This window comes from Carassius carassius, chromosome 3 (genome assembly GCF_963082965.1).
Source record: "Carassius carassius chromosome 3, fCarCar2.1, whole genome shotgun sequence".
Taxonomy (NCBI): Eukaryota; Metazoa; Chordata; class Actinopteri; order Cypriniformes; family Cyprinidae; genus Carassius; species Carassius carassius.
The window spans coordinates 17,669,328-17,813,506 of NC_081757.1; the positions used below are offsets into that span (position 1 = coordinate 17,669,328).

The 144,179-nt window shown below is 38.7% G+C and overlaps 2 protein-coding genes across 11 annotated transcripts; both read left to right on the forward strand.

The window, feature by feature from the left end:
* Nucleotides 1-15,403: 15,403 nt before the first annotated feature.
* Nucleotides 15,404-30,691, forward strand: LOC132122020 (AKT-interacting protein). Of its 3 annotated transcripts, none has more exons than XM_059531853.1 (10): nucleotides 15,404-15,535; nucleotides 16,958-17,061; nucleotides 18,465-18,673; nucleotides 19,022-19,086; nucleotides 21,501-21,601; nucleotides 26,985-27,073; nucleotides 27,196-27,294; nucleotides 27,605-27,712; nucleotides 29,374-29,474; nucleotides 29,674-30,691. In XM_059531853.1, the coding sequence occupies exons 2-9, from the start codon at nucleotides 17,020-17,022 to the stop codon at nucleotides 29,444-29,446; spliced, it is 786 nt and encodes a 261-aa protein (XP_059387836.1). In that variant the 5' UTR covers nucleotides 15,404-15,535; nucleotides 16,958-17,019; the 3' UTR covers nucleotides 29,447-29,474; nucleotides 29,674-30,691. The 3 variants fall into 3 exon arrangements, with proteins under 3 accessions (XP_059387836.1, XP_059387814.1, XP_059387825.1); XM_059531831.1 differs by having other exon boundaries at nucleotides 29,374-29,434; XM_059531842.1 differs by lacking the exon at nucleotides 15,404-15,535 and adding an exon at nucleotides 15,940-16,096 and having other exon boundaries at nucleotides 29,374-29,434.
* An 885-nt stretch (nucleotides 30,692-31,576) lies between these two features.
* On the forward strand, nucleotides 31,577-101,680 carry LOC132122025 (chromodomain-helicase-DNA-binding protein 9-like). Of its 8 annotated transcripts, none has more exons than XM_059531901.1 (39): nucleotides 31,577-31,842; nucleotides 40,462-42,124; nucleotides 65,017-65,417; nucleotides 75,605-75,713; nucleotides 76,983-77,129; nucleotides 77,350-77,418; nucleotides 77,943-77,998; nucleotides 78,161-78,278; nucleotides 78,431-78,517; nucleotides 78,645-78,782; nucleotides 79,509-79,630; nucleotides 80,237-80,480; nucleotides 81,960-82,136; nucleotides 82,232-82,375; nucleotides 82,464-82,719; nucleotides 82,812-83,022; nucleotides 84,270-84,465; nucleotides 84,564-84,737; nucleotides 84,909-85,094; nucleotides 85,636-85,746; nucleotides 86,218-86,414; nucleotides 87,525-87,724; nucleotides 87,836-87,995; nucleotides 89,703-89,792; nucleotides 90,365-90,468; nucleotides 90,552-90,669; nucleotides 90,802-90,859; nucleotides 91,405-91,453; nucleotides 91,544-91,796; nucleotides 92,266-92,471; nucleotides 92,589-93,461; nucleotides 94,607-94,767; nucleotides 95,009-95,239; nucleotides 97,716-97,893; nucleotides 98,437-98,576; nucleotides 98,676-98,879; nucleotides 99,010-99,147; nucleotides 99,236-99,340; nucleotides 100,023-101,680. In XM_059531901.1, exons 2-39 carry the CDS (start codon nucleotides 40,595-40,597, stop codon nucleotides 100,896-100,898), a joined length of 8,817 nt encoding a protein of 2,938 aa, XP_059387884.1. In that variant the 5' UTR covers nucleotides 31,577-31,842; nucleotides 40,462-40,594; the 3' UTR covers nucleotides 100,899-101,680. The 8 variants fall into 8 exon arrangements, with proteins under 8 accessions (XP_059387884.1, XP_059387865.1, XP_059387847.1 ...); XM_059531882.1 differs by having other exon boundaries at nucleotides 84,912-85,094; nucleotides 98,676-98,897; XM_059531864.1 differs by having other exon boundaries at nucleotides 31,578-31,842; nucleotides 98,676-98,897.
* Nucleotides 101,681-144,179: the final 42,499 nt, after the last annotated feature.

Sequence of the window (144,179 nt, forward strand, 5' to 3'; positions counted from 1 at the left end):
GGTTCAAAGCAAATTAGCTTTATTGTTGCTAAAGTCTGATATTCGTTGCCAAGCCATGTCAAAAGACGATTCTCCCTGCTATGAATTTTATCCTTTGGTCTGTCCAACTGCATTGGCCAATGCTCAAGCCACTAATGCACATCAGACATAGAAGATGACCATAATTATGGACACACATACACACAACAACTTTAAAAATCTGGAAAGAAAAATAGCTTTTGGATATAGGTTCAAATATGAAACCATTGTTTAGCCCCTGGGTGAAAATGTCTCTTTATCTGTATTTCTCTTTTCATAAATTCAGAGCAGATTTTGATTCCAGTAGTTGTTAGACACACAGAAATGGTACAGAGAATAAGAAAGACAGATTTGGGAGAGGCTGGAGTGATGTTATCTTTTGCTGACACTTTGGAAGAAGGTTAACTGTTTTCTTCACGTGTTTGAATGAAGGGTGAAGGTGCTGCTGGGGTGTGGTGATGCATACCATTGCTTATGTCAGTCCCATTAATGAAAAACATGCATGCTCTTTATTTAAAACCACAATGCCATATCGCAAGAATATACAATCTACAATTTATTTCAGTAAATACATGTTTAAATAAAGACACACAATGTAATGTATAAATCTTCACTAAAGGGTGCTTATGCAAGATCTGTTATTCTGATATAATAATTTATAATGGGGGTGGGGGGAAGCTTTTCATTAGTAGTTGTAAACTTTTGGAGCCTGCAATCTTGTGATTGACAGAATGAGATGAACAAACTCCTCTTGAACTTTCATTTCAAGTTTTATTTTTGTATCTCCTATTTCTTCTCTTGCCTTTTTCTCTCTTTTTTTCTTGTCCTTTCAGAGGGCAGGTGGGTTGTCAAATGTTTCTGCTTTTTTCTGTGAATATTTTTAAGAAGTAATCCTAACTTTTATTCTGTTAATAATGAAAATGCTTTTTTTTAAAGATAAAAACTCCATGTGGTTGAATTTAAAAATGATTGTCCTAGACTTGATTCAAACTGAAAATGAAAAATGGGTGCAAATCCCTTATCTTAAATAGTGTGAGGATAACTTAACTGTATAGAGCAAACTTGTGGATAAGAGCACTCGTTTCAGTAGACCCTTTTTGTGCTCCAATGTGTGTGTGTGTGTGTGCAAATGTCAGTATAGCTTGATGTGTGCGCACAGATGTTTTTGGTACCAGTCAAAAACATCAAGTTAAAACTTTGTTTTTTGAGAGCAGTGCGATTCTGATAATGGCGAATAGACAGAAGAAACCTCTCTGTCTAATGGATCTGTACTTTAAAATACCTCACCAGGACAATCTCACTAAAATAATCATGATCCTCCAGTAACACCAGCTAATAAAAAAATAAGAGGATTTCTCCCTCTTAGAGCAATATAGTCCGTTGTTTATTAATTCTGAACAGTGTTCTGATTTTAACAATCCGTGTAATAAAATATTCCTACACTGAGTTGAGTGCAAACCCTTGTCTGATGAGTGATGTACAGCGAGATGAGAGGAGAGGATATTAATATTAACACACAGGTGAGGAATGGATTGACTTTCTAATGCGTTTGATTTCAGTCCAACCTAACAACACCTTTGTTTTAACAGGTTGTAACTGGAGTTGTTATAAGATATTCTTGTACTTATTTTCTAAATATTGTCATTTTCCATTAGATGAATTACATCAACCTACCAAAAGGTTATGGTTATGAAAGGTTGTGAACTGTCACTTGTTATTGATGCATGTTCTCTGTGACTAGATAGGCTATACATGAAGTTTAGTAGTAGTGTGGTTATGGTTATGGTGACGTCTCACCTGAAAAGTTGACGTAAAAACCAATATGTCTTGTCAGTTGGACATCCTTAACACTTAATCTTCCATTTCAAAATACAGATTAAGGAATTAAATTTTTAAGCTTACATTTTTGGAAAAACTTCTTTCCATCCCTGAGTGTCTTTCAGTTTGCCAGCCAGTAATTCTCCATTAGGGGCATTTAAGCAGAGACCATCTCTTCGCATGAAGAGCTGTCTGTAAATTTGCTCGGATTAAGGTTTTAATCCATCTTTTAAAAATGCTAATGTATGTTTTATGCCAATTGAATCTCAGTGTGTGTGTGTGTGTGTGTGTGTTTTCCTGTAAGCAACAGCTATCAATTAAACACAGTGGTCTGAAATGTGTGTGGGAGATAAGCCTCAGACCCTAAAATTATTCCTATTCACAGTTTCTTAAATTCATTTATTTAAATTGTGAAGAGTGATTCGAAAATAGCATACTCCTTCTTGTGTATTAGACAGATCCTTTGTTGATTTAATAGACAGCTGTTGATAGTTTGGAATGAAGAATAGCATATTAGACTGCAGGATGACATCAGATTCAGTGAAAACAACCATGTGCTAGTTTTTCAATAAATTATGGGGGGGGACAAATCTGTACATAAAACAAAATAGCTAAAAATAAAAATAGTCAATAGTGTCTATTGTTTGACTTTAGAAGACTTAAATATGTTGCACAAGTAAAAATGGACTGCTGCAGTACATTTTACGGTGCTTTTGTGATTTACTTTGTCCTAAAGAAAATAAATAGAAAGTAAAGAAAAAAAAACAGAAAACTGACGTTTGGCTTTAGTAATTGTATTAATTACATTATGCTTTTAAATTTTTTCAAGAAAGAAAGTATACATCAATCCTATTTTATTTTTATTTTTTTTAAAGTAAAAAGTCAATTTCATTTGATGGAAAAGCATCGCAGACATTCGGGGGAAAAAATCTAAATTATACAGGTTTTAGCCTTGGTTAAAGTAATGGAAAGCTATGAAATGAGGCGAATGCTGAATCACAGTGGAGTCATACAGCACAAGAATGTCTCTACAGTGATGTTTCCTCATGAGAGTGTGTTGACAAGATCGTCATCCAAGAGCACTTTGAATTTATGAGCATGTGAGCAGATTTCAAAGGACAGTTGTCCAGACTAAGACAAAAGAAAAGCTGGACGCAAAGTGCTTCCAGACCTGCCACACAAACACACTCCCACTCAAACACACTGCTGCATTGTTCACAGTCAGAGTTATTCCCGTAAACTCACATTTTTCATCTGCGGACTGGTTTGAGGTAAAACGTCCAGATTTATGGAGGATTTTCAACTCTGTATCTATTCTTCCCTTTCTTTTCTCTCCAGTCATTCTGTTGCTAAAAACAGCCTTCATTTCCAGTCCAGAAGACGCATGTTTTATTTCACACACCTTTCCTATATTAAAACCTCCAACCTTACAGCATATGTGGAGCATTCATTTGGATTTGTGCTTTATTAATATTGACCTAATTTTGCATGATATATTAAAGCTGTGGCTCATGGCACATCTGACTTGGAGCGTTAAGTGAGAGGCGCGCGGTGTGAGCACAGATCTGAAAAATGAGGCTATACTGCTCATATTAGCTTATGCTTCCAGATAACTAATGTCCAGGGGATGGGATAGATTAGCTGACAATTCATTATAGCTGGTGTGAGGGGTGGAGGGTCAGGCGTTTTGCACTAATTGGGGATATTGGAAAACTTAATCTTTGGAGGCTGGGTAAAATTAGCACATTATGGCTTTATTTAAATGTATATAATACTGGTTTTCAGCTGGAGAGCAAATGGGACATACTGTACAAGAGACTCACACACACAAACACACAAAATCTGCAGCTCTTTTAGCCACAGAAATGTAGTATTTGTGCTGTGTTTAGGCACAATTTGTTGTACTGCAAGGGAATCTTAGGGACAGTAATACAATGAGTGATTTGCATTGGCTTAGTGTAATTATGTCATTTGTAGTTGCTGTTCGCAGGAAACAGGATGTTCCCAGTTTAAAGTTCTCTTGCGGTGAGAACCAGTCAAGTCTGTCTGCCACACTGGTGAGATCTGATAGAGAGAGACACATCCAACTGTGCGGTTATCTGATGACTGGCCTCTTTTCTGCTTTTTGTCCCGCTCTTCCCTTCTCATAATTGTCTCTTGGAAATTTTCAATGGTAATTGTCTGATCATTCCACCAGTGGTTTACCAGAGCTGTTGTGAGGTCCTTCTCTGTGCACAGAAAAATACAAACTAAAAAAAAAAAAAAAAAACTTGTGCTTGTAAAGCAGGAAAAAAATTGCATTAGGGTTTTAAGTAAGGTTAGGATTAGGATTTAGGTGTATGGCATGTATTCAATTGGTGCATAAGACTTGTAACAGTGTATAAAGGCCAATTCATGATAACTATATGGATAATTATATTGGCATCCACATCAAGAGATGATAATGTCTTGTGTATTATAAGGAAGGCTGCAGTTATGTCTTCTGCCACTTTTAAATGTTTAAGCTGTTTAAAGCCTGGTAGATTCTAACTGGCTGTCAGTTGTTTTGATTTTTCATTAAAAAAAAAAAGTCATCATTGGTGTGAATGGGCCTTATATGTTTACATAGATGTAAAAAAAAAAAAAAAATCTAATTTCAGTATGCAAATTTTACCATGTGGCCATTACTGTTTGTTAGATTATGAATGGGGATCAATGTAGGTCAATGTGAGATTTTCAAACTTCAATCTTTACAGTTTTTATACTTTTAATTAAAAAAAAAAAAAAAATATATATATATATATATATATATATATATATATATATATATATATACATAAACATCAAACCAAGTCACTGTTAACCTGAAAACCTTTCGTAAAGCTTAATGAGACTAAGGTTCATTCACTTATAAGCACTTTCTGATTTTCTTTTTGATTTTCAAACATAGTTGTATATGATGTGATTCAACTAAGATCTGGTTTGTTGAAGAACCTTCATGCTCATGTGGAGAAAATGAATGGGAAAATGCACTGCAAGCAACCCAGGCCAGCGAGAAAGTAGCCACCCACTGCTGTGCTCTGTTCCAGGTGATGAAAAAGCTTGATTCCTTGACAAAAAGCTCTACAGGAGGTTCATCTGCTCTGTGTTCAGTATTCAGGTGTGCGGTGTCCAGGTGTGCATTTCTTTCTGTCCAAGTGTCTGATCTCACTGTAACGAAGGATGCTCTCATTAATATTCTGCGGGAGGCACGACAAGCCATCAGGTGCGATTCTCTATTTGTTTCAGCACATCTGAGACACAGCCACATCAATACAGTACATTTCAACCCTAACAAGAACAACTGTACTCCTTTCATCCCTCTCCTCAGGTTCCCATTGTCTGCTCAATAATGAAAAGCAATTAGGTAGGTATATACAAAGCCCATCGGCCATGCTGCCTTTTGTCTCATTTCCATCCACATAATCCACAGGCAAATTTTTCTGTGTTTATGGAAAACGATGAGATTCTTACATATCCTCTGGGTCACAATCAGGACAAAGTCCGCCAGCCCTGTATTTCCCATTTTGTCGGTGCTTATTTCCATCTAAATGAACGTGTTAGCGGTAACAGGTTTGTGCGCCAGCGTGCATGCAGCCGGCCGTCTGAAAGCTGAAGGATATGAGAGAGGGCAGCTCAGATTGTATCTGTGGATAAATTATTCAGAGTTCAGCTTCTCTATCCAATGACCCCACTAACAGAGCACAAATTATTTAGCAAGCTGCCAGAGCGACAGCGATGCTACACACGTGAAGCGCGGACTCCCTGAGCAAAACCACGGGTGTGCGAGGCCATCGGGGGGGAAGGAGACAGAGAGAGAAAGAGCCTTATACATATTCATCCGTTGCATCAGCTCGCAGATGCTCTGATTTCCCTTTGTCACTAATGTCCTCGTCTCCCTAAGCAGCAGGTTAGAGTAAGGCCTCCATGAACAAGCTGATCTAAGAAGACTTTCTTTGTTTTTCTTTCGTCAACTGTCTCTCCATCATTGAAAGATGAGCTGTAAGGATGAGATGATAGCAGGAGGATCTGAACTTGTTCAGGGTTGTTTAGGGACACATGCACACACCGCCGATGTCTCAGGTGTCTGTTCTGTACCCAGCATTCAACACCAGCACCTGAAAGCTGACACATGCCTCGGACGGGTTTGCTGGAAGACTGCCTCATAGTTGCCACTTTAGTCTAATTATTTCCTTGAATATAATAAAGTCTGAATTTATTAGACTCAGTAGTGATAAAGTCTTTTCTTTGAGACTTTGAGAAGGAAATTGTGAACGAAGGATGCATATTTTTTAATACTGAGATCATTTTAGCAATTAGTCAAAGTAAAATACTATTTTGTTCATTTAGTATTGTAAATGCCATTTAAAAAACACATAATGTATATTTTGGTTTAATACAAAACCAGTGCTTGGTCACGAGTTGGACAAAATTGAGTTGTGGTTCAGTATGTTGCCCAGCTTTATTGAAAACTGCTCCAAATGAAATGTATATGTTTTTGATTCATTAAAAAGAGCTGGCTCATAAGAATCAGACTTCACGTGGCATGATGTAGATTCACTAAAAGAAACCGGTTTATAAAAGGCTTTCGCTAGGCCTAGGGAACCAGACTTCACTTGTCACACTGTTTTCAAATCGCTAAAGGAATCAGCTCATAAAAGTCATTTGCTTGACAATTTGACTTCACTGGTCGCACTGTATGACGCTGATACACTAAAAAGAACTGTCTCATAAAATTATTTCGCTCAGGAATCAGACTTCACTTGTCACTCTGCTTTCAATTCACTAAAAAGAACCAGCTTCTCAGAGTTCTTCATTTGAGAATCTGACTTCACTGTTTGCACTGTATGTTTCTGACTCACTATAAAGAATCTTAAGAGTCAGGCTCGGAAGTGGGACTTAACCGATCACACTGCATGATGCTGATTCACTAAAAATGACCAGAAGAGTCAAGCTCAGGGATCGGACTTCACTGATTGTGCTTTATGTTTTTGATTTACTAAAATAAAAGGCTTATGGGAGATTAATTTGGAATCCATCTTCACCTGTATGGTAATACAGGGAACAACACACCACATGTATATAAAAATTGCCTTTGGTAACCTGAATCATAATTAAAAATAAAAAATAAAAATAAAAAGATGTAGGCCTAGCCTTCTGAACTCTGCAGGACCCAAGATGTGAAGAGCCGAAGCTAGCATGTTGGAGAAGCAAGCTTTGGTCCACTAATTGAATAAGCATAAACCCTTAAATATCTAGTTCAAATTTAGAGTAAAAATAATGGTCTCTAACCCTCAAGTGTGTGAAATACCAATGCGCTGTTGTCTCAAGCTCAGCCGTGACCAACACACCAGAGGAGCAGAGAAAGAAATGTGGGAGAGAGAGGTGTTGGAGGGTGGCATGGCATTAGGTCTTGATCTTATTAGCGGTGATTGGTTCTTTCAGACCTCACACTTCGTTAGGGCTGTAATTGCCTCTGGCAGCATTGGGGCTGTAACCGTGGCGATCGGGGAGGAAAGTGCCATGCCTTTGTTTGCGGCAGCCGCCACATGCTGTTGTGTGTGGCACCAGTTTTTGGGAGATAATGGTTATAACCGTGGTGCTGCCTTTTAAAATAATTTTAATAGGCAGTGCTTTTCACAGGCATGAGCTCCGAGGCTTGGGAAAGCAACATCACAGAGGGGTTTAGAAGTTCAACCTGGGAGAGAAACAATGATAGAGAAAGGCTGCCACCTGCTGTTTGTGTGCTGAATTACTGCTGACCGGAAACAAGTGTGTAGCCTACCAGTAAACATGAAAAGTATTTAATTCATTAAGAACTTGATTTTTGTCTTTAAATGAGCTAAGCAGGCCAGGCAGCTCAGAGAAAGGGGCTCAAAAACATTTCATAGAAAATAGTTTCAATAGCTCATATTGCCTTGAAGTGCTAAATGTGTCTGCTGCAAAAGTGAATATTCATACTTATTTAACTTTCCCTAATTCAGTCTCGATTAAATTTTCCTTTTTTTCATTATTAAAAAATGTTACGTGACTGTGTAACAAAAATAATCGCTCCACCATCGAACATACCTTCACTTCAGCTCACTGCTTTTCTGGCGATCATCGTCAAATTTGATGTAGGCAAAAGCAGTTGAATGCAGATGGAAGTCGACTGCGTGCCTCTACCTACATCACACTTAAGTTCAGCTTAAAGTAGGCCTAGACGGGCTCGCCGCGCCCCGACTGCGTTAAGTGTCTAGTTTAATTTAATTCAATAATCCCGATAAATGAAATAAATCCCTTTTGGGACACCCATCTTTGGTTAGCGAGATAAAGCGAAATGAGGTTCGGAGAGAAAAATTAGGACATTATGGTTGATTGAGCTTTAACAAAAAGAGGAAATATTAATACCGAGATATCCTTTATGTTTATAATTTTATTTTAATGAATGGGCGCATCCGTGTGGAAAAAATAATCAGAGGGGGGTAAATGGAAGAGAGTAGATTGTTAGGGGCTTAGTTTGGGAACGAATTAACATTTAATCCAATCCCAATGCAAATTGTTTCACTTCAACTTTTCATTTCATTTTGTGTTATGACTTATGCTTTTGCTTGTGTTTTAACAGCGTGCGCGTGAAGCTAATAGAAGAAGGCTAAGTGTAGCATACTTGTTGCAGAGTAGCCTATCTAACTTTAACCAGACGTGCTTAACATAAAAGACATCATGGACTAAAAAAATATATAGTCTAGTATAATTTAATAACATAGGCTATATAAAATATATTTAGACTACTATCCTATATATTCACATTACTGAACTTTCTTTTATTCTAAATAAACTGTTGTATTTTGTGTATAAAGCAGTGTATGCTAAATCTGCTTTTATTTCTCTAATGCCCCACCCTTAACAAATGTACATAATCCTGTTTACAAAGCCCTTTACCTTGCATATTATGAGCTGAAATAGGCCTAATAATAATAATAATAATAATAAATGTAATATTGCTGAGTTATGTCATTCTGGCAAATCCATAATAAAAGTGCAAGCAAATTAGTCTGAAAAATCCTTTAAATATGTGTCTCTTGAAAATCAGTAGGCCATGTCATAAGAAACTATTTGACCACATGAAGAAAACTGTGGTAGCTTAATTAAAAAGGTATATAGTATACGTAGATTTATAATAATGTAATATACAGGAAAGTACCATTTGACATGTAGCCTACTATCCACGAATAATCTTTGAATACTCTTAGTAGCCTAATAGCCCATAGTACAGTAGTCTACATAGAATTATCTACATATAAATTATGAAATAATACCATAATCATGAGGGCTTATGATTTGAAACTGTTTTTACAACAGTGATGCTGCTACATACATAAGCATGTATCACATGCTGATACATAAGCACAATCGTGCCTGTGCAGACGTGTTTGGTGCGTAGCCTACACTCGGCTTAAATATGAAAATTATAAATGTTGTATGAGCGCCCTCTTATGTCCAAAAGCATTCTCTTCCTGTCATTCTCACGTTCAGTATTCGGTTTATAAGCAATATTTCCCTCCTTTAATTCTCTTCCCAGAGTAGGTTACTTACGACATTTAGTTATTGATTAAGACTGGTAATATTGACGACGAATAAATGCAAGTGCTTTGTTGTTCAGGCGTCTCATCTCTTTCTCCGCTCAGTGTGGACAGGTGCTCTCGCTAAGTGATATTGAATGAGCTGTCCTTGAGCAGCTGTTGTTCCACCAGCTCTCAAAGGTAATCACAGTAATGGACGTCTAAGTTATCTACATAACACACATAAATAAATATGATTCCGAAGAGACTCGCTCGCTAATCAATCGCGCGGCTGCGTCTGTTGATGGAGGTTTGGGAAGTGCAGCGGAAGATGGACGCGCTGATCGATTCCTGCAGCCAATCAGCGGCAGCCGCGGGACACGCTCATAATACCCGGATCATCCAGCCTTCTCCAGAAGAAAACTGACACCGTGATAGATAGATAGATAGATAGATAGATAGATAGATAGATAGATAGATAGATAGATAGATAGATAGATAGATAGATAGATTAGATAGATAGATAGATAGATAGATAGATAGATAGATAGATAGATAGATAGATAGATAGATAGATAGAATTAGAATAATACATTATAATAAATACAGTAGGCCTATCTGCCAAAAAAAAAAGATAGATTATGTACGAAACTCAATATAAAATACAATATTTTTTATAAAAATAAACATCGTGTAGGCTATAGGCTACTTTTCAAAATAAATACAAATATAAATAAAAAAGGGCCTACAATAATTGCATCTGGTAAAACTGTAACTCTATATAGCCTACAAAATATTTTAATTACAATACAAATAAACATTTGTCGGGTCAAAATAAATACAATTAAAAATATAAACATTTAATAAAGTTAAAAACGTTTTATGAATATAAAACTACAAGTAACCTATAATTACACTATTGTGGATTGAGGCCTATAATTCAGTCAGTAATGTGGTAAATGTCAGTAATATATCTGACATAAAGCCACAGTACAATTAGTTGTAGTCCTGTAGCTGAATAAGCACAAAAGATGGGTCAGTAATCATAATAATAATATAGCTAAAAACGATGGTTATTTGTAACATTCTACATGTTCTGAAATACATCTTTCAGTATCTTTTCATTTTTGTTTCTGGTGAAGTCTGGAGAAATATGCCAGAGTATGTCATATACAAGCATAGGCTACATGACATTTGAAGTGATCTATCCTCTAGCATACATAGAATTGTGTGACTTTACACAAGGAGCATATGTTTAGATGTCTAATTCACTCCTGTTTAATATGGTGACTCGGAGACCTCAGAAAAGTCACAGTGCTTTCTCTGTTCCTGCTTTTAAAGGTTGTGCCAGAGTGTCTCCCTGCAGTTTCTCCAGAAGCCCGTCTGAACATCTCATAAGAACTCATCTGCTTCAAGACTGACAGCTCAAGCCTGCCTTTTTGGGCTAACCCCTGCTGCTGAGCAATATTCATAAATTTAATTTCCAATCTTCTCTGCCTTTTATTAGTTTGGGTGTTATTAAATGAGATTGCTTCATCTTAATATATATCCAGCACCAGAGAACGTGTCTGGGAGTCGGTACTCAAATCCAATAACATGGCCTGTACTTAGTGCACGGCTCTAATAAATGGTGGCGTGTGTGATGCATATGCGGACATAGAACCCACATCACTTACTCTCTCATTCACATACTGCAGACAATAATGTGGGCACTATCTTTCAAAGCAACTCTGCCCGAGTCTAAAAAAAAGAACGACCAGAGCATGCAGCCTAAAGAGAATTCTTCATATCATCCGTGAGCTGGTTATTAAAAGTGAGTTTGCCTATGTTTTTGATTAAAACTGTTGTGAGGATGATAGTTTCTTAGTTAACATTAAGTTATATCATTCTGCGTGCAGCTCTGTTAAGATTAGCATAACATACCCAAGCCACGATATGAATTATGATAACTATCATTCATGATGAATGCAGGCAATCTAATTATATTTAATTGGATTATCAGTTAGATAGGGTGGTCATAGATTCCAGTTCATAAACTTGCAATTCTCGAAAGAAAAAAAGAAAAAAAAATCCTAAATTGTTCACAGATATTACCATAAGAACATCTTATTTGTCTGACATGATTAAGGTGTTATCTGATTGTGATTATAATGACACTATTTTCTTTTTAGAGCTGCTTTATTGCAGAATCTGAATCATCTTCATAGTTGAGTTTCCATAACTGATTCTGTTATTTTCGTTGTTTATCACAGTGAAGCTGCGTTGACACATTCTGTATTGTATAAAGCACTTTAGAAATGAAGGTGACTTGATTTGGTTCTTGCCAAAAACTGGCTGATAGAAAACAAAAACAAAACAAACATTACTCTTTGGCAAGGTCCGAATGCTGAAAAATGCTGCCTTTTGAGGATGCATTCCAAGATAGGAAGGCATCAAGGCACATCCAAATACAATGTTAGCTTCACTTCTCTTTCCCAAGATACCTTCATCTGATCTTTTGCTGCCACAATCCTTTGCATTGAGCTAAAAAAGACACTTAAAAAATGTTGTAGATCATTTAACAATTATGCTGCATCGTGACGTGTCTTTTGCACACACACACACACACACACACACACACACACACACACACACACACACACACACACACACACACCTGTGAAGTCATTGCTTGATAAGGCAGCAAGGCATCAAGTCAGCTGCCTAAGCTTTCGAACACAGCCAATATAACTATACACACCATAGAGTGATGATGTGTAGGCGATGAAACCAGAAGTTTGCATCACCCTGGTTCCAAATGCCCAAAAGTATTTTTCCATCAGCTTTTCATTTCAATTATTACAGAAACTATGGGCTAATTATTATCATTATGATAATTTTCACAAATTAAGGTAACTTTTATTATTCAATATAAATTAAATTAAATATTATATGTATGCATTTAGCAGATGCTTTTATCCAAAGCGACTTACGGTCCATTCAGGCTAACATTTTTGAAGCCTAAATACCTACGTAAATTCCCTTGGAACTTCTTCACAACACTGGCGCTGTGTTCTTGTTTATTGTGGATTTGCTGTTTCACATTTCATATAAATGAAACTGCCTCCACCTAGCAATTCAGTTATCGGCTGTAGTAAAATATGACCTCATAGGAGTTCAGTATTAATTGACTGCAATATTGTAACTATAAATGTATTAAAAAATGCAAATATTCCTACAATTTTTGTCATTTTGTATGTTGCAATGGAAAATTATAGCAGAAGACTTTATATATATATATATATATTTAACCATGTCAACTGTATTTAATAGTCTGTGTAAACCAAAATAATGGTCATCATAATCCCTTACAGTAGGGTTTAGTTGTGTGTAAACACACCCGATGAACAGTGCATTGTCTCCCCCCTTTGTCCAGTCTAAGAAACAGCACTCTCTGTGTCTTTTTCTTTTTCTCTAACTCTTTTTTTCCTCTTCATCTGCATCACAGGTTGTCTTTTCCTGTAAAGGTTGAAGCTTAGGAAAGCTTAGCCTACTCTGTGAATGACCTTTGCTTTTAATATGAATATTTCTCTTTCATTATTACTATCATATAGTAAAATCTACGCACAATAGATCTCCTTTTCATTAGTGCAGTAAAATGCCAGCCCAGGCAGTGTAAGGTTCCTCCAGCCCGGCCAGACTATTCGCTCCTCCGTCTGCCCTTGCTCCCTTAACCACCTCTTGACAATAAGAATTAATATGCGTGCAGTTCTGCACTCTCTTTTCGCTGGAGTTCAATACGCAACTTTATCAGGGGGAACATTATTGAGAGCTTTGCCGAGAGCTTCTTCATCACACTCACATCTGAGCCGCCCCAACACTTGTCACTGTCAATCACAAGGTGATAATACACTGAAGATTTCCTCATTTGGTTTAATAAAATCTCCGGGCTTATTTGAACTGCAGTCATTATAGCAAATAATTGCTGCATTGAGGTGCTAGCCGGGCCATAGCCTAAGGGATAAGACAAGCCTATTGCTGTGTGTGGGACTCGGTTGATGCTTTTCTTCCTCCTCTTTCCTCTCCCCAGTTGTGCATATTCCAACAATGAATATTGCATCTGAATCCAGCTCTGGCTTTTCCTATTCAAACTAACATTGTTATTACTTATTATGTAGACGTGAAGTCATTCGTTCTGCCTGCTTTATGGCTTTTGCTGTCGTGGCATATTTCACTGGGGGGCTGCCAATTGCAATTTTTAACTGTCATTTAAACCAAATTGCAGATCAGAATAAGCAGGCCCTTGGTGTCTCAGAGGAGACACAGAGTGATGGAGAGGATGAGCACAGGATATTTTTCACCTGCAGTTTCAAACACAATGGCTTACTGAGTGTCTGCTTTTTAGAAAGTTTGGTACATTAATCAATGCTAACAAAAAGGACAAAACAACAACCCAGCCACTCATTAGTGTTTTGCTTTTTCACTTCAAACAACAGACTAAGCGAGCTAACACCTTCTGAAAGCCTGTTGGAAATCCGTTATTTTTTTTTATATCTAAAAAAAGGCATTTTTAGACAGGTCTTCCTGCGTATGTTAAAGACTAAATGGGAGCACAAACAAACTTGCTGAATTTGAGCTCTGTTGACCTCTTACAGTAGGTCAGACTTCACTAGGTGAACATACATTACAATACCTAAGAAATTGCCTACAGAAAACTATACACATATAATGCTATTACTATTTCACAGCAGAACATATAAAAACATTCAGCATTGACTTGTACTCACACAACATCAGGATGACATTAAAATGTTCAGTCTGAAACCAGACTATGCCACATTATTTTATTTGCTGAACAAAGCAAACAGTAATTTTCTGTGCTGGCAACATTTTTAACTTCTTCTGCTCAGGTAGGCCAGAGAGTATTTGCATTTGAGTCTCCTGTCCAACATTTACATTTTGGAAATGCCACTGGAATCCAGTCAAATTAGTTCTGTCAGCGAGTCAGTGACCTTGCTTTGTTTACTGGCTGCATCAAGAAACTACAGGCCAATTACTTTTATTTAGCAGACTGCATTGAAAAACAAAATGGAATCAGATAATTAAACAATAATTAAAGTCAATAATTAGCTTCCACTTACAGTTCTGGACTTTGTCACTTTCCTCAATTAGGTAAATCGGTGAAGCAGTAAATTAGCTTTTTCTTTTTCTCTCTGTTCCTCATAAATTATTATTAGGCATATCCCTCAAGAAATCAATCAATCAATCAATCAATCAATCAATCAATCAATCAATCAATCAATCAATTAATCAATCAAACTTCAGGTACCAAATTTTACAGTGCAATTACTCCAGCCATGCTGCTATAGCAGGCCACAATGAAACTGTCTATATGTAATCTACTATTGTGACCATGTAATGAAATCATCATTGACAGTTTTGATAATGACACTAATGATTTCTAAAGCAAAAGCCCATGTGCCTGTTCAGAGAGGGTGAAATTAGGCAGTCAGTAGGGAAGATTGTTGAATTGTTCTGATTCCTAGTGTTTGACTCCCTCTGTTGTCCTTAAGAGGACATTGCAAAATCAGTCAATCCACTTGCCAATGACTGTGCATTCGGAAATTATATTTGCTTCTTCGTTTTATTTTAAAACGCTGATGTGAAAGGCCAAGTATGCCTCATCACATTTATCTTCAAACATTTCTTATAATGACTAAAACGCAGAATTATTTCTACTCCAACGGTGTTATAGCTTAGGTATCTTTGATGTTTTGGTTATATAAAAGCTAATGTACAAATGAAAGAAATAGATTAGCTTACATATTCCTATTTTTATAACAAGTGATTTGCCTTACATTAAAACAATGGCTGACTGTAGGTACTGTACACTAAAGCTCGTAATAAATTGACCTCATTATGTATGAATAGCTTCCAATGAATCCGTTTGATAAATTCACATGAAGGCATGATAAAAAGGACCAATCCGAAACTACCTTGGTCTGACATGATTGACAGGGAAATGCACCAATAGAGTGCGCCGTGCGTCTCTATAAGCCAATGACAGCGCGCGAGCTCTTTCTGTGCCGTCCGTCAGCGGGAGGCTGGATACTAACGTTACATGTTTTTTAAAAAACGTGAAATGTTCTGAGTATAGCACGGTAAGTTTCTCAAAGTTCATTCTGATTTACAAAGGTTGATGAACGTTTAACGTAGATAATCCCGTGTATGTGGTACCGTAAACTCAAATCCACAATTCACGTCCGTTAAAACGCTCAGCTTATAACTTGCTAACATCACAAGGTGCAAGTCTTTTTGTCAGCTGATTTCAAACCACTTTCGCTGTACACTTTGCGGCTGATGTTATTCCCACACTATTTTCCATAGTGTGAAAACGATCGGTATGTGCTAAATATTTGCTCTCTAAACGTTAACCTAAAGACATTTAACCTTGTGGAATGCTGTATTGAACGTTTGATAGGGCGAAGCGCTTGCCACTCACAATGGGAGCCAATCAACGTCTCTCAATTGTGTTTATGTCCCGCCTTTTCCTGTCAAGTTCGTTAGAGGTGTTCAGTATTTTCGTGAGATTATTCGGATAACAGGGTCGACGGTGGCTTAGTTAACCGTATAGAATTAAAAATAGTTTAAATCAAAGTTTTTCACATTTGGACAAGTTACCGTGTAAGATGTCTTCAGCCAGGTGACATTATTTGAGTCCGGTAAGTGGAACCCCGTTAGTTAAGGAGGTTTTGCTAAATAAAGGCTAGTCTAGCCATATTTACAAATACCGCGACAGTAACGCAAACTCTGCTTTAAAAACTGTGTTTTCACCCAGAGAACACTTCATTAAACGCTCAATTTTACTGGTCACCAAACAAAGCTTCCTGTAATGGGTGTCAGGTAGAAATTAAGGCAATATATTTGCCTTACAACGAGTCCGAGCTCTTGTTTCTAGTTGAGGCTCAGGCGTTGACATCTGTCTCCGTATAATGTTACAGCTGGACTTGTTCCTCACCCTGGTTATCATTTAATACGAGCTATATGGAGGATTCTCGGGCCTTCGGTTAATGTCTGATAGATCCGGCTCTTCAAAACGGCAAATATTGATGACTGTAGAATTGACTGTTTGCTCTTGTAGACCAGAGGTTTTGTGGTCCATGGAAAACTTTCGAGAAGAGTTTAAAAATATAAAATAAAGAACAATAAATTTAAACTTAATAAATTAAAACTAAATTATGTAACCTAATAGAAACTAAATATTTAGCTAATAATTATTTATATTTCTAATATTAATTCAGTATAAACTTGATATATATATATAATATGCCAAATGCATAAATTTAATATATATAGCTGCCTTTTAAGTTTCAGAGTGGGGGTCTCTTAGGGTGATCATATTTACTGTAATAAAGACCGTAGCTCACTGAAGTTTTCACTAGCTCTGACAACATCATGGTTCGTGGGGATTGGATTGCCACCAGCTGCCATAAAGCATCGGGTTACCCATTGTGTTCTCCAAATGTCCAGTCTCTCATCAGCACTTTTTTTTTTTTCTCTTTCTCTGTCTGTTTCTCTCACAGCAAATTCTTCGGATGCCACCAAACAGTGAACCAGCATACTCCCATCGAGAGCTCAATGAGTAATGAACCCATTTTGGAGCATGTCGACAAACGCTGGTCGCAAGGTGAATCATGGCAGTCAACCTGTATGTCTTCTCATGAACACATTTGACCTCTTGATCCTATCACTTATTTCTGGCCTATTAAACTAGCTGGTGGATCAGTTGAGACATGATTTCTCACCATCTCTCCTGTCAGACAATGTGCTGTAAAAGCAGTACTTGAAATGCATATGTATGAACTGGTGTGTGTGTGTGTTGGTTTTTATTTTATTTTATTTTTTTAAGAAAATTTGGGATACTGTCTGACATTGTTAGCACATATAAACATCCCAGTGCACTCTACCTGAAGTCTTAATGACTGTTCACAGAATACGGTTTACAACAGGTGACTGCAATAAGAAATCACGTGGAAGGCTCTGGGTCTAAAGGTGATTTTGCACAGAGCAGCCTCTCTAAAGTCCAAGCTTTTGTAGTGGAGGATTTTTTTTTTTCCTACAGAACGATGGAGGCTTGTCACTCAATTCTGATTTGATTTGGAATTTTTTAATCTCTTGCTAAAGTCTGAGAATTGCAGTAAATTAGTGCTTTTGATTTGGCTAACAGTTTGTTTGTTGTAAACTACAAAGGTGTTGTCCTGACTTGGGTGTGGTGTTGGGCTCACAGCTGTCATAGACGTTAAAATCAGCTGTTCCTTAATAGATGATGACTCATGGCCCAACTACTCTGTTCGATTTTTGACACTTGGACTAGCTGTTAGTAATTTTTATTTTCTTTCTTTCTTTGACCGTAATTCTGTTTTTTTTTTTTTTTTGTTGAATGTGTGCTGAATAGCTGAAACAATTTGCTGTTAGTTTTTCTTTTCATTAAGCCCCAGGCTTAGGCCTCTACTGCCTACTAATTTCTGGTGACTGATTTTTACCTTCATATTCTATTGAATTATAATCAAGCCCTGTTGGATTCTGTGTGCTTTTCTTTTCTCTCTCTCTGGAAAAAAAGGGGATTCTGCATAATGAATTGAAATATGGTAAAATGTATTAACAGTGCTAGATATGTATTGGTGGATGAAGGCATATACCATAAGAAAAGTGTAAGAAAGAAGCTTGAACAAGTTTTCTAATTGATTTCCACTTCAGCATCACATTTCACTTGCATCCAAAAGAAAATAAATTTATAGTTTGCATTTGTAGCATATCACTTTTCCATATTTTTTTAGTTTTCTAGCAACTTACTGTTGTACAGTTAACAAAGAACTTTGAGTTATTTAAGCACAACTCATTTCATTTATTGGTTTAAAAATGTACATATTTCCTGAAAGGAATGTTGTTGTACATTATCCGGCATGTTGAGTATTTAGATGATTATTGCTATGGCCCTGGATTCAAATGTTAAAAACATTATTAATTATTGCAAATAAAAGGTTTCTATAGATTTTAGAACCATTAAATAAGTGTGATTTGTTTATGCAGAGATCTGATGGTGAGGAACAGGGTGGCCAAGGGGAGCAGAGATCCAGTCCAGCTCGTCCTTCGTTTGGTAAAAAGCAGCTTCCTTCCATCCCAAAGAATGCCGTCCCCATTACTAAAGCCGCCTCGCCGGCCTCCTCTACACAGTCTGCCAATGGCACCCATGCCTCATATGGCCCTTTTTACCTGGAGTACTCGCTGCTCGCCGAGTTGTGAGTTATGCTCTGTTTTTACTTATTGGCTTCCATGGGTAACCGTACAGAAAACCAGGTTCCACAGGCATTAACTAGGTTTTGGGCAGTAAGAGTTTAGTTTGTTTTTTAGAAGTGTTGAATAGCCTAAATGAAGCTGTGATTTTTTTTTTTTTTTTTTTTTTTTTTATAAAATCTCTCATACTTGTATATAATTTTATGATTAAGTACAGTAACTGAATTAAATGAGAATATGCATCACATTTGTTATTCAGCAGCTGTCTTGGAGTTCTGTTGCAACACCCTTAAGTTTGGCAGCATATTTTGAGGTTCATGTTTTAAATGTACAATTATGTCTGTCTGTTGCAGCACATTGGTGATCAAGCAGAAGCTCCCTGGCATCTATGTACAGCCTTCATACAGATCAGCACTAAGTAAGCATGTCTTCCTCTTTATTTTGGCTGTCAAAGATGCTTTAATTAAAAAAAAAATATTTCGAACAAAACACAATATAAAACATAACATATAAATACAAAAAAAGAGTTGCATCACCAAAGAAAACCACATCCCAAATGTGGCCCAAATTAAATGTAGCTCGACTACGCCACCCAATTAAAGAGCTGGGACTCTAAATAAAGTAGCCTTATCTTTTATTTGCAAGTTCTTTTAGTTTGGTGGGAGCAACACTACAGATATACCCAGACAACAATTCAATACAAAAAATTTATTATGATCTCTAATTACAATAAAAAAAAAGAAAAGAGTACATCATACACACTCACGCAAGCTTAAAAGCGGAACAGGATAACACACTCAAAATCCACTTGAAGTCCTTAGCAGGTGTCCGCAGTCCTTCAGCAATTCCTTAACACAAGTTCGTCTCTCGCCAAGCAGTGGCGTCTACGCAGCGGCCACCTGTCAATCACTCGCCCACACCAACACGACACTCACACAAACAAAAAAGGAAACCGTCAGTACCTCCACAGTAGATAATAAAAACAGCATAACACAACACCACAATAAAAAAAATTACCAGTCATGCAATACACAACAAATCACTGCAATTCGTGAATATACACAAGCTATATTATATCTAAATTATGACTATGGCAGACAGACTGGAACTCTCCAATTTAGGTGAAGCGTGGATCTTAACTTCGGACGGAACGAGGCAGCATAACTTAACACACGGCGTCACTCACCAATAAACTGGGAGCAGACGAATCTGACTCCCAGTCCTGTTGGACAGCACTCCACCCACCACCGGGACAGGGTGGACAAGGCAGACTCCGGACAGCGCAGCAAGGATCGGCAGCAATCTTAGCGCAGCAGAGGATAAGGTGAAGACACAGCAGCCACTGAGTTGATAACTGGACCGGCACGTCAACAACTTCGGGCTTCAACACGAACAAACAATCCCATACAACTATCGTGTCAACAAAATAAGTCAATCGTAACTACCATCCAGCAGTAGAGAACAAGGGGAACAGAGCAGCACCAAGCAAAGTTCATAGGGTAGCAGACACGCTTTTCAGTTCATTCACTTCCCTTTTTAAATGATCTGTGATTTGTTATAGCGATTACCAACAGCTGTCCATCCGCTAATCAGTTCTGATCCAGGCACTAGGAAAATACGGGGGCGTCATCCCACATTCTAAAGATCATAAAACAATCACCAAAATAAAGTGCACATCAAATAAAAACACCATCAAGAGGAAAAACAATCAGTGCCAAATACACACACGGAAAACACCGCACCCAACATGCATAAAATACAATCTCTCCATATATGACACTAAGACATTATGCCAAATGTACAAAAAAGGAGTGGGATTGTTCCAGTATATCTTTTAATAGATTACATTGTTTCTTTGTTTCTCTATATTCCTTACAAAATGAAAAATCCACAATAACTTAAACAGCAACCAAATGGTTTTTATCCAAAACAACCAGTCACCTCACAATCACCCATCCCAATGCAATCAGCTTTATAACAAGCACAACCCACATAATCTTTTAAAGTGTTTTTGTAAAACGTTTTAAACGGTTTATTTATACAATGCTTTAACACCTGCCTCAAGCCATTCCAAAACTGCACCCCACAAACAGATACACATACTGTTTAAAAATGTTCTTAGCTGCTTTAAACATAACTTAAAAATTAATTTAATTTAATTAATTAATTAATTTTTGGTTATTTAAAATTTAACCAAATAAATAAACTTACAAATATTTGACTAAAAATAATACATTTGTCTGTTCCAGATATTCCACATTATTAATAATTTAGATTGCTCTGTTTTGAAATCTTCATATCAATTGGACACAGAATGCACAGATTGAGCATTCCGTGTGAAACCGCTGTCATACAGAATGCTCTTATTCTGCATTCCATTCAACTCCAAAAGAATTTCTGACTTCCTGCTTGGAAAAGTGCAACAGAATGTGCAGTTGATTAACTTGGAACCTTTTATGGAATTCTATGTCTCTGTTGCAGGGTCACATGAATTTGTTGATGTCCAGAGAGAGGTTCATGATTAATGAAATCGAATGTAATTTTTCTCACCAAAACACATACTAGGATTGGCATTTTATTTCTTTATGCATCTACCAAACATCAGACCCCGTAAATCAATGTGGTCACAACTCAGACATATAGAAGACTCCCAGACCTGTTTTTCAATGGAGCACAGCATTAGTCATTGTGTTGTATTGCTTGTTTTGAATCATCAACTAGATTACCTGTGAAATTATTAATTTTCAATAATGGAGTTGAAGTGTTAAATTGATTTGCTATTTTGGAGACTTGCTCTGTTAACTAACCCTAAATGTTTTGTCTCTGCTGCAGTGTGGTTTGGTGTAATTTTCATTCGACATGGCTTGTACCAAGATGGTGTGTTCAAGTTCACAGTCTACATTCCTGATAACTACCCAGATGGAGACTGTCCTGTAAGTATAGTATACAATTTCCACATTTTTTCTCTAAATTTTGTGCTGTAACATGAGAGGTTTTGCTACGTGATCATTCTATCCATGACTCGCTGTAATGGTTCCCGATGTTAGTTTGCGTATTTATTTTTTATTTTTTTACTTAATTTTTTTTTTTTTTTTTTTTTAAATCTGCAGACTCATTAACAGTCATTGAAGAAGCTACACAAACACCATGAATTAGAACTGCTTGAAATGTAAGATGTAAATACGAGCCCAAGTTTAATATGGTGATGGCTGGTTGTTTTAAAAAAACAATAAGGAAAAGTGACCAAAGTAGAAAATGTCTGTGCATAGCTCCTTATGCATTCAATTTTATGAAGAAGCAAGAGAATAGGAAACTTGCATACTTGTGGCTTTAAAATATCAAACCAAGAGTGAAACTGCAGGTTCTTGGCATGTTGTTGGTAAATGTAGAGAACTGCACCTCGAACCAGAGCTGTTATTGGAGTTATGAGTGCCGAAACTAGTGGTGAAAGTGAAGCTTGTATTTCCTTAGTGCAATCTAAAACCAAGGAACTGGTATAGCGGAAATGCTTCCATTTATACACTTAAGTGTGTGTGTGTGTGGTGGTGGTGGTGGTAGTGGGTGGGGGGATTGGAAAATAACACTATATATGAGCATTTTACTGCCTGTGAGAATATGATGCAGTATTATGTTTGACAGTATCGCCAGAAATTAAGTTTCCCCAAATAAGAAAGCCAAAGGCGACAGTGGTAAAGAATGGAGAAAAGCACCTTGGGAGAAACCAGTCTCAGTCGTGAGGACCAGTTCTCCTCTGGCCAGACAAAACCACCAGCATGGCATATTTAATTCCAGACTACAACACAAGTTAGATTGTGCAGTGAACAGTTTGTCATATAAAGGGTTTTAAAAAGACACGGGAGACTGATGATGGATTTAAGTAGAATTTGATTTCTGTGAAGACTACAAATTTTCACCTCTGCTGGCTAATCTCTTTCTTAAATTGCCATAGAAATGTCAAACTTTGCTATAGTCTTCACAGGTTTCTTTGTTTTAAAGGGAGACACTGCAGGCAAAAACTTTTGATTCAACTTCTTTTTAATGCACCTGTCGATTTTTAGATTTTTGGCTTTTGATTAAGTGTTTTTTCAGACTAATGGAAAGAAAACATCCAAAAGACACTGTTAGTATTTCTTTTATAGCACTTTATCTATTTGTTTCAATAGATTTCAACTACAGTACATTTTTAAAGGCCGTTTTCTCAATGAGTTTTTTCTCCAACACTGAGCCATAAATCTCCACTTCAGTATGTACACACACCAAACTTTATATTTATTCCTGTCTATATTCTGAAGGTTTTTACAGAGGGATTTGTTCATATAGAATTTTCTTGATTTAAAAACATTTTATTACCCCCCCCCCCCAAAAAAAATTGTGAAAATATTGTTTTCTGACTGTTCAAAATATTTTCTGAATTATGAAGTGACAAAGAGATACACAGAATTCCCTCTGAAAAAACATTTGACTCTGTCAAAAAAAATTGAACAAGAATTTTGAAATTGACTTCATCCAGTGTTCGGATTTTTGTACTAGAAATGTATCCAAATTAGCACACATTTCATTAAATAATGCCTCATTTGCATATTTAAACATGACATTAAAAAATGTAATACAAAAAATGTTTGCTATTATCAATGTAATCAATCAACTAAGTAAGGTGATAACTATGTTGTTTTGTTTTTAAACCCTATTCACCTGCAGTGTCTGCCTTTTAATGCCAAATGGAATGTTGAAATACTTCAGTCTGAATTCTTTAATTGTATGGTGTGATGACATCAGGGTGTGTTTGGGAACACAAAATTACTGGCGACATTATCAAGTCAGAGATGTGTTCATTTTATTTACCTGTATGTCATAGTTTCTGTAGTCATAGAAATTAACAAGGGACAGTTCACCCCAAAATGAAAACTGTCGTTCCAAACCCCTAAGGCCTTCGTTCATCTTCGGAACACAAATAAAAATAGAGATCTCTGACAATGCATAGATAGCAGAAATGTTCCCAGACCCAAAAGCACCGAAGGTGTGAGGACCCTATTGTGTTTGCTCCGTTTATTATTATTATTATTATTATTATTATTATTATTATTATTATTCCGCTCCCCAATGAATCGCATTTTTGAAGGCCTAAACATACTCAAGTCACGAAATTTTGCACACGCCTCCGAACTGGCGAAATTTACGTCTGATATGGGTTTCAGAAGAGGGCGTGGCAAAATGGTTCGACAGCACCACCTATACACGTTCAGCAGTGTGCGCCTCGAGCTACATTTCTCGTACATGTATGAAAATCGGTACACACATGTAACACATCAATACCTACAAAAAAGACTCAACAGGAAGTCTGCAAATTTTCTGTCATTTTTGCCATTTCCATGCGTTGTATTTTAACAAACTCCTAGAGATTTATTCAGATCAACAACAAATTTGGTATGCCTGATCTAAAGGCCTTTGCGATGTTAAATTGCGAAGATCTTGAGTTTTCGTCGAAGGGCGTGTCCGTGGCGGCCTAACGAATTTCGATGATTCGCCATAAAAAATGAAGTTGCTATAACTCAGACAAACAATGTCCAATCTGCCCCAAACTTCACATGTTTGATAAGACTCTGGACCTAAATAGATTGACATGCCCATATTCAGTTATAGTCATAGCGCCACCTATTGGCAACAGGAAGTTACATTTTACACTGCGACAAACTACTCCTAGAAATTTTATGACATAAATGTCTTTTTTTGTGGTCATTCTAATCAAAAGGCCTGTGCGATGTTCCGTTTTGAAGATCTTGTTTTCTTTAAAAGGCGTGTCCATGGCACCATGACGAAGTTTCGATGTCTCGCCATGGGAATAAAAGATGTTCTAACTCGGGCATAAAATGTCCGATCTTCCCCAAACTTCACATGTGTGATAAGAGTCCTGGCCTGAACACATCTGTAGGCCAATATTCCATCGGGTGTGGCAAAATGGCTCTATAGCGCCACCTATACACTTTCAACGGAGTGCGCCTCGAGCTATGTTTCACGTACATGTACAAAAATTGGTACACGCATTTAACACACCAATACCTACGAAAAAGTCTCTCGAATCCCAACAGGAAGTCGGTTATTTAGAATTTTCTCTGCAAAATTGGTGTTGTTTTTGCCATTTTCAGGGGTTGTACTTTAACGAACTCCTCTTAGAGATTTATTCAGATCAACACCAAACTCTGTCAGTGTAATCTAAAGGCCTTTGCGATGTTAAATTGCAAAGATCTTGAGGTTTCGTTAAAGGGCGTGTCCATGGCAGCCTGACAAATTTCGATGTTGCGCCATAAAAAAGGAGGTTGCTGTAACTTAGACATACAATGTCCAATCTGCCACAAACTTCACATGTTAGAAGAGACTTCTGCCCTTAACAGATCTACATGCCCATATTCAGTTATAGTCATAGCGCCACCTGCTGGCAACAGGAAGTGACATGTTTTACGCTGCGACAAACTACTCCTAGAAATGTAATGACATCAACATTTTGTTTTGGTCAGTCTAATCTAAAGGTCTTTGCAATGTTAAATTGGGGAGATCTTGAATTTTTGTTTAAGAGCGTGTCCATGGCGCCATGACAAAATTTAAGGTCTCGCTACAGCAAGAGAAGTTGTTGCAACTCAAGCATAAAATGTTCGATCTTCCCCAAACTTCACATGTTTGATAAGAGTCCTGGCCTGAACACATCTGAAGGCCAATATTCCATTATAAAGATAGCGCCACCTGCTGGCAACAGGAAGATTGGCACATATATGGAATATACTTTGATATATTCCACTTATATTTATGACATTAAATGCATATTTCTCACCGTTCACCTTTTTACTAAAGCAACTCGCTGGTGGTGAGCCCAGGTGCGAGGGCCCGTTCATCGCTGCTTGCAGCTTTAATTATTATTACTATTATCATTATCACAAGTATATAATTTTTTTTTAATTTGCAAGGATTCTTTAAATTGATCAAGTGTGACAGACATTTATAACAATATTTCTATTTCACAAATCTTGTTCTTCTGAACTTTCTATCAAAGAAACCTGAAAAAAATCTACTCCTCTGTTTTCAACAATAATAATAATAGTTTTTTTGAAACTGCAAATCAGAATATTAAAATTTCTGAAGATCATGTGGCACTGAAGACTGGCGTAATGATGCTGAAAATACAGCTATGCATAACAGAAATAAATTACATTTTAAAATGCATTCAAGTAGAAAGCAGTTATTTTAAAAATGTTTCAAAGCTTTACTGTTTTTGCTGTACTTTGGATGAAATAAATTCAGCAGAAGAGACTTTAAAAAACATTACACATCTTATGGTTCAAAAACTTTTGACTGGTACTGTATATATTTAAAACCCCAGTTTTTTTATATTAGAATGATGAAAAAGTTGTTTAAATCACTGATTTAATGACTCGCTCATAATCCTACTACACTTTTATTACTGGATGAATCAGTGTTTTTGAACGATTCTCTAGTATTAAAAATTCATTAATTGACAAATACATTTTTAAGATACTTGTCGCCACCTAGTGGTGAAACAGTGCAATCGAGACAAACGTTATTTGAAGCTCAGTACTTTCAAAAGGGGCTTTGTTATATTTTGATCACTGCCATATAGACATCAATGTTTATATCTGAATTATAAACTTTATCCCAGTATTTCTGTGATAATATAAATGACTGTAAGAAAGAGAAAGAAGAAAAAGTTTGTGAAGATGTTTCTTAACCAAACATGCTAACTGCTCTCTCTGTATCAGCGGCAGTACGAGCATGGATTTGAATGATCCGGTAAGACTTTGTCAAAGGTTTAATAGACTCGGGGGAATCGTTGTCATTTTAGAAATGAGATCCAGAGGGTATCTGAATCGAGATCGCAATCTTTTAACGATTAATCGTCCAGCTGAGAGAATACTCAGTAAAATTGATGAGTAAATGTATTTGCACACAAAAAAGAATTCTCGTAGCTTTACCGATGTTATAACTTCTTACTACGTCTCTGGGTCTGGAAACATTTCAGTTGCGTTGCGGTCTATGGAAGGGTCTGAGAGCTCTCGGATTTAATAAAAAATATTTTAATTTGTGTTCCAAAGATGAACAAAGGTCTTACAGGTTTTTAACGACATGAGGGTGAGTAATTACATAATTTTTATTTTTGGGTGAACTATCCCTTGAAGTCATGGGAGTCATGTTTGGAAACCCATTTTGACAATGCCCATGTCATCTCCGTTTGCTGCCACTAGAAGAGCTGATCTGTTCTTTGTTGCATTTTTTTTTATTTATGTATTTTTATTTTTTTTTTTATTCCAGAGGGTTGTGTTCGACACCCCAGTTTTCCACCCATTGGTGGACCCGGTCTCTGGAGAGCTGGATGTGAGGAGAGCTTTCACCAAATGGAGGTCTGTTTAAAAAAAAAAAAAAACCTGTTGTATTGTAATCAAGTTTTTTTTTTTTTTTTTAGGAATACTTATATTTTGTGTACTATGTGACTATTGGAAAAATATTTTCTATAAATTTGCAGGCGAAACCACAATCATATCTGGCAGGTCCTTATGTACGCCCGCACAATCTTCTATAAGATCAACACCATGGATCCACTCAACCCAGAGGCTGCAGTGCTGTGAGTAATGGACTCCACATTCCTTTTTTTTTTTTTTTCTTTGAACTCTTCCCCGCACATACACTAAATAAGTGTAACCACCGAAGTTGCTTCTGTTTCGGTAAAATGAAGTAACCACAATATCTCTCGCATGTGCTTGGCCATTGCCTGTGTAAGTCACATCAAGATGAAAGCTTGTTTAACCCCCCCACCCCCCCAACACAATCACATTAATTTCCTCTTAGCTGTGCCTTTAAGTAGTTAAGAGCTTGTTTTGAAGTCTTATAAACTGGACTGCTTTTGCTTACTTATATTAATGCTTTCTCTGCAGGTATGACAAAGACATCCAGCTCTTCAAAAGCAAGGCGGTAGACAGTGTCAAGCTATGCAATAGTCACCTGTTTGATCAGCCCAAGATAGATGACCCTTATGCAATAAGGCAAGTCATGCACTTAGATATTGTATTGTGAAGTTTTCAAGTTTATGAAATATTATGCTATATTTATACAGAGACAAAAAAAAAATCTGAACTCCCATCTGTCACAGATTGCATAATATTTTTTGCAATTTATTTAGTTTTTTTTTTTTTTTTGTATCCGCTCTTGAGCCACTTAATCATACACCTATCTGATCTATATACCAGTTCGAACTCCAAGCCCTAGTGTTGTCACGGTACCGAAATTTCAGTATTCTGTACCGATACCAGTGAAAATCCACGGTTCTCTGTACCAAAGCAAAACACTACAATTTGCTAATTAATTAAAAGAAAAACACTATCACTTAAAAATTAAAACCAATGCCATTATTTATACGTATTTACAATTGTTTAAAGTTTTTCTATAAGTAATATAATTATGAAAAATGGTAAACAAGTTTCACCCAAATTTAATTTGTCTTTTAATTAATGAAATTTTAACACATTTTATTTTTTGGTAAATAAAGGGGATTTGCTATTAAAATTAAAACATGGAAGTAATATTGTGTGATTTATTTCTTAAAAAAATAGTTTTATTATTTTTTTCAACAGTAGTAGCAGTATCACATACATTCTACTAAATAATAGTAATTTTCTAGCATAATGCCTTTATGTAAAAATGAACTTTTATTTTGACGGGTTATCATGAATACCTTTAAATTGGCACTGGTTTTACTCAAATGAAATGGTAAAATGCTTGTGAAGTGACTCAGAACAGTTCTGGTGATTTGTTTATGTATTTATGTCCTCATTGAGACAGCAGACGTGCTTCAGTCTATGTAGTAAACAAACCTTTCATCCATTCACACAGAGACGCACAGAACATGCAGGATTCCCATTTCAACCAACTTTGTGGCTTAACATTTACAGATAATGGTCCATATGGAGATTTGATTAATTTATGCTAACTTTGACAAATTCGGTGACTGTCCATATTAAAATGTAAGTTTCATTTTCATGACTGGATTTTTTATTTCTGTTTTCTGCTTCGTGGAAATCTTAGCGCTGTATGCGTCAAGAACCGGATTGACCGGGTACTCTGTCTGTACCACCAGTACTTAAAGAAACCTGGTACCGTCACATTTTCATTTTTTTAGTACCGACTTGGTACCGAAGTACCGGGTCTTTTGACAACACTACAAGCTACCACAAATCGCAGCTTCTTTTGAGATGCAAACTTTTTTTGGAAACTATAGATAAGCGATTGTGCACACTTGTTTTGAACAAGTGCCCCATGAATATTATTCATAAAATATCTGATGTTATCACCTCTTATTTTTCATCAGTGAGGTGATAACAGTAGTGTTTTTGACGTAAACTCACAGCTGGGATATAAAAGTTGGGAGTCAGCAGTTGAAATGGTTCGGTGGAACCGTTCTAGTTTTGTCGGAATAAATGTAAACACAGATATTGAATACAGGCTATATAAAAATCAGTCAAAAGATTGGGTTTGTGCAATTAGCCTTAGTGTAAATATAGCCGAACTTTTTGAAACTAGGATTCATTTATGAAAATGAAACCAGGGGTTTTAGTTCAGTGAGGTTAAAAGTTCAGTGTTGAGTCATCAGACTGGACTTCGGCTCATTTGTTTTTCTGTATCTGATGTTTGTGTTTTCTCTCTGCAGCTTCTCTCCGTGGAATCCAGCAGTGCACGAAGAGGCAAAAGAGAAGATGTTTGCACATAAAGTGAGTGTGTGACGCTCCCCTGACTGCTCCCCACAACCAAGTAAAAACTGGCTTCTTCCTGGTATCTGATGCATGTCTTTTAAAGCATGAGCTTGTGTGTGTGTGTAACACAGTTTCCTTTTCTATTTCCTGTTGTCTTTTTCTATTCTACATACTTGTGGGTTGGTTAGAATGTGAATTGTTGTGAAAATTGAATTATACCCTTGGTGCTTGTGACCAATGGTCTTCTCTTGTTGTAGCGGCGGCCAGAGGATTATAACAAGGGACTGCCGGTGTCTGGGTTGTCTTGGGTGAAGCCTGGTTCCACTCAGCCCTTCAGCAAAGAGGACGACCCCCTTCAGACGTGAACATTCAGCCCTTCAGTCTGTCCACCAGGAGGGGCGCTACGCTACTGTGGCTGCATCGAATCACATGTATAGAATTCTGATGCAGTCCTATGAACTTCATCCTCGTTCGCAAAAACCTCGCTTCAGCTTTAAAAGAAAACCATTTTAAACCGCTACAGTGGCTTACGAATTATAGACACGTTCCCAGTATAGATCTAAAGACCCCACTCGTTCATTTCAGCAAAGACTGCACAGAGATGGTTCTAGTCAGTACTATTACTCGCACATGTTAATCAGGCACAACAAACCACCTCACTTATTTGTGTTGGTCATGCTCTTCTAATTGATAAACTTGGTTTTCTAACTAATAATGTGATGGATTTAGTACATTTTCCCCATTTATTTTACTTTCCCTACAAACTTGGTTAGTAAGTTTTAATTTTAAACATACATTTGCAGACTGGGACAGAACGCTTTGATTTTGTGTCTTGATATATTTGGGTTGAGGTCTTTTTTTTATTTTTTATTTTTTTTTTTGTGTGTGTGTGTTTAATATCCTGTGTATGAAATAGTTTTAATGTAAAATACAGAGCAAGACAAATACTATTAATTAAGACACTAAGTTAATCCTTTATTTTTCAGCAATGTTCTTCACTTTTATTGTGTCCTAACGGTTTGATCTAAATGGGTTTGTGTACATAGTGGAGCAGTTCAATGAAATGAATGGGCTCTTTAGAGTCCATAGCTCTCATTTATTTATCTAGAAATTTACAATGGTTTAAATTTTAGATATTTTGCGGTTTTACAATGCATTTTTTTTTTAAAGTTTATTTTGGACCGTTTCAGTAAGAATACTGATGTGAGCTCAGCTGTGTAAGTAATGTGTTTTTTTTTTTACTATTATAAGCAAATAAATGCATAAACAATGAAACTGGTCTGATTTTTGTGTTTGGTGGATGGATTATTTTTTTTTAACAGTAAAATGTGTGTATTAATATGTATGTGTTTGTGTGCGACCCTGGACCACAAAACCATTCATAAGTGACACCGGTATATTTGAAGCAATAGCCAACAATGTATGGGTCAAAATTCTTTTTTTTTTTTTTCTTTTTTTTTTTTTATGCCAAAAATCATTAGGATATTAAGTAAAGATCATGTTACATGAATATATTTTGTAAATTTCCTTCCTATCAAAACTTAATTTTTGATTCGTAATCTGCATTGCCTAAGGACTTCATTTGGACAACCTTAAAGGCAATTTTCTCATTATTTTCAGATTTTCAAATAGTTGTATCTTGGCCAGATATTGTCATATCCTAACAAACCATACATCAATGGAAAGCTTATTTACTCTGCTTTCAGGTGATGATGCATCTCGATAAAATAAAAATGACCCATATGACTGGTTTTGTTGTCCAGAGTCACTTTTATTGTGTCCTAACACACACATACACACACACACAGCATTTCTAATATTGTACTCCGATCACAAATTGGTGCTAGATAAAACAAGTCATTTTGGTTATTGATTTATACACGTTTTCTATTTGACATGCTCCAGTTTCTGCTGGATTTGTCATGTCAGTGTTTATAAGCAGCAGTTCCCAAAAGCTCCACCAGAGGTGATCAAATATCAGAGGCACCGACGGTAACTTCCCCCTCTTCTCTCCTCCCACTGCTTCCACCACCACAGGCTGATTCACAGTCGATGTAAAACCCTCGCTGATTGGCTGACGCCCGGCACGGCCATCTTGTTTGATGAGCTCTCGAACTTCACGTTCTGCGTTCAGTACGCTCGCGTTACAGATCACGAGTAACATTTTAAGGACATGAGATGGATCTTTGCTAAAACTCAACTTGAGGACCCAACGGGCGTTCCAGTTAGTCCAAATCCGTGAATTAAACTTCGACCAATCACAGAGGACGTAACACATATGCAAACGTACGTTTATCATCATCCTACGTCAGCAGCGCTGGAACCGCTGAGGTCGCCCAGCCGCGATATTAACTACGCCAAAAACTTCGCTATTGTATCTCTCCGTAAATGATCGCGCTGTCAACGCGGGATTTGGCTTCGTTTGGGTAAGTTCGTTTATTTGTTTCCTCTCCTAGTCTAAAGATAATGTAGATGGTTACAGAGTGCGACAGTGCTGAGACTCGGGTGGCTGTCAGTCCTGATGAGAGAGAGAGAGAGCGAGAGCGAGAGCGAGAAAGAGAGAGACTGAAGGGAATCCCAGTCTGGATGAAACAAACACTCGTAGCACCTGAGCTCAGGTAGACTGTCACGACATGAGCTCCACGTGAAAGGCACGACATGGACAGCACTATGTTTCTAGCAAAAGGTGGTTCTGAACTAACAGCAACCGAGCGCACCTCAGAAAGTAGAGCAGATACCGTCTCCGGACGAACGTGACAGGAAAATAACAGTTTGTATCTCAAGGATTATCATGTTCCTTCGCTGTCGTGACCGAACATGAAGAGGACACGCGTTTAAAGTTGGACATGCTGTGCTCGCAGGGCTGAAGCGCTCGTGCCAGGTGATGTTCTGGAAGGTACAGCTGAAGGATATTTCATCTGTACATTACTGGAGTGTAGTTTTAGACAGGTAAGGTGTCGAGACTGGTAGGATTACACTCTTGATCACTGGAAGTCATAAACATGCTGAGGTTTCTGACCCACACACAGAATGTGTACAAAAATGTGTACGTAAAAAAAAAAAAAAAAAAAAAAATATATATATATATATATATATATATATAAATAATAATAATAATAATTTGCTTTCAGCCTGATGGTAATAACACTTTTTTTCTTTTATATTCTTTTATGAAAAAATACACTTAAATAACATGCATCTTAATTAATAAAAAAAGTTTTGTAGGAAAATGTGCAAAGTAGTTTTTTATTTCTTTTTAAAGAGAGGTTGAAGAGTCTTGATAGGCAACAGGTCCAAAATGGGAAGCAATTTTATTATATAATATTATGTTTAAAACCTAATAATACATCATCAAAATAAATCATTGGACTTTTTTCCCCCTTCAGTATAAACCTAGGTGACAAAGAAAAAACCCTTCTAAATGTGAAATAACCCTGTATGTATTTGTGTGGAATATGACCATTTTCATGTACATTTACAGAAAATCTGCTAGTACTTTATTGTTTGTGGGACCTCCAGAACTCAGTTATCTGATCTTCTGTTCAACAGTGTGTTTGTTTCTGCCATGTGTAGCTTAGGTAAACCTACACATGGCAAACCTGCAGCTCCCCTTAGTTACATAGACTGCAGCGATCATTTGCCCTAATGCTCTGCTTTCCTGGGGAACCCAACAGGTTTTCTTCGGAAACGCATTGCATCTATGTTTCACTGGACCTCTAGTTTATAATCTGCAAACATTCATTGTTAGTTTCAGCTCTCTATACAGATTTGTATGTGATAGACTGTGTGCAGGTCTGTATGACACAAGACCGTGTGTATATTAGTTCTGCCCATAGATTCAGACTACAGTTTGAGGATATAAAGTCTGGCCAGGGAAGATGCTGGGACTCCAGAGAATGGTACTTGCATTTAGCTTTCAAAATGTGCCTTGAGTGCATTGAAATGGGCTGTTCACACAGACCGTGTACAACAACTTTTTTTTTACGTTTCTGCTTTTGTCTTGACACGGCATGTCAAATGTAGTGCCTGTGACGTCTGTCTATTGCGGTTTACATAAAAACAATGAAAAAAACAGATGGACACAAAAAAAAGCATCCTGTGTGAATGACCCCTAAGTCCCACATAAAAGGGAACATTCAACGCTGAACCAAATGTATATGGAGTGTTTTTTTAATTAAGGGCAAGGCGTTATGTGCAGTGAACCAGAATCAAATGCTGTGAGCAGTAGGGGTTGGATTTAGAGATGCACTTCAGCTCCAAAAACAATAAATACCTCAACACCCATCTCTATCTAAAGTGCTGTTGAACTTCTATTAGGAAGCAAAATGTCGCACCGTGATGAGTCAATGGAAGCTCCATGAGGGACAGGATCATTTGAGCCCACATACATTTTCCTCTGCTTGAAAAATAATCTGTGAGCATCATGAGTCATGATGAGATAGAAGATAAATGAAGTACTTTTCCATTAGATCAAGAGAAAATCTTGTTCAGGCAGCTTTACATAAATTCATTTATACATCATCTAAAAACTGTAACTGGTATATTGTCAGTGGCTTGTACAGAATGTTTATTTAATGTATTTTTGGACTTTTTTTTATTATCGTGGTATTCCCTGTGTCTTTTTGTGTAGCAACAAGCAATTGTTAATTTCGGCTTCTCTTTGTAAGGAGTGGCTTTCGTCATTCCTCAATGGAAGCAGGTTCATTATTTGTCCACTGTTATGTAAGATCTTATGTATGGTCCACCTTTATATTTAGAAGCATGCTAAGAATAGATAAAGGTTTGTTGAAAAAGACCACGCTCCTCTTGAATTGCATCTACAAGACCTGAATGGCTATGAACTGTAATTGTCAGCATCAATTTGTTTTGCCTGCAGATTAAGGTTAGTCCTTTATAAAAGTTGTTTTAGGAGTAGACTCATTCTTATGCTGGAAGATATATATATATATTTTGTTGTTGTTGGGGGATGGGTTGTTTCTTCAAATATATATATATATATATATATATATATTATATTATATTATATTATATTATATTATATTATATATATTATATTATATATATTAGCCAATACTGGGTATTCAATGGACTCTTTTCACAGACTGTGGTGGCGCGATTCATTTATTATCGTAACGGTTTTAAAATTTAGATTTTTTTTATTTGTAATTTATAAAAATTTTATGTATATGTTTTTGCACTATAGTTTGTGTTATATTACGGTGCCATAAAAAAAAAGTTATTAAAACACCTGCAAGGTTGTTTTCAAAACAACGGCTAAGAGAGTGGCTGCAAATTAATCTTAGTATATATTTATTTTCCTCCATAAAAAAAGTTGTGTAAATACGTTTTCTACATTGTACTTACACTTTGATTTGAACAAAAACAATGTATCTGCGTGCCACAGCTGACACAGAACAGCATACGCTGTTTGCGTTCAGTGGATATTCTTCAAAACTGCGCTAGGGTGAAGCGGAGGAGACAAATGTGAATAAAGCCTTTTTTTTTTTTTTTTTTTTTTTTTAAGTGAGTAATCAATGACAGAATTTTCAGTTTTGGGTGAACTAACCCTTTAACTTGGTCTTCAAAAAACAAAACAAAATAAAAAAACTAATTAACACTAACTTAATAACACTTGTTAATGTTATCTTTTGCAAATTTCCTAAAGAAAATCCACTTTACATGTTATGATGCTTACATTTACTTGTAGCATTTAAAATAATTTAAGGTTTTAGCGTTTTATTTTTTAATTCATGTAAACATATTGCAATTCATCGTTTGTAAGCCATAGGGGGAAAAATAGCAGCTTAATCATATCAGTCAATGATTGTAATGAACAGACCAATCGTGTACTGTTTTTAAAGAGTCCTCATGGCACAAGATGTTAAAGCTTGCTGTTGTTCCACTTTAGACGTGGAAGTCGTTGAAACTTCACTCGCCACCTGTTGTGTTGGTTAAAGCATAGCTGTGCTGTGGGAAAATGAATCACTAAAAAAAAGAGCTTACTTAATAGGGGTGGTCCAGGATCAGCTTAACTCGTCCAGAAAAAACCCTGACCATAGTCAAAAACAGCTCTGAAACTGGTCTCGGGTCTCTGGCACCTGGCAACCTCTACCTGCTCTTTAGATGAGTCATATTCTAGCATATATGACTTGGCTTCTGTCACAGGATAGTTTCACAAGGGAAATACGTTGACGTTTGCAGTCCAAGACCAGCAGCACTGACACCCAACTATGCCTCATCTTGTTGAAGTCATGCACTCTCATTTGCACGAAAAAAAAGCCAGCGGATTAGATTTGTGAATCACATCATTGACTCATATTAGTGACTCTTTCATTAACCAGGCATGTAAGACTTGTTGCAGAAATGCAGATCGAATTGGATATTGTAGGTTACTCTTTGAAAGAGGCTTGTGTAAGATCGAATCTGTGAAGAGTGTGTGTTGGGGGAGGGGTTGCAGTGTTTTTCAGTAGTAGGAAGTTGCACGTGTTTTTGCTTGTATAGAGATTGCATGGCTAATGGCCTGAGACGGTAAGGCTCTTATCAGCGTGTCTTTCAGCTGTGGACTGATGCAGTTTCTGGAAGACACCCCTGGCGTCTCTTCTCAAGAGAAATGTTTTTGGCCTGATGCTTATCCTTGGAAGCCAGTCGATATAAATCAGTCCTCACAGCCAAACAGGATGATCAAAACTGGTAGGCTATCTGGGCTTGGAAGGTTGGCAATGAGTGTTTACATAAATCTGTTTTGGGGCTGTTGTGTCTGTGCTGCAATGTTTCATGAAAGTCACCGGTAATCCATTGCTACAGCAGTAGGGCTGCCTTATTATTAGTATTATTATTATTTTTAAATCATTTATTTTTCATTGATGTTATGACAAATCTGAATCTCGATCAATAAAAATTATATTAAAATACCTATGTTTTATGTCATTGCATGCAGTTTTCTTAATGTAGTGTTCGCACCCAAAATGAAATGAGAACTGTATTTTTTTACAATTTTATACAGTATACCATTCAAAGTATTGGGCTTTTTAAAAAAAAAAAAAAAAAGTCTCATCTTATTCTATACCAATATCAAGGCTGCATTATTTGATAAAAAAAAATAATAATTAACAGTAATATTATGAATTATTCTGCACCACTCTCCATCCAAATAGAAAAGCTGCTGTTGGTTAATGCTAAGTTGACGAAAGCACTTGTTGCTTGATTGGACCCTTGTCATGTTAGAAAGTGATAAGACCTTCAGTTTTATGGATGACACCATCTTCGATTTTACTTTGGTCACTGTCACTATGGTTACTAGTAAGGAATACAGGCTTGACTCCCATTGCAGGTTCATACCGACAGTATTCTGAACACAACTGTAAGCTGCTGTGTGAACGGGAGATTTCGAGACTCACACCTGTAAAGAAAATGCGGTTGTCAATCCCAAAACTGACAGTGTGAACATAGCCCTAGAAAGCCTATTATAATAACTGAGGCTGACACTCACTGCATGTTTACATAGTCTCATTGCGTGAGCCCTGCAGTTCAGCGCAAGTCAGCTTACTGTCCGCACGCACTGAATATTGACATTTACTCTATGTATGTTACAAAGTGGTGAATTCTAGCTAACTCTAAATTATCACTGATCATTTTCACTTTGGTTTGAAACATTGTAAATTTAAAACCACAGTTGAATGCAGTAAATATGGAATCAACATTTCAGAATTGCTTAAAGCAGCTGGAATCATACTGTATTTTTTTCAGTTAACTATGCAGCCCTATACTTAAGACTTCAAAAATCTTAAAGGAACAGTGAAACGCAGAAAGCTTGTCTCACTTAGAGTATAGTCTACCATATCAGCTTCATCGAGATGAGTTAACATGACAGTAAGCCTTAATTACATTGTGCCTGCCCAAATGCTTCCTGGTTTGAGACAGGTGTACTACTTGCAAAACAGTACACTAAAGCGAGCCCTAGATAATGGGAGGTGCCCTGTAATTTTGAACACTGGTGACCGATGCAGTTATGGCTGCGTATGATTCAAAATCCTCACAGAGCTGTTAGTTTGCTGTTGAAATGAGATAAGGCTCATGTTGGAGTTGTTTTTTCTTCTTTGAATGCTACAGCCTTCATGTGTTTTCCTTATTAAAGTTAAGTTAAAATCTATATAAATATAGTCCATTTCAAATGATCTTGTAGTCTAGATGTGAGCAACCACTTTAGTTTAAGTGTTCTGCTTCTATCTCTAGTGATTGAATAGGTAGGCCTAGTCTTTGTTAGTGTATTATTTGAATGTGTTGGTTTAATAGAAGTAGAAAAGGTTGAAACCACAGAGTGGTATTGTAGTAATGGACTGTTTACTAGGTTTCTGTTCACTGCCATTTTGTTTATCTGTGTGTGTTGTGAGTCATCAGGTCGTGACTGACCTCCTCTACAGCCGGTGTTGGTCAGGACAGCCTGTTTCTCTCTCACCCTTTCTGTACGGCTGTGTGTGTGTGTGTGTGTGTGTGTGTGTGTGTGCGTGCGTGCATGCGTGCGTGAAATGCAATGAGCTGTATGTGTGTCCCACACAGCTCGAGTTGTCCTGTCGCTGTCCTCCTGACCAGGCTTTGGCAAAGAATAATGCGGTTCCCACTGACTCTCTCTCTTATCCATAGCTGAGGGAAGTCTGATGGGAGTGTGAAGCACCTGGTTTTTGTCTGGTGCTGAAAGCTCTTCAGCTGCTGTGCTTGTAGTAATGCCTGTTTTTGAGCTCCACTAATGGTGCCAAATGTTCCCCAGACATTCCTTCCCTTTCACCTCTCTCAAGCCTCGGGTGTTCTGGAAGAGTTTATTGCCAGAGTCTGACTTAAGGAGATGGACATGTTAGAAGAGCATCAATGCGGTATTGTATCTTGTAATGGAGTGATGTAACATTGGGTTTGTAAGTATGACATCACATGCTCAGTGCTCCTCCTTTTCACTTTATCCTGCATGCAATTATATTGTGGCAAGTTATTCTCAGCTTCTTATAAGGAAAGGTTAAAGTTCCCCTGAAGTGCCTTGAAACAAGCAGCGTTATTCTATGTGGTGACATAATTTCAACTGAAACAGGAATAGAGGGCGGGACATATCGAGCAGCCCCTCTCCCTTTTTTAAGTAGCCAATAGCGTTTTGATTATGTCTGCTCGGACCAGATACGTTGAGCTCAGTAAAGCCGCAATTGACAGCCACAGTCTAATAGATCACCCCGTAGATTCAATATGAAACTCTTAATAAAACTAAATAGTGTTCATAATCATGCTGATGTGGTGTAGTTGTAAACGTTTTTAATAAATGCTGACTTGGGCATATGATCCGCTCCGTGTGATCGCATCTCTGGACCGGAGCCAAAGTTTGGATGTGCGCTGCTGCAGTTTGCACGAAACAACGTGAAACCAGACCTCATTTGCACCAATCTAAAGCATATTTATACTGTCTAAATCGTTCCCTATCACCTACACTGTGCACTACGAGGCATTCACTGTACAGGAAATACTACACTGTGAACAAGTGAATGATCTCAGCCAGCGCTTCAGCATCCATAGTTATAGTAAAAGGGGTGGGCACTTGGGATTCTAGAGAACATTTGATTGGTCAGAAGATTTGATGAGAAGATGAAGTATGATGTGACGTCAAAAAAAAAAATCATTGAACCGTTTTGGCAGAAGAGATGAACTGCAAACTTTGAATGCTTACATCTTCTATATTGAATTTTGTCACTGTTTTGGGGCATACTGCCTTATAAAGTATATAACCTTAAGACTAACATATTGATGTTAGTCTTGAACACCCAACAAACTTTACTTTTGATTTCATGGGGACTTTAAATAGAACACCGTTTGAAACAATCAATCGTCCTACTTGGGAACTCTGACTTTGCTGAGATGTGGGCGTATAACATCATATGATTGTTGTGAAACCCAAGGAGAAAAAAAACCCGATAACATTGCCAATTTTTTTCTGCGTATGTCATCTAATGAAATGGCAATCTGTTGTTTGAGTCTTTGAAGATGGCAGATATCAATTTGACTTTGCTTAGAGTTGTGGTATTTCACTTATACACATTTAAACAAGCTTATTTTAATGTGTTGAAAACAGGGTTGTACATAGTTGAGGTACTAACAGGAACAAGCCTACTAAATTTTAAGAAAAAGGAAAGGCTTGTTTTGAAAGTCTTGAGGTTTTATAGGCCATTTACACAGACAGTCAAACTTATTGACAAGGGTAGAACATCACTTAATTTTCCAGAATGTAGGTGTTGCCAACTGAATGTAAATTCACACTTGAAATTGATTTGAAGCCATTTCTCAAATACTGAATTGTGCCAGTCCTGCTTGATACTGAACTCCATGTTCTATATTAAAGAGATAATTCGCCCCATAAAAGAAAATTCTATCATTAATCACTCACATTCATGTCGTTCCAAACCTGTAAGACTTCATCTTCAGAACACAAATTAAGATATGTTTGAAATCCCAGAACTTTCTAACCCTGCATAGACCGTAATGCAACTACCATGTTCAAGGCCCAGAAAGCTTTGTAAGGACAAGTAGTCCATGCAACAGCATGCATTGTGGTACTCTTGTGAACGCGTGTTACAAAAATAACAAAAAAGTTATTTTTGTTTTCTTTGAGCACAAAATGTATTCTTATAGCTTCATAACATTAGTTGAACTACTGATGTCCTTACTACCTTTCAGGGCCTTGAACATATCCATTGCATTGCTGCTTATGCAGGGTCAAAATGCTTTCAGATTTGATCAAAAAATATTAATATATTAATTTGTATTTCGAAGATGAGCATAGTTCTTATGGGTTTGGAATGGTTTTGGAACTTGAGGGTGAGCAATTAACAACATAATTTTCATTTTGGGTTGAACTAACCATTTAAAAGCATTACACCTAAAGACCAAATTTGGCTTATAGCTATTAGGAAGGTTTAGAGAACAATGATGAAATGATGTTGAAACATTGTTTTTAGATTCATAAAACATGTTTTGCATATCTAAAGTAATGTGTTATTTTGTTTCTCTTTTTCTAGACTGTAGCCCTTCTTGGTGATGGATACACAGCAGTTCAACAAACTGTGACAGTCTCTAGCTCCCTATTGCTTTCAGCAGTCCTGTCATAGGGGCCGCTGAGGGGGCAGATACTTAATGCACTGAACTCAAACAATGACCGACCCCATCATGGACTTCTTTGATGACTCTAGCATATTTGGGGGAGGGCTTGACAGCTTAGTCCAGGATGATCCAGGGTTTACTCCTGGTTCTGTGTCCTTGGATGATGAACTTCACCTGGGTCCTAGTTTGGAGCCTCTTCAGGTGGATGCAGGGTCCAGATCTACTACCATCCAACATGGGATACCCTACAACCAACCTGTGAGGCATTTTGACACTATGAAGGCACAGACCTCAATGGAACAGTCCTTTCCTGGTCCAGAAGGTGGCAACAACGGAAGAACATTTTTGCCACAGCAGCAATCATTTCAAGGGCGTACTATGAACCAAGTGCCCCAGACAAATGGACTGTTTCTTCACAACAGCCCCATGTGGGGAAACCATGATCAAAAAGGGAATAACTACCATCAGCACAATCAACACCATCAACAAATTCACCATCAACATCTTCAACACAAACAATTTCAGCAGCAACAACAGTTTCAGCAACATCAAGCTCAGCATCAGCAGTACAGTCATCAACATCTTCAGCATAGACAGCACAGCCTCAATCAACACCCAGTTTCAAACCAGCTGCAACTCCCTCACCAACAAATAGCCCATCAAAGCTTACATCATGTTGTCAAGACCTATCAGGAACCTACAGGTTTTTACTATGAGAGCAACGTCCCTCAAAATCATTCCCAGCACGGCCACCATAACTCGCTCAGTGTGGAGGGTAGTCCCTTTCACTCTACGGTTGAGGCCTCAATGATGCCTGTGTCTTCTCAACTACACAGTGGCTTTCAAATAGCCCAAGGGGTCCAAGATTTTACTACAGGTCCAAGGTTGGAAGATAATGACCTGGCCTTTCCTGTCCAGTCTTCTCCTGCAACCCATTCTTTCCCAACTGACTCAGTTAGCCATGCTTCATCCTATCCTACTGCCCATTATACTCTGACTGATCAGCTTCCCCCTATAGTTAATTCAACCCAGTCTTACTCCTCTGCCCCAGTCTCTATGACAACCTCTTCAATGGCCATCCCATCGTCAGCTTCAAACCTTCTGGATACTGGTTGTCCTTTCCTGTCTAATTCTGTAAGGGAACATCAGCAGCAACGAGTCCAAATACCAGGCAGTCTGGCACAACGGTGCCCCTTAAATAGCTCCAAATCAAACCAGGATACCTTCAGCTCTTCTAAGGTGTTCCCAGATAGTCTAAACTCATTCACTGCAGACTTTCCATTCTCTACGGCAGAGCGAAGGAACCATGTTGCGGCTGGACCTTTGGTTACAAACCAGAGCAGCAGTAATGGGTTTCAGGCACTGGAGGAGGTCTTGCTTGAAGAGCAACACAGTCACAGACTTGACCTGGGTGATGCTCCTGACCTTTTAGCGGATGAGCTGTTGCCTCAGTTGGAGGCACTAGACCAGGAAGAGAACTCCAATCACTCTTGGGTAAATGCAGGACTAGAGAATGAGCAAGAAGAGGATGTCAAGTACGAGGAAGGCATGGAGGATGTGCCAATGGTTTACAATGCACAGGTGAGGAAATCTGTTCTCAGATCTTTTCCAAAGGTGTTATATTGTTTGATGGCATTAAAAGTTCAGTTCTGGGATGTTGGAGTGAGTCAGAGATGTTGTTGGGCATTGTCTTCCAAAATTGTCATCGGACGATGTCTACAATGAAACATCATGATGGATGGTGACATCAGGGGGCGGGAGGGGGTGGGGTTAGGGGTGTGCCCATGAAACAAATAAAGCGTTCTACGGAGCCACTAAAAGGTTAGCCTATGTTAGCGGTACTCTGTTGCATTACACTACATGAAAGTTCACTTAACACATACACATAGTAAGGAGAAATGTCTGATAGGACGATGGCGAATGATTTGCAGATCCTGAGTACCAATGACAAACATCTATTCCTATCAAATGTGTGGTAAGTACTGACGCTCCATAGTATAGAGTCCTTGTGATTGTGAATCACGAAAGTGAAAGTAAAATCAGAGCACGCAGAGATTACAGCTTTGAGCCCTTAATTTCAGTGATCAGCTCCGAAGAGTTTATTTTGAAGGGAAGTGAATGCTCTGCAACAGAGTTTTTGTGGTTGTTGTTGGTTTATCTTCATCTGGAAATATACAAGTTAATGACATGGATGAAAGATAAATGAAATGACCGCTGGAATGTGGCCAAGCAGACAACAGACTGCTTTGACAACAGGCTTTATTGTAGTGTTCAACTGTACTGAAAGAGAAAGGACAAGACAGACAGACTCCATTAAATTATTCACAGCTCCTCCTGTCCAAGGCATGCAGACAGGTACTGTAGCAGCTGATTAGGAGTTGCAATAGTGTTTAGGACTTACTGGGGCTAAGCGTACTTAAGGCTATAACAAGATGTGGGTCAGGCCAATCGTGGGATAGCGGGAGGTGCATTCCGGCTGGCTAGAGTGGGCCTGGCTTGTGGTTTTACTGTCTGCGTGTGTTGATGTGAGATTAGTGTTTGTGTGTGAGTGCAGGCAGAAGGGAGATGTTGATAATAAGGTTTCCTGAGGGAAATGGAGAACCAGAGAGAGAAAGAGAGAAAAGAGCGGGAGTGCTGTCTAGTCTGTGATTGCAAGCAGCAGGCAGTGCTTTCAGCAGTACTGCCTGAGAGTGTCAACTCTTTCTCTTTCGCTCTCTGTCTCTCTCTCTCTCGTGATTCAGAAGCATCAGTCTTTCCCCTCAGCTCTTTGCTGCTGACACAGGGAGATGAGGCTCAGTGATTCAGCTGCCACACACACACACACACACACACACACACAAACATAAACATGCATATTGTAAACGTTTTCCACTAGTTCTGCAGGGCACATGGAATGCTCTCGTTGTCAGACATGTGTGCACAAATACACCTAACCAAATACAGATTCTGATTTGCCAGTGCTCCTGTTTTTCCACAAGGAAAAATGCAAACGAATGTGTCCTCTTTGTTTGTCAATAGAAAGTTTAGTTGTAGTATATTTTACCAAATTGATTATTGGCCGATAGGATAATTCTTTTGCTGTATTGTCAATGTTGGATATATATAGAGATTAGTATTGTATGTTTAATTGTACATAAACATTTCCCATTTTAAGTTAATTCCCTTCACCCTTGCCCTCAACACTTACTTAAAGTAATCTTTAAAAAGGTTAATAACACAATTACATGAGATCTTTAACAGGAAGATGAATATTGAGTTGCGATTTATATTTTGTGTTTTAATTAATTTATTTAGATAAAATATTATTGACTTTGGCTATTTATTGGTTATTGCTCAATGCTCATAAAATGAAAATAAATATCGGATTGGCCCCGAATTTAAGTAACCTTTTGGTGCATCAATCTATTGGTGTAGATTATAATACAAGTCAACGAGGCTTTGTGCAGATATTGAAAGCCAAATCAGAGGAGATGGATTGTTATGTTTTCCTTCAGCCAATCTGTCTGTCCTCACAGATCCTTAATTAAAGCAGAGGCAGGATGTGGATCAGAGTTCATATCGTGTGACTTCCTGTAGTGAGTGTGTTTGTGTTGCAGTGTCTGTCTGCATTTATGTGTGTGTGCGTGTGTCAGAGAGAGAGAGAGAGAGAGAGACGAGCTATTCATGTGCACCGGGCTGTGGAAAGCCAACAGATGTATAATGCGAGGCAGTCCCAGGGTAAAAGGGAGAGATGCACTCGACCTTCTCTCTCCCTGAGGGTCACGTGGGCGAGTTTGTGCTTTAACGTTCTGAGTCTTTCTAAGCCTTTAGACCACGAGGGGTTGGTGTTTCAAAACTGGAACTTGAGTACACATATATGTCACTTTAGCTGCAATAGAGGGCAATGGCTTTTTTTGTATGGTTTACTTGGGTTAAATGTTTGTAGAAAATACAAGATCATGGTAGAACATGTTTAGACAGAAAGTTCCCAAGTATGTAACTTTATTCAGTCACGCTACTGCAAAGATATTGCTCCGTCATGTAGCCTAACGCATGTAAAGGCCAAATCAATGAGGGTTTATGAGGCGGGTGTAGCCCCCGGTTATAGAATAAAACCCCATTAGACTCATACATGACAACAAAACCTATACGTGTCTGTACTTTTACACAGGTATTTTCCTTGGGTTACGTCTGTTATGTTAGAAAAAGCATTTTTCACAACAGTCTTTGGGAAATGTCATATCATATTTTCTCATTCTGATGAAGCCTTCTTGTGATATAAATCAATATGAAATAATTTTTTGTAAGCTGCTCTGTTGATCGTTAAATAAATAAACTGCCATTTGATATGACCGTTTAAGAATCAGTGTAGTTAATATGTGAAAAACGGTTTGGAATGAGTGGCAGGGGAGAGCAGCGGTGGTCACAGTGTTACAGCGTGGTGTGATAGCGTGAGGGCCCAAGAGAGCGAGCGAGACCGGCTGACGGCATGAACAGAGCCCCTTTGTGCTGCTGCTTTGTGCAGAATGAACATTCAGCAACATAGATGCAAATACCAATCCACATCACTCACATTCACACACAAACCCCTCAACCTACTGTCTGGATGAGATCCAGATAATAGATCTGTTTTTAAAGGGGTTATAACATTTAATTTTTTTTAATAGGCTACATTTTCTGTCTACTTTCACACTCTTTGAAATAGTATATTTTATGCGGTACTTTTATCGTGTATCTAAATGACTTTACATGTGAAATGAGTAATAACTTCTAAGAATTGCAGGTTTGTTGTTGTGTCCAATCAAGGTTTAGCAGGTTAGCATAGCTCATTTAGCCCCTGCTGGTAGCTACACAGTATGGCTGCGTAGAGTATCTTTCTCCACTGATGGCAAAAAATATTTATCTATTTGGATAAAATGCATAACATCACAAGTGTGTGATGCAAATAGATTGCAAATACAGTAGAATTTTATTTTCAGTGTATTTTAAATTTATTGTTAACTTTTTATTTTAGCCGATTATTTTTATTATTAAACATTGACGTACAGCTTTGACATTTCCAGTGCAGAATGATTCAAGCTGTTGTGATGTTGATTAGTTTTCTGTTTTTCAGCTATATTCACTGTTTGTGTCTGTGTGGAGAGAAACCATTGTTTTAATGCAAGAGTGAAAATGGTGAAAAGTTTTTATTTTTATTTTTTTATAGCACCTTTAACAACACAGATTGTGTGAAAGCAGCTTTACAGTTTCAAAATAGGAAAATAGCTTGTAAAAGCAAAAGGACAATAGTAAACACTCAATTTTCATTTAAAGGCAGTTCATCATTGAATTCAGTGATGTCATCGCCCAGCTCCACCGTTTCCACCGCAGGAACTTTACCCAGGAACTAGGGACTTTGGCCTGGTACTCTGTGTGTTTCCACCACAGGAACCAGGAACTAAATAAAGTTCCGGGTAAAAAAATGCCCCCCAGAAAGTCCCTGCTGGCGAGGTGGTACTTTTTCAAAGTTCCGGAACTTTCGGGGGCGGGACTTGGGTGCTAAACATCCTGATTGGTTGAGTTCATGCAACATTGTGATTTCCACCACCATTTATTCGGATCATTTTCAAAATATTACTGTTATTGTGTCATGAAATGTAATTTTAAAAGTATTTCAGGCAAGAATGTAGTTGTTTAAAACTCAAATCTGTGGTTTATTTATAAAGACAGCGGCTATTTAAAAATGTGTTTCGCTGATCTCGGAGAAGGTGAGCTCCACGCGATTAGCCGGAGCTCAGTCCTCATGTATCCGCCGAGAGCAGCCTCACCTCGGCTAGACCTTCTGATGTGTGCCGCTGGCTCTGATGTCTCTTTAGTGGTTAAACATAAAATATAATTTGTTTTGGGTAAATTTAACAGGTTACCTTGGTCTGTATTCAATTTATCTATATGTTAAAATGAAAAGAAAAAAGGCAATTTTATATAATATTTCGTTTCATTGTAATGGCTGTATATATAGGGCTGTGGCGGTTGCCGTGACAACTGCGTCACCGCGGTGGTCAGTTGCTACCGCGGTTGTCTACTGCCACCGGTGGTAGTGCACGTGACGTCACAAACTCTATACCAAGCATAATACAAAGTTTTGTATATAAGTGTAATAACTGTAATAGTTGCAAATTCTAAGTCTATGGTAATTAACAAATTACCTCAAACACAGTGTTTCCTTTAAATTGGCAGATTTGAGCGCAGGAAAATACAGTTTATGCATTCAGCAAATTAATTTAGTGTTGGGCGATGGATCTTGTTGGGAAAGCAAATACCACATCGCCGATCTGGAGTCATCTGCATTCATGTCACCCATCAGCGTTTGCACAAGTTCTCGTGATGGCAAACGCTGGCTGGTCAGGTTTGGTGAGGCTGTCTCCAAACTGGCCAAATACAAACGAGACTGCGATAAATAAAAGATGGTAACAAAAAATTTGGCAACGATTCCTATTTCAAAGAGAGCTCGTGCAGATGAGGAGTTACTGAGCTTGCTTGGTGGTGGAAAAGTAAACCGGACGCAACACAACCGCGTTGCGACAGGTTTAGTCTGTCTAATGTCTATACAGGACATTTGAACTCTGTGTCAGTACCTCACAGACCGGACGGGGATTTATCATGTCGTGTTGTGCTGCATCCAGTGTAGCGTCACTGATTATAATGAGTATTTTGTCGCGCTGCGTCGCTCGCGTCCGTTAGACAGGGTGTATTTAGCTTTCTTATTAAGGCTACCTTCTTGTTTAACTGCATTATACATATAAAATATATTACATGCATGCACAGTTTAAGTCAGCTTTAATCACCTTTTTTGGTAATTCCATGAAATAACTGACCACGACACTGCTTGCACATAGATTATTTCGCAGTTTGTTATGAAAGGATGCACACAAAGGAAGCGCGCACAAAGTGAAGTGGATCGCATGTCTGAAACGTCTCCTGTTCAGTCATTCTGCGACTGAATAAATTCATTTCTTGTCATGAGAAAGTGACAGAAGCAGCAGTTGTGAGTGGGTGGCCATCCCCGCCCCTACGTTAAATATTTATATATATATATATATATATATATATATATATATATATATATATAATAATTATTTTTTTTTTTCAACACCGCGCCACCAGCGGTTGTTGGTCCATGACTACCGCGGTGGTAAAAATCAGCCACCGTCACAGCCCTATGTATATATACACATATCCCTAATCTAAGTACATTTCTGCAGCTGTTATTATGTTTAAATGAAAATGAAAGGAGGCAGTGTTATTTGATATCCTATTTCGTTTTATTGTAAATATACAGAGAGGAAAATTGAAGTAGTCAAGGCGAGCTGACTGAAGTTATCAAGTACGCTGCTGTTTGCAGATTTACCGGATTTGCGTCGTCGCGGACATCACACTCCCGATTCGAATGAACAAAGTCTGAACTACCGAGGATGCACGTCCAAAATCGGCGTTATTTGTATTGAGAAACACGTGCAGACCTACGTCACAAGTCTATTTGCCTAATCTTCCCGGTACTTTTCACCGCGGTGGAAACGCAGAAAGCAACCGGTCTGGGGGGAAAAAAGTTCCTGGTACAAATGTTCCGGGTAATTTCGGTGGAAACGCGGCATCAGTTCAGTTTAATAGTGTCTGTGCAATCAAGACGATGATATAGCTGAAAATGAAGTGTCCCCAACTAAGCAAGCCAGAGGCAACAGCTGCAAGGAACCAAAACTCCATCGGTGACAGAATGAAGAAAAAACCTTGGTAGAACCCAGGCTCAGTCGGGGGGCCAGTTCTCCTCCAGCCAGATGAAACCAGCAGTTAAATTCCAGGCTGCAGCAAAGTCAGATTGTGCAGAACAATCATCTGTTTCCTGTTGTCTTGTCCTGGTGGCTGTCTAGGAGACAAGGTCTCGACTATGGATCGGTCTCTGGGGCTCATCTAGTTGTCCTGGTCTCTGCTGTCTTCAGGGCTGTAGAGATCCTCTCTAGGTGCTGATCCCCCATCTGGTCTGGATACAGACTGGATCTGGGTGACTGCAGTCACCCTCTGATCTGGATACAGACTGGATCTGGTGGCTAAGGTGACCTCTGAATAAAAACAAAACAGACTAATATTAGTGTAGATGACATTCTTCTTACGATGATAAAGTACATTGTGTGATATTGGAAGTGTTCCCAGATCCGGTTGACCTAATTAATGCAGCCTAATAATCCTTCAAGGGATATGAATATTATAAATGTGTTAGTGTGTTATGTGTAAACTAGGGATGGGCGTTTTCCACAAATATCACATTCGAATATTTGAGCTCACAAAAAACGAATATTCGAATATTCGTTTATTTAAATTAAGTTTAATGAGTCAGACGTTATTTTTCAGCAACATTTGTTTTCGTCATTTTGAACAAGCTTACAATAAGCTTGAACATTACACATCGTGTTTTGTAGCTGAAAACCTTTAACAATGCGTGCAAACAAACAAAAGTACAGATTAAAAGCCAAAAAAAAAAAAGTGAACAAAAGTAAAGCAGCCTGCAGCAATTAGGCTATTGTACAGAATGTAGCTTACACTTAACTTTTAAACTGTCAGCAAATCTTTTTTTCTTTTTTTCTATTGTTTCAAATGTTCTTGTTAAGAAATACGGGCATGTAAACATGATCGGGGGAAAGTCGGCTCTTTAGTCTGTTAACAATAAGGCCGGCCGCAGAGAAAACGCGCTCTGACGACACAGACGTTGGCGGGACTCACAAATAACGATGTGCTAAGCGAATACGTTTTGTGAAGCGCTTCGTGTTTTCGTTTCACCACTGAATGGGATCCTCATCTGGTGGAATACATGGCTCCAGTAAGAACTGTTCCCACTCGTCTCGGCTGGACTCTCTGTAATCATCGCTGAAGAACTGGTTCAGTCTTTTCCAACGAGTGGGCATTGCATCTTCTTCATCGTTGGTGACGCACCACTCGCATCAAGGAAAATGCTCTGATAATGTTCAAAAAAGTTTTTTTTTCTTACTTCTCATGTTTTCATCTAGAAACCTGAGATGTTTGTGCCGAGGGTCTAGGGCAGACGCGAGAAGAGGAGTTTTCACTGCATTCTCCAAGTTAGCTGTGTTTATTCGTTGCTTGAGAGATGCTGCAACAATGATCTTGGATCACTTTCTGTGATTCTCCACGGCATATTTGAAGTACTGTAGAAGACCGCAGTTCTTTTAGGGGGCGTTCACATATCGCGTCTTTTGCATGCTCAAGTTCGTTATTTCCAATGTAGGCGCGCGGCATGCGCGCTCATAATGGAAGCGACGCGGTCGCGATGCGCACGCGGTGCGACGCGGTCCCGTTTTTTCCAGGCACGTCCGCACAGCATCGAGTTAAAAACATCTCAACTTTCAGAATGCCACAAGCATTCATTAAACATTCAGCTTCATCCTTTCCTGTAACAACGTTGAAAGCTCAGCCAAGATGAAGGAACAGCTGATCATAGCTGTATATGGATTGCCATTTTGAAATAAATTAAGTAGCAAAGCTACTGAAAGCGATTTTTTTTTGTGCTGAAAATCCATTTATTGTTTGCTGAAATTTCCGCGTCTTCATGGAGAGAACGCGTCGCCTCAGGAGCACTTCTGCCCGAGCGCTTTGGAAAGAAGGAGAAAGCGGCGCGCATAGCCTTTTCCACGCCTTATTAGGCGCGATATGTGAATGGCCCCTTAATCATTCATTAATTATTTTTTGCTTGCATACACCTTCAAATATGCCGTGGAGAATCACAGAAAGTGTCCAAATTAGGTTTTATTGTGAACTTTTTTTTTTTTTTTTTTTGCGAAATTCGAATATTATTTTTATTTATCGAATAATTAGAGCAGAACGAATATTCGAATATTCGACTATCCGTGCACATCCCTAGTGTAAACCAGGTTAAAGTGATGTGTCTGTGATCTAGATTTATACTGACAGAGTGTGTCTGCCTCCCGAACAACACTAGGTAGATTATTCCAGAGTTTGGGGCTAAATAAGAAAAGGATCTGACACCACAGTTGATTTTGATATTCTAGGTATTATCAAATTGCAAAGACTTTTGAGAGTTCAGCGGAAGTGGAGAACTATAATAAGATAGTTGCTTGCTCAAGTACTGATGTGCTAAACCATTCAGGGCTTTATAAGTAATAAGCAATATTTAAAAATCTATACAGTGTTTAATAGGGAGCCAGTGCAGTGTTGACAGAACCGGGCTAATATGGTCATACTTCCTGGTTCTAGTAAGAACTCTAGCTGCTGCATTTTGGACCAGCTGGAGTTTGTTTATTAAATGTGCAGAATAACCAGGTAGACATGTTTGTCTGCCCCCTCCCCAATAAGCAATGTTGCGTGAAGTAAGATGTGTATATCTGTGTGCATGTGTGTGTCTTTTGCTTGCAGGCTTCCTACCATGTGCCGCGTGAATGCACTGTATGAGTAAAACCGGTCTGTGTGTGTGTGCGCATCTGCCTCTTTGTGTGAGTGCATGCTTGTGTGTGGCCAACTTGCTTTGTTTCTTCCTGACCCTGCATCTGTGAGGTTTATATAACTGGGCCGGTCTGTCAGGCAGAGCCTCCAACCAGCAATGTAACCTGACACCTGATCACCTCCCGCTGTACGTCTGCGTCTGAGTGCTTGTGCCCCCCATCTGTGTGTAGAAGTGTCTCGTACCCATTTTCCTTCACCTAATTCAGTTCGGTAAACATGCATTTGTTTAAATTGTCTGCCACTAGCTGACTGTCAAAGACGGACATTCCCTTATTCAACCAGTCTGACAGCTGTTTCTCCCTAGAGCACTGATCTAAGGTCAGCATCGAATGACGCATGACGTCAGATTCACTGATCTGGGGAGGGACATGAGGGGTTAAAGGTAAACAGGAAGTGTTTCTGGTAGCATTTCTATAGATAGGCGGTCTTTGCTGTGCAGCGGAAGGGGAGGGAGGACAGGAAAGGAAGAGGGAGGACGTTGAGAGAGGGAGGGGTTAGTCAAGTCATAAGAAAAAAAGCATGTGGGAAGTTTGCCAGGCCAAACTACACAGTAGGTCTCAATCTCAAGCCCTCTTTTACTTTGTTGTTCTCACTTTGCATGTGTTTATAAGTGTGTGGCGTGCGTGCGGAATTCACTTCAGTATGGAGATTAACATGCTTGGACTTTGGGATCAGAAACTGTGTGTGAGAGTGTGTGTGTGTGTGTGTGTGTGTGTGTCTGAGCTAGCCGGCCATTTTCTCAGCTCACGCGAGGGTGGGGGGGTTTAGAGGAATGTCAGGAGTTCAGGGCGATGACACTGTCTGATCTTCTGTTGGATCTTTTTAACCCTTTACACGCATGTGTAGAAAGATGTCATCTTTGAGCTGGAAAATGCTCGTTTCAGCTTTCTAGAGCTGTAGTGGTTGCAGTTTGGAGGAGAAGTGTTTGATTTGGTTACTGTTTGTTTATTAGTTTTTGGCCTGGAGATGGTCGTTGGCTTCTGATTGGCTGGAGGTCAGGGCTGCAGGTTCCTGATTGGTCAGTAGATAAACAGGAGCCTCAGGTAAATGTCATGGCTGTTCATCTGTTGAGCGACCGTTGCCTGGCTTTGTTTATAGAGAGAAAATATCATTTGTTTCACAACCTTGTACTCATTAAAAATCCAAATTGCTGATGTATCTGAGAGAAATTAAATGCATTTCTTTGAATCATTTACACATTTTTTGCTCCCTTTCATTAAATTACTGTTGAAATAAAAAGCTTAACAGTATAAGCGGTATATCATGAATTTTTTTACATTTTGGATGAATAAATCAAAAGTCAGGCTACACAATATGATCAAATCGCAGTTTATGGACTAGTGTCTATATTTGCACTTTTTTTTAAATGCAAGAAGACTTCTGTTTAATTATGGAGTTGTTAATTTATGGATTATGACTTTTTTTCTTCCATATTTTAATATTATCAGCAAATGTCTGTTGTGCTACACCGTTGGTCAGAAACTCAGGGGCATCGGACTGGGGGTAAAACCAGTACTGATTACCAGGGCCCCAAGGGAAGAGAGGGCCCTTGAAAAGTCTAGAATATATATTTTCAAGGGGGGGGGCCATTAGGACTGCCTATGCATAGGGCCCGGGATCTTGTGCAGCGCCCCTGCAGAAACTAGAAGGAATTATTACGTTTTCAGTTGATTACATTTTAAAAGATTGATCAGAATGTTTTATGTCTGCATTTGGTTACCACTGTTTCAGAAAAACACTTACAATTTCTGAAGAAAATTAAACATTTCATAGGCTCTACTATTGTAAAAATCGTAATAAATAATTTATTGTTAATGTTTTATGAATTCAATATATTAGACACACGTTTGATATGCTTTTATTAAAATAAAATTTGAGAGGAAAAAATAAAATTGTATGCATGTTTTAAACATGGGGGGGTTCTTTGGTCACATGCAAGAGTGCCAAGCGTACAGGTTTCTCCTCTGTATTTGTGTGTGTGTAATGTGATTTGCATTTTTGTGAATGGTGTTCAGTGTGTTTGAGCGATGTTTGCATGTGTGTCTGACTGCATGTTTTGTGTTCTCGGTCACTCCTGTCTTTCCCTTTTGCCCTAAATAATGAAAGAAGCATAAAGGTCTAGTGGAGGTTTCCCGCTGTGTGCTCGTTTTCTCTTTCCCCTGCATACAGTATCTCTCTCTTCCTTGGTTCCTCATGGCCTCATAGCTGTCTGTCATTCTGTTTATCATTATCTAATTTTTTGAACACACACTGAAGGGAATTGTCTGTTATTGTCAGATACTGATCATAAAATAGTTAAACGTTGTGCAATAAATTGGAAATTTCTTTTTTGGCATAACCCTGGAGTGAGCATATAGTGGAGTAGACTGAGACTGGGGGTTGATGGTAATCCTTAGAGGCAGATTAGGTCATCCAATCAAACTCTGAACCTGTACAACCCACACACATGAGCACTGGATTCCAGTGTATACATTGTTGCAGTCCTCATGATTAGTCATTTAGTTGATGTAATAATTAGTGTAACCTTGAAAGGATGTTTCGTCCAAAAGTGAAAATTCTGTCATTTACTCACCCTATATTTATATACGAGTGAATATAGATATATATACAGCATGTGTTTGCACATGCCTGCATCATTGTACCACAATACTGAATGTATATGCTCATTTGTGAGTGTGTGTGCATTGTGTTTTGTGGTGTATGTGTGTGTTTTAGAAGAATTTGGTGTGTTCTGTATGGGTCATTAATAGCCGTAGTGTTTAATGGGTTCAGGAAACCAATGCTACACATCAGGCCTTCCCTCATTAATCCTCTCTCTCTCCTTCTATCCCTCTAGCTCTATCTGCTGTACTCCACATTAGTCTGCAGTCTAGTCCTAATTATGGACTCTAAACTCTCTCTCTCTGGTCCTGACAGTGTAATTCATTTTCACCTAAGCAGGACACGGATTTTAGGTTGTGGGCAGGGATATCATTACAGTGTTAGACTGTAAGAGCTCTAGATGAAAGTGAGAAAACTTGTGTGTGTGAAAGTGTGATATTTAATAAGGTTTTGAACATACAGAGGGTGTTCATTATCAATAGCTAAAGGAACTGGCTATATATCTGTACATTTTTCTTGACTGTGAAAGTTGTCTCCATGATGCTGGGGTTTTGTGGGTGTTTGTTAGGGTGTTGCTATGTAAATGCCAAGGCATTCGGTGTATTTGTAGCATATTGCTACCTGTGTTTGAGGTAATAATGGGTACCAAAACCCCATATTAAATGGTCCCCAGGGCTAAATTAGGAAATTATTGGATGAACATTATATGGTCCTGAGACTTTCACAGAAGATAGACCACTTTAATTATTGACTGCTCTCAGGATGTGAAGAAACCTTAGCTTTAATTAGTGAAGGTGGTGGTGAGACATTTTCTGTCTAGCTACACTTTAGATCTGTTGGATTAACCAAATTATATTTTAAAATATGGAAATTTTGGTTTATTTGAAAGTCCCTTGAATGCACAACCATTTAAAAGTTTGGGTTCGGTAAGATAAAAAAAAAATACATATATATATATATATATATATATATATATATATATATATATATATATATATATATATATATATATATATATATATATATATATATATATATATATATATATATATATATATATATATATATATATATATATATATATATATATATATATATATATATATATTTTTATTATTCATCAAGGAAGCATTAAATTGATCAAAACTGTGTAATAATAATAAAAATTGTTGATCGAGTTTGAAATGTTCAAGATGTTCTTTTAAATCCTTTATCACAGAATCCTGAAAAAAAAGTATCATGGTTTCCACAAAAATATTTTGCAGCACAACTAGGGATGCACTGATATAAACATTTTGGCCGATACAAATAATCAATAATTCTTTGTATTTGAAAGCCGATAACCGATATGTTGGTCTATAAATCTATTTTTTTTTTTTGAGAGCGTGAATACAAAAAGGTCTCATCTTTAAAAGCCATGTCCTAAACACCTTCAGAATAAGCAGTCTAGTTTAAATAGTGAACATTAGAGGTTTCGAACACGTGTTAGGGGCCATTCACGTATCGCGCCTAAAAACGCGTGGAAAACGCTAGTCGTGTCGCTTTCTCCTTCTTTCCAAAGCGCTCGGGCAGTTGTGCGCCTGGGACGTCTGCCATTGCTAAGCAACCATGACGCGCTATCTCCATGAAGACGCGGAAATTTCAGCAAAGGATAAATGGATTTGCAGCACTAAAAATTGCTTGCAGTAGCTCTGCTACTAAATTTATTTCAAAATGGCAATCCATATACAGCTATGATCAGAAGTTCCTTCTTCTTAGCTGAGCTTTTAACGTTGTTACGGGAAAGGATGAAACTGATTGGTTAGTTCTTGTCACATGACCCGCTGTGTGCTTGCGGCATTCTGAAAAGTTGAGATGTTTTTAACTCGATGCGGTGCGGACACGCCTGCTTTTGCATGCGCGTCGCGACCGCGTCACTTTCATTATTAGCATGCATACCGCACGCCTACATTGGAAATAACGAACTTGAGTGTGCAAAAGACGCGATATGTGAACAGCCCCTTAAAAAACAGCGAGCCGCGAGACAACAGTCACAGACCACCGAGCTACCCAGAATCAGCTCCAGATCTCTGGAAACCATGCTAAACCATAGCAGAACCCTGACTACATTTTATGGTTTGTGATGCTACATTTCATGACTTCTCAGACAACTGTAAATTTGTGGCTGCTGTGGTTAAATTATAAACGCTATCGTAAACTCATATCAACCATATTCATTTTTGTTTACTGTAAAAACTTCAACCACATTGTTTGAAAATTAATAAAGGTTGAAATATTATATTAGAAGTTGTACTTAGATTTTTTTGTAAAGTTATCCAAAGGATTCATTAGCTAATAAAAAAAGAACATTAGATTAATTATTTATTGTAATAAAAATAATTGTTAGAGTACTCGACTAATCGGAAAAATAATCGTTAGATTAGTCGACAGAAAAAATAATCGTTAGTTGCAGCTCTAGTGTACATTGTAAAAATAATTTTACTCACTTGTTACCAAATTTCCCCCAAAAAGTCTTACAAATAAATAAAATAATGTAGGGCTGGATGATTATTCGAAAAAATAAATCAAACCGAAATTAAGAACCTCTGTCCAACATAATTTTCCCAAGTCAGTGTAAATTTTAATCCTATTAATACTTTCCTGTTAAAAACATACTACCGCGTGTGTAGTCGGTGCTATACGGACGTGCCTGTTGCACTCATGTGTTTTGCAGTGTCTTGCGCTTTTGATTACACTTAGCAGGTTTGCATTTCAACCTTTGTATTTGACGGCACCTTAGTGGAGTAGCTCTGCGCTGCACTTCATTTTTTAAAACCATTACTGTGCATCTTGCAGTTTTAAACAAAGACGTTTTCTGTGTGAATGACCAGGAAAAAACTAAAGTAAATATCCATATTGAGGCACGGGACAAGATCACAGAGATGCTGCCCTGCTCTTTGTCGAGCTATTTTTGATTTCAGTTGTTCAAAATATTCAGCAAATAACCATAAATAGTTTGTTTGCTTCAATTATTTTAAAATCACAAAGATAAGAAATGCTCTCTTTCATTAGAACAAAAAATCCAATCTTTTATAGTTGATTAGCTAAATTTGTAGTACAAACCTTTAATGAACTACGAGGGCAGAAAAAAATACAAATCAACGTTCAATAATCATAATCAAGGTAAAGTGTTCAATTAATTGAAGTTGAAGTTTTGATTTTAAGCCATATCGCCCAGCCCTAAAATAATGTATAATCTAAATAATGCAAACAATCCATTGGACATCATTACTTGAGTGTATAAAATCAAAATGCATGCGCCATAAATCAATAAACCGGAATAGCCACTGCATGGAAAATAATGAAATGATTTTAATAACTAAACCATATTGTTGATGAAAATAATATGAGAAAAATAACATTGGTGGTTATTATTAATAATGCATCAATGATTTTGAAAAAGTAACAAATTAATAATGCCTCTGTTTTATATAGCCGCATTGCTGTTGGAGCTGCATGCGCTGTAGCTGTTTTTATAAAGATATGTATATGACAGTCTCAGTTATAGTTATTAGTGTTGTGCATTGCTGTTCAAGCTGTGCTCTGAAGCTGAAGAGCTGAATGAACACCAGTTAACTGTAGTGCTTTGCTAGCAGCTTGTTTAACTCAAGGGAATGCATAATTATGAGATGAATCCGATATTTATACATAAACATATTACAACTTACATAACACTGTATAATTATAACTTATTGATAATAGTAAGAAATATTTCTTGACAACCAAATGAGCATATTTAATTTCTGAAAGATAATGTGACACTGAAGACTGGAATAATGGCTGCTGAAAATTCAGCTATTTTTATATTTTTTTATATATATATATATATATATATATATATATATATATATATATATATATATATATATATATATATATATATATATATATATATAACATATTGTTTTTGTGTTGTTTTTTTAGGGAAAAAATACACATGTTTATTAATAACAGAAATCTGTTGAGCTGTTTGCACCTTTCTGCATGCACTGATTAGATAATTAAATTTGAGTCTTCATGTGACTGCTTGGATATCTGGAATAGTTACAGGCACTAAGGACTAAGGAATTGGTCATATTACAGGATGCTGTAGCTCATACCTTGTTAAAAGGAGCACAATTTGTAAAGATTGCACTGTACAGATCAAGAAGTTCACATTCATTTCAGTGTGTTTCTTACATGGTGGCTTAAGCATTTGCCACACACAGGCTTGAAATATCCTTGAAAATATCCACCAAATATCCAGGAGGTCTGAAAGTGGGTGGGTTTGGAGGAATAGAGCGCGCTCTCTCTCTCTCTCTCTCTCTCTCTTTCTCTCTCTCTCTCTCTCTCTCTCTTTCTCTCTCTCTCTCTCTCTCTCTCTCTCTCTCTCTCTCTCTCTTTCTCTCTCATGCAGAGCTGAACTCCTCCCAATATCTTGGTGCTGCTATTTCATCTTATTTACATATTAACCGTTTGGTTGCCATAGTGTAGAGGTGGTTTGTGCCATGTTTTCCTCCTTACAGTATACAAGCACACTTTTATTTGCTTTCTCTGTCACTCATAATGTTCTTCATCTTCTAGGTTATTCTCTCGTGAAGGCATATTCATGTACAAGTATGAGTGACACAGACAAAATTAGTTACAAATGAAAAAAATCTATATATCCTTGTCAAAAAGCTTTTAGAAATGTAGAAATATGGTTTTGATATTCCAACCTCCTCTTCACAACTTGCGAGCATATTTAAAGTGTGTGTGTCTCTGGTATTCCCTACATTTTTGGGTCCCCTCAAGTCTAGTAATACAAGTAAATTTGGACATTTTTTGGTCCCCACGAGGAAACAAAAATCATACAGAACATAAATCATACAGAATGATTTTATTTTCTTAATTTTCTTTAATTTAAATATCTAAAATAGCAGAAAGTTTTGTGTGAGTGGGCAGATTTAGGGGTAGGGGTAGGATAAGGGGATATAAGAAGATGATCATATAAAGTGTGTATTGAGGTTTTTGAGTTGTTTCCACCAGTCCAAACTTCAAGGACTTGTTATCTCTCCGTCTTTTTTCCCCCTGTGTCTGTTTTGTTATCTATCTCTCTCTGTCACACTTGGCCTGTTTGTACTGCGCAAACCATTTTATTGTTGCTAGCATACTGCCGGAAGAGGAACGTGCACATGCACCAACAGACGCAGCTACACTATGTGCCACCTAGTGAGAAGACTGTTTTAGTTGACTTTCAGGTCGCATGTATTGTCTTGCCTTATCTTAACCAAAAGTGCAAAAGTTGATCTTACTCCAGTCTCCAGGCTTGGCCGAACCACAGCTAATCTCTCTGCTACTCCGTAAGATTCTTAAGCTAAGATGACCCAGTTTTAATGCGTGATTTCAGTAGCTAGTCATAACACCCAAGTGGTTCTATGCCTGACATATTATTTGGGGTGTCATAAATGCACGTTTTCCTCCTCTGTGTTTTTTTCATAGTGCAGACACTTGTTTTCATTTTTGCTGCATGTGTGGGCTCAAGAGGTTTGTTGCAGTGCACGTGCACAGTTGCACATGGCCAATGTGTCACACTTAGGGAAAGTCAGGGCATGACATAATTTCCCCTTGAGTATCTGTTGTCACTTCCTGTGAGTCTATTCAGGCAGCAGCACATGCCACCTGCCCCCTCTTCTGTATGTGTGTGTATGTGCGAAACTGATAATTGAATTGCTGACATGACAATGACATATTTCAAATTAGAATTGTGATTTATTTTACTTGTTTAGGTCAAAACTATGCTGTTTTGACACAAAATAGCTGTTGAATATATGTGTAGGTGTATTCATTTCCTTAAACACTTGCTGTTGTGCATTTTGTACCTGGCAAGTAGAGAAATTCAGTATTTTTGGGGTTAAGTTGTGAAAGTTAATGTAATAACAGCTAGCACCCTCTGCTGGACCTCCTGCTTCACAATGAGCTAAAGAGAGAGCGAGAGAGTGAGTGAGCAAGGGAGAGAGAGAGAGAAAAACGAGTCCGGATTTTAACGACATCTCTAATATTCATGCTGATGCGTTTTGCTGCTTTGTGCTTTCATTTCTCTCCGCTTCGTCCGTGTCTCCTGCTCGCCGCACACACCCCAGCCTGAGAGAGGGGAGGGGAATGAGGGAAAAGGAAGGAAAAAAAACAAGTGGAAATAAGGAAAACAAGCTACAGAGTGTCCAACTTAGCCAGTACAAAAAACCTTTTGTGTTAGCAATCCTACCTTCGTCTGGGATGTGAAAGGAGGAAGAGGAACGAGAAGTCTTGACGGTCTGTACGCGCGCGCGCGTGTGTGTACACAGAAGAGACAAGAAAACGACGGCCGGGAGAGATCGAGCACAGTTGTTCTCGGACGAACGGACGGTCGGAGGGAATCGATGAGAAAGAGTCAGTGAGAGAGGGAGGGAAAAGAATAGACCGAGCACAGCTGAGCGCAGCAGAATGAGAGAATCCTGGACCAGCGTGGCTGCTTCGTCTGTCTCTTCCTCATTCCCTTGTTTTCCGTGAAGTGCGGCTCCATGCAGCCCAGCCAGGGGAGGAGGTGAACAGGGCTTCTTCAGCCACGGACTTGCCGGAGCAGGGAGGGAGAGAGGGAAAGTGAGCGAGCGAGTACAAGAGAGAGAGAGAGAGAGAGAGAAGGGAGGAGGGAGGGAGCAAGCAAGAGAGAGAGAGAAAAAACGGCGAAAGGGCAAGGCTTTTGTTGGCGGTTGGAGAGAGGGAAGAGGGGGGAAAGAAGAAAAGAAAAAACATGTCTACGGTGAACAGGCCGAGAGGACGGGTGAGTGAGTGAGTGAGCGAGCAAGCGCGTGTGTGTTTGTGTGTGGGGGGTGGAGAGAGGTGGAGGTGGAGGAGGAGGAGGGAAGGGTGGGGGAGGGGGCCGGCAGGAACTGAACAGCTACAGGCTCATGCGGCAGGCTACACAATCGCCGCCATCTTGTGCTAACTGCTTCTCTCCATTTCTTATTCTTTCGCTTGTGTGCTAAGGGAGAGTGCTGTGTTATCTAGCTCTTGACTAGGTGTCCTCTGTCTCTGTCGGTTCTTCTTCCTGTTTCATTGCTTTCATTCACCGAAGCACAGTAAAATGTGCCACATGTGTGCAGAAGGCATTGTGTTGCAGTGCCCCGTGCACGTTTCTGCTTCAACATAGTTTTATTCTAATCGGAGACGGTGATGACCTGAGCGTGGAGAGGGATTGAAATCGCTGTGGTGCTGGCAGCCTGTAATTTCAGTTATTTATAGATGTGTTACATAGCTGCAGTGCTCACGGCTTGCTGCATTTTCCCCCTCTCTCTCTCTCTCTCTCCCGCTCACGTCATATTCTCTCTATTACTCATTTTCTCACATATGCTCTCCCGCCTTCCCCCTATAGCTTTTCTCCATTCCTCCATTCCTGCTGATTTACCCTTTCATGCCTCGAATGGATTAGTGTGAATATTTCACGAGAGCTCGCTCTGCTCTCCGGCTCATGTTTAGCCACCAAACGAGTTACTGTTTATAACCCACCCCCACTCTCTTTTCTTTTGTTTCACTCTTTCCAGATAATTCCCTTTATTTAGCCATCAGGAAAGCGCAGGCCGGGTGATCCGATTTTATGTCTGTCTCTTTTTTTTGAGTCAACAAAGCTTCATTGGCAAGACTGGAACATTGCTCTGGCCATGTGACATATTTATAAAAAGCGAGTTTGCAACGTAAAACCTAATGAAGTAAAAGATAAGATCTCTTGCTTCTTCTTTATGGGTTTAAACTCACTTTAGCTGCTTTCCGAGTGAGACAGAGAGCAAGAAATGGAGAAAAGAGGGAGATTGCATGTCAGCGAAACAGGCATGAATAATAAAAGTTGGCATGTCTCGGCCTGCTATATGATCATGCTGTGAATTATACATGACTGTCTTTTAATTTCATGGGGTGAGAGGTGGATCATGTGAATAGACAGGCTCTCAGGTTGATGAGTTTATTTCTTGAACTTTAATCAGTGTGTGATGTCAATCTGATGAACTGTGACTTATTAACGCCCCATACCTTGTTTACTAATGATATCTCTGATGTTTAGAGGATTAAACCAGTAATAAAATGAAGAATATATATGTGTGTGTGTGCAAGCCCAGTGGTGTGCTGCTTTTCCCTGTACAGTAAGCCAAACCATTCCTTTATCTTCCCCTATAGCTGGTTGGCCACGTGAATGGATAGCAGTGAATATTATGAAACCCAGGCATTAGGAACATTGATGATGCAGCAGTTCAAAGATGGAGGATTTCCCATGTTGTCATCCAGTATGTGTGGGTGGACTCAGGCATACCATGCTGCACTGCTTGAGCAACAATCAGATGAGATGTGATCTCTGAGGATTTTTATCTTGGACCTCTTACATTTAGTCTGCTGGCGAGGTCATGCAGTAACTAGTGTGCTCATTAAATTTTCAACCAGTATTGAGCTGGGTAAAGAATGGCCCATAACACTTGAGCGGAGTTGATGTAAGCAAAATTATCTCTACAACCTGACAGGCTTCATTGAATGTCTCATAGGTGTCATAAGAAATCACATCTGTCTCGGTATCAGCCCTAGACTACTTACTGTAACTGCAAAAAAGAATCATGGGAGTAAGATGTTTAAGACAATCAGTAAGCTATCTAGTTAGAAATGTTCTTTGCTTGTCAACAAAATATGTAATTAATTTTAAGCCCACTGGACAAAATGGTTGGCAAAATTCCCAATTTAACCTGCCACTCAAATTTTTTCCCCATTTCAAATAATATATAATTATATAATTGACTGTGATTTGGGGGGAAAAAATGCACAAAGACCGATTTAAGTGGAGCCAAAAAGCATTTATTTTTGCACGAACAGAACCTCTGGTCTCTTTTGTTCAGCTTTAATTAAAATCAGCATGAAATGAAAATCAATTTTCTGAATGAACGTAGTGATCTTATTATATTAACCATTCATCCATGCATACATTTTTTTTTTTTTTTTAATAACTGGATCTTCCGGTGAAAAGACAGACTTCTCCCTCAACCCTCTGCACACAACTTGGCAATATAACCACCAATGGCTAGTAAATTTTTTTTTTTAGTTTAGTCGCCTGACTGATATACTATTTTACAAACACACGTATACACACGCACACACACACACACACACACACACATATATATATATATATATAAACTTTGTAACCATGTATGAATGCTTATTTGTCCTTTTAACTGAAGTCAGGACTTGTGGTGATGCTTTGTTGGCCATTCAGGGTTTCATAAAAAAAAAAAAAAAGATATTAGTAATACATAATAGTAATTATTATTAAAAGATAAAACCACTACCAATTTTGCTACTGTACTATACAGCGCACTAGCATTGATGAGCTGCTAGGATCATGGATATTAATCACGTTGTCAGCGTTGCCTCAAACTGATTTGTTGAAATCAAAAGCGTAATAGATGAGCTTCAGCCCACGAGATTGCCGTTTGCGCATAAGCTCCACCCACTACTTGAGAAATCGGCATATCTTCTGCTTGTTTTTAAAAACTGAATAATTCCAAATCAACTCCGTTATTTTGACAGGAAAGTACAAAAAAGAATATAGTTTACATGTAGCATGTCGATTCAGCGTGGTATGTAAGACTCTCGCTCTCTGTATGTGTGAGAAATACAGCGCTCTCAGCAAAATGGCAGCAAGTCGTGCACAGTGAATCCATTGAGATTAACTGAAAAAATACAAATCACTTGATGAAAAGCAGAACTCTGCTCAGTCAGTGTCCAGCAAGTGAAAATATATATGTACTAAACTTATAATAGCCTCAAACTCATACACTGGCGAGTAAAATCTAAGAATTTATTAGCCAATGGCTAACGATAGACAACAGGGTGGGTGTTTCTGTTCAACAGTCCAAAACACGTTAAATAAAGTGTATGCATCCATAATAAAATTTGCCTCACACGGCTCCGGGGCGTGAATAAAGGCCTCCTGTAGCAAAAAACTGTGCCTTTTTGTAAGAAAAATATCTCAAACATAATAAACACTTCTTTTCGCAATTTGTCATATGCAGAAGCAGTTCTGGCAGATGCAAAGGATGTCGGCATTGCGTGATTAGTAACGAACGCAGAGGGAAAACAAAACAAAATGGCTGTCATGAATTAGAAGTACAAACCGAGGATTTGTAAAGAAAAATGTCAGAGGATTTTGATATAAGCCAAGAGGAGACTGGTTTTCCTTTGCTAAAGTAAGGAAACTTTGCTTCTTTTGCGCCTGTAAACAAACTCCTGAGACTAGCATATCTCAGGCGTGCGTGCAGCACATACTTCTATGTCATCCGCCGGAACAGCTTCTGCATACGACAGTCAGTAAAAGTGAGAGAAAAGTGATTATTACGTTTGGAATATGGAAGTTTTTCTTACAAAAAACACATGGAATCACTACAGGTGGCCTTTATTCACGCCCCAGAGCTATGTGAGGCCTGTATTATTATGGATGTGTGTGCTTTATTTAATGTGTTTTGGACTGTTAAAGAGAAACACCCACCCACTGCAATAATAACGCTTGGAATAGCCAGGGCAATTTTTAATCTAACTCCGATTGGATTCATCTGAAAGAAGAAAGTCGTATACACCTAGGATTCCTCGAGGGGTGAGTAAAACAGGCTAATTTTCATTTTTGGGTGAACTAACTCTTTTAGCCCAGTTTAGATTGGACTCTAATGATAACAACAAATAGTAGGCACATTTTTTTTTTTAATTTAGACATAAGCTTTGCTTTTGCAATGCACATTATAAGCGAACCACTGTAGATGAGAAAAATTAGTCGCCACTGTGTATGAAACTACCAGCATTTGGCTGGGTGAGGCTGTTAACTTCAAACCCCGCCTGTGAATGATTTTGCACATTCTGGTTTGTTGGCATCTCTTTAGAGGTCTGTGTGTCAGAGTGAGGTTCTAGTGCATGAAGTTAGCTTACAGATCCTTTTTAATCATATGTGCAGAGTAACTGTTTCACTGTACTGACTTTGTCCCCCTTAATAAGAAACCTATTAAAGTATTTACATCCACTTGAGTCCAAGTTTTCTAGGTCATGACTAGAGGAGTAATTGCTGTTGAATTGAAGCTCATCGTTATTTTTCTTGTCCAATAGCGCTCTTACATTGACCGTCAGACTAGTCTACATGGCGTCATGGTATCTTAAATAGTGTATTGTTCATCATGGGTTTAGCATATGGAATTACCGAATCCTGAAATAGAAGCCTGTCTATTGGCTTCCTGTACAGTCCTGGCTACACAACAACTGTAGATGAAGCCGGTCCTATGGAGAACATTAATATCTTGTTTGGGTGGTAATATCTTTCTTTTTCTCTTTTCTCACAGCCTCCTAAGAACACTAATGGTCCCAGCAGCCAGCCACGGGTACTCAGCCCACCAGTGAAGAGCAGCTCCTCTTCTTCCTCTTCATCATCCTCGTACATATCCGTGTCAGAGAAGCGGGCACAGAAGCGACAGCAGCAGCAGCAGCAACAGCAGATGGAGTCGTCCCTTTCGGACGATAAACAACAGAAGGCCAATCTAATCATCTCCGAGGCCATCGCCAAAGCACGAGAGAGGGGAGAGAAAAATATTCCACGCGTCATGAGTCCAGAAAGCTTCCCGTCTTCTTCGTCGCAGCACCGCGGTCACAGGTCCCGTTCTTCCAAGTCCAGAGGCAAGGATAAGAGTTCCAAGAAGACCCGGATTGTGACGTCATCCAAGTCCAAACAAAAGGCTCAAATTGGGTAAGACCGCTATAACATTCTTCCTAAGCTGAAGGATGAGTGACATTTTGTCTCTTTGGTGTTTTGGTCATGGAGTGTTGTAGTGTTGTACAGCTGTGTTCTACAGCTGATTCTGTCCTGATCTGTGATGACATCTGTTCATCCAAGAGCATCTCCGTGACTTCACCTGCATATTGTTAGCCATGCAGCTAATCATGCAGCCATGCAGCTAGTCTTAACATGTGTTTGTCTATTAAGTTTAAATCTGATGATGAGTTCTCATAGATCGTGAGGATCATTGACTGCTATGGTAAGCTGCTACTTCAAGCTAAAAGCATTTAAAGAAACAATAAGTTAGAAGAGGCAATATTTTGATAATAGTCAAGAGTAAAGGCCATCGTTAGAAATGAAGTTTCAAATTTTTAAGAGCAAATGTGAACATTCAAGTATAGCAGAAATGCCTCAACTTTTCACTATAAGGAGCCTTAAATGATAGAGAATATATTTCCGTGCAAAAATTTGATCTCAGCCGATTCTTTTTCCTTAATGCACATTAATGCACATTGTGACTTATGTAAAAGAAGAGCAAATTCACCTCAGGCTAGCACATGAACTTATATGCAAATGTTGAGAGTTTATGTGCATATCAAGCGTTTCCTGTCAGGTTTTCTTAAGTGCAACTTTTGCCAACAATAGTCTCTGACAAGTAAAAAAATAACTTTTTTGTTTTTTATAAGAAACTGTAGTACTGCAAATATGGCAAGCACAGCAAAATGCTCTGTAAAATAGTAACTCCATTCAGGAAGTATTAAGGTGTCAGCGTTTTTTTTTTTTTTTATATTTACAGATACATTTTCAATCATTCACATTCGGATGATTCCGTCGTCCGCTGTTAGGAAGTCTTTGGTTCAAGAAATGTGCTCCGAGTATGCTTGAAGTGTTCACTTGTTAACCAGTTACAGAACATTTTAGCAACATTTTTGAACCAAGGACCACTTTTAATAACCCCAAACTTTTTGCGGTTGTGAAAAACCCTACCCTAGCAGTTCTCTCCAGGAACGTTGGAGATTTGAGTACTGAAGAGTAATATGGGGACAATTTTACAGTCATATTTTTGATGATCCAATTTTTTTTTACGTCAAATCCCCTCAATATAATGCAAAGAACTACCTTGCCATACAAGGATATAAAAAAAATAAGTGTTATGTTCTAAAGTTCTAAACGTTCTATGTTCTAAACTTTTATTGTTTTTGTTGTTGTTGTTTTTTTATTATCTGAAAAGTAATATTCAAAATGATTATGAAAACTTTTTTTTTTCTCTGAAAATTAAAATACTCCCTGAGACTTTCTGGGGGTCCCTGGACCTTAGTTTGAAAATTAAGGTTGAATGGAAAAATTATCAGCCTTTTTTGTAACCCACAAACATGGCAAAGGAACAAACATACACTAAACAGTAATCTGGTGTTCTCCCATTTTTGTTGTGGTTAATGATTGCTTCATGTGCTTCATGTGACGTGTAACAGCAGTGCTCACATGGAGAGGCTATTCTGGTGAAGGTGAATAGATCAGAAGTTTGAATCAAACATGCAGAGCTTTATGACATCATGACGTCATCTGATCTGCATTAATAGAGGACTGAATGGGAGATTGTGTTATGAGATTTCTAGGTCATGTGTAGCCCTCTGCAAACTTTATGCCACCAAATAACATCTCAAGCTCTACGATTCAGTCTAGATGCTGCTTTTTTTCTTAGTAAGGCTGTGTGTGCTCTCTTATGGTCCGTTGGTGAGATTACGAAGCTAGCATGAAAATGTTTAACATTCCCTCTGTGCTTGTAAAAGCAGTGTGTTGAATTTCTTCTGTGACTTGTTCGTGGTGCTTAATGGATTAGCAGTCTGACTGACCCAAATACTTCAGCAGTAAAGGCAAGACAAACAGGACATGTGTATGTTCAGACTCAATTCCTCACTGGGTGATTTCTTTTCTTGTTTAACACAGTTTATTGTCTCATGTTGTATGGATTGCAAAATTTACCACATCTGACAAGGAAGCAGACGTTGATGGCTTTCAAATGTTGGTCTGCAGATAGTCCAGAATGAGAAGAACATGTTTGCATATTGATGTGGTAATAGGCTAAGTGGTCTCCTTCCCCCTGTAAAGTACTCAAAGTTACCTGTCTGGTTTGGCAAGCTTTTATTGAGGGCGCTTTGCTGTGTTAGTGTTGCATTACTTTGCTGACCCTCTAATGTACTGTACGTTGTCGCCGCTCTGCTATAAGAGGCTGGTATTTATTAATGGTTGAGTGTTTTGTTATAGCTAGTGGTTTCATGACCAAACGCAAACACCACAGTTGAGTGAAACCATGTTGGGAATAACAAGTGTTGTTAGTCAGTTGTTATTTGACTATCAGGAAGACGTATAGACCATATCCCAAATGCTGGATTAGTGGCTTCTTAAAATATTTGAAGGTCCAATTTTTGCTCAGTAATCTGCTAATTTGCTGCTTATTTATAGTTAGTAAGGTAGTTCTTAAGTTTAGGTATTGATTTGGGAGGTAGAATATGGTCATGCAGAATATGTGCTTTATAAGTACTAATAAACAGCCAATATGTTAATAATAGCCATGCTAATAAGCAACTAGGTAATAGTGAAAACTGGTCCCTATACTAAAGTGTAACCGCAAGGTCATAGCTTGCAGAATTATTTATATGCTCAGTGCTTCTGTGCTGTAAGACTGAAAATTGCTTTTTAATTAAAAAATAAGTAGGCCTACTTTTGCAAGATATGACATTGTACAGGAAAGCGTTTTGTCCTTTTCTTCTTTTTTGTTTTTACATTTTATTATAGAAAATTATTCTAAATATCTTTAAATAAAGGTTCAGTGTGAAAGCTTCCAGCTTTAATGATGGCAAAACCTTATCAAGAAAAAATATTAAATAAAAACAATTCGTTTCTGGTAACTTGGATTAAGGAAAAAGATGTTTTCCAATTATAAATATCATGTATTAGTGCTAAATGTTATACACTTTATACTGTGGTGATAGCAGTCATATTTTAATAAATGTAAATCACAAAAATATATTAACATAATATTTATTATTATTATTATATATGTTAATAATGAGTTGGAGAATCATTAAAATGGCTTAAAAATAAAGGGAGAGTATATCAGTATTGCTTTGTCCTGTTGTGGGACACTTCTTCAAGATTAGTTTTGTACTTCATTTTCTCACAATATCCTTCCACTATGCTGCACAGGGATCAAAATCAAATTCTCCCTTGAATATTTTCTCTGCCATATTTTTTTCTTTTTATCCACCACATAGCTCCTGCCTGCTCTTTCTGGTGAAGATGAAACATTGTTGCATGTATCATGGTGTAGTAGACTGATGCTGAGTTCGCTTCAATTCAGATGTCACATAAAGCTGCACTGAGAATAGGGCTGCCACCAAAAAACAAAACAAAAAAAAACCCTTCTGAATCCCTAAAATGACAATGGGACACCCTACTGTCTCTTGCACTTCTTGAACAAGCCACAAGATCACAAGTCCACATCAAGTGTGTAATTTGGGACATGGCCATTGGAAATTGGCTAATCTGAAGTGAGCTGTTTGCTTAACTGCTGCATCACAAGTCTCAAATGTCACTCAAGTCACGTGTAATGTGGAAAGTTTGAGGTTATAGTTAAGGTAGCAAATATATAAAAAAGTGTGTATGTGATGCACTCAAGAAGTCTATGAGAAGACTCCCTTCTTGATAATCAGTGGACAGTTGCAACAATCCTCCTCAAGTCAGGAAATTCCTTATCAAAAGATGTACCGATACCACTTTTTTTTCAGAACTAGTCCGATACCAATACTTTCATTTTTGGTACTCGCCGATACCGGTCCCTTTATTTTCACAGCATTTGTCTTATTTTTTATTTATTAATTTTTTTTCTATACAAATATTGAGTACTGAGACAAGGAGAAGAATAATGTTAGTTGGTTTCATTTAGCAAACGGTTATTTCCACACTTAATTATACCTGTTAAAATTGATTGTTTAAGCATTTATTACTTTCACTTTTAATTTTGATGGCTTCATTGCAGCAGCTCAATACTGTAATCATAAAACATTTTCCTAAAATAATGCAGGGAACTACTCATTATACAAGTGCGCAAATACTAATTTGGTGATGTCATTTGTGTCACGCACACTGTACTCGGACCCTTGTGTATGAATAAAAAACCATAACTCTAAAGTGAGCTAAACATGCGCAACGCGTACACATTTGCCTTGGTGCAGATTGAGAGAGACACTTATAGCCTAGTGCATTTCACACAGTCTGCTAGTTTCACTTTTGCTTTAATCATTTATGCTTGACATTTAAAATAAATGTTGTTTATGGTGAATGCCCCTATATATTTTTTGTATGTTTTATATTTATTTTCGATTTGGTTTTAAACCAAATGCATGCGCTAATGGAGCGAACACAGCAATCAAGGTCATGCAACGGAAGTATGCGCTCACTCGCTCGCACTCTCTCTCTCTCTCTCTCTCTCTCTCTCTCTCTCTCTCTCTCTCTCTCTCTCTCTCTCTCCTTACCGTCAAATAATTTTAGTAACTTGTGCACTGTTTTGCTTGCTTGCTTTTGACAAATCCGTCCGAACTACAAACTTTCCAGTGATGTCTGTGAGATATTTACTCGACAAGCTTGTGCATCTGTGCAGCCGCACACTCAATCCACTCAGCACGCTCTGCTTATCAGGCGTGAATATTGAATGTTTAACATTATATTAATTGCTTACATATACTTACATGTATGGGGCATTTTTATGAGAACGAGTATAGGAGCGCAACATCGTGCCCGATTCTGATACCAGTGTCAGTATTGGTGCATCCCTGGAGAACAACCATACCTGTTACTACTATGGGTTTTCTTCATAGGTTTTTTTATCTAAAAAGATTTGTTGTAACTGGGGGCTGGATATTGATTTTCAAATCACTGTGGAGACATGGAGGCAGAGGTGGGCCTTTAGATCTTGCTTTCATAAATAGCAGGGATGGTGTCTTTGAGTCTGCAGTGGAGAGCAAAGCCAAAAACCTACTGACCCGCTTTGCACCAAACTGCACACTACAGCCAGCAGCTGCCATTAAAGCAGACCATGTGATCTCAGAGATTGAGATAGAGACTGCAGCCAGTCACACACACCCATAACAGTACAGTCTGCCAGGCACGTTATGGCTGTGTTGATACATCCATGTATCAGACTTTTCCTGCTATTGATATTTTTTATGTATTCGTGTGACCATTCATTAATTACAGAAGAATCAGGTTGTTAAAAGTGCTTATTTTCCTTAGTGTGGTCAGAGATGCAGTGCTGGGCAAAAGTGAAGCAGAGCATGCAAGACGGATTGAGATTATGTTATGTGTATGATAAGTGTTGTGTTGTGTGTGATGGAGATGAATGGATACTGGATGTTTATTTAGACATTATATTGAACATAAAATAAATGGTGGGTTTCTCATTGCAGGGCTGATTTTAAACTCATTTTATGTGTGTGTATGTACAACCATGTGTTTGTAGGAGCTTTTAGGGAAAAGACTGAGTATGTGCGTATATGCAGCCTAGGTTACAGCCCTGAAATATTAATGCAGCCTTCTGCGTCTGCCTCCAAAGACTTTCCACACTCATCCATTGAGCATGTGTGCATGCATTTAAATGTGTTTGCCTCTGATTCATACAGTCTTTAAATACTGATGCATCATAAAGTAAGAGAAACAAACACACACACACACACACTCCAGTTGTTAAACATACAGCGGCAACTACTGTCAATAAGATTGACCAGCTGGGATTTGTGATTGTTGGTTTTGGTTAGGGGTGTAACGATTCACTCGTTTTCTCGATGCATTGATTACAAACCCTGACGATTCATATGCATCGATCTTGAAACTGATTTGATTTTTGAATCGTGAATCGCTGATCTCGGACAGTGATCGGTTCAAAACGCTAAGAATCAAATAAATCGCGATTTCTATAGCGATTCAATGCTTTCAAAATATATACACATTAAATTACTACATGCACAAATTAATGGAGACCTTGAACAGTGTTCGTGAATTGTGCCTCTAATCTGTCCTACACGTGCTCCACTGTTTACCGCCCGAGACTGTCACTCTGCATCTTACCGACGGCGTTACCGGAGCAGTCGAAAGCGGTGTATTTATTGCATGGATGGAGCATAATCGTAAGAGTCTAAATCATACGCACAGTTCCATTGAATGATAAATGTGTCTAAACAATGCGGATGAACCGAATGTACAAAGGAAACTGTTAAAATAACCACAGCATTACTGACGACCTTGAAATAATAGCGCAAGGTTTATCTGAAAATCAGATGAAAGTAGCGTGTGATGCTTTAGCAAACGTTTTCTTTCAGAGCGTTTTCTTTCAGAATCATCATTCGCTGATGGAGAAGAAAAGTTAAATAACTAGCCTACTATAGCATTTTATTTTGTGAAAATGAGATAAAGTTTTTCACACTGAAAGAGAAGTGATCTGGCTCTCTTAGACGTGCCAGGCTTTATCTGCAGCTAAACTGAATAAAAGCGGAATGAACTGATGAAACGTAAAAAAAAAAACACAATAAATAAAATCTATGAATGATGCAGTGCTAATTGACATATCATTTATTATAGTAAAGAAACTATATAGAAAGTATATTTTCTACCTTACTCTGTGCAGAAAATTAAAATAATTGCTAATTAAATGTATCCTAGTATATAAAACAATCATAAAATTGCCATTAGGAAAAAAATATCGATTACGAATGAGTGATTATTGTAGGGCTGTAGCTATCGAATATTTTAGTAATCGAGTATTTTACCAAAAATTCCATCGATTAATCGAGTAATCGGATAAAATGTGTTTTTGCTTTATTAAAGTGCAATATTAATTATGCAAGAGAAAATAAGACTCCTGGGTCTCTTAAAATGAACAACTAAGTTTCCTTTTTTAGAATTTTTTTTTTTTTTAAATGCATAGAATACATCAAAAATACACATTTAATTAGTACCCATTGTTTCTCTGTCCGTACTTGTACTGTGAACAATGACAATAAAGTTGACAGATGAATTAAGTGCATTTAAGTGCCATTTAATTGGGGTTTTAAATAAAGCATTTTCTGAGATGCACATTAAACACATAAATAAACACATCAATTTATCTTTTAATTATTGAAAATTAAGCAAACTTAACTTTTTGGTAAACAAAGGGGAGTTACTATTAAAAATAAAACATGGAGGAAATGTTGTGTGATTAAACCTTTAAAAAAGAATGTTTGAATTTTTTTAGTAGTAGGCTATGTACATTCTGCTGAACAATAGTAATACATCTCTGGCAAATACTTGTCTAAACTAAACCTGACTTTTATTTTGACGGGTTGGCGTACCTTTACAGTTCTGTGTATGTGATGTGACACTAGTTTTACTCAAATCAAATGGTCAAATGCTCATGAAGTGACTGTCAGAGCAGTTTTGGAGATGTTGTTCATGTGTTCACGAGACAGCAGACGCTGAAATTACCGCGAGCATCACGCGCGCTTCAGTGTGTGTAAATAAACAAAGAAGCGCTTCTGCGCCGTTCATTAACAGAGACACGCAGAACATGCAGGATTCATATTGCTTAATGTTTACATACATTATTCCATATTGTGATTTGATGTAAGTGCAATGACCTATTTTGAATAATTCATTCAAAATTTGGCAAATTCCGTGCCATTCCGCGTTAAACTGTAAATTCACTTTTTATGACTGGATTCCGCAATTCCCTCCGTGTTTTCTGCATCGCTGAAATCATAGGCCCCTAATTTTGCTATGCCAGCTCTATCTTGCAATGGACACATGCCACGACGTTCTCTTTACGTTTGCCAGCGCCCTCAAATCAAAACAGAGCTGACTCCTTGCAGTTTGCGATCAGACTCAGCGCTTGTGTCTCCTTCCGCTTTGTGGGTGACGTAAACGCGTTGTCACATTAAAAAAATCATTGTGAAAGAACCTGACGTGAGATTTAAAATAAATTAAAAGAGGCTTCGAGGCAGAGGAATTTGCCTCGATCATTTTTTGTAATCGAGTTACTCGAGGAATCGTTTCAGCCCTAGATTATTGTCCAGCAGTGAATTTGCTTTCTTACAGCTAATTAAAAGTAATTAAAAAAAGAGAATTCCTTGTAAAAAAAAATAAAAAAAAATAAAAATGATAATTATGATAATACATAGGCTACATACATAAAATGATTGTATTTGACATTTGTCACTGAAATGATGCTACGCCCCTGGTGTGACAAAATGTTAGCTTATACATAATACTCTTAAAGCTCTTTTTTAAAATCTTGGCTTACATACATTTTGGCATGCCATAGCATCATTAAATTAGCATCTAACAGTGGACAAAAGGTTTTATTTTATTATTTTTGTTTTTTAACCTATGGTTCTCTAACCATAAAGGCTACTGTAATTTGCCCCCTGACTAAGCATTTACAGATTTACAGGAAACATTTAGATAATACTGTGAATGCAGAATCGAATCATTATAATCAAATCGAATTTAATTGTGAATCAAATCGAATTGAATCGTTCTAAATTTACAAAAATCATTCTTGAATCGAATCGAAAACATGTGAATCGTGAATCGAATCGATGCATTCCCAAAGATTCACAGCCGTAGTTTAGGTGAAGCATTTTTGATACATTGGATATTTAATAATGTAAAATTATCAATCAAATAATAAAATTATCAAATCTGAACCCCCCCCCCCCCCCCATTTGTTCTTTCTTTCTTCATAATAGAGTGAACAGAATGTTGGTCATATTGCCTGTTGACTGGTGCCTTTTTCTGCAATTCTAACACCATGGTGTTCATGGGGTAAATCTAAGACTGCAGTGTAAGAATGACAGTCTGAGTTCTGCTGTTGTTTGTGAATCTACACAAATGGTCTGCTGAAGAAAAGATCAGTGACTGTGGCATATCTTTTGCCTCTGCATTAAGAGTTTTATCTTTTTTTTTATCTGTTATATTTGATTTTTTTTCTTTGCTAGAACTCTTTTTTTGATACACCAACATGAAAATGTGTGGCACAAAATCAGTATTTCCCATCAACACTATTATATGATCCAAACAACTAAATAAGTGCATTGTCTTATAGAAAATCTACCTGTCTGTCTGTCTTTTATTGTTTTATGTTATCATACTTATTTTATAAAATGACAAAGTTTGTGGTTGATTGTGGACCCTGTGTGTGTGTGTGTGTGTGTGTGTTTGTGTGTGTGTGTTGTTGGGTCCCTTGAAAGAGGAGAGTAAAAGAAAGATGTTTAGTGTGTTAAACTGGCTTAGCTCACATGCTTTCACAGGTTAGCTCAGTCCAGCTCTGTCTGTACACACACCCCTCACAGTAAAGACCAGCTCTCAGTCTCATTTCACAGCTGCTGAGTGGAGCTGGTGTGTCACTCACAGGATACAACATCACTGCATCCACCCACGCCACCAGCTTCACTCTGATCAGGTCGCTAGGCAACCAGGAAGTCACGTTGTCCCGGAGACTAGTGAAGTGTAACATCATCCACAGAGCGGGACCCAGAATGAGAGCGAGAGTGAAAGAGCGAGTGATGCACACAGCTGATGTCCTGACGATCATTTCCTCTTTATGTGTTTCTGCCACTGAGGAGATGGCAAACGTCTGACTGTTTTAAGTGTCCAGCGTGAAAGATGGAATTCTGTGAAATCATTTGACTGTTTATTGTTTGCACTGGATATTTTCATGTGTGCTGAAGGTTTGGTTTTATTACATGACATTTACAATGGAGTTAAGAGAAACCAGTGTTTGGTTTTATTTATATACTAATATTAATTTATATTAATAATATTTAATTTAATATAATTTAATTGAGCTTTTATTTTTATATTTTCAGGGGGTTTTTTGTAGGTTTTTTTTACAAAAATTTTTAGTTTTCTACATAGATTTTATTTTTCAGTTTTAGTGATTTACTTAATCACCAAAATAACTTTAACAACTTTCAAACCTATCGAGCCTAAAACAGCACTGCCCCCGCCCCCCTCCCCCCCCACACACACACATACACAGAAACCATACGCTGGTTTCTTCGGATTGAAATCCAGTGGGTACCGGTGTTAAAATAAGTCTCTCTGTTTGTTCTTCTCTTTGACAGGAAAATCATTATAAAGCTTGGAAAGAAGAAGCGAAAGAAGACAGATTCCTCTGAAGAGCTTTCTGATGATGACAGACCAACTCGACGATCCTCTAAAGATGATGATTCGGTGAGCTTTGGGTTTTTTATCTATTCTTGATATGCCTGGATGACACTTTCATGCTGTTTTATATAATCATCAAGCAAGAAAAGCATTTGAAAGTAATCATTTCTGGAGCAGGTGGCACAAATTGTATGCACTTTGTTGCTGGCTATTCTTTAAACTGCTTAATGCCATAGTGCTTCCTGCAGCATGTGTTCAGTATGTTTAGTCCAAGAGCTAAAGAGACAGAGATGACTGCCGTACCCTCAGATGAATTCCATCTCTTTCTTCTGAAATGACTAACCTCGCATTCCCCCATCCATGATATACCCCACTCTACCCTTCCAGATATAATTATCCTCTTTAAATACCCCTGTGTTAATTAAAGCACTGTTCTTTTGATGACTCAGTTGGGCTGTCAGAGTTTTTTTTGGGAAACACTGGGGTCTTGTGGCAGGGCGGGTGGGTCTTTATTTGGTCATCCTGAGATATTCTCATCCTGTCCATTTACTTTAACTCCTACACATTTAGGTCATGTTATATTTGGGAGGACAGACACTCTCTCTCTCTCTCTCTCTCTCTCTCTCTCTCTCTCACACACTCTTTCTCTGTGTACTAATTTATTAAAGGCCCCCTGATGGGCATGTCTGATTTGCTGAGTGAATAATAAAATTGTGCATGCGCAGGGGTTCTCCTCCTCTCTTGGTCATCTAAAGTGACATTTACATGGCTCAAGAAGCCCCCTGGAGTAAATTTATGACAACTGTAATATGGTTTTTGCTAAATATTTAAAATTCAGTTGATAATTTCATTATTTATTTGGAAATTATATCATTTGTGTAAAATGTATGCATTTATATTTACATTCCTGAATGCATATATATTATACACACTATTCAAAAGAGGTGAATGACTTGAAAAAATAAACTCTATTATTTTTTATTTTTTTTGCTTTCTACTTTTATTCAGCATTAATGCATTAATAATCAGACATAAAGACAAATAATTGATGTCCTTTTGAACTTTCTACTCAAAGAAATAATTTATAATGGTTTTAACAAAAATATTAAGCAGCACAACTGTTTGATTGATAATGATAGGACCTGTTTCTTTAGCACCTAATAATCATTAGAATGATTTCTGGAGAATCATGAGACACTGAAAATAGATTAATGACTGCTGAAAATTCAGCTTTGCCATCAAAGGAATAAAAAAAAAAAAAAAACTTAAAATAGAAAACATAAGAGACTTGAAAAAAGTTCAAACATATGCTCACTTTTGTTTGTGCGTCTACAGAAGCGTCGTTCGAACCGGAAGGTCAAGAAGAAGAAGTATGAGGATGATGGCGAGGCTCGATTTTCCGATGAAGAGATGAAGGTCATCGTAAAAGCCAAGAAGACCAACTCCAGCGCTCAAAAACAGCCTTCGGTGCAACTGTTTGTGGTGCGTACATTAAATCTCACTACAGTTAGCAGCACACATAATTGTTTCTTATGATGTGTCCCTGCATGCTCAAGCAGTTCTCTGATCTGGATTATAATATGCTATGTTTAGAATCCTTTTATGTGTGTGTGTGTGAGAGAGAGAGAGAAGTTGTGTGTGCATTTAAGTATATGTTGTGGTAGTATGAAGAGTCTCTGATCTGGTTTATGTTGGTTTATAGGAGAACCCGACTGAGGAAGATGCTGCTGTGGTTGATAAAATCATGGCATCTCGTGTGGTGAAAAACGAGGTAAGAATCTCTGTGTTTTATCTTTAGATCTCATTCAGTTTTATTCTGGAAATTATAGCCCTGTCTGAACTTCCTGTGACAAGTTTTGTGATCACATTTTGTCAAGTAGGAGAAAAACAACAGACATTTTAGTGCATAGTTGTTCTGAAATATGCTGGAATTTTAATCTTGAAACAAATGTGACATTTCTAGCAAAATGCTCATAGTTTTCATCTGTATTAAACTTTAATATGTGTGCTAATCTGTTTTTTAATTTAGCAAATGCTTCTATCCCAAGCGAGTTATTTGTGTAAATTGTGTAAAAATTTTGCTTTTATTGGGAAAAATTTATTATTTAATCATATTACTTTTGAAATTATTTTTCTTTATTCGGAAATGAGGGAGGAAAAAAAATTATTGTATATATATATATATATATATATATATATATATATATATATATATATATATATATATATATATATATATATATATAATATTTATTTGTATATTTATATTTATTTTTATTTTCATTAATTCAACAGGTTTCTCCTGGGGTGATGGTAGAAACTGAAGAGTATTATGTCAAGTACAAAAACTAGTAAGTCAATTAGGCAAGGGTTTTATCAGCTTCAACAGTTTTCTTTCTTCGATTTCAAGCTGTAAAAAAATCTGTTTTTCATATTGCTAATAACCAGGAGCAGCTCAGAGAGTGTGTGTAAGGAGCATTCAGTAATTATGTAAATGTGTGTGTGTGTTGTAGCTCGTATCTTCACTGTGAGTGGGCGACAGAGCAGCATTTAGAGAAAGACAAGAGGATCCAGCAGAAAATCAAGCGCTTCAAGATCAAACAGGCGCAGAGAGCACACTTCTTTGCTGATGTAAGAGTGCCCATGTTTGTTTGTAACTTCAGTCTTTTCACAAAAAAAAAGAAAGAAAGAAAGAAAATAGTAGGACGCTTTTCAGGTGAAATGTGATAATAATCACTTGGGAGATTTCTTTTTAATTATTAGTGTGTATCTGTGTGTTTAAGATGGAGGAGGAACCATTCAATCCCGACTATGTAGAAGTGGACCGAGTTCTTGAGGTCTCGTACTGTGAGGACAAGGACTCCGGAGAGGTAGCCATTGCGCTGAATTGTGTGTTTGTGTGTGCGGTTAGCAGTCTGTGTAGTTCATGAAGGGATGCTCTCTCTGTTTATTATTTTGTGCAAGTCTCAAAACCTTTTTTTTTGTGTGCACGTGTAGCCGGTGGTGTATTACCTGGTGAAGTGGTGCTCATTGCCATATGAGGACAGCACATGGGAGCTGAATGAAGATGTAGACCAGACTAAGATTGAAGAGTTCAAAAAGCTGCAGGCAGCAAAACCACACACCAACAGAGTGGTGAGACCATCTCCCTCATGCTCCCTCTTATACCAGTTTATTTGAGTTTGGTTTAGTTTAGTTTACTACCATTCAAACATGTTCTTTTTAATTAATCATTTCATCTAACTAGTATCCATTAGCATTTATATTCCAAATAAATGCTGTTCTTTTTAACTTCCTGTTCATCAAAGATATTAATCATACTAAAAAATCATTACGGTTTCCACGAAAATATTAAGCAACACAATTGTTATCAGAATATAAGAATACTGAAGGACTGGAGTAATGTTTGCTTTTAAAAATACATTGAAATAGTAATAAGATATAATATTCCACAATATTACAGATTTTACTGTACTTTTGATCAAATAAATGTAGCCTTGGAGAGCATAGCATAAGATTATTTAAAGGATGTATTCACCATATATTCCTCTTTCTCAATGTAATTGCCTCTGAGCTTCAGGGACCTGAAACGGTTCTTTAACATGTGCGCATAACTGGATATATAATACTCACTTCTCCATCATTTGATGAATTCCTGTCGCTATAATCACTAGAAATTGTACACAAACTTCCCTTATAGGAAGTGTCTATAATTTATATAGAAAAACAGATGTTTGCGCTACAAAGTATTTGAATATGCATGCCGAATTGATTCAACAAAGCAAACAGTGGCTAACCATATTGCAGTTTGCAAGTTTTGCTGCTTGAATACCATTTTCTGAATTTGTGGTGCTCTCTCAGGAGCGTCCACCGGCGAGTCACTGGAAGAAGCGGGAGCAATCCCGAGAGTATTGTAATGGAAACTGTCTCAGGGATTACCAGCTGGAGGGGGTCAACTGGCTTCTCTTCAACTGGTATAACAGGTCAGTGAACATTCAGCCCTGACACAGGGATCCTTCCTCTTTAACCTTCCTCATATATGTCTGTAAAACTACTGAGTGGAATCTGTGAGCTAATGTCTGCGTGGCTTTTCTTATATACTTTGCGTCCTTGTTCTTTTGCTTGCTTTTTATGTATAGATAGATAGTTGAATGGCAGATAGGCGAGAGAGAGAGAGCTGTGTGTGTGTTGAGTGTTGTGGAAATTTCATTTTCTATTCAGACTTCAGGCAGCATTGAGAGCATCAATGAGATAATGAATGAATGAAATAACTTTCAATTCCAGCGGCTCAAACTGGCTGATGCTTTTGTACAAAAGCAACTTACAAACCTAATTTGAACGTCGTTTAAGTGTTACTATAATATATTAGCTCAATTTGCAGGCTTTTCTGTGATTTGTCCTTGCTCTGGTTATGCTGGAGCTCATATATTGTGTGTGGCTGTGTGTGCAGTAGCACTACATTTCAATAGGCATTGTGTCAAGAAGGACTAACTTTGTGATTTTTGCTATTTTATTTCCATTTAGATTTAGTCTTGTGTGTGCGATTATCAAAATAACAAACTCTGATGCCCCTCCGTCTCAATTTGCAGGCGTAACTGTATTCTGGCGGATGAGATGGGTCTGGGAAAGACCATCCAGTCCATCACGTTTCTGGATGAGATCTGTCGCACAGGGATCAAGGGGCCTTTCCTCATCATCGCCCCTCTCTCTACCATCGCTAACTGGGAGAGAGAATTCAGAACCTGGACGAAACTCAACGTCATCGTGTACCATGGCAGTGTGGTCAGCCGACAGATGCTCCAGCAGTATGAGATGTACTTCAGAGATGCTCAGGTGAGATTTCACACACACACACACACACACACACACACAGCAGAGGAAGGTCAGCCTCGCATTGATCTAGACCTCTTTACTGTAATTCAAGGCTGTTGAATTGGTTACCTTTTAGTATCATGTTTTGTAAAGGAGAAAGATAGAAGGAAAAAAGCAAGCCACAACTCAATTATGGTTATTTCCTTTTCAAAGCTAAATGTAATTGTAAAGTTGGCAGAGGGTATCTCTGATATATACAGTACCTCGTAATGGTAGACAATCATAGACTGTATAAAAACATGGACGTAGTGTCCGTGACGTCACCTGTAGACTCCTGAAGTGTGTTTTTGAAGCCTAAAGTGTGCAGAGTGGGCCGTCGCCATCTTGGCAGCCGTCACCGCGCGACTCAATCCTGGACAATCAAAAATGGGCAAAAAGGCCCATTAAGCCATGCCCACCTAGTGCGACGGCAGTGTCAGCAGCGGCAATCCTCCTGTCACTCAAGTGGCCATGCCCTTAATTATGCAGAACTTTAAGTCTTAATATAATATAAACGGATGCGGTATAAAAAAATTCACCCCCCTCACAGTTGTCATGAAGGGCAAAATTTGCTATTTAGACCAAAATCATTTTTTGAACCAGGCTGTAAACATGTTTTTTTTTCTGCTGTAAAGTTGGGCATTTTAACATGGGGAGTTTATGGGACTAACTCCCTTTTGCAGCCAGCCTCAAGTCGATGAATTGCAGTTTTAGTCGCTTCCTTATTGGCCTAACGAGAGAGCGAGAGGTTGGAGCTCGTAGACAATGTGTCAACTGGTATGAAATCTGATATCCCCTCTGCCACGGTACCCGCTAATGCCACAGTGGATATATTTGCATAACTACCAGTGAAGATGGAGTAATATGATGAAGAAATAATAGATGGAGAAAAACTGCATTGCAACCTGTTGCATTAATATAGAATTCAATTGTTGTGTCAGCTTTCTTTATATTGGCTTTTTCATAACTGATACTGATATTCAAAAAATAATAATAACATTAAATATAAATTGTAAATTGCATTCATTTTTAAGTTAAGTTGTAATGCATAGTAATTTTTTTTAGTTTGCATCATTCCATTTTATAAAATCAGTTTTACCAAGTGGTTTGCATCCTACATGTTCTGAAAAAAGAGGAGCAAAAAATTACCTTTCATTTATTGAAAGGTTATTTTTATAGTTTATGGTTTTTAATTCATTGTATTATCAAAAAATAGGCTATATAGGCTAAATGTATAAAATGTGTGGAATGCATTTTTGTTGAATTTCCTGCAAAAATACCCATATCATTTTATATACTGTTATGATGAAATAAAAATCCCCATGCAGTTATATACGATTTTTGTCATATCACTTAAACCTGAAGACTGTATAATGGTGTACCATGCAAAACCGCAGGGAACACACAAAAACTGGAAAATGTTTGCACTTGGCACTTATTATCTCTCTTTCTCTCTTACAGGGTCGTGTGATAAGAGGTGCTTACCGGTTTCAGGCGGTCATTACAACATTTGAGATGATATTGGGAGGCTGTCCAGAACTTAACGCAATAGACTGGCGCTGTGTCATCATTGATGAAGCCCATCGGCTTAAAAATAAGAACTGCAAGCTACTGGAGGGCTTCAAACTTATGAGTCTGGTATAAATAAGACATTGTTATATTCATATTAAAAACTTATCACAGTTGTCTTTTCTTTTCCTATGTTTTTAACTTGATATCTGTTAACATCTTAGGAACATAAGGTTTTGTTGACGGGCACTCCACTACAAAACACAGTAGAGGAACTCTTTAGTCTGCTGCACTTCCTGGAGCCGAACCGCTTCCCTTCTGAAAGCACCTTCATGCAGGAATTCGGAGACCTCAAGACTGAGGAGCAGGTGCTGTATTTGGATATACGTCATATATTACTGTGTTTAAATTCATATATGTTCTGTATATATTAACAGAATATTTTTGCGCATGTAGGTCCAGAAACTCCAGGCCATCCTGAAACCGATGATGCTGCGTCGTCTAAAGGAAGACGTGGAGAAGAAGTTGGCTCCTAAAGAGGAGACCATCATTGAAGTGGAGCTCACCAATATCCAGAAGAAGTACTACCGCGCCATACTGGAGAAGAACTTCTCATTCCTGGCTAAGGGAGCTGGCCAAGCCAACGTCCCAAACCTGCTCAACACCATGATGGAACTGCGGAAATGCTGCAACCATCCCTACCTCATCAAAGGTACAACCATTCAAACCCCAGCTGCTGCCGAAACCAACGAGCCCACATTAGGCAAGGTCCTAAGAAGTCTGTCGCTTTCTCTTCACTTCTAGGGGCCGAGGAGAAGATCTTAGAGGACTTCAAGGATGTGTATAGCCCCGCAGCCGTAGATTTCCACCTGCAGGCTATGATTCAGTCTGCAGGTAAACTTGTTCTCATTGACAAGCTGCTTCCCAAGATGAAGGCCGGTGGACACAAAGTGCTCATCTTTTCTCAGATGGTGCGCTGCCTGGACATCCTGGAAGACTACCTCATCCAGAGAAGGTGAGAATCGAGAACAGCAACATCCTAAAGGTGTATTTATACAGCTCTCGCCATGTTCCTGTTGAGTTCATGGGGTTTAACTGCAAACTGTGATGTCCCGCTCTACTATATTTGTTTGAGAAACATTACAGTGTATATATGCCGTTTTAACAAGCAATCTAATCTGCTTTTTTGGCAGAAGTTCAATGCCACATTTTGTGTTCGCATGTTCCTTATCTCTCTGACCCTTTATACAGAGCTCTGCTGTTGATCCCCATTGCATCACCAATATCACATGATCGTTTTATGCAGTGGCTAGGCTCAGTTTCTTTCCTAAGAAAAAAATGAAGTCTCATTCATTTTTCTCTCGTCTAGCAGTGTGTACAGCGTACTGTTTGTTAAGTAAGTGGTGTGTATGTTGGCTGATGCAGTCAGGGTGCTGCAGGACACAGACACTCCAGGGAACTCCCATCAGGCACGCAGTCCCAGAGGCACAGCTCTGCCCTAAGTAGGTCAGAGAAAGCAGGAAGTAACATGGAAAAATATGTGTCTAAAAAAAGAGAGGAAGAGATAAAAGACATGGGTGAAAAAAGAAGCAGAAACAAATGAGTGAAAAGATGATAGAAAGAGTTTTAGGAGTGAGCTAGGGATGTACTAATGCAACATTGGGTAATCGACATTATGCCACAGATGCTGATTCAGCTTTACTTGCTTTACATGTAACCGTCTTAGATTTTTCCGTACATATTTGCCATATGTTCATAAACTGACAGTCACAACTGATAAGCTACTACTAAATATTGTAGAAACTTAATTTCTGTGAAGTTGCTTTGCAACGATTTGTATCGTAAAAAGTGCTGTACAAATAAAATTGAATTGAATGTATGATAATAAAACAATGTATTGTAATGTAAATGTGTATAGGTGAAACTGTTTTGATGGTTATATATATGTATATACAGTACTTCCATTCAGAAGTCAATAAGATTTTTTATTTATTTTTTTAGAAAGAAATTAATACTTCAGCAAGGATGCATTAAATTGATCCAATATATATATATATATATATATATTGCATTTTTTTAATTCTATTTTTGATCAAATAAATGCAGCTTCGTTGACCATAAGATATTTATTTTTAAAACATTAAAAACTGACCACAAACTGTTGAGTAGTAGTGTATGTGTGATGTCTGTTCACTGACTGTGTGGAAGTGCTCGATAAAGTACATCGATCTGTAGTTTCTAAGTCAAGCTGACCTTTTTCAGATACCTCTATGAGCGGATCGACGGCCGTGTACGTGGGAACCTCCGTCAAGCAGCGATAGACCGTTTCAGTAAACCAGACTCTGATCGATTCGTCTTCCTGCTGTGTACTCGAGCAGGTGGGCTCGGTATTAACCTCACAGCTGCCGACACCTGTATCATCTTTGACTCTGACTGGAACCCTCAGAACGACCTGCAGGTACACACACACACACACACACACACGTAAACGTGATAGTCAAATTGTAGAAGTTCCTATTGGCTTATTTTCCTTTTTTCTTCTTGTTTTATCCACAGGCTCAGGCTCGCTGCCACAGGATTGGTCAGAATAAAGCAGTAAAAGTATATCGACTAATCACACGTAACTCATATGAGCGAGAGATGTTCGATAGAGCCAGTCTAAAGCTGGGACTGGATAAAGCTGTGCTTCAAAGCATGAGCGGACGAGACAACAGTCTAGGAGGAGGAGGGGTAAGTCATCGAATGTTACCTATGTACCAGGGTTCTTTTTCTCCAGCCCTCATTACATTGTTGTTCTCTACATGGAGATTTGTGTGGTGGTGTTGATGGATATTTCTTTGTACTGGTGTAATGTATTTTGTCTGGTTTCATTCACTGTCCCTCTCTCTCGGTCTTGTTTAGCAGATGCAGCAGCAGCTCTCTAAGAAGGAGATTGAAGATCTTCTGCGGCGTGGAGCTTATGGTGCCATCATGGATGAGGAAGATGAGGGGGCTAAATTTTGTGAAGAAGACATTGACCAAATCCTGCAACGCAGAACCAAGACCATCACTATTGAATCTGAGGGTCGGGGCTCCACCTTCGCCAAGGTCAGCTTCTCGCTTCTTGCAACTTTCGTTCATTGTATGTGCTCCCTGTGGTTTCTGTCAAAATATCCACGTGAAAATGCTTGAAAATGAAGAAATTAAGACATAAATATTAGCATTATTATTCTACAGTTTTTCTAAGAAATTATTATTATTATTATTAAATACTATATTTTATAGTGCAAAATTATTATTGCAATAGTAATATATCTAAATAAAATGGAATAACAAAAAGAAGCTTTAAGGGCTCCTTGTAGTTTGTAGTTGTAGTTTTGGAATGATGTTTGAAAATTAAGGAATTAAGCAATATTAGTACTATAATTTTACAGTTGTGGAAATATATTTTTAAAAGTGTTTACTTTGTTTACTGAAAAAGGTTTGGCTCGCGAATTCAACACATACAAATTCAATTTCAATAATTGCAGCCCTAATTGTTCTGTGTATTTGTGCTTATGCCTTACGTATCTGACATGCAAGGGTCATTTCAGAGACATTATTTAACGTTGTTCTCATTTTTTATTTTTATCTTTTGCTGTGTTCACAGGCCAGTTTTGTTGCTTCAGGGAACAGAACAGACATCTCTCTGGATGACCCCAACTTCTGGGACAAGTGGGCTAAGAAAGCAGAGATTGACATGGATACAGTCAATGGCAGAGTAAGTTATTCACAAACTCTGCCATCAAAGTTTAACAGTGTAGCAGAGAAGCCCACATCCTCCTACCTGACTCTCCAGTGTCAGGATGACTTTGAGAACTGCCTAGACATATGTGTTAATAAAAAAAAAAAAATCAGTTATCATCTCCTTTGTCTGTCAGTGGCTGATGGGAAAACCCCCCATAAATGAGATTTTGAGGAGAGAGGCATTGCTGTAAGAGATGACAGGATGCTTGCTAACATGATTGTATTTACTGTAATGTACTCTCTGAAATAACTCAATCATTGTTTTCTGTGGGCTTCTTCTGTATTTTATTTGTAAGTGCTGCACTTGAGAGCAAAGAGCGATTGAAAGCAAACATCAGTTTTAGTGAATGCGGTTGGCCTTATTTAAATGCATAGCACTGCTCTCAGTAAAGGTGGGTCAGTGGTTCTGTTTTAACTGTTGTTATTTGATGTGGTTTTTCTACAGAACAGTCTGGTGATCGACACCCCTCGTGTCAGGAAACAGACCCGGCCGTTCAGCGCTACTAAGGACGAGCTGGCCGAGCTCTCTGAAGGGGAGAGTAGCGGAGATGACAAACCCAAACTCCGGCGGCCACATGACCGCCTCAACAGCTATGGCCGCACAGAGTGCTTCCGGGTGGAGAAAAATCTGTTGGTGTACGGGTGAGTGATGGCTAGTGCTCTACCAATATAGGTTTTGTTATATGTTAGCATATACACTACTATTTAAAAGTTTGGAGTTAGTAAGATTTTTATTTTTGAAAGATGTTTCTTGACCAAACACTTGTGCAGCTTAATATTTTTGTGGAACTGTTTTTTATTTATTTTTATTTATTTATTTTTTTCAGGATTCTTTGCTAAATGAAATGTTTAAAAGAACAGCATTCATTTGAAATAGTAACATTTTAAATGACTTTACTATCTTTTTTGTTCAATTGAATGTGTCTAAAAGTTAATTGTGTTGTGTATATATACATATAATACACTATATAAACTTTATACCAAGGGCCAGTTTAACTAAACAGGGCAAATTAGCGCAAGAGCGCAATTTCAAAACAGCGCTGATGAGAGGGGAAATTTCTGCCGGTTATTTACTAACAGTGCGCAAATTAAAGAACATATGCGCAATATCTCATTTACATATCGACCAACGCAATATACCAAGCGCAGCGTAAATTAGCCACTAATAGTAGTTGCAAATAAACAATTAGAGAACCTCAGCACATTAAAAAGGAAAATAAAAAATAATATGGTTTGACAAACGATTATTTTCATGTTTATTTTTACATTCCAAAAAAAATCCTCTCCCTTCTACCTCGCGCTCTCTCATCTCTGTGGCGCCTCCTGCTAGCAACAAATTGCAGCCAATTCAAGAGCATAATAGTTTAAGACATATTTTTGGAGGGCTTTAAATAAAGGCGCAAATACCAGTAATTTGACGAGTGCAAACGTTAGTAAAATGCGTTGCGTGATTCATTTGAATACTCTCCTCCCATAAATTTTGCGTCTCAAAGGGAAACTCCTAGAAGTGCATATTCAATAAGGTCAGGTGCAAAAATAACTGTGTCCATGCCTTTTCAGCGCTAATTGTTCTCTGCGGGTCTTTAGTAAACCAGACAGTAGTCTTTTAACGCCAAAAGACGGTTTGCGCTCACGCAGGCTGTTAGTAAAACTGGCCCCAAATATGCAAATATTAGTGAGACTCTTCTCAGTCCGAGTTCTTGACACTGATGATGAAATGATGGACCACTGAATTTGTTTCTGTGGTCGTAGGTGGGGCCGCTGGAAGGACATCCTGGCTCATGGGCGCTTTAAGCGCCAGCTGACCGAGCGTGACGTGGAGTGTATATGCAGAGCACTCCTGGCATACTGCCTAGTTCATTACCGTGGAGATGATAAAATCAAGAGCTTCATGTGGGATCTGATCGCTCCCACAGAGGACGGCAGGACCAAGGAACTTCAGAACCATTTGGGTATGAGGACTACATTTCAGTTAACTTTTGCCTTTTGATCTTGTCAGGATTAATTTCGGTTTATAAAGCATGTGACATTATTTAGATTTTTTTTTTATGTGACTTGTGCAGGTTTGTCAGCTCCAGTGCCACGAGGCAGAAAAGGAAAGAAGATGAAGACTCAGTCTAGCTCATTTGATATCCAGAAGGCAGAGTGGATACGAAAGCACAACCCAGAACACATGTTGTCTGATGATGGGTACAAGAAACACCTGAAACACCATTGCAACAAGTGAGTATTGCATCGCAAGCACAATATACGCTACTGTTTGATGTTAAAAAAAACAAAAAAACTGTGGGGTCGATAAATTAGTGTTTGTGAAAGAGGCCTGTTAAGTCTACCAGTGTTGCATTTACTTGATCATAAATGCATTAAAAACAGTAATATTGTGAAAGATTACTACAATTTAAAGTAACTAAAGTTTTCTATTTTAATACAAAAATTTCTTTCACAATAAGTTATATATTCCTGTAATGGCAAAGCTGAATTTTCAGAACCCATTAGTCCAGTCTTCAGTGTGACATGATCCTACAAAAAAAAATTAGAATGTGCTGATTTGGTGCTCAATATATTAACTTTATTATTATTGGTTTTTGAAAATGTAAATTTTTAAAGAATTCTCAATTCTCAAAATTCAGTTCGAAAAAACAGTATTTATTTGATTTTTTTCCCCATAAAAAATTGGTTTATTGATACTTTTTAAAATAAAATATGAATTTATGTGTAATGACAAAGTGACCAGAAGTAATTTGTTTGCTGTTTTTGTAAGCAGTATTAATATTGCTGTGAGCAATTTTTTTAAACTATGTAAAAAAAGATAAACCAAGAAAATGCCTTTTTAGTAAAAATACAGCCTGTTGTGCAGCTCACCAATAACATTAATCCGTAAAGCAGCAGTTACATCCACTTTCAACCACACAGCCACTCGGCTACATGTGGATGCCTCATGAGATGGAAATCTGCCACTCTGGAGGAAGTGTGTGATGCAGTGATAAAGGGGGAATCTCCCATTTTAGCCCTGTGAACTTTTTGTGGTATGGCCCGCCCTCACACACTTGTTTAGGTGTTTTTCTCTTAGGCAATGGAAGATGAGAGGTGCTTTCAGGTCACGCTCTTCAGTTCTTGACACTTACGTTGTCAAACTCACAATCAAATCTGGCTGACTGTTCCCACTCTTTGTCTGTTTGTTTGTCACAAACAGTTCTTGCATTAGTAAGCAGCATCATGTCATGCTATAAAACTGACTGTGTGAATGTGCTTTGATAAACGATCCAGGGGCCTCTGCCATTGGAGAAAGTTCCCTATTGTTTAGAAAGCTGTCCTGTTTCACACACACACACACACACACACACACACACACACACCGACACACACACACACACACACATAAGTGATGACCTGGAACACAGCTGTCAGCTTTGTATGTGTCTGCATTTTTTCTTCAGGGCAGAAATGCCACTAATGTTAGGGTGAAAGTGTGAGTTTAAGTCATTTCACATGAAGATCATAACATGGACAGATGTGAATAAGCTTGAAAGCAAAGGTCTTAAAGTCATTTATATATGTATTGATATAGGTTTTTTTATTTTTTTACTGATTTTGAACATTAACTTTTTTTTTTACTTTGAACATTGCCTACATTTACTTTCATGCATGCTCTCTGAAGCAAGAAAAGGCTGTACGTGTTAGCACTCATTAACACCAGCCATATGGCACTGCATTTTACATCAGATCGTACACATAAGCTCATTTACAGTCCTGTTCAATAGCTTGATTTTTTGAAAGAGGTCTCTTGCTTACCAAGATTACATTTATTTGATCAAAACCACATATAAGTTATATTGTGAAATATTATTACAATTTAAAATGCATGTTATATTTCAGTATTACAATACAATAGTACACTTTGATCTCAATCTCTCTGTCTCTGTCTGGCAGGGTGCTGTTGAGGGTTAGAATGCTGTACTATTTGAAACAAGAGGTGATTGGAGTGCAGTGCCAAAAAGTGCTGGATGGGGCAGATGCCAGGTAAGCATTGCCATGGACCCTCTCACCTTATTGCTTTCACTAGTCTGAGAAACCAGCACATCTGAGGAGTGTGTTCTGCATGTATTGTACCAATAGTGGTAGGAGTAGCAGTACCAGTCATTTCTGTTAGAGTTCTTAGAATTATAAAATTATTATTATTATTTTTTTTACATGCTGGTAATATGCATTTATGATTTAAGCCTTTAAAACTGATCAAGACCTAATAATATAAAAACACACACTTGTTTATCATAGATCCCTTTGCATATTAGGATTATAAATAGGTCCTCATTGAACTCCTCTAGTATTAGTCAGTTTAAGCCAGTTTGTTTAGTAAGAGGAACATTAAAGCGCCATCTGCTGTACTGCTGAGGAAACTTCAAGAGTGTACACATATCATTTTAATTCCTGTATTTAAAGGAACAGTTCACCAGAGAAAATCAGCAAAATTACAATATCAGACTTTTTAATTGTGGTCTATTCCAAAATCTAAACCTGAAATAAGCTTAGACTAAGATGTTTAGCATGTTACTGCAAGCAATGGCTGAAATGTTTGTTTTGCTGTCTCGCAGTGAGATCGAGATCTGGGTTCCTGAGCCGGATCATTCAGAGATGCCTGCTCTGTGGTGGGACATGCTCTCAGACAAATGTCTGCTGTTAGGAGTCTTTAAGCACGGTGAGTCCGATCGGCTCTGCTGCGCTTGAGGCTTTCTGTGTGGGTACACACTTTTATCTAATGGTTGTTTGTATGTGTTATAGGTTATGAGAAGTACAACACTATTCGTGCAGATCCAGCACTGTGTTTCTTAGAAAGGGTTGGGCGGCCAGACGACAAGGCCATCGCTGCGGAACAAAGAGGAAATGACTTTATGGATGGGTAAGAGATACAAAAATGTGCTCCATTCATACAGATAGAGGAAGTCTTTAATCAGTTTCTGCCTGCAGCAACTCTCTGATGTGTTTTGTAACTGTGTTTGTCTGTGTGTGTGTGTGTTATCTGTGTGTGCAGAGATGTGGACGACCCTGAGTATAAGCCTGCTCCAGCTTTGCTGAAGGATGATATGGAGGTATGCAAGAGTAGAAGAGAGAACTGGGCCTGATAAGATTGTAACACACATACAAGCTCAAAGAATATCAATTAGAGTGACTTCAGGAATGGGCACATTTTAGAATTGGTTGCTTTTTCAATTCATGGGTTGGAGTTTGAATTGAATAGGCTACAGCTCCATACCATGTTCAACTCTAATGACACGAAGAGGAATGTAGTTTCAAGAAACATACACAAAGCTGAGGTGTTTATCAGGTCAACACATTTTGTGACTAAATAGCTGCCTATTTTTTCCCTGCTATGTAGAATACTTGGTATACTGTAAAATACTAGGTGTGTGTGTATGTGTGTATGTATATACAGTAGTTATTATCACTTATAAATCAACGACAGGAACTTGCATTTAATTTTCAATATGTTCCTGGAAATACCTCGTATGCTGTGTGTGTATGGCACATTTCCTGTGTGTTACCTCAAATCAAATTTAATTAAAATTCGAGAATTTTAAAGGGCTTTGTTTTTTTTAATGGTGAACTAAGACTTAACATATGCTCTTACTTCTAGGATGATGCTTCTTCCCCAGGAGACCTGGTCATCACTGATACAGGCGGAGGTACTGACAAACTATAGTGTTATATAGTTTTATATATATTGATATGAAGTTATTGTTAGTCTTTAGCAGTGTGTTTGTGTGTTGGTGCAGAAGGAGGGTCTGTATTAGATGGTGGTGGTGGGACTTTGGGTGCTGGATCAGGGATGTACTGGCCCTCACCCTCCGCGCTGACTGCTCGACTGCGGCGTCTGATCACTGCTTCTCAGCGCTTCACCAAGAATAAACAGATACTTCAGATCCACCAGACACAGCAGGCCATGACCCCTGCCCCCTACCCTCTGCCTCCCACGATCAGCGACACACTCAATCCCAAAATTGCTGCTAAAATTGAAAGACAACAACGGTGAGAGACTTAACATCGGCTGTAAAGGCTGTGATACACTACACTAACTTTTGCCCTTCGATTTGAAATGTGGAGGAGGAGGAGGAAATCAGAGCCAGTCTGTGGATTTTTGGCCGTTGTAGTTGATAGATTTCACCGAAAATCTTGTAGCGTGATGATGGTTACAGTCTCTCATTTTTAGGCTTTGATTCCATCCAGACATGTTTGATATTTTGAGCTGATTTTAGAATTTTTTTTATTTTTTGTCTCCTAGCAATGAGGTGCTTGTGCCAGTTTGTTGTTGTTTTTCAGAAAAGCTTCAAAGTCTGGTGATGTGTAAATGATCCTCAGTCATTTAGTGTTTTCTTTGTAACCATTTAAAAAGTCTGCAAGTGTAGGATTACAACAGGATTGTTGTAGTGTTTTAGTAATGTAGGCCAGTTATTTTTTTTTATTTTTATGAATTGATAATTTTTCTTTTTCTCAATAGGTGGACGCGGAGAGAGGAGGCGGATTTCTATCGCGTGGTTTCAACATTTGGGGTAGTGTTTGATCCAGATTTGGGCTGCTTTGACTGGACCAAGTTCAGAGCCATGGCTCGACTGCACAAGAAAACAGACGAGAGTCTACATAAGTACCTTTGTGCCTTTATTGCCATGTGCAGGAGGGTCTGCCGCCTGCCCGCTATAGAGGGAGGTCAGTGCCACAAACATCTGTCAATGCACAGCATATGCTCAACTTGGTTTTCTGACTGTCTGCCAATACATTATCTTGTACTCGTTCATCATCAGTTTTTGTCTGCTCTCCCCTCAGATATGATGGACTCCTCTCTTGCTATACAACCAATCACAGAGGAGCGTGCCTCCCGTACCTTATACAGAGTGGAGTTGCTGCGGAAGATAAGAGAACAGGTGTTGCGTCATCTGCAGCTTTATGAGCGTCTCGCACTGTGCCAGCCAGGACCCGATCTTCCAGTGTGGTGGGAAACAGGATCCCACGATCGGGATCTTCTGCTTGGGGCAGCCAAACACGGAGTCAGCCGAACAGACTACCATATCCTCCGTGACCCAGAGCTCTGCTTTATGGCAGCACAGAGAAACTACAGCCAGAACAAGGGAACTGCAGCACAAGTCCAAGCCCAGAATCAGGCGCCTTCACTGGGACAGTGTCACATCCCAACCCCCCTCCAGCATTTTCAGACTAAAGAGGCTGCTGCTTCACCACTCCCAAACCAAACTGAACTGAAGGAAGAGCCCCTGTCAGAGGGAGAAGAAGAGAGTGGAGAGCAAAATCCCAAGACGGAGACACCCTCTATCAGACCACCCACACCTTCAGGAGTGGATGAGAAAGATGACATCCCCAAAGTGGGAGAGAACGAGAGCCGGATGGTGGCGGCCAGAACGAAACCGCTCACACCGAACTCAGTAACTCGAAAACAGAAGAAGCTGAGTAAGCGGAGCCGCAGAGAGGCCAGGAGGGGGTCGGGATCTGACTCGGACTCGAATGGCTCCTCATCCAGCTCTTCGTCAAGTTCTTCATCAAGATCTTCTTCCTCATCCTCATCTTCGTCACGGTCTGGAAGCAGTTCCTCGACTTCGTCTTCCTCCTGTTCTTCAGGCTCTTCGTCTTCATCATCATCATCCTCGTCTTCAGAAGACAGTGACAGTGAAGAGGTACCAAAGAACGGTGAGTAGTTATCTGATTAACTTAAATAGTAAGTTGTAGTCTTTCTACAGTAACTGTAGGACTTTTTAACACACTAGTAAGTTAAGCATGTTTGTTTGTGTATTTCATTTTATAGAAATTAATACTTTTATTTAGGGCCCAGTTAAAAGTGACAGTAAAGAGATTTATAATGTTATAAAAGATTTTAGTTTCAAGTGAATGCTGTTCTTTTGAATTTTCTGTTTATCAACTATTTAGAAGCACAACATGTTTATTTGAATGATTTCTGAAGCGTCATGTGACAATGAATACTGGAGTAATAGCTGCTGAAAATTCAGCTTTGTAATTACAGGAATAAATAATTACAAAAATATCCAAATAAAAAATGGTTAATTTGAGTTGTAATAAATTTTTTGTACTGAATTTTTGATCAAATAAATTCAACATTGGTCAGCCCTTCTTTCAAACACATTAAAAACCTGTGTTATTCAACCCCAAAATTTTTAATAACAATGTATAGTGAACAGTGTACAGTAGGCCTATATGGTATTGTTCATATATATATATTATATTTGACTGCATGTGTGTGTCAGTTCAAAAGTGATTTAAGCGGTTTTCCTTTGGGCAGAAGGCAGCCCCAGTAACAGCATTCAGCTGACTCACTAATGCATTAATCAGTTGTGAGGGTCACGAGTTTAAAGCATGCCCAGAGACTATTTTAAGAGAGAAATTCTTCATTCAATATGTGTATCATCAGTGTGGTTTAAAATGGGAAACCGCTTGTGTAGTGCATACTGCAGTTTGCAGCCTATATGCTGTATACTGCCTGCCATTTCCTAAAAAATGTCATGTTAAGCTTCTCTTTATACGTTTTTATGTAACATACTACAAAGTCATGTTATGTCCACATTATATTACATGTTTAAATTCAGCCAGAGGAGTTCTGTTGTCCTCATCTCAAGAATAAATAGCTGTTTGATGTCCTGTCTGTCAGTCTAATCAAGAAAGAGATAGATATTGCTTCTGGTTCATTCAAACCACTGGAAATGGAAGGTCAAGTTGAGCGCATGTAGTAGGTTATCTGCATTTTGTAAAACGTGAAATGGATGATGTTTAAAGTGTGTTTGATCAGTGTAACATTGTTGCCTCTGTCTGTATTCCGGTAGCGTCAGCAGTGCCTGGTGTTAAAGGCTTTGACGAAGACAGCGTTGCCTCTCTCAACACTACACAAGATGACATGCAGGACAGTCATGTGACCAACGGTATCTCTAACCCTCCCCACCCTTTCCAGGGAGGTTATATGCTTGCTGCCTCCTACTGGCCAAAGGTGAGCAGTCCAGGCCAACATCTTGTGCCAATTCCTCTTCTCTGGTCTCACTGTATCAGTTTTGTACCTTAGTTGTGGCTCTGTCACTGTAAGAACAGTATTGTTTCATTCATTAAAAACTTATAAAGGTTTGGAAACATCAATCATTTTTTTCTCTACCCCACCAAAATCATACTGTTCCACCTTAAAGTACAGTACCTTCTTGTAATGTCCTTACATTAATATTGTCCACGCATTGCAGGACCGTGTCATGATAAACCGGTTGGACAGTATATGTCAGGCAGTGTTGAAGGGGAAATGGCCAGGGGTTCGTCGTGCATACGAAGGCAATGCAGTGACTTCTTTCTACACCACCAAACTCCTGGACAACACAACCCCGCTCACAGAAGACCCTTCAGCCTCCCCTCAGGGTTCAAAGGTGAAGAAGCATGTTGCAGACAGCGAAAAGGAGTTCTCAGTCAAAATCAATGACGTATGTTATTTTACGTTCTCCCCCACAAATGCCGATCTGCAGTGTCATTGCAGCGCTTGGCATGTTTTGTTTGTTTTTATTGTTTGGTCTTCCCCCTTTTCCTCCAGTATTTGTTTGTTCCTTTCTTTCTTTCGTTTGATTTTGCTTTGAAAATTTTGCAGCTTCAATTCAATTTTTAGTTTACATTCTCTTCTCAGCGTTTTTTCTTTCTATATCTCTCTGGAGACCAACGGTATATTCCTGTGACTCTTGCTGGGATCTAATCTAATCTACTACACTGAAGTTGCCACATTCGCACATTTAAACTAAACCCAGTGCACAAATTCAGTCTTAAGGCCCTATTACAGCAAGCATGATAACTATAAAGATAACGATAAAGATATACAGCACAGCATAAATGAATACACCCCCTCTGAATAAATATAAAAGATGTATTTTATTAATGATCACTAATATAATTGAAACATATTAAACATATACTTATATATATATATATATGCCTATATTTTCTGTAAGATAAGTGTTTTGTTTAAATTAAGGATTGCAGAAATGAGTACACCCTAGATTTAATTCAGAAAATGTATTAATAATAATATTCCAGTATGTAGTATGTCCTCCAGAACTTAAAGTATACAGCTCTGACCCTTCTTGGCACTAAGTGTACAAGTTCATGACAAATGTTCACTTCTGTCCTGTTTAACTCCTGGAGGACGACCTCCTTAAATGCTCTGGTCTTTAATGGGGAGTTTTACTCAGCACAGCTGCTTAAGAGCATTAAGAATGAATGAAATACATGTCCACTGAAGGATTTTCACCTTGGGAGAAAGAATATATCCATTGTCATGCTGGGAAAATGCCCAATAGTGCATGGAATGAGGGGAGGGTAGCATCTTCTGTTTCAAGTGTCTGTATTACATCACACAATAGTGTGTGAATTCATGCAAGCATTGATAAAGCACAACTCTCTCACACCTTCAGCACTCATTCATCTCTGTAAAAAGCTTTACTACCACTGAACGTCACTGTGGGTACCAAGCACTTCTCACTGTACTCCTCATCCGGCAAAACCAGAACATGCTGGATGCTTTTGGATCCTAAATTATTGACTTGGTCTCTTGAGACCAGAGTATGGATTCCCAGAAATCTCTATTTTGTGAATATGGGCCCTGGAAGAGGTTAAATGAGTTTATTTTGCTTCGCTACAGTAGGTAATTCTAATGGTGACCACAACCATGCATGTCACTTCTGCAGGCTGCGTCATACTCTGTGAGATAAAGTGTCACTCTTTTCATAGCTTTTGTCGGTTCTAAGACACTTGCATGTTATTTCTCCTGATCTTTTTCTAGGAAAAATTCACTCATCACTAAATGAAAACTTAAAGTGAAGACCTGAGTATTTCAGGAGCCTTATCATAAGTCCAATGTTTTTAAATTTCAGTGCTACTTCTGCTATATTTTCACACTTTTTTTTTTTTTTTTTTTTTAGGAGGATGTACTGATTTTTGCAACACATTTTGCTGAATAATTTTGTAATTCTTCTTTGGTAATTGATCAAGCAGGCTTGTTGGAACATTATATCTCCAAAGAACCCTAACATGTCTTCTAAGTAAAGAGTAATTGCTGAATTTGTTAAATCTTAGAGGAGTGTACTCATTTATGCTGTGCATTGTAGTTCTAAAAATAGTTCTCAATATAGAGTCCACACCACAACTATAACGATAAAGGCACAGATAAACTATATCATTGGAATCACTTTAAGGACCATTTTTTTCCATCAGATGAACGGTAAAAATATTGACAGCCGATCAGAATCCATCCTGCTGTAACGAGCTCCAGAATTTAAAGCGGCAGACGCGCATGCTCGATATCGTTCGCTGGTGTGGACGCCAATATCGTTATCGTTCTTGCTGTGAACGGGCCTTTAGCCTCTGTCCTTTGCTTTAAAGGTGAAGTGTGTAATACATTAATTATATTTATATTAATTATACTATATTAATTACATTAAACTTTATTTTAATATTTTACAGTAGTACTGTTGTACTATATTTTTACCAAATAAAATTATTTACCAAATTAAAATTAAATATTTCTTATTAGCTGAGCTAATGTTGCTAATATCTGACTGGACAGGATGCTCAAACAGAGCAATGTTTTGATAAAACCCTAACCCTAACTTGTGAGAATCAACCTATGAACTTATTTTTTTCCTTATTAAACTAAGAATGGAAAGAGTATTTGTGCTCCAAAAACAATACACACATCACCTTTAATCCTTATGACTTCACTGTGTTTCTGTGTTACCTCAACCCACTAGAGACCGTTTGCTTAAAAAATTTTCTCTGTAAAAATCATGTCATTTATGAACCGTGTATGAGTGTTTCTATTCGTAAAAACTGTTCTCGTAGTTCTTCGCTGGTCTCAAACCAGTTTCGTAGCAGTGTGTCTTTAACCTCTGACCATTGGCCTGTGTCCTGCAGCAGGAGGGCAGCCTTAAACTGACCTTCCAAAAGCAAGGTTTGCCTCTGAAGCGCCCCCTGGAGGGTGAGGAGGGACCTCTTGCCCAGCAGCAGTACTTAGCCCGGCTACAAGAGTTACAGAACGCATCTGATACCAGCCTGGCAGACTACACCAAAACACAGAACAGCTATCCACAAGGTAATCTTCAAGCATATATGTGACTCTGGACCACAAAAACCATTCATAAGTAGCACAGGGATATTTGTAGCAAGAGCCAACAATAAATTGTATGGGTCAAAATTATACATTTTTCTTTTATGGCAAAAATCGTTAGGATATTAAGTAAATATCATGTTTCCTACCGTAAATATATAAAAACTTATTTTTTTTATTAGTAATATGCATTGCTAAGGACTTAATTTGGACAACTTAAGGTGATTTTCTCGATATTTTGATTTTTTTTTTGCACCCTCAGATTCCAGATTTTCAGATAGTTGTTTCTCAGCCAAATATTGTCAGACCCTAATAAACCATACATCAATGGAAAGATTTCAGAAAAGCTTTCAGTTGATGTATAAATCTCAATTTAAAAAAAAAAGACCCTTATGACTGGTTTTGTGGCCCAGGGTCGCATACTGAATGTTCAACCATTTATCTGCTTTACCCAGCAACCACATTACACTGTATGCATTATACAGTACTGAATGACACTAAAAGTGCATGTTCTTTGTGCTGCTGCAGTACTGCCAGAGCAAATGCGACTGAATGGAGTTATGGATGGACAGCCCGTAATAAAGAAGAGAAGAGGGCGGCGGAAGAATGTAGAGGGGATGGACCTGCTGTTCATGAACCGAAACAGGCCTCCTCTGATGGCAGACCAGGTTTGACTTCGCTTATGACCTTTTTTTTTTATATTCAGAAATCAAGAAAGTTGGCATGCTTCAGTATCAGTAAGGTGATTGCATGACCTATATTTGCAGAGTCCTGCTGGCTGGAGTAGCAGTGTGGCCAGTACATCCGCTCCCCCTGGGTTGAGCACACCTCAGGGGCCCAGCACCCTTGATACGGAATGCCGTGTTCCCGTCATCAGTCTCAAAGATGGGACACGACTAGCCGGAGAAGACGCTCCAAAGCGGAAGGATCTTGACCAGTGGCTTAAAGAGCACCCAGGCTTCGTGGCAGATGTAGGAGCCTTTATTCCTGTAAATAGCAGATTTTTGATTATTTTATGGATAAAAATAAAAATAAAAAAAAGATATTCTTATGTATTTAATAAAATATGCATGTACGCTTCTGATCATACCTCTATTGCAGACTGCAAACAAGCTGCAGTTTCAAGATGGCAGACCAAAACAGAAGAGACATCGCTGCAGAAACCCAAACAAAATTGACATCAACAGCCTAACTGGAGAAGAGCGAGTACAGATCATCAACAGGCGAAATGCTCGCAAGGTGAGTTTGTGATTGTAATAGTTTTACTGTACTGATACTGTGTGTTGAGTGTTGTTTGTAATCCTTGTTTTATATTTCTTTGCTCCAGATTGGTGGTGCATTTGCTCCTCCTCTGAAAGATTTAAGCCGGTTCCTGCAGGAGAATCCAGAGTATGGTGTCCCACCAGAGTGGGCTGACGTTGTTAAACAGTCTGTGAGTAAAAAGAGAAACGTTATTCATTCCAAATATACCAGATTAACAGAAATTAAAGGGTGCCGCACTATACCGACATGATGATAACCATAGTTAAAAAATGTAAGTTAAATAATATTGTGTTAGTGCTATAAATTATGATAATATTGAAAACAATCCAGCACCGGGGTAACGCTGGCAACCACCAATCAGAAAGAAGACAGCTGCACAATGTGTAGTTACTGCTGCCACACAAAATCATGTTGAAGGAGACATTCTGCCCACACCCGTTAAAGGGAGCTTGCCAGTGTGGGAGTTTTTTGGATTTCATAAAAAAGAAGTGGTGTTGACACCCCAGCCTGCTGGAAGTGCTGATCAACAGCAAGTTCTCTTTGCACAGTTATGGTTACAACCTCTCTGTCCGCCTCCATACACTCGTATTTTGAGTGATACATTGTCTGAAAAAATAGAAAGCACAAAAAGAACAAAGTTCAAGATGAATTCGACTAATAGCAATAATAGATTGCAATAGTTAGTATAGTTATCAATAATAGTGTTGTTATGAATTCTTTTGGCGACAGTAATTGTGTAATAAATGAAAATGACAGCCCAAAAATATGATTCTAATTTTACCCTTATGTATTAATTAAAATGTTATGGGTGTTTTCTCCTACCTGTATAACAGATGCGTTTGTGTTTCCAGGGTTACCTTCCTGCAAGTATGTTTGACCGCATCCTGACCGGCCCCATTGTTCCTGAAGAAGTGAGCCGGCGAGGACGGCGTCCCAAAAACGCTTTGGCTAAAGCAACCACCGTGGCCAGTGCCAACGCCGCCCTGGGGCTCAACCCACTCCTGACCAACGGCCTCCTCGCCGGGCTGGACCTGCCTAGTCTCCAAGCTCTTCAGCACAACCTCCAGAGCCTCCAGTCTCTCCAACTCACCACCGGCCTCATGGGACTGCCTCACGACCCTACCAACATGGCCACCATGTTTCCAATGATGCTGTCTGGAATGACCGGGCTGCCGAACCTCCTCGGAATGAGCGGTATCCTCGGACAACAGGACACGGCAGGTGTGGCTTTGTCGAGCGACGAGGACGGGAAAAAGAAGAGCGGTGGAGAGGCCGCCACACACAAAGGGTCGGTGGAGACTTTGAGTCCAGATGGCAAAGCTGAAAGGACAGAGGGTCAAAGCTCCAAAGCCACCACCTCAACAGCCGCCAACTCCAATCAAACAAGTGCTTCTGCTTCAGGCCACCCACTGGCCCTCAACCCCCTTCTCCTCTCTAGTATGCTCTACCCAGGGATGCTTCTTACGCCAGGCCTTAACCTGCCTGTGGCCAACCAGCCGCAAGCTGCAAACACTCAGCCAACCCCACCACTGCAACCTGCTGCCTCTGAAATCACGGCGCAGCTGCCCGGCCGCTCGGAGGACAAAGACAGCGATGATGGGGAGGAGCCCGACGAAAAGAAGGATACCAGTGGTCCAGAGGGCTCGGCGAAGGTGGAGTCATCCTCCTCCGAGTCCGACAGCTCCTCCGAGTCATCAGAGGATTCCGATTCCAGCGACGAAGACTGAGTCTTTATACATGTATAAATAAATATTATATATTTATATACATCTCTTAGAAATGTATACATATAAACACATATAGGAATTATCCTGCATTTACTACATCATGTTTTTTGTTTCCATGTAAATATAACTAAAGTGTTGTGTAATGAAGAGGAAGAAAAAAAAAACGGAAAACGGAGATCCTAGAGAAACTGAAATGAGATTTCGGTGTTTGTTTAGGTACAATGTTGTTTCGAAGAGACGTTTTGCATGTGGAAAAACAAAACAAAACACAAAAAAAAAACCTTTGTGAAATTGTATTACACCATGATGTACAATTGCAACAGACAAGAAGCAAAAACTAAAAGGCATTATTGTTATAGCTATGTAAGGATTAATTTTATTAAAGAGATGAGGACGCTGTTGCTCATTGCAGAGCTGTATAATTAATATATTTTGTTTTGGGAGAAAGAACACATCGACTGTTTGGGTTTCATTTGTAAATACTTGAGCAGGATCCTGAACACATAGACTTCACAGAGCATAGCTACAGATTCACAGCAATAACACACAGGCAGCTTATGAATGTCACTGAAGCTGTAGAGACCCTACGTTCGTTCGTTCATTCATTCATCCATCACACAAGTTCTTGTTCCATCACTTCTCTTGTGATTTGTGCATCTGTTTACTGGCCCAGACTCTCTGCTTCCTGCCCAAGGTCTGTTCTTCTTTTACTTTTTCTTTATTTTTTATCCCTTTCTTTCTTTCAAATTCTCTTCATACAGCTATTTTACCCAAAGATTTGAGTTTTGTACATGGGAACATGTAATCCATCTTGCCAACATGCTGTACGGTGATATCTACAGTGAACCAGACATTCTTTTAGAGACACATTTCTCACAATGCCCCAAATCAATGTGCATGGATATGTTAGCAACAAACATAACCATTCAGTTTCAAACCACTTCCTTCACATTCATATATTCATGTTTCTTTAAGCGTTCAGACAGCACTGTGTGTGTGTGCGTGTGTGTGTGTGTGTGTGTGTGATGTTCTGTGAATATGAACACTGTTGCCTCAATTTGCATGAAACTCTATGTGTCCAAGGTCCTGTCGGCCTCACGTGCAAACCCCCTCGTGATAAACAGCAGTGCACATATGCTCTCTTTTCCACAGACTGCTACAGTATTGTCATATTAGCTCATCACATTTGTAATCAGCGTGAGAGTATTGAGAGGAATTCAAGTATTTGCAGTAGTATTTTAGTTACTTTATCAGTTCACATGAATTGATAGTAGGGTTGGTAAATCTTACGGAGGTCAAAAAGTCACAAGGTCCTTTAGTCTGTCAAAACGCAGATCCACATAGTCGTCTCGCTGCTGTTAGATGTAAATGGCTGATCTAGAAGTGTCCTTATGCCATACTTCAGTGTCTGTCCCTCATAATCCGATTCGTCGCAATCCAGCACCTCGGGCAACACGATGAACCTCATTGGCGTTTTGAATCAGGACGTGTATGCGATTCGTTTATCGGTTACGTGTGCTGATGTGCTTGTTCTAGACTGTTAGTCTCTGCTGCGTCACGTTTGTTCATATTCAGGTTCGGCTACTGAAGTTTTACATTTGTGATGCAAATTTCTTACTTCGGGATGCAATGCACAATGCAACTCTTTGCCTGTCTCACTAGTGAACACAGTTATAATAATGGGTCTTTCCAAGCATGTTTGATTTCGTTGATCATGGTTTCACACAGATGCCCTCTCTCTTATCTCTCTCAGTGTAACTTTGCCTCATTAGATGTTCTGAATGCCGTCTCCTCTCCAGTGTGGCATCAGATCCTCCTCTTTCCAGATAGTTTGTGCTGAGCCACGCACTTTGAAACTGTGTACAGGTATTGCTGCTTTCCTCTTCTTCCCAAAACCGCACATGAACCCTATCTACCGTATTTTCCGGACTATAAGTCGCACTTTTTTCATAGTTTGGCTTGTCCTGCGACTTATAGTCAGGTGCGACTTATTTATCAAAATTAATTTGACATGAACCGAGAGAAATGAACCAAGAGAAAACATTACCGTCTCCAGCTGCAAGAGGGCACTCTATGCTGCTCAGTGCTCCTGTAGCCTACTCTACACTGAAGACATAGAGCGCCCTCTCGCGGCTGTAGACGGTAATGCTTTCTCTTGGTTCTAAATAAATGCGACTTATAGTCCAGTGCGACTTATATATGTTTTTCCCTCGTCATTGCATATTTTTAGACTGATGCGACTTATACTCAGGTGCGACTTATAGTCCGGAAAAAACGGTAGTTCCTCTTTTTATGACATCCGCAGCATTAGCATCTCATTTAACCGAGTGATGTTCTGAGAAGAATTACAGGTTTGACAGAATTGGATATTTATGTTGATTTTCCTTTTCTTTCTTTTTTCATCGTATGCACATTAATTGAATATTTTGGTTGTATTTCATGTTGCGTTATGAACCACTGGACTATTAACCAGAATCAGGGCAAGACTTGCCATTGTGGCACAAAGACAATGACATCCACCATGCAACAGCAAATGAAATAGAAATACACTACTGCAAATGAACATTTGTTTTCAATTATGTGAATGATTGAATTGACAGACAGACTCTTTTTTTTTCATGGCTTATTTTGTTTCATATTCTAAATATTTTGAAATTAAAGCCCCTCTTTTTTTTGGCTAAAATGTGTTTTCAGATACTTGCAAGTTGTGGCCTGTGTAGTCAGTTAATGCTTCTTGTAGTGCAGGAGTCATGTCTTAAAAAGTTTGTAACTTATTGAATTACTTTCTATGAAGTTCTATAGAAGAAATTGAGGTTTAATTATTTTTATTAAACATATTCTGACTCTACAGAAAAAATCTTGTCTCATGTGAAATTTGTCAAATGTATTTGTTTGTTTTGAGCTGAAGCACCAGTTATTAAAATCTAAAACTGTCTAAAATCTATCTCTGTGATGATAAACTGAGTTTGTTTGATTGCGGTTGGAATTTTAATGTATCTTAAGGGGTTGATATTGTCAGTGGAGTGCACAAATGCACTCTTGATGAAAAACACACTTGTGGGTAACAACACGCCGCCCAGAATGTGACGATATGATCTGTGTGTTTGCAGTGATGGACTAATAATGTTATATAATGATTGAGAAGTAGAGTTCTTACATAACATTAAATTCATCCTATTCAGAAATGTGAAGTGATCAGAAGTTAAATGTTGGCTGACTAGATGTACAGTAATACGGCACTAATAACTGACAAACAATATATATTCTTTGTGACTTTCATCAAGCAAAACAATACAAATCATTACAGGGCTTGGATAAAATAAGGTTAACTTATTGTAGGGGTTAATTTTTTTTTTAGCTACAGTGAAAAACTGAAAAACAGTGTTCTATTGGTTGTATATCTTTGTAGCATACGGTTTCAAGCCATTTGTGAAATGGGTGACTTGTCAGACTTCCGAAAAGAACAAATCATGGAAGCCTGTTTACCAGGAGCATCTGTAACCTCCTCAACAGCCCAATGCTTTTATTGTTTTGAGAACAACACAAAGCTTGGCTCGAATTCATCGGAGAAGAAGAATAGGGTGAAACATGAGAGTGAATGATAGAGACATTAAACACTAAGGAGGATTGTATCCAAACAGCACAAAAGTACTACTACAGAAAAAGTGTGACCGCAAAGCTCAATATGTACCTGGAAGATCCTGTTTGCACAAAAACTGATCTCAAAGAACTTTTGTTGAGAAAAGTACTTTAAAATGATAAACTAGCACTATTACAGAAGGCATTGATGTGTGTTGTGAGATTTAAAGTGCCCCATTATGGACTTTTTGAAAAGTGTAAAGCAGCTCTAAGTGAATGAAAACCTGCAACGTTTTAAATCTGAAAATGCACAGCATATAAAGTTATTGGCTCTAAAAAGAAAGTCGACTCTGAATCATTGAAACCAGTCGTTTTTTAAATCAATCCCAAGCCATTTCATGTTGACTTCAGCATGAAACATTAGCATATTACCCGCCCACTTGTTGGTCTTTTCACTTTTGATCTTGCATGCATGTCAACCTGTTGTTGGGGACTCCCAAAATCAGAATATGAACCTTTCATAACCCATAATAGCTGCACTTTAAGCATGGTGACATTTGGCTAATTCCAAGTTTATGAAACAAAGAAAATGAATGAGTGAACAACACGAGTGGTCCTGCTATCAGCACAGTAGTTTCTCTTTCTAGGATGTTTGTAATCTGGAATGCAATCCCATCAGAAGACCACAGCCCTGCCTGATGTTACACACCTGTATTCACACAATGCGGATATACTCCACTATTCAACCATACGAGAAATCATTAAGTTGTTGATCAGGCTGCTACAGACAAATGAGGCATTAGACGCATTGTCATTCTTACTCACTTCTTACTCATTTTTCCAATTCGCTCTTTTATACCAGACCAATCATATCTGACAACACAATGTGTGTGTGTATATATATATATATATATACGTTGCATGCTGCTGAAAAAAATAAAAAATAAAATAAATAAATAACTTTTTTACACTAACATTACTCTAATAGTGGACAGAAAATAATCAGCATTTTCCAGATACATCAAATACATAATCAAATATTACCAGATATAATATTTTTTATAATTTGCTTTGTCTTCAATATAGTAACAATATAAAACACATACTATACTATACATCATTTAAAAGTTTGGGGTCAGTAAGATTTTTTTTTTTTAATGTTTTTTATTTATTTATTTATTTTCATTTTTAAATAACATACCAAAATTACTATTTAAAATAATTGTTTCTATTTTAATATATTTTAAAAAGTAATTTATTCCTGTGATGACAAAGCTAAATTTTCATTACTTCAGTGTTCAGTGTCACATGATTCTTCAGAAATCATTCTAATATGCCGATTTGGAGCTCAAGAAACCTTTCTCATTATTATCAGTGTTAACAGATGTGCTGATTAGGCTAATATTATGTAAAAAATAAAAATAAAAAAATACCAATTCTTTAATGATTACAAAGTTAAGTTTATTTCAAATATTAATTTAGTAATGGTATATAAGGCTATTTAATGTCACTTTTGGTCAATTTAATGCATCCTTGGTGAATAAAATAGTAAGTGATTAATAAATGCTACAAGCTTGAAAATGAATCAGTGGGTCAGTGCTGTCATGTGCCGTGTAGATAATGCTTTGACCCTGTGGACAGAGATTAATGAAAGAGGCTTATTCTGCATGTTCAACCTGTCATTTAATATTACAGACAGACTCATGACTCATGACTGCTTTGTTTACCTGTAACCATGTCTTGACACGCCATCGGGTTAAATGTCAACTCACGTTGCCTGGCAGGTGAAACACACAAAGTCTGCAACAATCTGAATCAACAAAACCTTGCTAACTGTGAGCATGCTGAAGTACTGTATGTTTGCAGTACCTGCACCAATGCCAACAGGAAGTTCAATGTGTTGTCATAGAAATCTGAGCCCTGACTTCCACAACAGTGTCATAGGAATCTTACTTAGGCAGGAGATTTCACTGATTCATTTCTAAAGAGCACATTACTGCCTTTGGACAACATCTGCTTATACTGAGCTCCTTTGCTAACTTTTCTGAAGACTCCATAAAGGAATCTCTGGATTGTATTATGGGGTGCAACACAAGTAAAGGTATTCAAGTCACAGATCCATCCAAAAAACCTAAAGACAGACCCAAATCTGCCGACTCATTTGAAAAAGAAGAAGAGGACCATGTAAGTGAAGTCTCACACACAGAGAATAATGAAGTGGAGACAGAAGACAGCTGACAGTGTCAACTTTCTGGTGTTACCTTCCTCAAGCTTTCATGGTAAGTGTCAGGAAACCATTTCTTATATCAGCTTATATTATAATATTGTATATTAGTTTTTTATCTGCTCCAGTGAGAGACATGCATCAGAAACTGTTGTGATGGTATTTGATCTTATGTTTTTTTTTATCTGTTAGTTGCGGTTTCTATCTGGTCCAGCTGTGATCGGCTGAAGTTTCCAGGAGAGTGCGAGGAGATCTGCACCAGCCTGTTTCTTTAAATGATGTCTTTATATATGCAGTGTATACATGTTCTCATCTCATCACGTCATCTCTGTCCATCATAACTTCTTCAATACCTTCTTTCTGTATGTATTTTTGGTTCTTTGTATGACCAGACTGTTGAGGAAAGTGCCAAAGGATAAAAATTCATTGTTATTGTGATATTAGCAGATATTTTCTTATATTATTAGCGTATTCTATTCTTTAACAATGTAAATAAATATTCTTAAGAAATGAAAAATGCATTATTTATTTTGCACAAAAAAACGTGCTTTAATTTTGTACCATTGTGATAATTCAGTATATATAAAGTCAAAAAGCATGAGTGCTTGTAATATCTCCCAAGACCAGCAGATGCCTCTCTCTGTCTACACTATTTACAGTTTTTAATTCTTTTTTTTTTCATTTGCTTACACACAACATCTTTACTTGTCACACAATTTTCGAAAGCTGACAATCAAACACCAGAAGCACACACCAAATCTGTAAAATTAAATTTGACTCAGTTTTTTAATTTTCAACACTTTTTGCAAAGCACATCACACTATTCTCTGTTACACAAATATCTAATAGGAATTAATATTATTGAAAAGGTGTTTGCAAATATTTGCTTGTGAGATTTGTTTGATATTTTGAATGCAGTGCTTCGTTTTTCAAGAGATGTAGCACATTTTGCTGTTTGCGTGTGCAATTATTAGATTTGTGTGTAAAGTTATGTAAAAAGAGGCAAAGTTTTGTAAGCAGTTGAAAAACACTGTAAATTAAAATATGGTTCATTGATATGTTTGATAAAAACTGAACCTTTGTGAGACCATGTACGATGAGAAATTGTAAAGTTATTAACAAAATAAATAAAAAACTAAATACTGTAAATTAATTAATAAAAAACCTGCTACGTGTTTAGTACTGTTAATACTACTAAATAATTAAATATAAATGTAAAACAACAAGTGCAAACAAACAAGTAATATTAACAAAATCAAAAAAAAAAAAAAAACAACAACAAATAAATAATATGTCAGAAGTTCATAATAATAATAATAAAAAAGTTACATTTATATAATGCCAAGTAAATAAAGAAAGTCAACAAATTAAAGATGTTACGTAGTAGCTATATTAAATGAACAAGTAATAAAGGACAATAATGTGTTATGACGAGCCTTAAAAAATAATACATGCTAAAAAAAAAAATCTACTTTGCAAAGTTGCTTAAAAGTCGTTTGTCAGAGTGGGGACTTTCCATTGACATTTATTATTTTTAAACTAAGCAAATTGTATTTTCACCCCCTGGATGATATATATATATATATATGGGGACTGTTCTGCTTCTCATAATGGAGGAAAGTTATTTCAGGTTTTACTGCAGTACTCCATTCTGATCCTACGATGCAGGCTCAACCGGCCTGCACACTACGCATACAGCTAGACAACACTAGGGGGCACAAGTGCTCTATAGCGGATGAGCGTTTTCTTCAGCTTCCACCCCTCGCTGAGAGCATTCAATGTGAAATGTATGTTTTAGGATTATTAGCACAGAGTGGGTTGAGCTCACAGAAAAGCTATTCTGTAAAGCCCAGTTTCACACTCTCATCAGAAAGACAGCAGGAAATTGCTGCAAAATATTATTATTACGCAAATGGATACTGTGAATGAATAAAATGTTTGAGAAGATAAATGAAGCGATTTTTAAAGAAAATGTAGCACCTAATAGCTTTTTAATTTCACACGATGCATGAAAAGAAGGACTTTGAGTATTTCTCCTGCCGTTTCCTCTTAGTATTGATGAGAGCAAACACACCTGCAGCGAGCCGGTGTCTTATCATCTCTTTATCAGTTAATTAATATGACTGCTTCAAATGCCCATTATCTCTGTGGTTACATTAAACCAAATGATCCACTGATGTTAACGAAATGTTATGCTAATACACGCACTCCTCTGTGGGAGCGTAGTGCAGCCATTGATTGACTTCAATTTAATTTAATTGTTGTCACAGACAATTGGCTTGAGAAATATTGCCTCACTGAGTAATTCTGTATGCAGTGTGACCAACATCTGGATCTGAGTTAATTCAATTTACACCTCTGAAAAATGAAATCCATTTTTTCCTAAAATATCTCATTTTAATAAGGCAAGATGGTCTTGGAGAAATGAGGATACTGGGGTGTTAGAGGTTAGAGACATGCTATTCTCTCTTTTCAAATATTTCACATACAATCAGTAGCCACTTGATTAGACATGTACATCGGCTTGTTGATGCAAATTATCTAGCTGCATTAAATGTGGCAGCATGCATCACAAGCATGCAGATGATGCATGCAGATGGGCAGGAGATTCACTTGTTGTTCAAACCAAACACGAGAACGAGGTAGAGCATCCGCAGATGGGATTTTCACACGCAAAAGTCATACATAATGAAAACCAAAAGCAAAATGATCACAGAAAGCCTTTTGTTAATAAGAAAGGCATGAGAAATAAATTAAAAGAGTAAAAGATTAGAAAACGTCGTCTGGTTTAATAAATCTCACATTTGGATTTCATGATTATGTATTTCTGTAGGCCAGCCTGGAAGTTTGCATCACCCTCAACACAAACCCAATAAGAATTTTTTTCATTGGCTCTTGGATTATTACAGAAAATAAGCTTTGTGACCAACAAATGTTATGATTCTAACATGTTTTGTTCATTATGATAATCTTGACCCTGACAGCCTTTGTAGTCCCATTTAGCCACTCGTTAGCATGTATTTTATGTATGTAGGACAAAACATAATAAAATTTAAGCATGCTTTTACCACAGACCTTATTTCAGGCATTTAACATGCTAAGTGCTAAAATGCTGACTCATTTCCGAGTTTTGGCCTACAAAAATACCTCATCACTGCAGTGCTCTATGGTTCATATAGGTGATAGTGTTATTATATTTTCTAGACTTTTTCTTCAAAACCTTGTCTAAATGCCACGGCCTATGCTAGTACTGCTTCCCATGTGCGTCAATTTCCCACACAGTCATCCTCAAATGGCCACTTGTGTCAGGACAACTCACCCATCACAATGCACACGTCATTCCAGGCTCGTCACACAACAACACCTCGATGAGTTCAGTGTACTCAAACGGCATCCACAGTCACCAGATTTCAATCCAGCAGAGAGATGCAGTCTCTTCCTTTTCCAGCACCATGTTGAAGATTTAAATATGTGATGATACAGTGTCCACTGAGTGTATACACATACATTTACTTAGCTCATTAAGACTGTAAAGTTAAATATAACTACACATTAATAATAATTATAAATCCTCGCATACAGTGTGTTTATTGTAGAGCTAGTTGTGTATGATTGATCTGTATCTTGCTTCAAGGTGAGTGGGACAAAGAAGCTGTATGTGTATGAGCATCATGTGTGTGTTGACTGTACATGTGTGCTGAGTGTGTGCTGTGTGATCTGCTATGTCTCAAGGTGAATGAGAGTGAAAGCAGCACTCTGGCAGCTGCAGTGTAATTATGTGAAAGCTGCTGGTGTGTGTATATAAAATGCCTGCCTGGCAGGTGTAGCCATTCATCTCCCAGATGAGTTTTTTTCTCCTTTTTCTTCTTCTTCTTCATTTTTTTTGGAGCTGAGGCAGAGAGAAGTCTTTTCAGTGAAAATGGAGAAAAATGGGAAAACATATTCTAAATGTCATTCATTCAGCCACCATGTCCCTCTGACCTTAAAATATCATCTATCCCTTGTTGTAAATGTGGACAAGAGAATCCTGTAAAATACCACATTTTGATAAGAGATGAAGCTCACATAAAGGGTGTGTGTATATGTGTGTGTGCTGGGCCATCAGTGACGGGGTGAAAGGGTGGCACTGATTCCGGAGGCTCACAGCTTCAGGGGGCCACATCAATTCCTGCATTACTCATGTAGTGACAATGCATTCTGCGTCAGTAGAAAATGAACGAATACACAAATCATGCACTGTGTGATACGGTTATTATAGTAAATTAAAGCTAAAACCATAAAAACATTCTTGATACTTGAAACAAAATAAACGTTAACTGATATTTATTTTAACTTGATGTACTAAAATAACTAGATAAACAAAGACATGAATAAAATGAATGACATGAATAAACAGTATAAACTCGGACAGACTAAATCCAGAAGAACTGTGGCAACATCTCCAAGATGCTTCAAGAAACCTGCCTGCAAAGCTATAGCATAAAAACTATATGCAAGTGCACCTAGAGCAAATGCTGCTATAAACACAAAGGATGGTCACACCAAATGTTGATTTAATGTAATTGCTAGAAGTTAATTGATATAGAAAATCAATTTATGACATTATTTTTGACAACATCCTCATTTTACAGCCCCTTTACACAAATGCCTAAAACAAAAAGTACTGTAGCTTTGCAGGATGGCTTCTTGAAGCATAAACAGACATACAAATAAATAAACAATAATAAGAACAAGACCAAAGACATTGGAGGGACAGTATAGAGATCATAAGAGTTAGCATTAGATTGGCTACCAATAAAGTGATTTCGATCCTGAGGTGCAGTCCTTGTTAGCCTATATGGTCTCCCCATTAGTCAATTTTGCTTGTTCGTTTATTTATTATTTATAGAAGTAATGAATGAATGAATGTTTTTCCCTTTCTGTCTTTTGTGTTCTTGTCTGGTAAGAGAATACGTAATGTGAGAAGTGCGGATTGCTTTACAGCAGCAACAAATGCACATGTACAGCTACCCAATGTATAGTCTATATAAATATACCACTATATCAATGGTATATTTATGACAGTGAATTGCACTCATTAACTGGGGCACTCCAAAGTCGTAAAACCCCAAAACTACACAACATTGCTCATTCTTGTCTAAGTTTTTGTATTTTACTATTTTTATCTATTTATTCATCCTAAACAACCTCTCAATTCCCTGGATAACACATTGCAAGAGCTGGCTTAATAGGCTACGTGTCCTCTCTACCATGATGCTACTCAGATACATTTAAACTGTAGCCTAAAAGACTCGCCTCCCTGCATCCACTGATTATAATGCGTTATTATAATTATAACTACGTTACATAAATCAAGCAAATGATACATAATCAAACTTCTCAATAGAAATATTGTGGGAACTTCTAGCTCATTTTAATATATGATATTGAGTTGTAAACATCTTGTTAAGATATGTATTGTAAAAGAAATCTACAGATGCAAATAGATAATGTGCAATAAAATAATCACTTAAATGTATATTTTGGATGTTTTCTTTCGACTAGTCTGAAAGATGACATGTTTAAAGAAGCAAAACAGCCCAAAATCTCAAATTTAGCTAGTGCATGAATAATATTAAAACTCATTGCAGTTTATTATTTGATTTTCTGCCACATATAACATTATTTATGGGTGTGCATGGTCCCTTTTTTCCAAACCAAGGCTGCAGGTTTGCAATTGTTAAAAAAAAAACCCAATGTACAAATCTGTGAAAACTAGTTTTCCTCTTTCATGTATAAATACAGTACACTGTTATAAAAACAGCAGGCCATTACACTGTGTCAGCAGCTTGTCTGCAAATTTGCCAGCACTGATGTTAGCCTTAATGCAATTTCTGAGTTTGCTGACAAATGAAACGCTTTTAAGTTGTTTGGTGTGGTATTGTGGTGCTGTGTTTCTATTGTGCAGAGCTTGAGATGTGGAATGTATACAAAATGTGAAGGCCAACTGAATGAAAATGATTTAGCGTATGTAGTCATTCGGAGTATAGATTCAAAAAACATAATTAGATTTTTTTTTAAACAATGAGGGGTCCGTAGAAAATTACAATGGAGGCCCTGAGTTATTAGCTCCAGTTCTGTGAGTGTGTGTTTGTGTGAGAAAGTTTTATTTAGTGTATGTTTAGCGGTATCTGGGTGTGTGTGTGTATAGTATTTGTGCCAGTTTTGGTACATTGAAGGCCACGGCATGTCACTGTGTCTCCCTTGCGTAAGCCTCTCAGAGCTCATATAACAGTATCAAATCACTCTCTCACACCCCTCAATCTTTCTCTCAGTTGTAATTTCAGTACAATAGTTACATGAGTCATGGAAACAGCATGCATTTCCTAGAACAAGTAATTTTGTAATTATAGGGTGAATATGTAGTTGTCAGGGATACATTGTGACACCTCATCAACACAAAAACAGATGGATCTCTGTTTGATTGTTTTATTGAGCCATAAACCCTGCTGATGTTGTTCATTTACATTATTATGCCATCAGAGCTAATTTCTGTATTCACCACATACACTATCCCATGCATACTAGCCATTAGCCAAACTGTTCCTAAAACGTAAGAATGGTACCATATATATTTCCATTTGAGCTTGGTTTGGAACAGAATAAATACAAACCTCTCTTGGCCCAAAGTTCTCAACATGCTGGTTGAAGGCGTTTAGTGATGTTACCACTCACGATTGGTCACTCGTTTGTTGTTTTGCAACTATTTCTATCTGTAACTGGCCAAGTGTGCAATTTGAGCGAAGTCAATTAAAATACCTGACCATCCTCCATAACACGGTCGCTATTTACATCTCATACCTTATGTAAACACTTGTGTTACCAAAGCAATGACTTACGCGTTTGTATTACAAGATCTGTTATCAGTCCCCACAGTGAAAAATGAAACCGTAACTGTACCGTCTAGGCCAGATTGGCAGGGAATTGGATGGTTAAGCAACAAGAACGATTTAGCCAGTTTGGAAAAGTGGTTATTGCTTTCATAGCATTTTCATTTACATGTACATTTATGCATTTGGGAGATGCTTTTATCCAAAGCCACTTGACATGTATTCAAGATTCTCATTTTATGAGTTCTGCAGTTCTTGCTTTCCCTGGAAATTGAACCTATGACCTTGGCATTGCAAACGCCATGCTCTAATGTTTGAGCTCATTAACAAATTCTCATTTGAAGGGAAACTGTATTTCATTTGAAAATGAAAAATTGTACTCGCTGTCATTTTGTTCCAAAATCTGTAAGGCTTACTTTCCTCTGTGAAAGATTTTTTGAAACATATCTTAACTAGTTGCTTATTAGTATGTCTGTTTATAACATATTGGCTGTTCATTAGTATTTATAAAGCACATACAGTCAAACCAAAAATTATTCAGATACCAGATATAATTTTTTTACTAGTATTTATTAGAATAAACTGGGAGAAATGTTGAAGATGTCTAAATAAATATTGGTTTGAATGTATTCTGCATGACCATATTCTACATCCCTAATCCGACCCAAACTACCTTCCTACTTAAACTACCTTACTAACTTTTAATAAGCAGTAAATTGGTAGTTCACCGAGGCAAATGTCATAGTAAATGGTTTATTAATAGCGATAATTGGACTTTAAAACAAAGTGTGAATATGACACATCTATTGTGTTCAGCAGCAGAAAGGATGTCATACAAGTTTGGAATTTAATGAGGGTGAATAAATGATGATAGAATGTTCATTTTGGGTGAACTTTCCCTTTCACTGTACCATGTTTCTATATCATTTCCAGGCTGTGTACTTGCTTGTCAATGTGCATGATTCTGTAGGCACTTGAATATGAATTTTGCATTGGCAGAGCCTCATCTGAGAGGAATGCCATTAATGTGTGTGTTGGTGAGTGGGTGGGTGAGCATCTGCATGTAGAAGTAATATAGACCTCTCTGCTCTACTGGAGAGGACAGAGACAGCGCAAGCGAGAGATGGAAAGAGCACTCCACAACATCATTAGTGCTTTTTCATATTTACATTTTTAATGTAGAGGAACAACATGCATGTTCTCGTCTCAAAGAAATCAAGTACTTGTCCTGCAGGCCAGTTAGTCACAAGCAATTACGCTAAATGATGCAAAAGCCAGAATATTGTGGGGTTAAATTGCTTGTGGAGAGGCTTTTGACATGTGACTGTCTCTCACGTCTCTTTGAGAATAGGTGCATTTCGGGGGGAGGGAGAACCATTAGAGTCCAATCATAAATAACTCTCTCTGTCCTCTGTTTCAGAGGAGAGAGGAAGAGAGCAGAGGCCAAACTACCTGTGATTGAATTTGAGGGCATTTTAGTTTGGACTCGAGTCAGATTTCCATTATGTCGAACAGTCCTAGTGTATCATATAGCCATGCAATAGCATACCCACCTGTTAAATATCAGATTACTCCGAAACAAATGGCATCAGTTAGCACAAGGCATTTAAGATCCTTTCAGTGCTGCAGCTGAAACACTGCCCAAAATTACTCATACTGTACCATTGTAACCTTACAATAGGATTACATCCTTTAAAACCATTTACTTCGCATGTAGCTCCACAGAGGTGGAAGTGGGTTAGAAATGGTCAATCCAGCAGAATGATGACAGGACTATATGTTATTAACCAGAGCAGTCAAAGAGCCAAGATATTATAACAAGGGAAAATCAACCCAGATGCTCTCTTTCTCACTCTCTCTCCCTCTCCCTCTCTCTCCATCTTTCTAGGCTATCATGGTTTTCATAATATAGCCTCACCAATGCAATACAGAAGAAGCAGAAAACATATACAAAAAAAAGAAGAAAAAAAAAAAAGATTAAAAAAAAAAAACTTTTGAAAGCAGTCTTTTATGCTCACCAAAGTAACATTTAATTGTTCAAAATAGTAATATTATGAAAAACTATTAGACTACAAAATAACTGTTTTCTGCTTTAATATATTTTATTAAAGTTTAATTTATTCCTGAGATGCAAAGCTGAATTTTTAACAGCATTTCCCCAGTCTTCAGTGTAACATGATCCTTTAGAAATCATTCTAATATGCTGATTTAGTGATTAGAAGAAAACTATTTATTCTTATTAACAATTTTGTGGAAATTGTAATACATTAATTCAGGCTTCTTTGATGAACAGAAAAGCAGCATTTATTTGAATTATAATTTTTTTGTAACATTATAAATTATTCTTTTCATCTCTCTAATGTCTGTTTAATCGTTCAGTGTTTACATTTTCTTTGTTTCTTTGAGGCATAAGTCTTTTCTAACATTGAATCATAATAGGAAATAACAGATGATCGTTCTCTCTATCTTGCTCTTGTCTGTCTCATTGTGTTTCTTTTTTTTTTTTTTTGCAGCTAGATGATGTTTTACATTTTTATCTCACCATTGATTAACTCTCCAATTTCCACTATGGGGAAAAGCGAGGAGTGTTGTAACAGCATGAGTTACAACAGCATCGGTTTAACCAATTAGAAATAAGCTACGGGGTGCATTCACTATCATACATGACCACCATACTCTTGAGGTGACAGTAGAAGTTGTAGATGAAAAGTAAATGGGAGACTTATGTGTTAGAAAAAGATCTAGAAATATCTCTGAGCAGATGGTGAGGGTTATAACACATTTTGAGAATGGTGAGAATGACTAACATGTTTCCTGCATGTTTTTAATTAAAAATATTTAAGACAAGGCAGATTGCATAACCATTCATTTGAGCAATCATTAATTATTCAGGTTGTCACCATAAACAAATGTGCAAAAAATAAAATGATAATCCATATTTTGTTGTTAACTCACCCAGTACAGTAGTACTACTTGTATTTTGCGAGTTTAGAAATGTTGATTTCTAATTTACATAAATTTAAAGCAGATAAGTATATGATTGTGAAGCTATCAAAATTACACATTCTGCAGTGAAAATGAACACTTACAGCTACAGATGTTGAAACTAAATAATTCCAACATTCCCCAGTCTCCTCACAGATATTAAATAAAAAGAAGCCAGGAGTGTGCCTGAAGGTTTTTACATTTTTACCTTTTTATTTCTGTATATTACAAAATGAACCACAGTTATCAGAAGTACAATCAAACATTTGTGATAAATTACAACTTAGTTCAAGATATTGTCCTGAGATTTAGGGTAAACCATATTTGTTTGTTTTAATGTGCCTTATCAGTGGTCAGTCTGTGTCAGATCTCATTAGAAATCAGACAGCTTCCCATGTTGAGCCCAAGCTGTTCACCAATAGAATGCTGACATTGATATCTTAATAAATATTGAGATTAATGAGCAACAGCACTGATCATAGGCAGGATTGGTGAGATAAAGAACAGACCAGTCAAATTCAATCAATAGGCAGAACCATGTGACGGCAAATGTCAGACAAATAAAAAAGGTTATTTTATTGTTTGATACACTGAATATATATCAAGCATGGAAAAACAGAATGAAATCGTACACAAAATGGTATAAATATGTATTTGTATCTGACCTTATGGGTATATGTAAATATAAATAGCTTAATTGAAGGTGGTAATATAACTGTATGTTTAAATATGGTATTGGTGTAGCTAAAACATAGTTAATGAGAACATGTTGCTCTGACAGTACTTTAATTTTATAGTATGTAGTTCATCTGATTTCCCTCTGGATCTGAGAACTGACAGCTGAGAACATCTGCTCATTACACACACACACACACACACACACACACACGCACATGCACGAACAAACATAGAGTTCAGTGTAACACTGCAGTGCAGATGAAGTGTGTGTGTGTGTGTGTGTGTGTGAGAGAGAGAGAGAGTGAACAAGCTCCATTCAGATATCTTGCTTATTCTGTAGAGTGTTGACCCTGAGGCCTTGACAGTTCAAAAACCCATTAAATGTGTAGCTGTTGCCAGAACTGAAATGAGAAGCCAGAGGCTATTCTGGATAAGGTAAAGTGAGAAAGAAAACACAGTTAGGAATATGTCGTAATACAACACTAGAGGTGATGCTGCATCAGCTGCTGTTTAATACATCATGAACCTAATAAAGGCAGTGCTTTGTATTAATCAACCGCAGCAATGATATCCGTCAAGCACATTGTGTCCTTAAAACCAGGAAAAATATACTTTTCTTTGAGCTTGTTTTGATGAAATGTGATTGTGTAGTTTGCCTGCTGGCCATGAGCACAGACGAAACATTGAAGAGAGACTGGAGAAATCTATTCACCACTCATTATTCACAGTAATACATATTTCCCCCATCTGCGGCACAATTGCATTTGCAGTGTATATTATCTTTTTGATTGTGTTCATTGAAAGCTCTATCTCCACAGCTTCATTTGTTATCTGTGTTTTGTTTGGAGCTGTGAGCGTTCTGTACGTTCTGCTCGGGAGCGGTGCACAAGTCATTTGGAGCATCATGTCAGTTCTGCTGTGCTTTAAATGAGATGGAGAGACTGCGTGAGTTAGTAGTAATGGAAGAGGGAGGCAATAGACTGTGAAATAAAAACCAATGCATTTCAATACCAGGCTCATTGTGACCTTTTCCACAAAATCACCAAACAAACTCTGTCTGGATAACTATTCAGGTGGAATCGCCCACTTACAGACACACAGCTCTTTTGTTTCTCAGACAGTCTGCAGTATCTGTTCTGTTCTGTTTTTGTTCTGTTTGGTTGTTCAGGGCTGCATTTCTTAAATTCATAGTTATCTTAAGTAGATTATAAAAAACACCAGTACCAATTGGGTTTATGTTGCTTTTGGGACACAGCCATTTGATGTTTATGTTCTGTTCTGTTTTGTACTGTTCTTTTTTTATTCCATTCCAATAGCACTTGAACTCTACAGCACAGATTTTTATCTGACTGTTCATGGAATAGTGTTCCTCAGAAGCTCTTTTCAGAATCTCAGTGGATGCAGTGTGTTCTAAGCCCGAGACACACTACACGATTTTCGGCTTCCCAGATGAAAGATGGGTATGGTGAAACAGTCATGGTGGATTTTCGTCATAAGGGCTCCTAATCGGTGGACCTGTGTCATATAGTTTGAGAGGTTCAAAGATGGCCGCTGTCATGGTCTTGTGACCAAAGGTAGCCTACGATAATTTTCTGACAGTCTCAGAAATTGAGCATGATCATCACACAGTATTTTTGGTACTACGACACACGTTTACTGACCTAAAACATTACTGCTTACCTCAAACATATATTCCTTCCTCTTTCTCACAAAAACGCATAAAAACTACAACTGACAAAATGTGATTCATCATACTCTTACCACCGCATGCTGTTGACATTTTATTTTTCATTAATTCTGCATTTATTTGAATACAATTCAAAATACATTATTCATTTATTTTTTTTAATTTTTTTTTGTAAATAGGACAGAGAGAGACGACAGGAAAGCAATGGGAGGAGAGTGGAATCAGCAAAGGACATCGAGAGACAGGAATCGAACTAGGGTCACTGTGAGCACAGCTAACCACGAGGCTATTGGCGCCGACCAAAATACGTGTTTTATACTTATATTTCAATATGTAAGTTATCTCTGTGTATTAGGAATAGTCAACATTATTGACAATAATAATGTTTGGTTCTGTGATCAGTAGTAAATCTCCAGCATATGCATTCAGATGGAGCAGCATTTATTACACTGAGCCGTAGTTCACTGAAAAGCTACACAAAACCGCAATCATTATCACAGATGATATAATGGAATGATCATGAAATTGAAGAAATTGTTTTGCGATAATGAAAACTGTTCTCAGTGAGCTACAGCTCTGTGTAGTAAATGCTGCTCCATCTGAAAGCGCTTGAAAATACCACATTTAATTACATGTTTTTACTCCAAACTCACTATATAACGTCAGTCGAGTGTTTGAAATAAATCCTTCTGTGAGATGATGTGGCTTCTTACACAGAATAAGACAGGCAACATACTTTATATTATTCTAAGCAGTGACAAAGGTTATGTTGATTAGCATTGCATTATTATATACTTTATTATAATGAAAATTCTAATAATAATTATAATAAGAACTCAGATAAATCATATATTGTCATAGTCCTGTTTTTTATTAGTTACACTGAATCAATGAAATCAGTTAAATCTTTTTATTCAGCTACTGCTGTAGGGATTTCCTGAATTTCTTCTGTGAGGCATATTTGGAGTTTCAGCACGAGAGCACCCTCTGGCCTTCGGATGGAGATTTACTACTGATCACAGAACCATGCTGCACTGACAAGTTTTTGACCAAATCTCAATTTCATTTCAGTTTATCATGCAGCCCTAAGACACAGCACTTCAAAGCAAACTAAGCCGAACCTGAAGCTGCTGAGTGGGGTTTCGATGAATGTTAATATGTACTGTGCACCTTCCTTTCAATAATGTAATAAACACAACTAAAACTGACAGCAGTGAGAAAGCAGCAGTTAAGAACACATGTAATTACAGTGATGTGGATGTTTGCGCGAGCTCAACAGTTTGGTACCCTAGTAAAGTTGAGTCACGTTATATTTATTTATATAGTACTTTATGCAATAGATAGCCTTAAATCAAAAATCAAGCAGCTTTACAGTATTAAAGGGATAGTTCACCCAAAATTAGGAAAAGAGATACTATGGAAATCAATGGGAACCACCAACTGTTTGATTACCAGCAATCTTCAAAATATCTTCTTTTATGTTCAACATAAGAGAGAAACTCATACAGGTTTGTATTTATATATACATAATAAATATACACAGAACACGCTTATATATTATGCAAACAAAAACTTTAATTTTGGATGCAACTAATCATGATTAATCGTTTGACAGCACTAATTTTAATTAACTGCAAAAGCTGAATAATCAAAGTCTACTAATTAATCAGTGAAATAACTGATGATTAGTTGATTAGTCATTCTAATAATCGTTAGATTAATCGATTATTATTTGTTGCGGTCCTATTCCTGTAATTTCAGCAGCCATTAGTCTTCAGTTTCACATGATTTAATATGTTCAATAAACATCTCTTATTATTTCTAATGCTGAAAACAGTCATGCTGCTTGATAATTTTGTGGAAGCTGTTTTTTTTCATGATTCTTTAAATAACATTTATTTGAAATAAACATATTTTGGAACATTATAAATATTATAAAATGCTAAAATTTTATGTCACTTTTGATCAAATTAATGCATCTTTGCTGAAAAAAAATTTAACAACAACAATTTTCATGAATACAACAAATTTTTTTAACTGCTTTTAGGGAAATAGTACATATTTGGACATTAGGTAGTTAGGATAATACTGAAGGAACTAAGTATTTGAGAAACCTGTTTAGAAAAAATAAATAAATAAAAAATGAGCCAGATCATTGCATCTGATCATATTCATAGTCTTATACTAGTTTCTCTTCAGGAACTCGAGCTGCGTTGGAGAACGCTTTGGGGAACGCCTCCAGCGTGATGGCTCTGAATCACGTGTGTAATCAGTCCAGTGGATGGGCGAGACGTCATAGGCGGGTGACGTCAGAGACCAAGAAGCTTAAAAGCACGAGCGGCGAAGCGGGCATCCAGCTTTCTGTCTTCAGCAAGTGCTCTGTGTGTGTGTCAGTCACTATCTGTTTGCCTTATTTAGTGTCGTTTGTCCACTGATAAATTCCATTTGTCAAAGAAGTCAAGAGAAGTCTTGGGCAAGAGCAGGCAGCGTTCAGGCTGTGTGTTTTCCCTGCCAGCAAAAAAAAAAAAGGGGGTAGGGACGCACGCAGTTTTTGTGTTGTCTGCCGGAGAGTGAAGCGTGCAGGATCAGCTCTCGGGGGAGCTGACGGCTGAGATGCGAGGGTTTTGCTTCCCTCTCAGAAGGCTCTCTTTGAGGAGGGAGCCTTCACTGGCGTTTCTCGCGGTGCCAGCCCCGCTTTCGCCAAGGCGGAGCGGTGGTTGTGCTCGCTGGTTTCGCTTTCGGATCCACTGGAAGGAATGTAGACGGGCAAGCCCCTATCTTCTTCCTTAACCACCAGATCCGGCGCCCGCTCTTGGGGGTTCGGAAGCCCGCGTTTGCGGTACTTTTCCCCGGTGAGAGGGCGCGACGCACTGCCTGTCTTTCTCTGAGGCGATTGATGTGGAAAGCGTCGATGAGCAAGCACCAGTTACACAAGCATATTATGCCTAATATTATAATGAGCAGCTCTCGGGGGGCTGATTGTGTTTTTCTCGCTGTTGAGTGTTCTGCTTTCGCCGGGCACGCTCCAAGTCCGTGCATGCGATCTTGCGGTTGCGGACGTGCTGCTGCTGAGGAATGGCGGCAGCGGAGATCGTGGGAATCGCACATGATGTTGTGAACGGGGTGGAGACTGCTCGTCCTATCTCCACCCGTGTTCCCTAGATCTAGAGCTTGTTCTCGAGGCTTGGAAGCCCACACTGCGGTTTCTTCCCACTCTGAGCAGAGCTCGCTGCAGAATTAATCTTTCTCTGAGGATATTGATGTTGTTTGTGTGACTGAGTGGCAAAAAAAAAAGAAACGTGCACTGCCGAGGCCATGCGTGTATTACATTGTTTCATTTTGATGTGTATTTTTCTACACCAGACCGTGTTTACTCATCTGGTTGTTGACTACATTTAATTCTCAGCCCCTCATGTCAGGGGTGTCACTTTTTGTACTCCACAGACGCTAGAGTCAGAGTGGCGCTCCCAGGCTGAAGGCTTCTAGTGGAAAGCGGTTCTGTGGACCATCAATTTCCCTAGATAGCCTTCGTCATAATGTCCTGATGCCTAAGGCCAAGAACTTTTTGAAGGCCAGCTCCCTCTGGAGAAGAGCGGTTTACACCGCATTACAAGGTGCCCATCTCTCCACAGTGCCCTCAGGAGATCGATCTGCCAACCCTGCCAGTGTTCCAGGGCGCAACAGTCTCTGGTGAGTGCTTCTCTCAGTTACCGCCAGGAAACGTATAGGTGCTAAGAGGCTCACAACCTCCTGGGAGGTTTCCAGAGCAGCTAGTTCGGCCGTCTCATGCCGGTGCGCCACTTCAGGCGATTGAGCTAACTGCTCTGATGACACCAGAGATCAGTCTTGAGAGGCTGATAACCTTAGTAGACTATTTGGCAGCATGAAAACTACTGTCAAATGTATCTCAGTAGGTCCTGCACACTAGTGAGAGGCCACAGAATCCAGTTCTGGTGGGCCCCGAGCAGGATCTGGTAATGGAACAGAAGTAGACACTTTCTGAGGAAGGAAGCCATCGAGGTGGACCCTCCTCTCGTTGCAGAGTCCGGGTCCTACAGCCAGTACTTCACTGTTCTGAGGAAGCATGAGGTGTTGTTTCCTTTTGGCTCTGCATTTTTTGAACCGCTCAGTCAGGGGACTGATGTTCAGCATGCTTGCACAGACCAAGTCCGAGGACTGTTGTGCCATGATCTATCAAAAAGATGCACTTATCTCCATCCTTCCTCATCGGAAGTTCCCGAGGTTTGCTTTTGGGGGCAAAAGCATACCAATACGGTTCTTCCTCTGGCCTTGCACTCTCACCCAATACTTTCACGACTCAACCACATCAACAATTGGTTGATATCAGCTCAATCAGAACTGATGGCGGTTCAGCATCGAGGTGTCATTCTCACTAACATGAAAGAGCTGGGGTTTAGACTTAACGCCAAGAAAAGTGTGCTTTCTCCAGTACAGAGAACCACTTATCTGGGCATGGTGTGGGATCCAACCACGATGCAGGCACATATGTCACCTGCTTGGATCAAGTCGATCCTCACTGCAGTCGCGAGAGTGAGAGAAGGCTGGTCACTCTCTGTAAAGTCTCGGAGTTTGCTGGGTCTGATGGCAGCTGCGTCCAATGTGAATACTATTGGCCTGCTGTACATGAGACCCCTACAGTGGTGGCTCAAGACCAAGGGGTTCTCCCCAAGGGGAAACCTGCTCTGCATGCTAAAGGTCATGGGGTGGTGCCTACGTGCCTTGGACATGTGGAGGAAGCCTAGGTTCTTGTCTCAGGGCCCGGTGCCGGGAGCTCCTTGTCGCTGTGTAACGCTAGCGACGGATGCATCCCTCACCGGCTGGGGTGCAGTCATGAGTGGCCACCCTGCCCGTGGTCTGTGGAGCGGCCGCCATCCGACATGGCATATCTTCTGCCCGAGGATGCTGGCCGTGCTTCGAGCGCTACTTTACTTTCTCCCAGGCCTAAGAGGTCACCATGTGTTGCTGTGCACCTATAACACAGCATTGGTCTCTTACATCAACCACCAAGGAGCTTTGCGCTGACGCCATTATACAAACTAGCGTACCAGATCCTTGTATGGTCCCAGGGCAAACTCCTCTTGCTGAGAGCATTCCACATTCCTGGACATCTTAATATGGGAGCAGACATCCTGTTGAGGCAGGGGCCGAGGCCCGGGGAATGGCGGCGTCAAACCGAGATGATAAAGCAGAGTTGGAGAGTTTTGGCCAGGCTCGGTTGGATCAGTTTGTTACTCGAGAGACATCGCACTTTCCCCTCTGGCTCCCTCTGACTCATCCAGCTAATCTGGGGCTGGACGCCATGGTACAGATGTGGCCAAGGCTTCATCTGTATGTTTTTCCCTCGATTGCTCTGCTCCTGGGAGTTCTGGAGAGAGTGCGCCAGGATGGAGTCCGGCTGCTGTTAGTAGCCCCATTCTGGCCAGGCCGGGTATGGTAACAGTGGAGCCTGACATATGCCTGATGGGTACAGTGGAGTTCCTGCAGGCCCTTCTCTCCTCAGGGTTGACCCACTCCACCCTGAAGTTCTATGTGGCGGCCATGGCTTCCTACTGTGCCCCTCTCGATGGCCAGTCAGTGGGCAGACACCCTCTGGTTACATGTTTCCTCCATGGTGCGCTGAGCCTGAGGCCTCCGGCCATTAGAAGCTTATGATAAGCAGTGATCAGGATGCTATCCTAAGCCTCGAGTCCTATGATCTCCCCTCTCTTGGGGGTCAAGACTCACTCCTTCTGAAGTTTGGTCTTTGGACAGGTTGTCCCCGATTACTGTCAGGCTCCTGTCTCCTTCTGTTGCTTTAGCTGTGCTCTTCCACACTAGGCAGAGATTTGAAAGTCTGGCGGCGTGGGCATTCTCATTCCCCAAAGCGTTCTCTGATGCAGCTTGAGTTCCTGAAGAGGAACGTCTAAGGTTACGTATGTAACCCTGGTTCCTCGAAGGAACGAGACGCTGCGTCACAGTGCCACACTTCCGGCATCTCTGGCCGGTGCTTGCTTCATCCTTTGAGGCTAAATGTCGGCTTCGCTGCTCATGCTTTATGCTTCCTGGTCTCTAACGTCACCCGCCTATGACGTCTCGCCCTTCCTTTGGACTGATTATACACATTATTCAGAGACGTCACGCTGGACGCGTTCCCCAAACGTTCTCGACAGCTCGAGTTCCTGAAGAGGAACCATGGTTACATACATAACCTTAGACAATCTCAGTGGCTTGCTTAGTCTGTGAGCTGAAAAGAAAAACAAACAGCTCTTTCTAATCAGCCCCATGTGAGTCCTAACGGGTCAGTAATTAATAGATTAGCCTGTGCAGGCAGACACATTGTACTGGTTTGCTCTAGTAGGAGCACTCTAGGGAAACATGTATGAGCCTTTCCAGAGGTCTAAATATCAAAATAAACTATACTTGTATTATGACCATCTCAGTCTCCTCGTTCCTCAATGCAGTGCTGAAAGATTTAAATTATAAGATGTTAAAGACTTATGATGTTTTTAGTTAGTGTTTACCTAGTAGTGTAATATCAAGGAGTAGAAACTCAAGACTAATGATTCAAACTAGTTTTAAATCTAATTTTTTATTACATTAAAATCAAATAATGTTATTGTCTTCTGAGTGTACTACATCATGAGCTGTCATTTGTTATCATTTGGATGTTGTGTCTCTGGGGCATTGGGGATCTTTCGCCAAGCCCTGATGTCAGATGTGGTTTTGAGGGTCGGACAAACATTGGGCAGACATCCACTCTCTGCTTGCGATCTTTTGATATGGTGGTCCTGTCCGGAGCGGTTTGATCACACTGACCTGATTAGTGCCCTTGACCAGAAGTACCCTTGTCATCAAGACTCTCGTAGATTGAGTGGGTCTGTATGTGTGCAGAAGTCTGTCTGTGGCCCCACGGGCTCAGAGACAACATTACCCCCGTCTTCTCAGATAAAATCATAGAGCATAAACCATGTGTTGATGCTCAGGAGAAACAAGGACAACGGAACATGAGCATAATGCAAACAGATATAACAGAATACATACAGCAGTGCGACATGAGCAAACAACACACCTGTTATGTCTGTTACAGTATGCGCGGTCTCTTTGCCGTTCAGTCTCTGTCCCTGATGACTCCATGGCAACAAGCTGGACTAAATCCAGCGCATGTGTGTGTGTGTGTGTGTGTGTGTGTGTGTGTGTGTGTGTGTGTTTGTGATGAAGTCAGAATGTCTGAGGTCTGTAATAAGAGATAATGTGTTTATATTTGTGTAATGTTGTACTGATTGCATTCTCACTGGACCCCGGCTAAATGAGAGCATCTCTTCTGCTCTGCTCACTGGCTCAAAATAATTACACAGTGAATTATTACATTACGACTCACTTTGTTACGACTGAAATTATTCCCATCCAGATATGCAGAGCAATTTGATGATCCTTGATGGCTTTTTGTTATGTTTAATTTTGTAATTCGGATCATTATTATCTCAGCATTTGACATTTGACTGCTCTTTGACTGTTATATTCGTTTGTTTGTTTATTTATTTGTTCGTTTTTATATTTATATTTATTTTAAAATATGTGATCCAATGATTGTTCATGTAGCCTGGGTTGTGTTTAGTTTTTCTGTCTGTTTCTGTCATAGTGGATTTGTATAGTATTGTTCTTCAGTATTGTGGTCTCGTTGTGTAGGCCTACTGTAGTTTTGAAAAAAGGTTTGTTGTGATACAAAGTGTGGCATTGCTACAGATGAGCTAGGGTGTATGATGACAGCCAGACTGTGAAAAGGAACATTATCTGGAACATTGTGTTCTATTTTGATTCATTTTTGGTCTCTACTCTTCAAGATTTTGTGTTTTGAGAAAAGTCTCTTATACTCACAAAGGCTGCCTTTATTTGATCAAAAAATCAATATAAAAAATTTAAAAAAATATAGTAAAACAGTAATATTCAACTATTACATTTGTTATTCCTGATTGTAGCAACCAAGATATAAAAAAGAAGAAGAAAAAAGGCATATTTGCATGCCTTGTAAAATGCTATGAATGTCAATATACAGCTTCAACAATGAGCAAATAACATCCATCATCCAGACTAAAATGAGCTTATCACATAGATATTGTGCTGAAGTTATTGGTGTATCAGAACATTTTACCTTCTATATATGGCAAGAAAATTGTGAACTGTAGGGAACATAAATCTTGCTGTCAAAATCATGCAGTAAACAAATTTTTACAGTAAACAGTGGAGAGGTTCCCGATAATCAGTTGTCAGTGTGCAAACTTCTTTGGCATGTATTCCCCTGACATTAATCTGTTATTCACTACTATTTGGAATTTCTCTGTCTTTTAAAAACATCTTTGGCCTCATAATTCACCTGAAATGTTCCTTTTTAAGGGTTTTATATGGCCTTGGGTTAATATGCTTATTCATTAGCTATCTAGAGGTGTAAATCAGACTGTGTCCATTATTAGAGCTGTCAGAGTGCTTTGTGATTGAAGCATGGCTACATGCTGTGATAACTAGTGTAGAATGCTAATGCTAGCTCTCAGCTAGAGCTGCATTGGTTGGGATAGACTGGTTGAAAGACTGGCTGTGTGCGCTGAAAAGGTATGCCAGAGAGATTCTTTTCTGTAACAATGTCTGGAGAAATAAGCTTCAGAGGATGAGGAGTTATATAAGGGATGTTCTGATAGTGATTTTTGATGTATGAATTTGAGCTTAAAGCTTTTCATATAAAGCAGTTTGTTTACTTTAAAATGTTGAGCCTCAGATTTGCCTCAGAATTGCCTCAGATACAGCAGATCGCCTCTTCACACTGAAGAATTATTATCAGTAATATGCATCCTTATTTTTCAAAGGCTGTATGAACTACCATATTCAGCACATTCCCTTGCTGCAGGGGAGTTAAATAGATAGACCCTTTGTGATAGACCCTCTTCCTAAAAATATATAAAGGCAGTTAAATATTCATATATTCATATTATATATTCATGTATTAGGTCTTATTTATACTGTCAGATAAAACTAAGCGTGATATTATGTTTTTGTTCCCTATAATAAATAGTTGGATTGTATTTTGTTATTGTATTGAAGCCAAAGCAATTTATCAGCGAGGTATATATATATATTGGCAGTGGACCTTTTTTCCCCTCCTCTACTAGAGTACTGTATGTTAGATGTTTAAAGTTTAAATGAAACACTCATTTATTTAACATAAATTCCTCACTGAGCAGCTAAAGGCGACTGGTGTGGAAAAACTCCCTAAAATGATACAACAAAAAGCTTAGAAATAAGTTTTTCTTTTTCATAAAACTATAAGCAGATTTGGTTTTAATGTCTTACTGTTATAAACTATTGCTGTCAGTAGCTACAATAAAGTAACCTGATTGTGATCTATTACATTGACCAATATTTAAAACGTGATTTAAAATGTTTAAAATTCAGTGAATAGGCTGTTAAAACTGTTGTGCTATATCTTAATCTAATTTTGTCTTGCCTTAAAATATATTTGAAATATATTTTGCCTTTGAAATTTTTCTGCGGACCACTTACTGCTCCCTCTGGGCCCCCCTGAAATCGCCTGCATCGGTTAACCATGTAAACAGGTCAGGGGTGAGGACCGTTGGACATCCCGATACGTGGCAAAATTTGGAAGACAGTGATTATAAGGTGGAAATATTAGGCACTCATTTTTGATTGAGTTCAAATCCTGCTGGCTGATTGGGTGCAGAGCAGTATCCATTGCATTTTCTACTGGAAATCATCTCAGTTTAGACAAACTGGGTGAAAAGCGAGAGAGGAAAGCAGGGGGGGCAGTGGTCTGGGGAAACAGAAAGGTACATTCTGCTGTGCGTGATAATGAATGCTTTGTCAGGAAGAATCCATCAATGGTCACTAGGGGGAGGGAAATGTCAGGAAAAGTTATGGTTTGTTGGTTTTTTTAACTCGCGTGGTCTGCTATAGCAAAGTAGGCCTAATTCAGGAACAAAAACTGTCATGTTGTTGTACTTCATCTATTTGTAAAGCTGCCCGGCAGAATAGAGAGAAATATGGCGTTGCGACACGATTCACAATAAATTTAGGCCGTTTTAAAGACAAGTACCGCAACATTGCAGAGCTTAAATACATGCATAAATACAGACACATGCCTACGCTCAGACTGCTATCCATTCGATTCATCACATAGGTTTCTCTGAAGAAGAGAGTTTAGATGTGAATGTTGCCACAATTTCCAGGCCTGTACTGATCTTTTGCTTTCTATTTCTCTTCGTTGTTGTTGGCATCTCTTACAGTTTCTCGTATTAACCTCTTTAGCTGTTGAAGTATGGCAACTCCTGACACTCCTCATCTTTACTACAGACAAAGCTGTAACTGTCAGTCTTTCTCTTTCTCATTCTCTTCCTCTCTCGTACCCCTAGGCTATCATTCTTTATGTGTGTAGTTGTGTTAGCATTTGGAGAGCTCTCATCTCTTTAGCTGTTTTCTTGTTTAGCTAGCCTACATTCTCCTGCTATGTAAACCCAAGAAATTCCTCATGAAGTTCACAGGGGTCATTGGTGCTGTTTAGCCTGGGGAAGAAAAAGACGAAAGAAATAACAGAGTGAAAATTTTCACTGCAGCTTTTCAGATTAGAGGACAAATACATGGAGAGAGGAAAAGAAATCAAACCCTGGCAGGCTGAGTCTAACCTGTCATGCCATAAGAATGCTCTGTTGACTTGTCTGAGTAGGTCTGGGCAACGGCGCGGCGCTAACAAGCATGGCCATAGCCAGGATTTGAAAATTATTGAGGTTAGGCAGTGGGGGGTTGGGTTGGTGCATGTTTGTGAAAGATGTTTTCTCTGTTTTGGAGGATGTGATTATTTTTCAATCGTAACCTATTTCTTGCATACAAAAGTTGTTAATACTTTATTATATTTAAGGGTGGATAATTTTATCAGTTGTTTATTTTTCTTCCAACAATACATAACTACAATAACTTCGTCTAGTGCTCTTTTGAAAGCTTATAGCATGATCTGTGAAAATTTAACTATAAAGAATGAGATAGAATAGACTTCTTCATGGCTAGTTTTGGCATATTTCATTTAATTCTGTAACCTACTTGTTCTACAGATCTGTGTGTACTAGTGTTACATGCTACTGCTTTTGACAGCATTGATAATGTTTATGTCGGATAATATCATGATAATTTTTGCGTTTCCCTTACAGAATGTCATATGTTAGCAAAAACCTGTCCATGGGCTTTTTTGATTGCTGTCAATTAAGTGCCGGCGATGAAGTGTTGCCAGATATTGCTACTAAAACAAACAAAAAAATAAATAAAAATACAAAAAAATTATTTCAATCTTTTGCCAATAAGATAAAGATATCGCTGACTCTAAATTGTAACTTCCTAATTTATTATCTTTCTTATGTGTTATTAAGTGGAAAAGAAAAGTCCAAAAACACTTATAATAGCTGGATCTGGCAAGGTTGCATTTGCGCCCTCACTCTCAACTCTCTGAAGCCTTGTTCACGTCACTCTGCCGTCTCAGCGTCACGCAGCGATCATTTTCATACCAGGCATGTTAAACATTACTGCAAACTGTCTAAACTTAATTATACATGTCATGCGGAAATTCATAGGAGGAGTTTAACAGCAAATTAGTCATTCAGAGAACAAATTTTATATTTGAACATGAAAAACTTACAAGACTATCTCACTGCAAGAGGAGAGGGGAAGAGAGAGAACTGTGGAGTAGTTGTTCCCAGGAATGAAACTGATTTACACTCAGCGATGTGTGAAATGACACTGGCAGATGACACAGCTGTTGTGTTGTTTCACAACATAAGAACACAGCACTATTTTAAAAGCACTCATCAACACCATAACTGAGAGAAACAGCTTCTTTTATGTTATCAGTCAAAAGAAAATTAGACTGCCAGCTGTATCTGTTATTATAGTACAGAATTGATTTATAGCTAGAGCCGAAAGTGGAGAAAAAAACGGTGTGTCTGTGTGAATGTGATTGTGTGAAAGTGTGTAACCCTCATGTTTGGGGTCTAAGAGACCCTGAGGCTATTTAATAGCTCTGAAACATACTTAACATTCCGGTTGGTACTTGATGATGTGTCTTCATCTTAACTATTGTAAAACAAAATTTCATTTTGCTGCCATATTTCAACTTTTCTTTGTGAACAATGTAACTTTATGTTTGGGGTCTAAAAGAGTGTATTGATCTTTACTTGATAACGTTCTCTGCTAATAAACACAATATAGAGATGCACTTCTGCACTGTAAGAAAAAAAAAACTCCTGATCTGCAAGGACATTATGTTTAACTCTAAATCACAACACAGTGCATAGCGTAATTCAAAGTACCCTTTTCAATCCCAGGAAAAATTGCTTCAAATGAATACTGTACATTGTCTCCTACCTCTAATGAATTTTATCTTCTTCTTGTCTTCTTTTTATTACATATTTTGATTTCTTTTGACCTCTGAATATAAATGTTAATCGAATATACATAACTCAATAACACGTCTGTTTTGTGGTAAATAGATTTTTGTGAGAGGTCAAGTTTGAAATTACACATGCATCTCTGCAGTCTCACAGACTCCAAATACAGAAACATAACAGAACATGGGGGGTTAAGGTTTTTACTTGAAGTTTTTGTGTAGTATCATTTATTTACACTTTTTTTTATGTATTTGTCATCTATTTATGTACATGTATTTGCATGTACGTTTTGTGGTATGGTATGTGTGGTGGTTAAGTGTAAGTAACTGGAAGTTTGCTGGTTAAGGCCCTGTAAGGAGAGAGCAATGAGCTATCACCATTGTGCCTTGAGCAAGTCACTTAACCCCAGGTTGATCCAGGGGGATTGTCCAGTCGCTTTGGATAGACACATCTGCTAAATGACTAATTATTAGTGCACAAGAGAGGAGAGTCAAGTCAAGTCACCTTTATTTATATAGCGCTTTAAACAAAATACATTGCGTCAAAGCAACTGAACAACATTCATTAGGAAAACAGTGTCAATAGTGCAAAATGATAGTTAAAGGCAGTTCATCATTGAATTCAGTGATGTCATCTCTGTTCAGTTTAAATAGTGTCAGTGCATTTATTTGCAATCAAGTCAACAATATCACTGTAGATGAAGTGACCCCAACTAAGCAAGCCAGAGGCGACAGCGGCAAGGAACCGAAACTCCATCGGTGACAGAATGGAGAAAAAAACCTTGGGAGAAACCAGGCTCAGTTGGGGGGGCAGTTCTCCTCTGACCAGACAAAACCAGTAGTTCAATTCCAGGCTGCAGCAAAGTCAGATTGTGCAGAAGAATCATCTGTTTCCTGTGGTCTTGTCCTGATGGTCGTCTGAGACAAGGTCTTTACAGGGGATCTGATTCTGGGGCTCTAGTTGTCCTGGTCTCCGCTGTCTTTCAGGGCAGTAGAGGCCCTTTCTAGGTGCTGATCCACCATCTGGTCTGGATACGTACTGGATCCGGGTGACTGCAGTGACCCTCTGATCTGGATACAGACTGGATCTGGTGGCTACGGTGACCTCGGACTAAGAGAGAAACAGACAAATATTAGCGTAGATGCCATTCTTCTAATGATGTAGCAAGTACATAGGGTGTTATGGGAAGTGTTCCCGGTTCCGGTTTACCTAATTAATGCAGCCTAAAAATCCTTTAACGGATTTGGATATTAAAAGCATATTAGTATGTTATGTGTAAGCCAAGAGATGGGTCTTTAATCTAGATTTAAACTGCAAGAGTGTGTCTGCCTCCCGAACAATGTTAGGTAGGTTATTCCAGAGTTTAGGCGCCAAATAGGAAAAGGATCTGCCGCCCGCAGTTGATTTTGATATTCTAGGTATTATCAAATTGCCTGAGTTTTGAGAACGTAGCGGACGTAGAGGATTATAATGTAAAAGGAGCTCATTCAAATACTGAGGTGCTGAACCATTCAGGGCTTTATAAGTAATAAGCAATATTTTAAAATCTATACGATGTTTGATAGGGAGCCAGTGCAGTGTTGACAGGACTGGGCTAATATGGTCATACTTCCTGGTTCTAGTAAGAACTCTTGCTGCTGCATTTTGGACTAGCTGTAGTTTGTTTACTAAGCGTGCAGAACAACCACCCAATAAAGCATTACAATAGTCTAACCTTGAGGTCATAAATGCATGGATTAACATTTCTGCATTTGACATTGAGAGCATAGGCCGTAATTTAGATATATTTTTGAGATGGAAAAATGCAGTTTTACAAATTCTAGAAACGTGGCTTTCTAAGGAAAGATTGCGATTGAATAGCACACCTAGGTTCCTAACTGATGACGAAGAATTGACAGAGCAACCATCAAGTCTTAAACAGTGTTCTAGGTTATTACAAGCAGAGTTTTTAGGTCCTATAATTAACACCTCTGTTTTTTCAGAATTTAGCAGTAAGAAATTACTCGTCTTCCAGTTTTTTTTATCGACTATGCATTCCATTAGTTTTTCAAATTGGTGTGTTTCACCGGGCCGCGAAGAAATATAGAGCTGAGTATCATCAGCATAACAGTGAAAGCTAACACCATGTTTCCTGATGATATCTCCCAAGGGTAACATATAAAGCGTGAAGAGTAGCGGCCCTAGTACTGAGCCTTGAGGTACTCCGTACCTCAAAGTCGTGGCCTAATGGTTAGAGAGTCGGACTCCCAATTGAAAGGTTGTGAGTTTGAGTCCCGGGCCGGCAGGAATTGTGGGTGGGGGGAGTGCATGTACAGTTCTCTCTCCACCTTCAATACCACGACTTAGGTGCCCTTGAGCAAGGCATTGAACCCCCAACTGCTCCCCGGGCGCCGCAGCATAAATGGCTGCCCACTGCTCCGGGTGTGTGCTCACAGTGTGTGTGTGTGTGTTCACTGCTCTGTGTGTGTGCATTTCAGATGGGTTAAATGCAGAGCACAAATTCTGAGTATGGGTCACCATACTTGGCTGAATGTCACTTCACTTCACTTCACTTAACTTCACTACTGCACTTGTGATCGATATGATACATCTTCATTTACTGCTACGAACTGATGGCGGTCATGTTAGTACGATTTAAACCATGCTAATGCACTTCCATTAATGCCAACAAAGTGTTCAAGTCTATGCAAAAGAATAGAGTCATTAGCCAGCTGTATCTAGATTTGTTTATGTCATGAGAGTCATTAACATGACATAAACAAATAAACATGTGAATCTTATGTAGGTGGGGAATGTATGCTGACAAACACATCTGTTGTGTGAAATCGAATCTTATTCTAAATCTAAGGAATCTAATTTTATTTGAGATAAAGTAGCATATAAGTGATTTTTAGAACTCAAGGGGCCAGATTTACTAAACAGGGCAATTTAGTGTTAGCGCAAAATTCCATAAAAGTGCCGATGGGAGGGGGAAATTCTGCAGGTGATTTATTGACAATGCTCAAATTAAAGAACAAAGATGCAGCCAAAACATTTCCATGATGTCCAGCACAATATACCTAGAACAGTGCAAATTACCATCCTGCTTTAAGACATGCTTTTTTGGAGCGTTAAATAATGGCGCAAAAAAAATGTAATTTGATGAGCACAGACATTTGTAAATCATGTTGCATGATTCATTTTAATGTTGCCAGTGGCAAAATAAATAAATAAATTGACACAGAATTAATGTTTTCAGATTTGCTAATTTATTTTTGTATTTTAATTCAATCTGTTGAAAATGATTGAATTGAATTCAATTGATTTTCTTGTCTGGTTGTGATCTTGAGAAATGTTAAATCAATAGTTTCAACAAATAACAGGTGATGTTTCAGTATCACTCGACTTACAAAAACAAAAATCAGATTCACCACATGGGGTCACTAAAACTGCGCTTTCACTCCAAATGGAGGTTTCAAATGAATAATCAAAAGAAAGTAAATAAGCAAAACTCAAATAATGTGTCAATTCTTCCAAATGTATAAATACTGATAATGTTAGGGCACACTTTTAGGGTGAAACAATGCTTGTTAAGACCACACAAACACGGCAGTGGCACCCTAAACAAACACAGACCTACTGTCAGCATTTCCATCATATTAATTAAACAATGCTTCATGGAAATCAAATATAAATGTACAATGGACATTGTACACGCACTTCAGATACGTTATGCACTTAGACATCACAATTAACACTTACCAAATTCTGTTTTACAGAGAATCCGGAACACTTGTCACGTGCAATATCACACAATCTCCGTTCATCCAAATCCCTAACCATAAAATACACATTGTACATACACGGGATTGAAACAAACTAACATCAGATTAAATGAATATCATCATATGTACATAAATGATGGATTTACCTTAGGATGACACACTATTGCCTTCTCTCATGCACTGCATAAACTGTCTGTCTCAATATCGCACTCTGAGTGCATCATCAATAGCAGTCGCTCTCTTAAAGGGGAAGTGCACTACTTGCGTACCCCATACTCTAACACCACCCGGTTACATTCTCCCCTGCCGACCTGTCAACGTCCTCGGTGACAGTGTAAGAATTTCTCAGCTCTTAGACTGCTTCACTAAAGAACACAGTTCCCAAATTGGCTATCATCTGAGAAACAGCACTATGACTAAGGGCTGATCTAGGCTCATGGTGTGGATTTGAATGTTGACCCACATTAGATCTGGTACTCCTTCGAGGTGGGTGCAAACTAGAAACCCCACTTTGCTCTTGAGACCCTTCCCCAAGTTCTATACTGGCCGGAATTGTCGGATCAACAGGTGATTCCTCTGAAACTCCCATCTCATTTTAAGCTTCAGTGCATGTGAGACTTTCATCAACATTTGGACCAGTACATTCCAAGAGCACTACACCTTCCCCCAAACTCTCATCGTCCACATCCCCTGATGAAACCTCATCCACATCCCAATTAGGCTCAGAACACCATTTGGGGACCACTGAATCAGGGATGTCCACACATGGTCTGAGATCCAACCGATTCACTCTCCTGATGGGGCCTCCTTCCAACGGTTCAACAGTATGTGTTGTCCCTTGAATCTCTATCACCCGATATTGGGTCGGATGTTAGGCATCCTGCAACTGAGGGTCCACACCGAACATCAGATAGAAAGGAGAGTACCCTGTTGTTGAATGCGGGGTAACGTTGTATGCATAGACCAGTTCTGCCAAATGTTCAGGCCACTGCCTTTTGGCCTCAGGAGGGAGTGTTCGAAGCAGCTCATGAAGAGTGCGATTGAAACGCTCGCACTGGGCATTTCCTGTAGGATGATGGGGGGTGGCACGGCTCTTCTTAACCCCAGCTTGCACAATTCTGCAATCACCTCGGTTTCGAAATTGCACCCCTGGTCGGAATTTAGCCGTTCCGGAACACCAAATTTCATGAACCACTCCCTCAAGAGAACTTTAGCTGTGGTGTTAGCCTTCTGGTCCCGCGTCGCAAAAGCTTGTGTGAACTTGGTGAACACATCAGTGACTACTAAGACATTCTCCCTTCCATCAGTTGCTGGTTCCAGCAAAGTGAAATCCAATGCCACCACTTCTAGAGGCCGGCTGGCAAGGAATGAACTCATGGGTGGATGCACTTTAGGCTGAGGCATTTTCATAAGAATGCATCGCTGGCAATTCTTAATCCACTGCTCAACAACTCCATGCATTCCAACCCATTAACATCTTCGCTTCAGCAGCTGCAGGGTTCTTTCAATCCCCTGGTGCCCCATCCCACCATGTACACTCTCCAGCACCTGGGTTCTTAAACAGGCTGGGTCTAACAATTGGAAGCACTCCCCATGGCGCACATCCTCCACTACCCGATAAAACAATCCCTCCTTTTCCCTTAATCTGGTCCACTGCTTCATCAATGATTGCACGGATTTAGACAGGATCTTCACCTCCAACCCTGCAGGTTTACTTTTCTGATCCAAAAAGATCCTGAACTCCTTCAACACTGGATCTTGATTCTGAAATGTGGCCAATTGCTATTTAGAATAGCCGGGCCAAATTGGAGTACTCCCCTGTGCTTCCATGGAAGCCAGCCCACCGGCTTCCACAGCACGCATCTGCCAGACTTAGCACCTCTCTATCCCTGCTTGGACTAATTCTGCATCAAGAGCAATCCCACGTCAGACCTGGCTACAAATAGTCACACAGTTGTCATATTCAGCATCTTCCAGGTCTACCGCGGGCTCCCCTGCCAAGGGCGGCCTAGACAAGGCATCTGCGGCATGATTACAACGACCCGGTCGATATTGGACATCAAAATCAAATGCTGCTAGCTGCGCCACCCACCTTTGTTCGAGGGCTCCTAGCTTGGCGGTGTTTAGGTGACATAATAGGTTATTATCGGTGATGCCTGTAAATTTGGAACCCAGCAAATAGCTCCGAAATGTTTCAGTTACTGCCCACTTGAGACTCAGCAGCAGTGAAATCAGCAAATCGAGCACAGGCGCACTAGTTAGTTTCTCCTTCAAAACATCAAAGGATGCCTGACACTCAGGACTCCACCCATTGATCACCTTTTGGTCAACTTTAGCTGGAGGTCCCTCATTCAGACATTGATTGACTAAATCATGCAGCGGCCCTGCGATTTTTGAGAAGCCAGGGACAAATCTTCTATAATACCCACTGAACCCAAGGAACGACCTAAGAGCTTTCAGAGTAGTGGGTACTGGCCACTGCTTCACAGCAGAGATCTTGTTAGGGTCGGTTGCTATACCCTTTGCGGATACCTGGTGCCCCAAAAATGTCACGGTAGGCTGTAGGAAATGATATTTTCCTATTTTGACTTTAAGTCCAGTCTCCTGTAGCCTTGTTAAAACAGTCTGCAACCTCTCCAAATGCTCAGGAAATGTTCTGGAGAACACCAAAATGTCATCCAAATACACAAGCATAATCTGGAAGATTAGATCATTCATTGTTGTTTGCATTAATCTTTGAAAAGTTGCAGGCCCATTACACACCCCCATCGGCATTCTTAGATGTTGATACAGCCCAAAGGGCATGGTAAAGGCCGTCTTGTGCCGATCCTTTTCTGCTACAGCCAGCTGGTGATATCCACTGGCCAGGTCGATACTCGAGAAGAACTGGGCACCTCGTAGCACATCAAAACTCTCATCCACTCGTGGCAGTGGAAATGCGTCACGCTTAGTTTTCAGATTTAGCTTGCGGTAGTCGACACACAACCTAATACTACCATCAGCCTTTCTCACTAGCACCACTGGGGATGCATAGGCGCTTGAACTCTCTTGGATAACACCCTTTCTCACCAGTTTTGCTATATGCTCCTTGGCCTCTCTGTATTGGTTCGGTGGAATTCTACGATACAGCAGGTTAACAGGCAAATCGTCCACTAAATTATTTTCATGTTTTACTCTGTTTGTGAACCCGATCCTCATCCCTCATGGCAAACACATGAGCATATTCAGTGAGTAATGCTTTCAACTCGGCTTGCTGTTCAACCATACCTCCAATGTCAAGCTGAGACACTACTTTTGACCACAGCTCTTGATTTGATGGTGACTTGGCCCCCAGAGAAATCTCTTCGGCATTAACAGAAATGCGATGGAATGTTACCTCGTGTCCTGGATCATTATCCACCAGCTCTACTTGTGACAGGACACTGATGCGAGTCCTGGGGTGCAACCACACATCCTCATTAGACATGTTAAGAACTTGAACTGGGCCCTCATTATGGTGGGAGCTTACTATTGTTGGCATAACCAGCAAACCCCCTGGCAGCGGTAGGTGTGTTGGCTCTAGCAGCCACTGGCTTTCACCTTTAGCACTCACCAGCCATCCTTTTGCCATTACCATAGTTATGGAGGCTGCTGGCACATGAATGACACTCCTCCCTGCTACACAGGCCACCCGACTTTTATGGACATCACAGGTCTGTGTATGCTGGAGTATGTTCCTCCAATCAGTCTCTAGCCCCTCTTGCAATGGAGCCTCGAACTCAGACCGCACTATCTGCCTGAACCGACTTATGATGTTCATTCCTACAATACAAGAAACAGCCTTTGAGGAGAGAGAATGATCCTGTACCACTAAGAAACCACATTTTGGGATCTTTCTGCCCATAGTCTCTATTTCCAGCTCAAGATATCCCAAGTACGGGATGTCCAGTCCGTTGGCGGCAGTGAGCTTGAGCCATCCAGCAGTTGAAAGCATGTCTTCATCATCACCTCCCAAATGCTGTCGGAAGAAACTTTCTGATATTGTACTAACTTGGCTGCCTGTGTCCAAGAGACATGATACTTCTACACCAAGAACCTTAATATCTACTTGGGGGCATGTTCCCACTGCCTGCTTCAGCAGTTCTTCTTGACTTGAGTCTATAGGCTGCCCCGGATTGCTCGACTCACAGCAACCGGGGAGTCACATTTCCCGATTCGTTGGGAAGGGCTGCCGTTTTTTAGTGCCGCGTTTTTGGGGGCAGTTCCTTGCAATATGCCCTGACTCCTGACATTTTAGACATATGGACTGTCCATCCTCCATAAACCGTAACTGGACTCTTGTGTTATTTGTCCTCAGACTCCCAACCCCCTGTTGTGGTGTCAGTAAGCCTTTAACAGCCTGTGTTAACTCAAGGATCTGCCTCCCCTGTTCAGTGACTACATCCATTACCTGTGGATTAAAGTGACTGGGTTGTGGCCCACGGCTTTGTTTTCTGCACACTGTGCACTCTCACTGAAGGAGCCATAAGTAACACTTAGACTTTTAGGAGTACTAACCCTCCCCGACTGCTCCTCCCAGCCCCAGAGGTAAGCTTCATCCCTCACCTCTACCATAGAAGACTCAGGTTTCTCCCTTACATACCGTCGAAGTTCTCGTCTGAGTGAAGGGTCTCGGATGCCCTCTACAAACTGGTCTCTTAACATTATCCTTTCATATCCCACAGCCTCTGGTGCACACTTAGTAATTCGACCTAAAGCTTGGGCTAGTGCATGAGAGAAATCACGGACATCCTCCCCCTCTTTTTGCTTACGACTATAAACGTCCTATAGAAGCTGAGCACTGCTGCGTCTATCAGTGAAAGACTCTCTAAGATAAGTAAGTACATCAGTGGCTACATCAGTGTCTACATCTCGTCGCAGACGAACCTCTTCTAATGCAGAGCCTCTCAACAAAGAAATAACAAAATCACATTCGTCATCTGGTGTCAGGTTTCGGGCCCTTAAAGCACGCTCAACCTCTTCCACAAACTCATCTACTGTTCTTCCATCTTTTTCAATGTTCCCTGTGAATGGGCTGATGTAACGTTCACGGGGTACATAAACATAAGTCTTGTTAAGCTCCGTCACGTCCTGGCCAACCACGCACCGTCTCTGTGTCAAGCCCTCAGCACCGCCGTCACTGGCTCCTTCCACACAGGAGGCTCCTCTTCCCCACTACCGTGTTTGCTCACCCGTGTGCCACTAAAACTTAACCGTCACTGGCAAAATTAAAATGTGAAAGACCCCACTCCTGGTACCAAGTTTTGTTGCCAGTTAACAAAATAAATAAATTGACACAGAATTAATGTTTTCAGATTTGCTAATTTATTTTTGTATTTTAATTCAATCTGTTGTATTGATTTTCTTGTCTGGTTGTGATCTTGAGAAATGTTAAATCAATAGTTCAACAAATAACAGCTGATGTTTCAATATCACTCTATTTACAAAAACAAAAAACAGATTCACCACACAGGGTCACTAAAACTGAGCTTTCACTCCAAACGGAGGTTTCAAATGAATATTCCAAAGAAAGTAAATAAGCAAAACTCAAATAATGTGTCAATTCTTCCAAATGTATAAATACTGATAATGTTAGTGCACACTTTTAGGGTGAAACAATGCTTGTTGTAAAGAAAACAGGTCAATATAGTTCAAAGGGAATCATTTAAGATTTTAAAGGGAATTTGAACAGAATCACTGTTTCATGGCTGATCACTGAGACGCCCTGCGATTCACATAAACGCACGCACTCACACATTCACACAAGTTGCAGGAAGATTGAAAGTTAGGGAAAGATGAGTTTAAGAGAATGGAAATGTGGATTCCCAAGTTGATAGCAATACGTTAAATTGCATAAACATGAACAACCATCAATCACTTAATTAACCCTCGCATTGAGTAAAATTATATTAGCTACACCAGCACAAATGTCTGAAGGGACATTGTCTGTGTAAAGTTGTCACTGATTGGCTGGAAGTTCAGTAGTCGTTGAAGTGACGTCTTGAGAAGGCCGTGGTTGGACGTTGGCTGAAGATGGAGTTGTGTGGCTGGTTGAAGTTGAAGGGGCACCCGAGGTCAGGCGTCGGAGACTCGACGTTACAAAACTTAACTCAGAACACGAAACTCTCAAACGGAAAAGAAAAGAAGTAAGTTTGACGAGACTATGTGGTGTTTCTTCTCATCGTGGCTAAGTAGCAGCAGGCGTGCAGGCTAAAGCACGCTGGAACCGCGCTCAAAGAACAGTGATGACAAACAGCATGGCTAAAAGCTAAAGCTAAGACGCAAAGCTAAAAGCAGACACGACTAATAGATTTTATGGTGTCCTGTGTATTTAAACTGGCCTGTTGGCCACACCTCAAAAATTGTCTTGACCAATCAGATATAGTCTTGGCTCGGGGTTATCATGAATCATATGTTTATCTTACCAAGCATGTGGTCCGAATTTTCCCGCTCTTGCAGGGTATAATTTTGGACATGATTCCTATAACATATTTATGATACATTTGAGAAATAGTTGATTGTCAGGACTATTTCAAGCAAGCAGTGTCCATCACAAACATACTGTAACCGTCAGAGTATTCGCTGTCCTGTTGAAGTTTGTCCCTCTGCAGCTACGGTAGTCCTCTGACGTCACCCAGCTAGCCGTGAGTGGCTAAACAACTCATTTGCGTCTAGGTCAGTTCCTATAAAATAGTCTGCACTGTTGGGCTTAGAGAGATTCTCTGGTGTTCAGATACATTTTGTTACTGCTTGGGTATGTGGTTTTCCTGTGCAACGAAGGTATGGTAAATGTTTATATGATGTAGCAAGCTAAGCATTTATATTGTATCTAATACTGGGCTATTGGAAAATAGGTGTTTGACTGATTGCCAGATGCTTCCGGGTAATCGTGCTGTGTATTACTGAAGGTATTATTTGTGCATTTTACTGATAATCATAACGTGGGTGTCATTGCTGGGACATGCATTTTAATGAGCACATTTGCGCACAGGTCTTGGGCAATGCACCTGCCAGGTAGCTGTACCGCAACTAAGCAGCAACATTAAGAAGGTAAATGTTTGTTTATTGTGTTACGGGTAGATCCAGTGTGTTAGGACTAAAAGCATTGAACACATGTAAAAGGAGTCTGATTGTGTTGCCCGGACGTAATGCATGACTGTGTTTTATTGTCAACTCTTAATATAAATGTATTTGATGAATATGCTGTGTGTAACAACTGTTATGTAGGATTGTGAAGACTGGCGCAAAGGGCTGTTTTTCCGCTGTGTCAGTTCGTATGTCTACATTGAGATTGCTCCTGCTGCTTTGCCTTGCCCAAATTAAGTTTTATAGATATCTTTTCTTTTCTTTTTTATTGTGGTTATTTTGCTGTAGCCTCCGTCTACATATCTGTCCGACTGATATGGTATTGGCTGTACTAGTGGTGTATAGTTTTACATTCTCTATCCACTCTGGTAGTGATAACTTTCTTGTAATTTTCTTCCTTTTTCTAGAGTACTAGAGTAGCTACTCATAAGAGAGGTTCCTGGTTCCGTCCTCGCGCACTGCACCACGTATTGTAGTGGTAATCTGCGCTTCACAATATTGATTGAATCATTGGCTTGTAGTGGTTGTGCCTGCCTGTGTGTGTGTGTGTGTGTGTGCACGTGATTGTGGGCTACAGTATCCAGAGCACGGGCGGTGAACGTCACGCGTATCCCGGACAGGTAACCTGCCTTGACAGTGAATCAGTATTTTCTAATTAAATTGTTAATCGTATTGTCTCTTGTAACAGCCAATACCAGGTCTAGTCTCTCGTTTTAATACTGTGCCTCCAGTATGACGATGTGACTCTTGTATTATACTATTGTACAATAAAGTTTTGTTATTATTTTTATATTGATAGCACGTCTCTGTTCAGTTCATCTTTGGTGTATTGCTACGAACCTGCTTGCCTTCGATTAGATAATTAGCAGTTAATGTGCAAAGTATATCCTGGTGTGAGAGGCACCAGGTGGCGTAGTCAAGAACCTTTAAATCTAGATCTGGTCAAAGATATATCGGGTCACAAAGTGGCATAGTCGGCAGGATCCTTGCACACAGAGACGTGTCTTTTTTTCTTCTCTTTCTTTTTTCCTTTTTTTTGTCTATGTATACTTTGATTTTCAAGGCATAGTAATAGGTTAAGGGCAAAGCAGCAGTGAGCACGGTGTGGGACTTAAAGGAGCAGTGGGAGGGCCACTGACTACCCCCCGCCTCTCCTGTAACGTGGGCATTACTCTGCTGCAGTAATGGATGAAGTTGAACAGCTGAGAGAACAGATCCGTCAGCTGCAGGCAGACAATGGCCGCCTGCAGCAGCAGCAACCACCGCCGCCTCAGCCGGACAATTCTGCCAACCCAGCTTCCCACGAACGGTTGATTTATCTTCCTAGGGAACGGAAGTGTCCTGTATTTCGGGGTAGGGTGGGTATTGACATTGTTGAGTGGGTGGAAGAGGTGGAGGTTTGTGCGCGTACTAGACATTTGGGTGCACTTGACAAAGCTTACTTTATGTTTGATCATCTGGATGGGGAGGCTAAAGATGAGATTCGCTATAGGCCAAGGGCAGATCGGGAAAACCCGGAAAGGATTGCAAATATTCTCAAAGAACTTTATGGGTGTTCCCAGTCTTATGTTGCCTTACAAGAAAGTTTTTTTTCTAGAAAACAATTAGATGGTGAATCTTTACAAGAATACTCACATGCTCTCTTTTCTTTGATGGATAAAGTTAAACAGGTCTCCCCTGACTCAGTACCCCAGTTTGACATGCTGCTCCGTGACCAGTTTGCAGAGCACGTTATTGACTCGGATCTTCGCAGGGAATTGAAGAGACTTGTCCGTCAGACCCCAGGGATGTCCATGCTGGAAGTGCGTGCTGCTGCCATCCGGTGGGAGTGTGAGGGCAGGCCCAGTGACTTTAATAGGGGTAGGAGTCATTCAGTTCCCTCTCTTTGTGCTCTGCAGTACTCCAAAACTCAGCCAGGCAGAGCCTCATCGCCCGTTAGTATGGCAAGTTCAGAAAT

What these genes read in the sequence shown, in the direction of transcription:
- LOC132122020 (XM_059531831.1), top strand. Translation starts at nt 17,020, where the DNA reads ATGAACCCATTTTGGAGCATGTCGACAAACGCTGGTCGCAAG. An exon ending in TACTCGCTGCTCGCCGAGTT is followed by an intron (nt 18,674 to 19,021) that starts GTGAGTTATGCT and finishes TGTCTGTTGCAG; the next exon opens with CACATTGGTGATCAAGCAGA. An exon ending in AGAAGATGTTTGCACATAAA is followed by an intron (nt 29,435 to 29,673) that starts GTGAGTGTGTGA and finishes CTCTTGTTGTAG; the next exon opens with CGGCGGCCAGAGGATTATAA.
- LOC132122025 (XM_059531864.1), top strand. Translation starts at nt 40,595, where the DNA reads ATGACCGACCCCATCATGGACTTCTTTGATGACTCTAGCATATTTGGG. An exon ending in AGGACAAGGACTCCGGAGAG is followed by an intron (nt 78,518 to 78,644) that starts GTAGCCATTGCG and finishes GTGCACGTGTAG; the next exon opens with CCGGTGGTGTATTACCTGGT. An exon ending in ACAGTCTAGGAGGAGGAGGG is followed by an intron (nt 84,738 to 84,908) that starts GTAAGTCATCGA and finishes GGTCTTGTTTAG; the next exon opens with CAGATGCAGCAGCAGCTCTC.